The 144,179-nt window shown below is 45.1% G+C and overlaps 1 long non-coding RNA gene across 1 annotated transcript; it reads left to right on the top strand.

The window, feature by feature from the left end:
* The first annotated feature begins 49,691 nt into the window (after positions 1–49,691).
* On the top strand, positions 49,692–143,382 carry LOC311237698. The gene is made up of 5 exons (XR_014620302.1): positions 49,692–49,983; positions 89,433–89,525; positions 142,259–142,320; positions 142,718–142,800; positions 143,299–143,382. It is a non-coding gene; the product is annotated as an uncharacterized lncRNA (long non-coding RNA).
* Positions 143,383–144,179: the final 797 nt, after the last annotated feature.

The raw sequence follows: 144,179 nt of genomic DNA, 5'->3' as shown, positions 1-144,179 counted from the left end.
AAAGGTAAAATTAGTGAATTTTATGACATCTTCTCCAAAGAATGTCACTCATCTTTTTTGCCTTTGTTGAGGATCTGGGAGACAGACCTAACCATGAAATTTGAAGAAAATACTTGGCTAAATATTTGTGATAGAATACACTTTCCATTTACAAGTAACAAAATCAAAGAAGCTAATTTTAAATGTATCCATAAATTGTATTTAACTCCAATAAAAATGCATAAAATGTCTAGAGATAATTCAATAACCTGTCCTAGATGTAAAACTAACGAAGGAACATTTCTACACATGTTTTGGCACTGTGATAAACTAAAACGATTCTGGAATTGTATTCATTCATTTACAAAATCTGTATTAGAAACGGAATTTGACTTGTCTCCATGTGCCTATTTACTTAATGAATTACCAGAGATCCAGATGGATCCAAAAAAATATAGACTGCTGATTGTTATAACATACTTTGCCAAGAAATGTATTCTCCTGTTTTGGAAAAATGACTCTCAGATATCCCAGCTTCTTCCATTGGAGAGATTGACCTTGGAGGAGCGCGGCCGGGGGTGGATGTTCCGGGACCTTTGGTCTCCGCTGTTTTCTCGATTGAGCAGAGGGGCTGTTGATTGATACGGCCAGGCCCGGACTGGCCATCGGGAGCACCGGGAGTTTTCCCGGTGGCCTGGCCTGCACAGATAAATAAAAAAAAAAATAATAATAATAAAAAAAAATATTATAATTTTTTTATTTTTTTATAATTTTTTTTTTTTTGCCAGGCCATTGTTTCTAGTTGTGGCGGCGGGGCGGCGCGATAGTTAGATAACCTAGGTGGGTGGGGAACAACCAGGATTTCACTGTCTGCGACAGAGTTGGAGAACTATTGTAGTAGCTTCCTAGCTTAATCTATCTATTCTATTCTCTGCGTTGTGTTAAACCTTAAACTCTTGAAGCATACTATATTCTACAAATGCAGATAGACCAGGAAATGGTTTTCTGCTCGTTACCAACAGAGGACACGGCACGGCAGCTTGAAGAAAGCGAGGTCGGAGCAGTTTTGAAAAATCCGTTGATTTAATAAAAAGGATTTTCATTAAATTACAAATCAAATATTTGAAAGAATGGTGCAATGAATTCTACCGGAAGCAATCGCTATGCCGAAGGACAGTAGAATTCAGTCTAAACGTTCAATATCTAAAAAGCTTGTAGCTTATAAACAGCTGCTCGTTCTTCGTTCTTCAATGATGTTTTCAGGATGCCGTCTTCTGCTCGTGGTCTTCTTTGTCTGGTGGAGAAAGAGTGTGTATTCGCTGTTCTTTCCTGTCTTTCGTTCGTGGGGATTGTGTCAGTCTCTCTTCGTGGAGCTCGCCATATTCAAATCTAGGCTCCGCCCCTAATGTTACGACAAGCGGGCGTATCCAAAAAACTCTTACCGAGCTTTCTAATTGGAGAAACACTCGTTTCAGCTCTCAATAGGCTAATCCACTACAATGACGTCAGGACTGAATTTATTAGTGGGCGTTTTCCAGCAGTTTCAAGATACCCCTACTTGGGCACAAGAGGGGGCCGAAGAAATACCTCTTTGATCTTTACTCTATTCCTGCTGCCCTTTGTTTAAAAGGGATAGCAGGCACCACCTGGTGTGTTTATTTGTAGGCTCAATGTCTGGCGCCTTAAGGCCGTTTTGAGTATCCTGTATATTCAACCTGACAGACCAAATTGTCTCCTAGATGTTTGTTTGATCTTAAAACTGTAAAACCACACAGCTGCTGATTTTCTCAGGAGATAAAACAGCCACTGTCTTCTGGTTTAATTAGCGCCTGTTTATCTCATTCCCCCCCACGAGGAGATTGAGATAGCCAGCTGCATTCTCATTACAAAGTGAGAGGTGCATTTTCTAATCTTGTGTTGTGCCTTTGTGTTAAGGAGAGGGGGAAGAGGGAAGAAATAGTGGATGTAAATTACCTTTCCTTATTTCCGCCATTCTGTGATCCTTGGTTGTGCCGTACATTTTATACAGTTTGTTTGACAGAAAACTACCACAGTTTCCCCGGTTTGGGGATTAATGATCCCCAATATACTTGTTAGTATTTTCTCAATCAAACTGTTTACAATTACCTTAACCTTACTGTTTAGCCAAATCACCTAAGAACCAAATATTTCCAGAATCCTTCTAACTCATTTTTCATATTTGTTAGTATCAATTGCTTTCAACGCCCACATTAGCTCCCTCTTCCACTGACAGACTATGAATCCATTTATGTTTACACAGTTCTCTATTCACTCACACCGTTTAACAATTTCCACTCATTTGCAGGTTATACACAATGTATCAGTTATATCAATTTCACTTCAGTCTAGGTCCGTCCCTTTATACAAAAAGATGATCGTACCAATTACCAGGTTTAGACTATACTTATGTGTTTTTTTAACCAAACGTGTCTGTTTTGTGCAATCCACTCTGAAAGAAAAGACTTTACATTGCATTTACTTATCTAAACATTTCTAAAAAAGGAGAGAGCTCAGCTAATGAAAAATCAAAATCAAAAATTAATATATACACGCCCTCTCCAAGGCCTATCAGTTACACTATCCTTTCTTTCGCCTATGTATACCGTTGAGGCTTCTGTATGACTCGTTTTGGTCGAGTATCTCGTTCCGGGCTTGTGCTAAGCACTGGTTCCTCCGGTTCTTCTGGTACCTTCTCCAAATCCACAGAGGAGAAATTATTATGTTCCAATTCATAATCTTCTCCTCTGTCTGGTTCCTGTAAAAAACCTTCATCTTCTACTCGTGGCCAATCGTGGTCCCCTCGGTCTGGCTCGCCATAATCATTCGCATCTTCCCCATCGTTTGGGGTTAGCGCCACCCCAATTTCATCTTCCGCCACTTCCACTTCGCCTTCATGTAACGGTTGCGACGCCCCGGTTTTATCGTCAAGGTCTCGTGGTTCAGGTTCCCATTCTTGGTCCGTATCGATTGCTTTTACACAATGAGTAACGTGAAACCACATAGGCGATCCTTGAATTTGTAAAGCCCTCTCGGTGGCTCGAACGACTTTGTATGGCCCTTCTCGTCTCGCGCCAAACCACTTGCGTCTAAATACTTTAACATAAACGTAGTCGCCTGGTATGATTTGAGGTGTAGTCTACCTATTCACCTCCTCCCCGGTTTCATGCTCCTGTCTACTGGAGACATGATCCAGAATACTTTTGTGTATCTTTGACATGTATTTTACGTACTCACGCATGTCGTTGTCCAGGATGTCCAAACTCGGACCTTTGCCTGTCGCGCGCAAACCTGGTACTACCATGCAGCGACCTAACATCATTTAGTGCGGTGTCAGACGCAGTCCGCGAACCTCGCTTGACCGGCATGCCATCAGTGCTAGCGGGAGAGCGTTCAGCCAATTCAATCCTGTGTGTTGACAGATCTTTACCAGCTTGTTTTTTAGCGTCCCGTTCATGCGTTCCACCATCCCCTGGCTCTGCGGATGATAAACGGCCCCCAATCGCTGTTTTATGCCTAAATGTTGGAGTATTAAACGTACAGTTTTGTCGACAAACTCTTTTCCATTGTCCGACGAGATTCTGTCCATTAAACCAAAACGGGGAATTACCTCTTGGCATAAGAACTTAGCCACCGATGCTGCATCCTTGTGCCGGGTGGCGCACGCCTCCACCCACCTTGAAAAACGACAGACAACGACAAGAATATATCTCTTCTGATTAAGGGGCTTAATCATGTCAATGTAATCAATTACAAGGTCTCGCATTGGGCCATTGGGCGTGGGGATATGTCCTGGTGACACACTAATCCCCTTACGTATATTGTTTTTCAAACATATTACACATCTCTGTAACACATGATCAATTTGACTGTTCAAATCTGGCGCCCAAAAGCCATATTCTCTGATTTTTCTCCTTACCTCTCCTTTATGCGCATGGCAAAAGTCGTGAGCCGTGTGGATCAGCAGTCCGACCAGGCCAGCAGGAGCCACCACAAATCCACTGACGTCGCGCCACAAACCTGAATCATCCTGACAAGCTCCCCTGGTTATCCAGAGGTTCCGTTCTACCTGACTAGCCTCCTCCTGGAAAGTCAAAACATCTTTGTAGGTTATCTTGTCCTCTAACTCAACTCCGTGTGTGATAACCAACACCTTACCTGCTCTGTCGGCACCTGTCACTTCCTTGGCAGCTTCATCTGCTCTTTTGTTTCCTCTAGTTATTTTTGACTCGTCAGACTGGTGGGCAGCACACTTGATTATCGCAATCTGCTTTGGTTTCATAATTGCTTCTAACAACCGTTTAATCTGACTACAATGTTTTATGGCGCTTCCGTCAGCTTTCTTAAAACCTCGCCCTTTCCACACTGTGCCATGCAAGAATGCGGTACCGTGAGCATAGGCCGAATCGGTATGAATATTTACAATTCTGCCCTCTGCCATGTTACATGCTTCCGTCAGTGCGACCAACTCTGCTAATTGGGCCGAACAAGGTTGTGATAATGCTTCGGCTTTTTCCACCACAAACCCTTCGCCCTGTGACCTTACCACGGAGTAGCCTGTTTTTAGTCCCTCGCCAACACGATAGCAAGAGCCGTCAGTCCATAATTCCAGATCTGGACTGCTAAATGGAAACGCCTGCAAGTCTGCTCTGAGTTTAGAGTACCTCTCGACTTCGACTATACAGTCGTGGGGTTCTCCATCCTCAGGCGTAGGGATGTCAGCTGCCGGGTTCGTTATGGAACACCTGACCAGCGTCACGTCTTCCTGTTCCAAAAGTCTGTAGTAGTGTTTAATGCGAGGCATCGTTAGTGCATATTTACCGGACTCCAACAGACTCTTTCAGTCATGTCTCACCATGATATCCACTGGATATCCCATCATAATACTTGCGGCTTTTTCGTACATCGTATATACACTCCAGCCATTTCTCGGTAGCATGGAGCCATCCCCATCTCTACTTCCGAGTAGGCAATCGAGTAGTACGCCATCGGCTGCGGTCGCGCCCCCACCCCTGTGTTCTGGGCCAACACCGCGCACGCCTGCTTCTGATCTGGAGAAGAAGAGACGTAGAGTATGAATTTCTTGGTATAGTTAGGCAAAGCCAGGGCCGGCGCCTCTAACAGTCGGGACTTGATTGTTTCGAATGCCCGTGAGCCATCTTCGGTCCATACCACTTTACTGCTCAGTTTATCAACGCCCGTTTCTTTCATCATCTCTCTCAATGGTTTCACTATTTCCGTATAGTTCTCGACCCAGGGAGAGCTGTACCCCATTATACCCAGAAATCCCATTAGCTGTCGTACCGTCACAGGTTTGGGCGCCGTCTTTATGGCCACCAAATGTTCTTCTGAAATAGCCCGATGGCCCTGTGAAATTGTTTGTCCTAAATAGATCACTTTAGGTTTACAATATTGCAACTTTTTCAACGACACTTTATGGCCGTTCTCCGCCAACAGCTGCAACAGTTTCACGGAATCGCGATGACATGTTTCCTGATTGTCCGCGCACAGTATCAGATCATCCATGTACTGAATGACCCTAGAGGTCACGACTTTATCCAACCCCTCTAAATCCTCCCTTAGGATTTTGTTGAATATGTGTGGCGAATGCTTTAGTCCCTGCGGGATCCTAGTATACTCATAATATTCATCCTTATAAGTAAAACCAAAAAAATGCTGGCACTCCTCGCTCAAGGGCACACTAAAATATGCACTACACAAATCTATAACCGTAAAGTATTTAGCTTTCGACGGGATAAATGTCAATAGCACATGGGGGTCGGGGACATCTGATGGATAGTCAAGTAACACCTCGTTGATAGCTCTTAGATCATGCACCAGCCGGTAAGAGGTATCAGGCTTCTCCACGGGTAGCAACGGCGTGTTGCTCCGGGGATCAGTTGTTTTCCGTAGGACTCCTGCAGCTAAAAGTCCTTTAATTTGTGGCTCGATTCCAGCCACCGCTTTCTCCTTCAATGGATACTGGTTCTTCCAAGGCAGGGTGGCCCCAGGTCTAAGCTCCACCTTCACAGGTTGAGCGGACTTGATTAGTCCAATGTCAGTGCTGTTCTTTGCCCACAGCGTCTCAGGCACCGCCTCCATCATGTCCTCTTGGAGGCTTGATGCATTAGGATTAGGGAGTTCTCCCAGTGTCTCTTGGGATAATTGCACAGTTTGGGGACGACCCATCCCTGTGCCTTGAACCATGATCTTAATAAACCTTTTATCAGGGCTTATCCAGATCCGTTTGTTTTCTTTCATCTGTTCAAATTCTATCCCTTCAGCTTTTTTCATCATTTCGCCTATGTGCTGTTGATCACATGAGCTGATTACCTTCAAAGTCACATGGGGAACACTATCCATAATGCCGTGCTCTTTAAGCAGATAGTCGCTCCGTGCAATACGTAACGCTGCTCCCTGTGGCCCCAATATGATATTGGTAGCATTCAGCTGTACTTTGTCAGGTTGCACCCTCAGCCACTCCTTAGTCTGTGACGAGTCTGCATCTCTATGATACTGCAGAGTGCAATGATAGGGGGTCTTTGGATCCCTTGCTTCAGGCATATTGGCAGTGATACATTTCTCCCATTGTAAGGCGGGACCAAGCAGCTCTTGGTCCAGTCCCCCTAGACAATAGATCTCTGGTGGTTGACTGTCAATTCGTTGTACCATCTGATAGTACTGGTCTTCTCGTTCGGCTATCACGCAACCCTCCGCAGTACATTTAATGTCCATCCCCAGTAACCCCAGCCCATCTCGGCCAAGTAAGTTAATAGGTGTGCTTTCCGAGACCAGCACAGGGAGAGTCGCTTCCCTGCCTTGATATCTCAGAGTCACAGGTTCGGTAACAGCCGTCAGCTGGTTTACTCCCTCAAATCCAATTGTCCGTACGTATCGACCGGACATGGTTAGGTGCGTCGCGTCTTGGGGTTGTACTACCGTGTAGGCCGCACCGGTGTCTGCCATCATCTTGACAGATTTGTCATTCACTGTTACGCACACAATAGGCTCCTCCCTTAAAGACGACACTGACAGCTGACACCTCCCCATTGGACTCTCTGGGCCTCTTCATAGTGGTTCATCTGGCCCTCTTGCTGGATTTACCGGGCCATTGTTCTCATTCTGGTCTTGGACTCGGGGTTGGCCTTGGCCTTGCCAAGTTCTTCCCCGGTCTCCCCCTCTGGCTTGATAGTCCTGTCCACAGTCCTGTGCGAGATGACCAGTCTCCCCGCACGTCCAACACTCCATCTTCCGCACCGGGTATCCATTCGGATTCCGGCCTCTGCCGCCACCTCTTCCTCGTGGTTGCCACCCGATTGCTCCTCTTGACCTTTGTTGTTGTTCTGGCGCATGACCCCCTTGTGTTCCCACTTGAGCCCGTCTCTGTTCCTGTGGTTCCCCTTCATAGCCCGTCCCACCTCTTGGTTGTGGGGCCTGGACCAAGGCTTGAAGGTATTCCACTACCTTCACTGCATCGGTTGGCTGTTGATACATGATCTTACGTTGTTGATCCATATCCTTCTCCTTTGCCCTTTGCTCTTTTTTCCGATACAGTTCAACGTAATGGGCTACTTGATCAATATATAAGTTCACTGCCATACTTGACAATGACACCACCTTAGCCAATCTCTGTCTTACCTCTAGGGGGAGGCCGTCTTCAATCTTGGCTCTTAACGTGGCTTCATGCATAGGGTCAAGTCCTGCCTCCTGACCAGTTGTATTCTTCCACGCGGCGTAGGCTTGTCGTACGTACAGCCTGGGGTGAATTGTTGCCCCCAGAGTACCAATCTGAATTTGGTCTGCGTGCAGTCTCGTTGGATAGGCATCTCGTAGGGCCAGCCACATTACTCCCCTGTACGCTGTGAACAGGTCCGCATCATGCGCTCCAGTCCCCACATGGCCATGCAGGCGAGCCATCTCCAGTATCCTTTCCATGCCATCTTTTCCCATCATGTTTGTCAATATTTTCTTGACATCCCCCATTGCCATTTCTGTGCCGACCATCAACTCCTCCAGTTGGGCAATCCATGGGTTGGCCCCATTCTGGAGGGGCGGCAATTTCTCAGTCACCTGTGTCATGTCCGACGCCTTCAGGGGGTGATATTCCAGGTCCTGTCCTCTTATTATTATAGGAGCCATGCGGATAGGGGCTAGCTTGTTTTTCGTCTGTGATCTGGTCTGCCTTCTCTCCCTTACAGCATCTTGTACTTTCTGGAGGGCCTCTTTCTGCTCTCCATTTTGCTTTCCCTCAATGCCATCCCGCATCCTCATGATCTCCTGATATTCCTCTCCCCCATCCATGTTTGTAGGGTCGGAGCTCGTAATTCGCCCTGCTAGGACCGCGTGGTCCCTGTCCAAAGCCACGAGCGCCTGTTCTATCTCTGTCAGATCGTCTTTTATCCGTGTCATCTGCCCCCCAAGTGCAATGTCGATAGCCTCCGGCTTCTCACCTACTGCATCTATATCCGCCCACTGTGGTATCGTGAGACCAATCTCAAAACTGCCAGGGGCTACCCCCCTGCGGGACTGGGGTTGGGGGGAAGGGAGATCTCGGTAGTGGGGCACAGGAGCTGGGGGGCTTTGGAGGTACTCCGGCTGGCGGACAGACTCTCTCTGGTGGTCATACCCTCTCTGGTGGTCATAAACTCTCTGAGGATGGCCGTAGGTCTCCTTCATCCTTGCCCACTCTTTCTCTTTTAACATTGTCTCATAGCCTTCCTTTCCCTTTCTTTCAGCTGCTTGTATCACTCTAGCTCGCTCTGACGTCCCTTCCATCCCTTCCCTTGGTCGTGAGGTGGCCGCATACTCTCTGTCTGACCGAGTCTGGGCTGACCTGTCTGGTAGCCGTGAGGCGGCCCCATACTCTCTGTCTGACCAAGGCTGGGCTGACCTGTCTGGTTGCCTAGCTATCAGCTGAATGGATGTCTTTGCTTGTCCCTTCTCTTTGTTCCCCTGATCATCTGTCAACTCATAAGGGCTTGTCATCTCTAATACAGGTAGGATGGGGTATATTGTCCCCCCATTCCTACTGGCATATGGCGGGGGTGCTAAAGCTCCCTCAATTATTTCCTGTTGGGCAATAAGATAGGAGGCTGGGGTGGGTGAGGCTAACTGCACTGCACTTTGGGCGGTGACAGGTGTTGTGTCAGGGGCCAGGGGAGTTATGGTGACCTGGACTACCCCCTCTACTGGTTTGTCTGCATCATTGCCATTTGCAATGGCCTTCCCTTCACTATCTCTCCTCTCAGCTTCCCGTGCATAAGCTGCTATCATTGTTGTTTCTTGCAACCTTTTCTTTGCTCTTTTCTTGTTGCCCCCTTGATATTTGTATGTCCTAATTAGTGTTCGTATATCAGCTATTAACTCCAAATCAAAAGAACCCTCGACAGGCCAACGTTTCGCAAGCTCCCATCTTTTATTCCATCTTTTTGATACATAAATTGCTTTTTCCAAGTAATATTCGTTACCTTTTGTCGTGTCGTGTTCATTGGCAATAATCTGTACTGGACTCTCTTCCATCCACCCAATTACGGTCGGCTTATCTGCGTTGGTTGTGGCTTTCATTTTCTTATATGCGCTTTTTCGCCCCATTTTTCTAAAGTTTCTCTTGTCTTTTTTATCTTGTAACAATGGCAACAGGCAGAAAAGTAGCTTGTGTAATCCCTATCTAAGTGTAGGTGTCTATGCTTCTTGTGACTGACTCCTACTCGGACAGCCAATAGTGGCACTGTGGGCCCTTCCTATTCTCTTCTGTCCCTTGTTCAGTTGAAATTCCTATTCTTACCTGATTTGTGGTGTTCCGCGTGTCCAATCGAACTGCTGGAGATCAGAGCACACAATGACAACAGTTCTTGTTAATTTATCAACCGGACTTGTACTTTACTCTGTCTTTATAATCAAATTCCTGAGAGGTTCCTTTCATTCACTGTATGAGTATCTTTTTACTTTCCGCATACACTCTTAAACACGAGACATTTGTAATTGATACATGTGTGTGATACCGCCAGTTTCTACTCCCTGTTTTTCTTCTCGTTCGATCTCTGTCAACACACTGGGTTCCTATTTTTTGTCGAATTTCCGCTCTCCTTTACTTCCGCTTGATTCTGCTCCAATTCTGATACTCCTCGGAAAACAAAAACATCTTGATTAATATAGTTACATTCATTTTTTCACATTCTTTTTCATTATTCAGTACCACACCCCCCAGGGGACACCTGTCACCCAGACACGTGTCCCCCAGAGATAATCTAAAGAATGCCACGGACGCCGCGCCACGCACGCCGTGAGGTGTCAACCCTGTTTACTGAAGAGACCCTGACAGCCCCTCCACAGCGGTCTAAACCCACCTCACCACAGGTACAAAGCAGTCAGCATCCCGGCAACTTCTCCCGTCCTTCAGGCCAGTATCCCCAGAGTCCAGTGCCCTGCCGGACGGCCATGCATAGCCGACCAGACCCAACACCGAACCCCGGGTACACCGCCCCACATCATACAGTCAATCCAAACGCTCCTACTATGGGAAAAAAAAAACACAATTGCATACACAACCCTATCTCGCCAATGGCAACGCACGGTCGTCCAGGAACGTCCCCCGCCTCACACCCACACGCACGCCCCGGCCCTCCCACTCCCCAACCCTGAATGTCCACCACCCAGATCAGAGAATAGTTGCCAGCGCGGACGCCGGGCACCTCGGCTTTATTGGAACGCCCACACCTACCCTGCCACCCTCCGCGCCATCCCTTATCATCATCATCGCATACGCAGGTGCAACCAAGCGGTGTGGGTCCCCAGACGCAGAACCAACCGCGCCGAGAGTCCTGAACACGTACGTCACACACACCCTGATAACATTCACACAAACCACTATAACCGCAAACATCACCACAGCACACAGCAAATACTTAGCAATCGTCCATCCTATATAGCCCATCCAACTTTGACCCCAGCCCTCCCACGAGTCCTCCCGCGTGGGCTGCATCTCCCTAGTAATATTCTTCAAATGCTCTATAACTTCCTGTATGCCCCCTATGTCATTTTCTGGGATAAATGTGCAGCATTCCTGACCAATCAATGCACACGTGCCTCCTGAACTCGCCAACAGGAAGTCCAAACCTGTCCTTGACTGCAGCTCCATCAGTCTTAAGGACCGTAACTCTTGAGCCTCCAGGGTCAAACCTTTCGCGGTCGTAGCCGCCATATCTTCAAACACGCGAGCTAGATGGTCCAGTTCACCCATGTTTGCATACGTCCCCCACCAGGGAAACGCCACCCTGAAAAAGTGGTCCGCATCCCTCCTTCTCCTTGACCTGGGAATCGTCGGCAAAACATCTGACACTCTCATAGCCGGCACTAGATACCCCAACGCACACCTACCCCTCCACTTAATAGGTAACGCTGCGTACGCATACTCGCCACAAATCCAAAACGCCCCCCTAGGGGCTGGCGCCTCTGAATCCTTACCCCATACTCCACTCTCACCCAAGCAGCCGTCCAAATATCCCACGTCCCTACCACCGGACTTCCCCTCTACGCACATCTCAAACCCAGCCGCCCTAAACGCCACTGGAATGGGGCTATTGTCCTTTAGACCTCCAAAACCTATCGCCTTATTCGACCCCAACCCCCGGCCCAAATACCTCAACATCTTATCATGACCCACCCCGTCGCATAGGCCGGGGAGAAGCACGTCTCTCAACACATTGGCATGACACTTCGTTAAGGGGTGCGCAATCAAAGGAAGACCTGCGTCGGCCGCTAGCGGGGCCAAGCCACACACATAACAATCCGATTTATTAGCTGCCTTAGCTACCGTCCTTGCCATCCCCGAAAACAGATTCCCGCGATGGTCTGGCTGCGACCTCCTACCCACTATCACCACCTCTGGCTGTTCAGGTCGCAGATATGGATCATACATTATCGTACCGATCAACACACACAACCAAACCATCGCCACAGCACACCCCCGAAGCACCCGCCTACTACTGTCACTCAAACCAGGAACCATGTTGAATGTTCCGTCCTCCTCTTCTTCCCTCTGTCACCGGCGCGTATCCTAATATGTCCTGCAATCCCCACAAACAACAACACAACTTTATAACCACACATACCACAGTCCACTGACATGAAGACCCCAACCTAAACACAATACCAGGACAAGAAAAAAAAAAAAAAAAAAAATAAAAACGCAACAAAACCGCCAACCGGCCAAAAGAGGACCAGGCCAGAGGGAAAACATGTATCCCCATGCCGGTCTTCAGAAGGAAGAGGGGGGAGAGAGAGAAGGGCTCAGCGAGTGGGGCAAAGGATGGAGTGGGGGGGCAGAAGGGAAACGGGAGAGAGGGGGGAAAAAGGGAGAGAGAGAGAAAAACATGCAGAAAAGGAGGGGGGGGGGTCAAAGGGAAGGAGGGAGCAAGACAAGGAGGGGGATCGGGAGGAAAAAGGAGAGGGGGGAGAGGGAAGAGAAAGAGAGAAAGCGAAAAAGGGGGGGGGGGGGGGGGGCTGAAGGAAAACCAGGAGAGGGGGGGAAATGCAAGGGGAGGGAAATGGGGGAGACCAGAAAGGAAAGGCATAAAGGGGGAAAAAGGAAGAAGGAAAACCAGGAGAGGGGGGGAAACGCAAGGGGAGGGAAATGGGGGAGACCAGAAAGGAAAGGCATAAAGGGGGAAAAAGGGAGAAGGAAAACCAGGAGAGGGGGGGGAGGGGGGGCACGCAGTCCCGAACAGACCTGTTCCAAACACCATAAAACACATTACACAATACGCCATACTTTGCAACTGCCCAAACGCCTCCTATGGAGGAGGAGGGAGAGAGAGAGAGAGAAAAGAAAGAAAGTTAGAGAAGAGATAAAAAGAGAGAGGGGGAGAGAGAGAGAGAGAGGGGGCCAAAGAAAGAGGGGAAGAGAGAGAGAGAGAGAGAGAGAGAGAGGGAGGGAGGGAGAGAGAATGGTGAGAGAATGGTGTGAGAGAGAGAGAGGGGGAGAGAGGGGGAGAGAGAGAGAGAACGAGTGAGAAAGAGGGGGAGAGAGAGAGAGAGGCAGAGGGACATAGTGAAAGAGAGAGGGGGAGGGAGGGAGAGAGAGAGAGAGAGAGGGAGGGGAGAGAATGGTGAAAGAGGGGGAGAGAGAGAGAGGGAGAGAGAGAGAGAGAGAGAGAGGGGGGAGAGAGAGAGAGAGGGGAAGGAAGGAGTGCGGGGAGAGAGAGAGAGAGAGAGAGCGGGGAGAGAGAGAGAGAGAGAGAGAGAGAGAGAAAGAAAAAGAGTGAAAGAGGGGGAGAGAGAGAGAGAGGGGAGAGAGAGAGAGAGGGGAAGGAAGGAGTGCGGGGAGAGAGAGAGAGGGGGGGAGGGAGGGAGAGAGAGAGGGTGTGAGGGAGAGAGAGAAAAAGGGGGAGAGAGAGAGAGGGAGGGAGAGAGAATGGTGCTTGGTGTGTGAGAGAAAAAGAGTGAAAGAGGGGGAGAGAGAGAGAGAGAGAGAGGCAGAGGGAGAGAGAGGGGGAGGGAGGGAGAGATAGAGAGAGAGGGCGTAAGGGAGAGAGAGAAAGAGGGGGAGAGAGAGAGAGGGAGAGAGAGAGAGAGGGAGGGAGAGAAAGGGAGGGAGAGAGAATGGTGTGTGAGGGAGAGAGAGAAAGAGGGGGAGAGAGGGGGAGAGAGAGAGAGAGGGAGAGAGAGAGAGGGAGGGAGAGAGAATGGTGAGAGCTCAGTGTGTGAGGGAGAAAGAGAGAAAGAGAGAGAGGGAGAGAGAGAGAGAGGGAGGGACATTACGTACATCCAACCATACTACCACCACGCACAACCATACTGTTCAGGACGGGAGTCAAAATGCCTCTACCGCCCCCTAGCGTAGCACCTCACCACATCACACCGTAAACATAATACCCTCACAACGGTCACCTTCACTCCACTCAAAAACGGCCGCGTGTCCCAGGTTGACTCTGACGCCACCTAGTGCACTTTCAACCACATCACAATTACTTAAAACGGCCGCGTTGCCCAGGTTGACTCTGGCGCCACCTAGTGCACTTTCAACCACATCATAATTAATTTCAGTCCCTCACGCCTCACACACAATGCCCTTTCTCACAAGTGCGCATGCGCGCACTCTGATGCGGCCTACTCATTCACCATTCATCCTGCATACGTTCAAACCTTCAGCCAATACTTTGTAAACATTAGCTCATTCATCATAAATGACAATACAGTTATACTGCAATACCATCGCTTCCACAACATACAGTACTGAACACCCCATGCGAGCCACGACGAGCTATTTGTTTGTAGCATGTAGCTTTGAGCTATCTGTTTGTAGCATGTAGCTTTAGCTTAGCCGCGCGCCACGATACGCACAAGTCCTGACGAGAACGCGCTCTGTCCAGCACGAGCACCGACGAGCATGCACGCGCTGCATCTCCACTAACAGTTGGGTGGCGCAATGGACGTGGCGCTTGTACCAGATTCAATATTAAAAACCGTTCTCAGTCATATTTTAAGTGCCAATTTACAGATTTAATCCATACACATCACACAACGTACAACATAACCATAAATCCTTTCACTCATACCCAAACAAATGCCTAACCCTAGCTGCAATATCATTCACAACCAACTTATTCTAGACCCCGATGCCCGCGGCAGATCCCACATTCCGTCAACAACCACCGCGCGACTTCCTAAATGCAATATCAGGCATATTTACCCTCCGTACTATAGACAGTGTTTAAGTTTATTATATCGCTTTTTAATCGACTTCCCATTAAGTACTTATTTATTGTTACAGCGTAACGCAGTTAACTAACATGCCTGTTGTGCTCAAAGTCAAACAAGACCACCTGCTCGGCACGGCTCTAACATCGAACACGCACCTTCGTTTAATTCGGCCGGATGGTTCCCGCAGACACGTCCAGACTATCACGCGATCAGACAGTAAACCATCCTTATTGGGCCCTTCAAGCACGAACACGACCCCGCTTATATCAAAAACCACGTATTACTCCCGTAACTTCACACGCCATTTCCCCGATTCACGAAGGTTCCCACTCATCTTTACCACACCTGATTTGCATGTTCCCAATAGCAACAGAGCCCATTCTATACACAGCTCTCTTTCCATTCAGAACACTCAAATTATCATTCATTACCGCGCTCCTTTTCCCGAGAATACGTTTCTAGGGTTCTAGTATTACTCAGGAAGCGCCCCCTATCGCACGCCAAAGACCACCGTGGTTCCCTGGCCAGGAAAACCTGTAGTCAGTCGCCATACGACGCTTATAACCTGTCCCGTAACCAGATAGGCTGTGAATCTCAATATACAGACTTCATGCTTACATGAGGCTAATTCTTAGCAAACCCCCCCTTGGTTCGAATTGAACGCCCGTACACTTCATAGCCACACTCACCTGTGTTAGCTCCGGCTCCGCGAAGACGACTTGTTGTTGTTTGAGGTGAAGAAAGAGGAAAAAAAAATTCTCTTCTGTTCTCGTTCAAAACGGACGTTCTATTCAAGGGCCGCGACACCAATAAATGTAGTAGCTTCCTAGCTTAATCGATCTATTCTATTCTCTGCGTTGTGTTAAACCTTAAACTCTTGAAGCATACTATATTCTACAAATGCAGATAGACCAGGAAATGGTTTTCTGCTCGTTACCAACAGAGGACACGGCACGGCAGCTTGAAGAAAGCGAGGTCGGAGCAGTTTTGAAATAGAAATAGTGGATGTAAATTACCTTTCCTTATTTCCGCCATTCTGTGATCCTTGGTTGTGCCGTACATTTTATACAGTTTGTTTGACAGAAAACTACCACACTATCTGACTCTCTCCCTCGGATCACACACACACAATGGAGCCGTGCTGCCGCTTGTGATTGGTGGAGGCGGGACCAGGCGATACAACTGATTGACAGTGGAGGCGGCGAATGGAATGGCAGATGGCACTCTGCAGAATACTGTAACAGCCAGGCAGTGAGCCAGGTAGTTTTGTAATAATGAAAGGTCTGTTATTTAATGTTTGTGTAAGGGCTATTTTAACTGTTGATGGGTAGTGCATCAGTAAAGTGAATATGGTATTGTGCTCTTGCTCTGTTTGAATAGGTGGAGAGAGTGGTTAACTGTATTATAATAGTAAATAGACAAATATGTTGTGCTCTTGCTTTTTTTTTTTTGAAGGTGGAGAGAGTAGCATTGCTAGTGCCACAACAGTTTTATTTGAGGTTCATAACAGTACATTGTACTAAGCAATTGTTGGCTCATTAGTTTGTGATTCACATGCACTAAAATTCACCAGAATGCAGGAAATTAAGTCTTTGTAACAAAAAAATCCTGGTGGGGGACCCCCAGACCCCCCGCTTAAAAAGTGGCCTGACTGGGGCTATTTCGCGCTATATCTCCCGGTATGAATTATTTCCCCAGTCCGGCCCTGGATACGGCTAGTGGCGGTATGTGAATATATCCGCATGCTGTCGCTGGCCGTGTCGATTGGTGGTTTTGCTGTTTGGTTGTGGGAGGGGTGGGGGCCGGGGATCTTGGGATGTCTATCCCCGGTTGTGTATTTTTTGGAGGTGGGTTTCCCTAGTGGAAGAAGTTGTACAACAGACGCGTAAGAGGCCTGTCTGTTGTATAACAATGATGTTGTTGTTGTTGTTGTCATTGTTGTTATTATTTATTATTGTTTATTTAAAAATACGTATGAGAAAAAATGAACAGTGTAAACAATATCATTAACTCTGAATATAAAAATATGAGAAAAGCAAACAAGACGCGGTCTCGGACTGGTGGGGGCCCCTGATTCGAGGTCTTGGTGAGTCGGAGTGTTAAAGAGGCATGATGCTCTGGCTCGCTGGGGCGCCGGATTTGGGGTCCTCACAGGGTAGGGACCTTGGTTGTCGATACTGGAGATGACGGGTGCTCAAGTAATCTCGCCTTATGGTACATACATGTGGGTATATGCATGTATATATGTATATATATGTATGTGTGTATATATATGTATATATATATATATATATATATATATATATTCTTATTAATTTATATATTTAATTTATAAATGACTATTTTATTTTTCATTATTCTGATTCAACTGATGGTCTTGTCATTGTCGTTATTATTATTATTATTATTATTATTATTATTATTATTATTATTATTATTATTATTATTATTATTATTATTATTATTATTATTATTATTATTATTATTATTATTATTATTATTATTATTATTATTATTATTATTATTATTATTATTATTATTATTATTATTATTATTATTATTATTATTATTATTATTACTGTTATTGTCCTGTGATGTCTTGTTTATTAGTATTGTTATTGTATTGTATTGTCTTGTTTCATGTTGAAAAGGGAAAATAAAGAAAAACTGTGGAAAAAAAGAAAAAAAAAAAAAAAAAAAGAAGATGAACCCGCCTCCCAAGGAAACGCAGCCAGTACAGAAGAAAACAAAGTGTTAAGTGCCTGCACTGGGGCCGGAGACAACTGCGTGCTCGCCATAGTGCCTGTCAGAGTAAAGAAAGAAGAAGAAGAAAAGCAACAAAGCTGTGGAGGTTTATGCATTCATGGACCCAGGCAGCTCTGCAACGTTTTGTACAGAGACACTGGCAGAGCGATTAAACATTCAAGGCAGAAAGACGGAGCTAGTGCTAAGCACCATCAATGCAAAGAAGCGAGTGGAGAGTTACATCCTCACTGACTTGGAAGTTAGTGGGTTAGAGGAGAATAACTTCATTGAACTGTCCAAAGTGTTCACACAGAGGAACATCCCCATCTCTGTGAAGAACGTTCCACAACAAAAGGATGTTGACAAATGGCCGTACCTCAACGAAGTCAGGTTGCCACGCATCAACGCCGAAGTGGAGCTTCTCATCGGAACAAAAGAACACAAGCTGCTAGAGCCGTGGAAAGTGATCCACAGCCAAGCAAACAGACCATATGCGGTCAAGACTGCTCTTGGGTGGATTCTGAATGGTCCACTGGAAGAGCCAACGGACACTACAGCAAGTGATGGTGAACAATCAAGTGCTGCAGTGAACAGAATTGTTGTCAAGACTGAGGGTATAGAACGGCTTCTTCTCCAGCAATATAACCATGCCTTTCCCGAACGAAACTGTGATGACAAGTTAGAGATGTCACAAGAGGACCATCGTTTCATGGACTTTGTGTCAGGTTCTGCAAGTTTCAAGTTCAAGTTTCTTTATTAGTTGACATGCAAAAATACAGAATACCTTCACATGGAATGCTTTTTTCTGTTATGCTCCTATGAGGATTGTAGGATGCTTGGATCATACACATACAGCTCATTACAGTAATATTCCACAATTATTACATTTTAGATAGTAATAATGGTACAGAGCCTTGAGACATATGCATATTCACCACCGCAAACAGACTGGCAGCCATCATAGGCAGCGCCATGTACGGAAGGAGGGGGAAGTGGGTTGGGGTTGTTACAGGGCTAGATGAGACAGTCTTAGGCTCCCCCCCTCCAGCGCACGTACTAGTCGGCTGCCGTCACCATCGTGGGAGTGGCGCCGGGCGTACACGCGGGAGGGGGGATTTGGTAGGGATTGGGGGTGGGGGAAGCCGCTTGCCACTCTTATCTCCCAGAAGGCCTTCGACTCTAGCAGCTCATGGTTCGACCTTGGTCCAGGAATTTGTTTTGTCTGACTGACTGGCACATTTATCCCAGCCACGTCACTTTAAATTTGATTTGAATAGAGTGAAATATAACTCTATTGATTTGAGTGGAGTGAGTTTTAACAACTCCGTCCAAATGACTGAATGCATTATTAGTCCAAGTGTCCAAGTGTCTTAATCAGTTCATTTGGTATGTCCTGTGCGCGGTAAACAGATCCAAAATCTTCTTATTACAGTCCAAAAGCTTTGATAATCCAAAAATGACCACGTCTTCAAGTTGGTAGCCCGATTATGATGTCCCAATAGGCAGAGAGGGTTAGCCTTATTCTGCTTCTGGAAGAAAATATGCAATCCACTGATTAGATCCATTTAGAGTTGATTTGAGTATAGTCCGGCAACCGGCACGAAGCAGAGCATAGCAGCGCCGGGCTCCATGGAGCAGTAGAGGCGGCGGTAGGAACGGCCTTGAGGAGCCTGGGGAGAGGAGAGAAATGCGACTGTCTCTGGGAATGGCTGAGGATCCTATGTGGATGGGCATTACTACATACATCTTCCGCTGAAGAGAGCGAGTGTCCAAATGTCAAACAATCGAAGTGCTACTATGCAACGAGCACTAAACCTCAAGACCAAGCTGAAGAGGAATCCTGAGTTCCATGCCGAGTACACCAGCTTCATGTGTGACATGTTTAACGCAGGATATGCAGTGAAAGTACCAACAAGACTGTTAAGTCGTCAGGATGGGAAAGTATGGTACCTTCCCCATCACAGAGTCTTCCACCCGCAGAAGAAAAAGATCTGTGTGGTGTTTGACTGCGCCGCCAGCTACCAAGGAGTCTCATTGAACAGTGAGCTTCTACAAGGACCAGACCTAACGAACACCCTGGTCGGAGTGTTGACTCGCTTCAGACAGGAGCCGGTCGCCATGATGGCTGACATCGAAAAGATGTACTACCAAGTGCGCGTGCCTGATGAAGACACCGATCTCCTGCGCTTCCTGTGGTGGCCCGAGGGAGACATCACCCAGGACATCGCTGAGTACAAGATGGTTGTGCACCTCTTCGGTGCGACCTCCTCACCCAGCTGCGCCACATTTGCTCTACAGAGGACAGCACAAGAGAATAGGAGCAAGTCTCCACCTGAGGCTGTAGATACAGTTCTCAAGAACTTTTATGTAGACAAGTGTCTAAAGTCGGTCTCCAACTAAACTCAAGCAATCGCCCTACGAGCAGACCTCACTGCATTGTGCGCCGACGGAGGTTTTCGCCTGACCAAATGGACAAGTAACAGTCGCAGGCTGCTTGCGTCTGTCCCAGACAACGAAAGAGCAAACGAACTGAGAGACCTGGATCTGACCAACGATGCTCTCCCTGTGGAAAGGGTCTTAGGAGTGTTGTGGTGCATCGAGTCCGACTCATTCAAATTCAGGATCAATCTTAAAGACAGACCCGTCACAAGACGAGGAATCCTTTCAGTAACCAGTTCTATCTACAACCCACTGGGTTTCCTTGCCCCAGCAATCCTCCCTGCAAAGATGCTCATGCAGCAGCTAAAAAGCTTGCCCAAAAATAGACCACGTGGCTGCAAGAGCTTCACCAACTGTCAGAAGTGGGTGTGACCAGATGTGTAAGACCTGTTGCAGAAGCACAGCTTCATCACTTTTCTGACGCATCCGAAAATGGACACTGGACAGTCTCCTACCTCAGACTGACAAGCAGCAATGGACAGGTTCACTGCGCCTTCATGATGGGACGAGCCCGTGTTGCTCCAACAAAGCAAACTACTATTCCACGAATGGAATTGACAGCAGCGGTAGTGGCCATGAACACTGACAAGATGTTGAGACGAGAGCTCCAGATGGACCTTCGTGACTCGACATTCTGGACTGACAGCACAACCGTGTTGAGATATATAGAGAATGAAACACTGCGTTTCAAGACCTTCGTTGCCAACCGTGTCGCCACCATCAGAGATGCAACAAAGACGCACCAATGGAAGTATGTCAATACCTCAATCAACCCTTCCAACTGTGCTTCCAGGGGGCTTACACCTACCAAGTTCATGGAGAGCCCTAGCTGGTTTCATGGTCCAGCTTTCCTTCGAGAACCAGAGAGTCAATGGCCGGACAGACCTGCAGAGATGAAGGTCGAAGAGGACGACAGCGAGGTGAGACACGTACATCTTACACACGCAGTCGAAGACACAGATGCTGTGAACAAGCTGATCAACCACTATTCCAGCTGGTACAGATTGAAAAGAGCCGTCGCCTGGATTCTCCGACTGAAGGATATGCTGCTACAGTGCTGTAGGAAGAAGAAGACAGATCTACAAACAGATCCCGATGGTCAAACAAGAACTGACAACCAGAACGAAAGCAAGTCGACGCCAGACCTGGGCACCTTGACAGTTGAATGTCTAACGAGAGCTGAGATGGAGATCATCAGATTCAGTCAAACCCAGCAGTTTCCTGAAGAAGTACTCATGCTGGAGAAAGGAAGCAACGTGAAGAAGAGCAGTCATCTAACAAAGCTTGACCCAGTGATCCAGGATGGAGTTCTGAGGGTCGGAGGCCGTCTCTGCGCATCTGCTATGCCGGAGCATGTGAAGCACTGTGGAAGAAACTATATGCTCTCACGTTTGCATCAAAGGTATTGGATCCCCTCAGTGAACTCAATGGTGAGGAAGTTCTTGTCAAGATGTGTGGTCTGCAGAAAAGTCAAAGGCAAGACCCTCGGACAAAAGATGGCAAACTTGCCTCCAGACAGGATAGAACCTGACAAGCCCCCTTTCACTAACGTAGGGGTGGATTATTTTGGTCCGTTTGACTTGAAGCAGGGCCACAGCACTGTGAAGAGATATGGCGTCCTGTTTACCTGTCTCACTACGCGAGCAGTACACCTTGAAGTAGCGCACTCGCTTGACACTGACTTGTGTGTGAATGCAATCCGTCGTTTTCTGTGCAGGAGAGGACAAGTAGCAGTTATGCGCTCAGACAATGGAACCAATTTTGTAGCCGCTGAGCGTGAGCTGCGAGAGTCGATTCAGCAGTGGAATCAATCAAAGATTCAAGATGCACTGATGCACTGATGCACCTACCAAGTGTCATGGAGAGGGACTCTGTCGGCCACCCGCCCCCTGCGGACGGGTGTCCCCCAGGGCTCGGTCCTAGGACCCCTTCTCTTCTCCCTCTACACTAAATCACTGGGTAACATTATCACATCTCATGGCTTCTCATATTGTTATGCCGATGATACTCAACTCTTCCTCTCCTTCCCTCCCTCAGATATCCACGTCTCTGAGCGGATCTCGGCCTGTCTGTCCGACATCTCCGCCTGGATGACGACCAACCACCTCAAACTGAACCTAAGCAAAACAGAATTGCTCCACCTGCCGGCCAAATCCTCCCCCCTGACCGACCTCTCCATCACAGTCGATAATGCAGCTGTGACCGTGTCCCCGACCGCCAAGAACCTTGGTGTTGTCCTTGACGACCAGTTGAACTTCTCTGCTCACATCGCAGCGACAACCAGAACCTGCCGATTCCTCCTGAGCAACGTCAGAAGGATCCGCCCCTTCCTGACAAAAGAAGCCACCCAACTCCTCGTCCAATCAACAGTCATCTCCCGCCTCGACTACTGCAACGCACTGCTAGCTGGCCTCCCGGCCACTGCCACCAGGCCTCTTCAACTCATTCAGAACGCAGCGGCCCGCCTGATCTCAAACCTACCGAAGTCGGCCCATGTCACCCCACTTCTTAGGGACCTGCACTTGCTCCCCATTGCTGCACGTATCCGCTTCAAGGCCCTCGACCTAGCATACCGTGCGGCAAAGGGAACCGCTCCCGCCTACCTCCGGTCAATGGTCTCTAACTACACACCCTCAAGACCCCTACGCTCTGCATCTTCTGGCCGCCTTAGACCTACTCCTATCCAAGCTCCGGGAGGGTCATCAAAGAGAAGCCGCCTATTCTCAGTCCTTGCCCCACAATGGTGGAATGAACTACCCACCCCAGTTAGGACAGCCGAATCCCGTCCAATCTTTCGCCGTCGACTAAAGACGCACTTCTTCAACCATAATCTGAAATAAAATTAAAAAATTAAAAAATAAATTAAAAATTCTAACCCTAACTACTGTAACCTTACTGTCATGCACTTGTCCTAATAAACTAACCTACACTGTAACACGCAACACTTTGATGAATATTGTTACTCAGCTGATAGAGTTGTATCCTTCCTGATGACCTGTCGTACAGAACTTGTAAGTCGCTTTGGATAAAAGCGTCAGCTAAATGACTAAATGTAAATGATGCAAAGAGGAATCAAATGGGTTTTCAACCCACCTGCAGGCTCACATTTTGGAGGAGTCTGGGAGAGACAGATCCGATCTGTAAGGAAGGTAAGGAGATCTGTGCTGAAGGAACAAACAGTGAGTGATGAGTGTCTACACACATTGCTGTGTGAAGTGGAATACATACTAAATGACAGACCACTCACAACAACAACAGACGACCCTTCAGATCTCGAAGCATTGACCCCTAACCACTTACTACTGATGAAGAAACAGCCAGTCATGCCGCCTGGACTGTTCAGCAAGGAGGATTCATATGCACGCAGAAGATGGAAGCAGATACAATATCTCGCCGACTTATTCTGGAAGCGATGGGTGCGTGAGTTCCTTCCCCAGTTGCAAGAGCGTCAACGATGGACCCAGATCAAGAAGAATCTGTCAATTGGAGATGTCGTCATGATCTTGGATGAATCAGCGCCACGGAGCTCATGGTTGCTGGGAAGAGTTGCTCAGATCATTCCCGATGCAAATGGACTTGTGAGGCGTGTACTGGTCAAGACCAAGACAAACACCCTTGAAAGACCTGTCGACAAGCTGTGTCTCATCTATGAGAAGGACAGTTAAACAAAAGGACTTTGATCTACGTATCCTTTGTACGTTCATTACATTCGCGCTAGAATTTGCTTAGCATATAGGATAATGCTTTATGTTTGAAATTTACGTTGGCTCTAGTTTGTTTATTGAGTAATTGGCAGCCTGCTTGTCTTCCAATTAGAGGCCGGAAATGTAAGAGCCAAACCTTGAAAAGTCATATTTTGAATATATTTGTATTTTATATATTTAGTTATTGCATAGAAAACGAGCAGTAGTTTAATTTGTAATGCTGTGGTATGCTATAAGCCATATTTATAGTTTAGTTGTGAATTATTCTAAGAATTAACGTTACATGTACTTTAGATGTGTTACTGCGCATGTGTGAGAGTCTTTATATGCCGTGAACTTGTATTGCCTAGTTAGTAGTGAGACAGTGCCCATGCAGTTTGGAAGCACATAACTTTTTGACCGTAGTCCATGATCCTAGTTCGGTCTATATATCCTATGAAGAATGATGTTGTACTTTGTGCCTAAAGAAAGTAAAGAACCTTCAAAACGAATTCTGGAGTCTGTGAGTGTGTACATCATAATTGTGGATACAGATTTGTATTAGCCATTGGACACGAGTCTGAAACCTTTTTGCTGCCTGCACTGAAAATGAAATGGTAAACGAAAGTCTAAAGAAATCCTGCCATTACACCAGCGATTCTCATAGTTACATCAATATTGAGCTGTCAGAACCATTTCATGTTTGTAGGTTAAGTATCTATTAATGTTCGCTATATGGCCAATTGTCCTTGGAAGTCCTTGGAGAAATCTAGTCTTCTATGCATGACATCAACTATCTTCTTCAGCAAATCTTAGTTATAACAAGATTGTCTTCGCTAGGTTAGGCAACGTTGTGTTTAAAGTAGGAGTGTAACGATGCGACCTCACAACGATTAATTTCGATTACAATTATTCAGGCAACGATTCAATGCATCATGAAATCTCTTCATTTGACCACGATTCGATTCGATACATTTTAGATACATTTTCTATCAGTTAATTCCCCCAAAGAATTTTAATACACAAATGTGGCTGGGGGAACTGATTCACTCAGCATGAATGGACTATAGGTCAATAAAAAAACTTTTTTTTTATTACGATTATAATCGATTATAACATTTTCAAATCGATGCAGTTGAATAATCACATTAGAATCGATGCATTTCAATTCATCGATTCATCGTTACACCCCTAGTTTAAAGTATGTAGAATGTTTGCTATTTGGCCAAACGAGACGGCTGGTCTAAAGTAGGCAGAACACACATTAGAGGCAGAACACAGTCTCTGGAGGAAGAGAGAATCTAAACCAGGAGATTGTTTTACTTTATTTAAACTTACATTTTTATTAACATTTATTGACATACAACACTTAGACAATACTTACAATGACATCAATTCATGGTACTCCCCCCCCACAAGCCAAGCCCGCTACCTCCCATGTCACCAAGCACCCCACCCCACGCACAACGACCCCACAACATACAAGACCCCACTGGGCAAAGCTCAGCCGCTCTGACCCCCATAAGAGAAACCCCTCCCTCCCACGTCTATATTAAAGGCAGCCCAAGAGTGCTTCCGCATTGGCGTTTTGCGCTCTGATTGGCCGAGCGCGCGCATGCGCATGAGCCGCGACGCGCTCCTCTAGCCAGGAATCGAAACTCCATTTAAGCTCCAGAGAGCGAGGCTGAAAATCCACAGTTCTTGCCCCACTGATGGGAGCCGAATCCCGGATCCGAGTTTTCTGATGAATACCCCCAAAATATGGAGGTCCCGAACGCAATTCGGGTGCTCCCCACGGACGAGCGCTCATCCTCGGCATCGCCATCGGTCAACCGCCGCAGCCTGGGAGCACCGCACGCCCCAGCCCAGCCCCACCGTTCATTGTACCACCGGGTAAATCGCATTTTTTTTATTGGATTGTCATGACAAACCAATTCTCTAATCCAACATATATGTAAAGAAACAACATACTCCAGTTAACGGTATATTTTTTTAATGATTCGTTACGGCGTAATCAATACTTAATTGTGTTCAGGACCTCCATATTTTGGGGGTATTCATCAGAAAACTCGGATCCGGGATTCGGCTACCATCAGTGGAGCAAGAACTGCGGATTTTCAGCCTCGCTCTCTGGAGCTTAAACGGAGTTTCGATTCCTGGCTAGAGGAGCGCGTTGCGGCTCATGCGCATGCGCACGCTCGGCCAATCAGAGCGCAAAAACGCCAATGCGGAAGCACTCTTGGGCTGTCTTTAATATAGACGCCTCCCTCCCGCCCTCCTCCCCGAGAAACAGAACACCCCCATATCCTGGTCCACCATGCGCGGAGACGAGCACCTAGAGCCCGCCCGGCCTACGAGAACCCCAAGTCCAGGCCCGCAGAAGGCCAAAGCACCACACCTCAATGGCCCCCCTACCCCCCACGACCCCAAGCCCGGTGTCCCCCCGGCCCGGCAACCAGACCGTCCAGGCCCCGGCGGCCGAGGGCCCCAGGAAACCCCACCCCACCCATACCGATCCCACAACACGCAAGGCCCCCCTCTCCCGGTTCGAACCGCCGGAACGATGGCCCCTCCCCCCGACATTCCCCCCGCTGAACTCAGCCTGCCCACTTCTGTACCTCCCATGTCACCGATATCACTATATACATTATGCTAACATGACTTAAAAAATAAAACTGAAAACACAATAGATGTAAATAAAATAAGCTATATGGTTAGCACTTTTTGCCTCCGTTGGCGGGTTGGAAGGGAATCAGCTCTCCTATGGGAAAAAACCCCACTATATAAGTCCAACATTCATACTGTGGACGGCCTCAGAGCTCCCGGTCAATGTTCTGAATTTGTCTTTCTTATGCTCATGTTCATTTGTATTGTGTGTCACGTGTAATCCTATTGTAAAGGACCCAATTTAGTTTCCTAGATGTAATTTAAAAAGGGGACTTAAATTTACAATATGTAATTATCTACGACGTGTTTTTTTTACTTCCGTTGCGTTTTGGTTGTGGGGACTTTTACTTTGTAAAAATGCGGAAGCTTAGTACATACGCACTGTGCATCAAGATTAATATCCGGTATGACTCCCGGCTTTTGCCAGAAGGAGAATGTTGCGGCAAAGTATAAGGTGTGGTGTCGTGAAATAGTAGACAAAGTATATCTATAAAGACACTTCTGTTATTAATAGCAACCCCCGAAGAAGCAAAAAGGTGTGTTAATATGTTGTGAACCTTACCTAACGTCATTCCTATTTTCTAATTGTTGTTTGGCGCTGTGTTGAAGCTAATAGTTGTTAGCCTAGCTTAAAGCTTCTGGTAGCTAACGACGTTAGCTTAACGTGTATATAAGTGACGGAGAAAATGATCTAATCGCCCCTCCCTTTCTTCCTTTCTGTACCACAGTTATTACGGTGTCAATGATCATATGAAAGGAACTGAAATACATCAGTTTGAGAATCGTTGTCTTAATTCGAGGGACTGCTACACAGGGCTTGAGTGCTTCCTGCGCCTGAGCTAATTACACTGGCATAGTGAGTACTTTTTGCTTTGGAGAGAGCTTCCTTATAGTGGAGTATGTGGTTAAAGTACATTTCTTTATGGCCAGTAAGACCAGTCTTAGTATGGAGGCGCTCTAGGCGGCGGCCTTTGGCTTTGAGCAGCGTAGCTCAGGTGTAAACCAGGGTGCAGAGCGAGTGAAGGAGACAGTCTGTGTTTTAAATGGAGCAAAAGTGTCTATGGCTATGGAGTCCATTGTTGTACATTGTTTATATTGTCCATATGAACATTAAAATCCCCCAGCAGTAAAATGTTAGGAGACAATAAGTTTAGTGAAGTTAAAAAGGCAGAGAGTTCATCTATAAAATCTCTATTTGGCTTTGGTGGTCTGTAGACAGTCACTAGAATGGTAGGCGTTGGACCATGAATTTCAATAGCAATGCATTCAAATGACTTGTACACAGGAACTGTCAAATGATTGTAGATTATCGCGAGACCACCTCCTCGCTTATCGGAGGGGCGGGATTGACCGATGTAAACATACCCCCACGCGGAGTAGTATGTACTGGATAAAATGACCTGTGAGCTGTTTAATGCCCCTTGGACTGGGATGCAGCCCATCTGGTTTATAGAGGTCAAATCTGGTCCAAAAATAATCAAAATTGCTAATAAAACCATGTGCAGATGCAGTACAAACTGATTTGAGCCATTCATGGAGGCTAAAAAGACGACTAAAATGTTCAGGTCTTTTTGAGGAGCTGGGATGGGACCAGATTGATTGATTGATTGATTGAAAAGTTTATTAACAGATTGCAGAATGGGTACAGTACAGTACAGCTCGATACATACAATTGTTAAGAGGATGCAGACCTGAGAAAGACTTTCGTCTTGTTTCCATCAGGGTCCCCCATTTTCAATTCATCATATGACACACATGACATACAGATAGACAGTACTGCTACATCTATACATTTATGACATACCAGATTCTCAAATACAGTACTGTTTGTGATACTAAAAAAATCCAGAAGAAGAGTATATACATTTGACATAGAAACTGTGCATTGGGGGAGGTTGGGTAGGTGGGGTGGGGCTGTACATTGGAGGTGGGGGGGGGGGGGTTGGGTAGGGGGGGGACACACACTGTACATTGGAATACTGACATACATTTGACATGGAAACTGTACATTGGAGGAGGTTGGGTAGGTGGGGTGGGGCTGTACATTGGAATACTGACAAAGCCATGCTTGGTCTTTATTGTACAACTGGGTTAGGACATTTGTAGGGGCCAGTTTTGAATTGCAGTCTCCCGTAGGTGTTCTTTGAGAGTGTTTTTGAAGGTGGGTAGTGATTTACATTCCTTTACAGCTTTGGGTAGGGCGTTCCACATTGTTGTGGCATAATTGCGAAACGTGTTTAGTCCCTTGTTTGAGCCGAATCTGGGTTTTACATGATTTGTGGAGCTCCCTCTGGTGTTGTGATCGTGGTATTCACTGACCTTTGGGAAGTATTTTGACATGTACATGGGTACCTTGGTCGTGTAGTGTATCTTGTAGACCAGGCCCATTGCAAGTTGCTGTACTCTGTTGTCTACTCTAAGCCATCCTAGGTTGGCAAAGTGTGCAGGGGTGAGGTGGGTTCTAGGAGTCAGGTCAAGCAGTAGTCTGACTAGTTTGTTTTGAGATGTTTGTAATTTGGTTTTTAGTGCCTTTGAGGTGCTTTGGTACCATGAGGTGCAAGCATAGTCGTAGTACCCTTGAATGAGTGCTCCTGCCAGAGTCTTCAGGGTATTCTTGTTTACCAGGGAGGAGATCCGGTACAAGAATCGAGTTTGTTGATTGACTTTTTTTATTACATTGGATGCCATTTTGTCACAGGAAAGATTAGCCTCTAGGATGGAACCCAGGTAGGTAATTTCATCTTTCCTTGTGACAATATTGTCACCCACTGTAACTGAGAAGCCGTCTGTTTTGCTGAGTTTGTTATTTGAACCGAAGAGAATGGAGAATAGAATAGAACACACAGGTTCTACCCAGGCTCTGTATTGTCAACGCATGGGAATCCAGCTGGTCACGGAGATCAACAGATTGACCACGCATGACGTCATTGGTACCCACGTGGATAATCAGTGTGTGAGCTGAGGGATGGAGATCAATTAGTACTGGGATGTCCAAAGACAAACACTGACTTAATGTTTTCAAAGAACATTTAGTCAAATGTGTATTTGCAGGTTAGTGACTGTAGATGTGGGATTATTGGTCCTGCTTGTCGTCCCAGATAGATCGTCTTTTGCAGCATCTTGTCAAACTCTGCTGCCTCGATTCAGATTCTCCATCGCCATCCTGTGGTGAACAGAGGCAACAGCAGCTAAAGTACTGAAATATAAAGTACCTGCATATAATCCTTTTTACATACCTGTAGATACTATATCTGTATATATCCCTTACCTACTCTTATACCACTGCCTGGCCAGTATGATTTACTACCATAGTGTATTTATACCTGTATCACTGTACCTAATAATACTGTAAATGATTGATTAATTATTATTATTATTACTACGACTAATTTATATATTTTATATCCAGTTTAATCACTTGTACATTGTATATTACTATTGCACTTTACTGTTACATTTGTACTCTGGTAGATGCCAACTTCTTTCCTTGTACTTTCCTTGTGCTGTACGATCATAATACATTTTAATCGAATCTAAACAAATGTAAAAAAAAATTCAAACCTTTATTTATTCTCGAAAAGGACAATTGAGGGCACCCTGTTATTCACAAAATGGCTCATGTACAGTATCTCCATTACATAAAGGTGGAGATAGAAGTGACTTCAATAATTATCGACCAACTTCCAAACTATCCTGTCTAGCAAAAATCCTGGAATCATGAATAACCAACTCAAAGCATTTATCTCAAAACATTTATATGGTTTGTGTATTCATATAATCAATCTATTCTTTTTGGGTGGGGGCCATTTGTATTCCACACCTTTTAAAAAGCTCTGTCGATCATCGATGTATTAAAAAAAAAGAAAAAAAAAGATGACTAAATAAAAATGTTATCTATAGCATCTTTAACATTGTGACAAGTCTGATGAACCTCTACATCTCTCTTTGTGTGAATATATGGAAGCAAAGGAGTGACCGAAGTCTTTCTCTGGTCTGCATCCTATTGTACCCATTCTGCAATCTGTTAATAAAGTTTTCATTCATTCACTCTGTCAGTGAATCTTACCAACAGCTGCCTGGCCTCCCGGTCGCGTCTATTCTTTCCCCAATACATTTCCAGTTCCGCATTCGCCTTCTGCGATCTGATTGGCCACTGACTCTACGCCAAAACAGCGCGTTGCGCTAATAACGTATTGTTTTCATCTCTCTATATTAACGTGATTCCATCAACACAACATAAATGTTCAAAACACGACAAGACAGTTTGCATCACTCCCCACGGTTCTCGGCACTTATTCTACCAGTAGTGCGGTAGTTGTTGCCACGGTATTGGGTCTTTGGGTGAATACTTCATTGGCGGGGAAGAAGAACACTGATAGCGGTGTGTGGACCGTCCCGCGGCCCCAGGCCACCGCCCCGCGAGCCCCAGACCACCGTCCCGCGGCCCCAGGCCACCGCCCCGCGGCCCCAGACCACCGTCCCACGGCCCCAGACCACCGTCCCGCGGCTCCAGGCCACCGCCCCGCGGCCCCAGACCACCGTCCCACGGCCCCAGACCACCGTACTGTTTGTGATACTAAAAAAATCCAGAAGAAGAGTATATACATTTGACATAGAAACTGTGCATTGGGGGAGGTTGGGTAGGTGGGGTGGGGCTGTACATTGGAGGTGGGGGGGGGGGGTTGGGTAGGGGGGGGACACACACTGTACATTGGAATACTGACATACATTTGACATGGAAACTGTACATTGGAGGAGGTTGGGTAGGTGGGGTGGGGCTGTACATTGGAATACTGACAAAGCCATGCTTGGTCTTTATTGTACAACTGGGTTAGGACATTTGTAGGGGCCAGTTTTGAATTGCAGTCTCCCGTAGGTGTTCTTTGAGAGTGTTTTTGAAGGTGGGTAGTGATTTACATTCCTTTACAGCTTTGGGTAGGGCGTTCCACATTGTTGTGGCATAATTGCGAAACGTGTTTAGTCCCTTGTTTGAGCCGAATCTGGGTTTTACATGATTTGTGGAGCTCCCTCTGGTGTTGTGATCGTGGTATTCACTGACCTTTGGGAAGTATTTTGACATGTACATGGGTACCTTGGTCGTGTAGTGTATCTTGTAGACCAGGCCCATTGCAAGTTGCTGTACTCTGTTGTCTACTCTAAGCCATCCTAGGTTGGCAAAGTGTGCAGGGGTGAGGTGGGTTCTAGGAGTCAGGTCAAGCAGTAGTCTGACTAGTTTGTTTTGAGATGTTTGTAATTTGGTTTTTAGTGCCTTTGAGGTGCTTTGGTACCATGAGGTGCAAGCATAGTCGTAGTACCCTTGAATGAGTGCTCCTGCCAGAGTCTTCAGGGTATTCTTGTTTACCAGGGAGGAGATCCGGTACAAGAATCGAGTTCGTTGATTGACTTTTTTTATTACATTGGATGCCATTTTGTCACAGGAAAGATTAGCCTCTAGGATGGAACCCAGGTAGGTAATTTCATCTTTCCTTGTGACAATATTGTCACCCACTGTAACTGAGAAGCCGTCTGTTTTGCTGAGTTTGTTATTTGAACCGAAGAGAATGGAGAATAGAATAGAACACACAGGTTCTACCCAGGCTCTGTATTGTCAACGCATGGGAATCCAGCTGGTCACGGAGATCAACAGATTGACCACGCATGACGTCATTGGTACCCACGTGGATAATCAGTGTGTGAGCTGAGGGATGGAGATCAATTAGCCCCAGACCACCGTCCCACGGCCCCAGACCACCGTCCCGCGGCTCCAGGCCACCGCCCCGCGGCCCCAGACCACCACCCTGCGAGCCCCAGACCACCGTCCTGCGAGGCCCAGCAGGCCACCGCCCGCAAGCCCCAGACCACCGCCCCGCGAGCCCCAGACCACCGTCCCGCGGCCCCAGACCACCACTACCAACTTCCAAACTATCCTGTCTATCAAAAATCCTGGAATCATGAATAACCAACTCAAAGCATTTATCTCAAAACATTTATATGGTTTGTGTATTCATATAATCAATCTATTCTTTTTGGGTGGGGGCCATTTGTATTCCACACCTTTTAAAAAGCTCTGTTGATGTATTAAAAAAAAAGAAAAAAAAGATGACTAAATAAAAATGTTATCTATAGCATCTTTAACATTGTGACAAGTCTGATGAACCTCTACATCTCTCTTTGTGTGAATATATGGAAGCAAAGGAGTGACCGAAGTCTTTCTCTGGTCTGCATCCTATTGTACCCATTCTGCAATCTGTTAATAAAGTTTTCATTCATTCACTCTGTCAGTGAATCTTACCAACAGCTGCCTGGCCTCCCGATCGCGTCTATTCTTTCCCCAATACATTTCCAGTTCCGCATTCGCCTTCTGCGATCTGATTGGCCACTGACTCTACGCCAAAACAGCGCGTTGCGCTAATAACGTATTGTTTTCATCTCTCTATATTAACGTGATTCCATCAACACAACATAAATGTTCAAAACACGACAAGACAGTTTGCATCACTCCCCACGGTTCTCGGCACTTATTCTACCAGTAGTGCGGTAGTTGTTGCCACGGTATTGGGTCTTTGGGTGAATACTTCATTGGCGGGGAAGAAGAACACTGATAGCGGTGTGTGGACCGTCCCGCGGCCCCAGGCCACCGCCCCGCGAGCCCCAGACCACCGTCCCGCGGCCCCAGGCCACCGCCCCGCGGCCCCAGACCACCGTCCCACGGCCCCAGACCACCGTCCCGCGGCTCCAGGCCACCGCCCCGCGGCCCCAGACCACCGTCCCACGGCCCCAGACCACCGTACTGTTTGTGATACTAAAAAAATCCAGAAGAAGAGTATATACATTTGACATAGAAACTGTGCATTGGGGGAGGTTGGGTAGGTGGGGTGGGGCTGTACATTGGAGGTGGGGGGGGGGGGGTTGGGTAGGGGGGGGACACACACTGTACATTGGAATACTGACATACATTTGACATGGAAACTGTACATTGGAGGAGGTTGGGTAGGTGGGGTGGGGCTGTACATTGGAATACTGACAAAGCCATGCTTGGTCTTTATTGTACAACTGGGTTAGGACATTTGTAGGGGCCAGTTTTGAATTGCAGTCTCCCGTAGGTGTTCTTTGAGAGTGTTTTTGAAGGTGGGTAGTGATTTACATTCCTTTACAGCTTTGGGTAGGGCGTTCCACATTGTTGTGGCATAATTGCGAAACGTGTTTAGTCCCTTGTTTGAGCCGAATCTGGGTTTTACATGATTTGTGGAGCTCCCTCTGGTGTTGTGATCGTGGTATTCACTGACCTTTGGGAAGTATTTTGACATGTACATGGGTACCTTGGTCGTGTAGTGTATCTTGTAGACCAGGCCCATTGCAAGTTGCTGTACTCTGTTGTCTACTCTAAGCCATCCTAGGTTGGCAAAGTGTGCAGGGGTGAGGTGGGTTCTAGGAGTCAGGTCAAGCAGTAGTCTGACTAGTTTGTTTTGAGATGTTTGTAATTTGGTTTTTAGTGCCTTTGAGGTGCTTTGGTACCATGAGGTGCAAGCATAGTCGTAGTACCCTTGAATGAGTGCTCCTGCCAGAGTCTTCAGGGTATTCTTGTTTACCAGGGAGGAGATCCGGTACAAGAATCGAGTTCGTTGATTGACTTTTTTTATTACATTGGATGCCATTTTGTCACAGGAAAGATTAGCCTCTAGGATGGAACCCAGGTAGGTAATTTCATCTTTCCTTGTGACAATATTGTCACCCACTGTAACTGAGAAGCCGTCTGTTTTGCTGAGTTTGTTATTTGAACCGAAGAGAATGGAGAATAGAATAGAACACACAGGTTCTACCCAGGCTCTGTATTGTCAACGCATGGGAATCCAGCTGGTCACGGAGATCAACAGATTGACCACGCATGACGTCATTGGTACCCACGTGGATAATCAGTGTGTGAGCTGAGGGATGGAGATCAATTAGCCCCAGACCACCGTCCCACGGCCCCAGACCACCGTCCCGCGGCTCCAGGCCACCGCCCCGCGGCCCCAGACCACCACCCTGCGAGCCCCAGACCACCGTCCTGCGAGGCCCAGCAGGCCACCGCCCGCAAGCCCCAGACCACCGCCCCGCGAGCCCCAGACCACCGTCCCGCGGCCCCAGACCACCACTACCAACTTCCAAACTATCCTGTCTATCAAAAATCCTGGAATCATGAATAACCAACTCAAAGCATTTATCTCAAAACATTTATATGGTTTGTGTATTCATATAATCAATCTATTCTTTTTGGGTGGGGGCCATTTGTATTCCACACCTTTTAAAAAGCTCTGTTGATGTATTAAAAAAAAAGAAAAAAAAGATGACTAAATAAAAATGTTATCTATAGCATCTTTAACATTGTGACAAGTCTGATGAACCTCTACATCTCTCTTTGTGTGAATATATGGAAGCAAAGGAGTGACCGAAGTCTTTCTCTGGTCTGCATCCTATTGTACCCATTCTGCAATCTGTTAATAAAGTTTTCATTCATTCACTCTGTCAGTGAATCTTACCAACAGCTGCCTGGCCTCCCGATCGCGTCTATTCTTTCCCCAATACATTTCCAGTTCCGCATTCGCCTTCTGCGATCTGATTGGCCACTGACTCTACGCCAAAACAGCGCGTTGCGCTAATAACGTATTGTTTTCATCTCTCTATATTAACGTGATTCCATCAACACAACATAAATGTTCAAAACACGACAAGACAGTTTGCATCACTCCCCACGGTTCTCGGCACTTATTCTACCAGTAGTGCGGTAGTTGTTGCCACGGTATTGGGTCTTTGGGTGAATACTTCATTGGCGGGGAAGAAGAACACTGATAGCGGTGTGTGGACCGCCCCGCGAGCCCCAGACCACCGTCCCGCGGCCCCAGACCACCGTCCCGTGAGCCCCAGACCACCGCCCCGCGAGCCCCAGGCCACCGCCCCGCGAGCCCCAGGCCACCGCCCCGCGAGCCCCAGACCACCGCCCCGCGGCCCCAGACCACCATCCCGTGAGCCCCAGACCACCGTCCCGTGAGCCCCAGACCACCGCCCCGCGAGCCCCGGGCCACCGCCCCGCGAGCCCCAGACCACCATCCCGCGGCCCCAGGCCACCGCCCCGCGAGCCCCATACCACCATCCCGCGGCCCCAGGCCACCGCCCCGCGAGCCCCAGACCACTGTCCCGCGGCCCCAGGCCACCGCCCCGCGAGCCCCAGACCACCGTCCCGCGGCTCCAGGCCACCGCCCCGCGGCCCCAGACCACCGTCCCATGGCCCCAGACCACCGTCCCGCGGCCCCAGACCACCACCCTGCGAGCCCCAGACCACCGTCCTGCGAGGCCCAGCAGGCCACCGCCCGCGAGCCCCAGACCACCGCCCTGCGAGCCCCAGACCACCGTCCCGCGGCCCCAGACCACCACCCTGCGAGCCCCAGACCACCGTCCTGCGAGGCCCAGCAGGCCACCGCCCGCGAGCCCCAGACCACCGCCCCGCGAGCCTTGTTTCCTGTGCGCCTAAAATTCTACCTGGTCTCGTCCCGTGGGGCTCGCGGGGCGGTGGCCTGGGGCCGCAGGACGGTGGTCTGGGGCTTGTGGGACGGTCCACACACCGCTATCAGTGTTCTTCTTCCCCGCCAATGAAGTATTCACCCAAAGACCCAATACCGTGGCAACAACTACTGCACTACCGGTAGAATAGGTCTAGAATAGGTCTGGGGCTCGCGGGATGGTGGCCTGGGGCCGCGGGACGGTGGTCTGGGGCTCACGGGACGGTGGTCTGGGGCTCGCGGGGCGGTGGCCTGGGGCCGCGGGACGGTGGCCTGGGGCCGCGGGACGGTGGTCTGGGGATCGCGGGACGGTCCACACACCGCTATCAGTGTTCTTCTTTCCCGCCAATGAAGTATTCACCCAAAGACCCAATACCGTGGCAACAACTAGCGCACTACCAGTAGAATAAGTGCCGAGAACCGTGGGAAGTGATGCAAACTGTCTTGTCGTGTTTTGAACATTTATGTTGTGTTGATGGAATCACGTTAATATAGAGAGATGAAAACAATACGTTATTAGCGTAACGCTACGTTATTAGCGTAACGCGCTGTTTGGGTGTAGAGTCAGTGGCCAATCGGATCGCGGAAGGGGAACGTGGAACTGGAAATGTATTGGGGAAAGAATAGACGCCTCCCGGTCGCGTGTATGCTTTCCCCAACGCAGTTGTGTTTCCGCGTTCGGTTTCTGCGGCCTGATTGGCCACTGACGCTTCTCTCAACGCCCAATCGCATTACTCCTAACGCTCACTCCTAACTTTCAGAACTTCTCTCAGTTCCACAAGTCCATCACATCAGCCACCTACCTGCATCAATATACTACTAACTATCAACTAACTCGCTACCGCCATGCATCAATATACTAACTAACTAGCACATCAATGCACTAACTACTACCGCCGTGCATCGCTATACTGCTACCGCCGTGCATCAATATACTAACTATCACATCAATGCACTAACTACTACCGCCGTGCATCGCTATACTGCTACTGCCGTGCATCAATATACTAATGTAGTAAATTCCTACAGAATCCTACAATAATCTAAGGTTATTGTAGTACAGTACAATGAGATTGCTTATCTGGAAGGAGGAGAAAGGGATCATATTGATAGAATTGTTGGTCTCTTCATCTGACTTAAAGCAGATGGAAGAAATAAACGTGTAGCCAGACAAAACCATGAACTATAGTCCAATTCAACATTTATTTGATCAGAGCCAGAGGCCAAGGTGAATAAGAAGTTTGCCTTTTGCACACAAAAGATTATCAGAAAACATCAACATGGCTGCCTGTGTACAGAAATCACAAATAAGGTTTGCATTCTCAAACCCCAATATGTACAGAAACAGTCACTTGGTTAACATAATTTGAACATAGAGAACCTATTGTAAGCCCTTTTTGTATGTAAGTAAGCCTTGTTTCTTAAGCTAAGTTTACATTACATTCTAACCAAACAGGGTGTGTCCATTTCGGCTTACTTACATACAACAGCACAGCAGCAGTCTCTCGATGGTGGGGCGCGGGGAGCACGCAGATCGGGCTTCGGTGATCTGGGCTCCTGAACTACCAATATATTCGCTCTTATATACTATAATTTCTGGCCAATAATAGCACATTTGACTAATATGGTCCTCCAATCCGGGTGATGCTTCTGGAAGGGTGGTCCGCCCTTCGCCCTGGTTTCCTCTGGGGGGGGCTGGTTGCCCCCCCCTCCTTGATTCCCTGTGTGGGTCTTGTCCCACGGGTGGGGGCTGGTGTGATGTCATCTGGTGGGGTGGTGTGAATAGCCCCCTCCTTTGGGCCATATTACCATACAGTACTAACCAGAATTCTATAACAAGAGTGTAATCACCCTTCAAACCTTATTTCTAATATTATGGTTTACTCTTTTGATACTAAACAGTTGATTAATAGATAACTTTGTTTGTGTTTTAGTGTCCATGACTCATTTACATACAGTCAGTTTGAAAAGGTGTAGTGGGGGGTTGAGAATGGCTCTCCCCTGGCAGTTGAGCCTGATTTTGGTGTGGTATTTTGCTGAGTACAGCAGGGTTTTGCTAGTGGCCCCCGTAGGTGTGGTGGTAATCTGGTCACAGTAGGTGTGATCTTTGTCTGTTCAACTGTCTCTAGTCTCGTTCCTCATTTAGCCCTGCAGCCCATTCTGCTAAACAGTATACAAGGCATAATGTTATGGTTTCCTAATTATTCACACCTATTAATTATGAAATTCAACGTCAATACTACCACATTTCCCCACTTTGACGATTCTTATCGTCACATATGATATATTGACTTGATTTTCTATACATACTAACCATACATTTAAATAATTAATTTAATTTTTTCCAAAATTTAAATTCATTTCTTCAAATTTCTCCATTTTTTCTTTTTCCATTTTTCTTTGGTACATATCATCAATTAGCTTTCTTGTCTTCTTCTTTTCTTTCCCACATTTGCCCCTTGACTATGATTCCCTCCCGGGAGTCCTGGTGACACATTCATCCAGATCCCTATTTAACCTATTCTGCCTTAATAAAACAGTGTTTACCACTCTTTCATCAGGCCTTGTTCCTCTGGGCACTTTGAATATGCTAAAAACAATTAAAACAATTTAATCTAAACATTACACATTTAAAGTATAATCAATCACAATTTTTTAAAAACCCAATTTCCTTAAATTACAGTATCCGTTTACATGATCTGGGGGAGACAAGATCCATTAGTATCACAATATTTTCATTTTACATTCATTCTCTGTCTGCAAATTTTTCCTTAAGATAGTACAATCACATTTGCATAATCAATCAATTGCTTCCCACCTATCCTCCCCCCTTTTATGACACATATAATGGTCATAATCTTATCACCTCTTGTGTCCACAGCTCAGTTTGGCAGAGGAAAGCAGAATTTCAACGAAAATTTTCTTTCACCTATCCTCCTCACTCTGGCCATATCCTCACTATGTGAATGCATCTCTACCTGACCCTGCGTTGTGTAATTTATCCGCCCTTTGCTTGCGCGTCCTACCAAATCAATGTGCACAAGACAAAGCCCATCAGTACCTATTCAGTCTTGTCCCTGTCCCCCACAGTCCAATCACAACTCCATAACTCCCCAGAGAACCTTGTCCACACATTCTCAGCTCAGCCCTCAGACTGGCTCTGCCCCCCCAGGCCAGGTCACATATCCCAGGTCTAGTCATCTATTATCTCATGACAACCCGTCGTCAGACGACTCCTGTAGCGCGGAAGTTCCTCCAAACTACGTCTGTTCAGTTTTTACAACCTGGCCCCCCCCTTTATGGGGTCTGTATAGGCGGGGGTCTCCGTGTACAAGAATCCTCTCACCACAATCTGTAATTGACCACCATTGGACTGCAGAGTAACAGGGAAAAATGAAATCTTACGTTACCGCTCTAATGTAATGTATTCATGTCTCTCCCACCGTTGATCTGCCTTCCCCCTCCTTTACTGAGCTGTTGAAGAAACAAGCACAAAGCATCTCTCTTTACACAACATGTCAACATACTTAATAAGGGAAGCCATTAATTCCATATGCAAATCGTGGTGGCACTACTCATCTTTCATCGATCTGTTCCAATGCATCCCAGCCTTCAACAGTCCTCTCCCGCCAAATCATGAAAAACAGTTTGGGAAAAACAAAAACCAAACAATTAACCAAATATTTAAATATAACACATCCTCCGACCACATGTCTTGCAATTTCTACATAAGAAATTACCATTCATACCCAAAACAGTAAATCAATGAAATCAACACGCTCCAAACGTCACATCAAAAGTTATCAGAAAGAAAATAAAAACCATGTGTTCCAAAACTTTACATTCAACATCTCATCACCCAACCGATCTATTCACACATGTCAGTGACTTTGACACCTCTCAAGACAGCACAGTCACCCCCACCGGTACCATTCGAACACCTTTCAGTCCACACACTCAAAAATTAAAATAAACATATGTACTGAGTGACTACCCCTTCTAAAAGAAACAATACCAAATGAAAGCAATAAAACAAAATAAAATCACTTTAACTCTTAACTCTTATCGCTCTGCAAATGACTATGTGTCTCTAATTCTAACCTGTCTCCCTATGTGTCCCTCGCTCACATCACAGTTTCAATCACCCCCTGAAATTAACACATCCTGACACACACTCACACGCCACTCAATTTATTCACAGTTACACTTATCATTTGAACCTAAACAAATACTTTCAAACTCTCTCTTATACAACTCTTTAATCAACCACAGACCGACAAACAATGTTAGTTCTTCTGCTCTCAACTTTTCTGCTCTCAATTTTTCTGCTCTCAACCTCAGGCTACACTCATCTCCGGCTAATACAATCCACACCTAATTTCTACACTCCTACCTACTGCCAGAAAGAGTCTAGGAACTCTCCCTCAACGACAGAACCTCAAAGCATTCCTAGTACCTTGAGAGTCTACCGCTATTCCCCCTAACCAAAAAGCTAGCCCTCCAAAAGTCATAACCCCATTGAACGACTACCTCCCTGATTGTCTCACTCACTCACCCAGCTGTGTTCTGTATTAGCACGCTTCCTGTCACACCTTCCATGTCCCTTGTTGTAAAAAACAACTGTCAACTGTTATCTCACTTTCTGCAATCTTCACCTCTGACCTCTACTTCCCCTGCATCTCTCTGATTAGCTCCGCTCCGTCTTCCTGTTGTATAAAACAACAGCCATTGTAACAGCTGTACATCTCCCCCCTCGGGCCTTGAGACCTGTTACAAAAGGATTCCTACCCCCCTGGGCAATATAACCCTTCTCCACTTCTGTCCCTTTTGCTACTGGCACCTGGTGCAAGCTCCTCACACGCCCCTTGTCTATATGCAGGCCCCCTGGGGCTTTGTAGGCCCCTTCTTTCCCGTAATCAACAAAGGGTTAATCATTCCACACAAATCATCTATAATAATTTCAAATATTTGCAATTTCACCTAGTATTATCTCAACTACTGTAAACACAATCATATCATTAAAGTTACAGCACTCAAACAGGTCCCCCGCCACTAAGTTATCCTATTGTGACCCCCGGACTCGCAATCGATTCTTAATATAAACATCAGCTTATTTAAATCAATGGCCTCAAAGCTATAACAAGTATCAATATCTGACATTTTAACATCAATGCATTCTATACAAGTATCTTAATTCAAGCTACATAAAACACAATCATCATTATTCCAAGCTTACAATTGTACACGTTACACAAATTTAAAAAACTGGAAATACCCCATCAACTCTAATTATTATACATGTAAGCATGCTTCATTTCAACATAACATTATAGTGGTTAGTCATAAATGTGCACCAAGCCTCAATTGTTGTAAACAGGTTTAGGAATGTTCCTTTACTGTATCTTACTTTTGTATGTATTTAGCTGTACTATTTTTAATCAATCAACTACTCATCCCCCCTTGGATAAAAATATCAAACCAACCACTAACAATGCACACATCAGAAATCAAACATTATCATTATTTAAGTTCCATTCATGCCAAGTCTCATAACTGTAAACAGAATATTCTGGGAACGCCTAGCCCTGTATACAGGTGACATGTGAAAGAAATGTAGATGTATTAATCAAAATATGACGCAAGCGATATGCCTTCCCCCTTGGATAAGACTCCCCCTGTGTAACATATTTATTGCCCATTTATTACAAGTACAATGTGTGTCTGGTATATGAATCCCAGTGTAAGTTAAGGGCATGTATTTTCTAATCCTACTTTAACCTGTCTCATCACATGCTAACCCTACACAATTTGCAGTAATACCACCAAACCCACTCCCAGAACATTGTCTACAACCCACAGAATGCACAATGCACAATACACAAACACAACCACTTTACAAAATGCAGAATATTCACTAGAATGCTCAATATACAAACACAACCATTTTACAAAATGCAGAATATACCCTTACCCGTTTTTCCTGGCCCCTGAGCGAATTACCACGAATGCATTAGACCCAATCCACGTTGTACCGCGCATGCGCAGTAGCCCACGGTGCACACCGGACGATGTATTACGGCAAAGCACAATTAATATCATAACGCCTGTTTCACCCCAACACACTGCCACGACATCCACCGCGTTCTTTAACTCTTCCCAAACATCATTCTCAAAACTCGAAACGTAACATATGTCGCTCGCAAACTCCACAAAACAACGGCACGCAAGCTAACTAGCTTAGCCAGCCCCAGCGTGAGGTTCCATGCGTCCCCGGAAGCCCCAAGTTATGCCACGTTCGAGATCCGTACATTCATGCACTCCGCTCAGTACCAATCCAACCATAAACAATTCACACAAGCTTAAAATAACAAACTACTCCAAAAGAAAATAATTTCCAAAACATTCACCCTCCAACGCCGCACACACAATCCAACACGAATCATCTCTCCTACCCTTCTCTCCGCCTGGCTCCATAGTACCGTGAACGTTACACACCCCATTCAACACCATGACGTCATCAAGCAGCGACTTCTTAATATCACACACAAATTGTTACCGCATCAATAATAACCCTCAAAACGGCCACAATCTCTCCAACCTACGCCTCGATTCGCTTCCTACCTGCAATCGCCGCCACAGTGTTTAATCAATTCTCTCATAACGCCATCGTAACGTCCCCAGTTTCACCGCGGACTTTTCCACAGAGCTAAGCTAGCTAGCCCCAATCACCAATATGACTCGCCCCAGACCCATGTTCGTTGGTCATTAAAATATCATAACAATACAACAATAAGCTCCTACGTTTCCTCAAACATTCCTAACCAAACAATACAACAATAAGCTCCTACGTTTCCTCAAACATTCCTAACCATAGCCATAGTACCCACATCCAATCATTACTGAATGTTTTAAGCTTACCATAGCTTTGTAATCGAATTTCCACTAAGTACTTTATCAGTCATCTTAACCAAACGTTTTTTAAGTACTTATTCATTTTTACAGCGCACGCAATCAACTAACATGCCGGTTATGCTCAAGATCAAAAAGGGTCTCCGGACCCATTCGATATTATGCCTAAGGACGAACACATATCTTCATTTAATTCGGCCGACAGTTTCCCGCAGACACGTCCTGTCTATCACGCTCAGTCAGCAAACCCCCATTATTGAGCCTCTTGAGCACGCCGGCCCCGCTTATATTAATTATTACGTGAATAATCCTGTAACCGCACAAACCACGTTCCCCGATTACGCAGGTCCTATATCATCTTTACCACACCTGATTTGCATGTTCTAAATAGCAACAGAGCCCATCTTATACACGGCTCTCTCTCCCCCTTCAGAACAAGCAAATTCCCAATCATCCTAGCGCTCCTTTTCCCGAGAATACGTTTTAGGGAACTCGTATTGCTCAGGAAGCGCCTCCTGTCGCACGCCACCAGATTACCGAGCTTCCTGGCCAGAAAAACCTTTCACCTGTCGCCATACGACGCTTTGACCATTTCCCATAACCAGATAGTTTGTGCCCCCAATGTCTCTTCATAATACATGATGCCTTATCTTGGTGCAACCCCCCTCGTATAGTTCATAAAGCATATTCCATACGAGACTCAACCCCCGTGGCCCGCATAGGCCGGGAACGGCCTCTTGTGTCTGAACAAACACACAAACATAAAAAGCCCACGTTTGCATGTTCACTGCACAACAAGCGCGATCCCTATACCTCCGGACATCCTAACCTAAGTCACCGCTCCCCCATCCCTGTATGCAAAAGGCCATATTCACCGTGGGCCCCAACAAGTGGCGTACACAACCAGCCTTCATCCTGTCCCTCTGTCCTCCATTCCAGACCGCAAGCCCCTGTCTGCAACTTCAAACGCAGCAACCCCCAGCTCTTTTCCCTGCACGTCCCCAACACACAGCAAGGTCCAGAGACCTCACCGCACCTCTTCAGGGGGGGATACAACAGGGTGGGAAGAACGGCACCATTTCTGTAGTAAATTCCTACAGAATCCTACAATAATCTAAGGTTATTGTAGTACAGTACAATGAGATTGCTTATCTGGAAGGAGGAGAAAGGGATCATATTGATAGAATTGTTGGTCTCTTCATCTGACTTAAAGCAGATGGAAGAAATAAACGTGTAGCCAGACAAAACCATGAACTATAGTCCAATTCAACATTTATTTGATCAGAGCCAGAGGCCAAGGTGAATAAGAAGTTTGCCTTTTGCACACAAAAGAGTATCAGAAAACATCAACATGGCTGCCTGTGTACAGAAATCACAAATAAGGTTTGCATTCTCAAACCCCAATATGTACAGAAAAAGTCACTTGGTTAACATAATTTGAACATAGAGAACCTACTGTAAGCCCTTTTTGTATGTAAGTAAGCCTTGTTTCTTAAGCTAAGTTTACATTACATTCTAACCAAACAGGGTGTGTCCATTTCGGCTTACTTACATACAACAGCACAGCAGCAGTCTCTCGATGGTGGGGCGCGGGGAGCACGCAGATCGGGCTTCGGTGATCTGGGCTCCTGAACTACCAATATATTCGCTCTTATATACTATAATTTCTGGCCAATAATAGCACATTTTACTAATATGGTCCTCCAATCCGGGTGATGCTTCTGGAAGGGTGGTCCGCCCTTCGCCCTGGTTTCCTCTGGGGGGGGGGCTGGTTGTCCCCCCCTCCTTGATTCCCTGTGTGGGTCTTGTCCCCACGGGTGGGGGCTGGTGTGATGTCATCTGGTGGGGTGGTGTGATTAGCCCCCTCCTTTGGGCCATATTACCATACAGTACTAACCAGAATTCTATAACAAGAGTGTAATCACCCTTCAAACCTTATTTCTAATATTATGGTTTACTCTTTTGATACTAAACAGTTGATTAATAGATAACTTTGTTTGTGTTTTAGTGTCCATGACTCATTTACATACAGTCAGTTTGAAAAGGTGTAGTGGGGGGTTGAGAATGGCTCTCCCCTGGCAGTTGAGCCTGATTTTGGTGTGGTATTTTGCTGAGTACAGCAGGGTTTTGCTAGTGGCCCCCGTAGGTGTGGTGGTAATCTGGTCACAGTAGGTGTGATCTTTGTCTGTTCAACTGTCTCTAGTCTCGTTCCTCATTTAGCCCTGCAGCCCATTCTGCTAAACAGTATACAAGGCATAATGTTATGGTTTCCTAATTATTCACACCTATTAATTATGAAATTCAACGTCAATACTACCACACTAACTATTGATGTGATGTTGATTGATATGAATAGCTAGTTACGTTAATATAGAGAGATGAAAACAATACGTTATTTATATTGATGTCATGTCAATTAATATGAATAGCAAGTTACGTTAATACAGAAAGATGAAAACAATACGTTATTTATATTGATGTGATGTCGATTGATATGAATATCGCGTTACGTTAATACAGAGAGATGAAAACAATACGTTATTTATATTGATGTGATGTCGATTGATATGGTAGTAGTATAGCGATGCACGGCGGTAGTAGTTAGTGCATTGATGTGATAGTTAGTATATTGATGCACGCAGGGCCGCCTCAGGGGGTGTGCGAGCAGTGCGGTCGCACAGGGCCTCGCGGGAAGGGGGGCCTCGCACAAAAAAAGTAAAATAAAATAAAAATAAAATATTTTTTATTTATAATTTTTTTTATAATCTTTTTTAATTTATTTTTTAAATTTTTTTCTATGCCCCCCTTCCCGCAAGGCCCTTTTTCATCACAGACCTAAAATCTAGTTTTGCTTATATGCTTATATATTTCACATTAGACACGTTTGTAGAATGTGCCTGGCTCTGTGGCTCTGCAGCAGACATACTCACTATTGGAGCTCTGGGGCTCTGCAGCAGACATACTATTGGTTTCAACGAAGGGAGGGGTTACATCATGTGTACGCCGGCGTGCGTCAGCTGCGTTTGACTATTTCGCGCGTGCAGCTTTGGAGGTTATGCTTAGTTATGCCAGCCAAGACGATAAGGACATCATTCGGCAGATGGACTGAAGATGAAAGTTGTTGCATGTTAGACAGTTCAGTCAGGCTAGCCATGTCGGCTTAGCTAAAGGCAGGGACAGCTAGTTAGCTTTAGCTACGTTATAATATCGAGTGCTAACGTGTGGTTCAGTCGGGATAGCCATGATGATGTCGGCTAGTAGCTAGCTTAGCTAAAGGCTAACTAGCGTTAGCTAACCTAGAGAGAGCGCGTGCAGCATTGTTATGCCAAGATGAAGAGGACGGTCATTCGGCAGATGAACTTCGTCAACTCCACGCGGTTGTCTCCATCCTCTTGGACGTTTGGTGAGTTTTTAATGCACTCTATTCTATTCCCACCGTGGATATATCTCTCTCTCTCTCTCGGGAGCCAAACGGGCCGGCTAGCTGTTGTAGCTAATGTTATATTGAGCCAAAGCGGGCCGGCTAGCTAACGTAGCTAACGTTATATTGAGCCAAACGGGCCGGCTAGCTGTTGTAGTAGCTAACGGTGTGTGGCCTGGTGTCAGTACCTGGCTACTCTATTTGCAGTTAGCCTATTTAGCTGATGTCGGCCATTGGCTCCTTGCTACTTTGTTTTCTCTGGTATAGACCCTCTTCTCTTTGGATTTAAGTGTTGATCTTTGTCCTTTTGGATCTATGTATATTCATGTTGCCTTTGTGAAGTTATCTTTTCCTTCTGTTTTGTTCTTCTATTAAAAGTTGAATATCCTTTAGGGGCTCATCTTTGCTTATCTCTCTCATACATGCTCTCTCTCTAACACACACACAGACATGCTCTCTCTCTCTAACACACAAACACACATGCTCTCTCTCTCTCTTTCTAACACACACAGACATGCTCTATATCTCTCTCTAACACACAAAATGACATGCTCTCTCTCTATATATTTCTCTCTCTTTCTAACACACATATACATGCTCTCTCTCTAACACACACACACAAACAGACATGCTCTCTCTCTATCTCTCTCTTTCTAACACACACAGACATGCTCTATCTATATCTCTCTCTTCAATTCAAATGGGCTTTATTTCACATTCTTGTATTTCTCCCAGTAGGTATGGGAGTTTTGAGTTATTGTCGCTGTTTTCAAAGTCTCTTTGGGTGTTTGCAATTTGTGGGAAGTACTGTATGTCTTGGTATATTGGGCAGGTTGTTAAGAAGTGGAGCTCGGTTTCCACCTCATCTTGTGTGCAGTGGGTCTGTCTCCGCTTGGGAGCCAGGTCTGCCTATGGCGGCCTTTCTCGATGGCTAGGCTGTGCTCGCTGAGTCTGTACCTAGTCATTCTGCCACTGTGTACTCTCTGTTTAGGGCCAAATAGCATTTCAATTTGCTCTGGTTTTGGGTTGTTTCTTTCCAATGTGTCTCTCTCAATCTCTCTCTGGCCTTGCTCTGGTGGAGGGTCAGGGGCATTGCCGGGTCTGTGCAGCGATAACACTGTATATTGACTGTAGAACGGGAGCTCTCTCTCGCTCTCTCTCTTGCTATATGTTGACTGTATCATGCCCAGCCTCTGGCAGCGCTATTATTTAAGAATATGTTGACTGTATGAAAAAAATAAAAAATAAAAATAATTTTTTTTATATATATATATATATTTTTACCTTTTAGGGGGGGGGGGGGGGGGGGGGGGGGGGGCCTCGCGTTTAAATCTCGCACAGGGCCTCGCATTTCTCCCAGGCGGCCCTGGATGCACGCACGGCGGTAGCAGTATAGCGATGCACGGCGGTAGCAGTATAGCGATGCACGGCGGTAGTAGTTAGTGCATTGATGTGCTAGTTAGTTAGTATATTGATGCACGGCGGTAGCGAGTTAGTTGATAGTTAGTAGTATATTGATGCAGGTAGGTAGCTGATGTGATGGACTTGTGGAACTGAGAAAAGTTCTGAAAGTTAGGAGCGAGCGTTAGGAGTAAGGGCGTTGGGAGAAGTGTCAGTGGCCAATCAGGCCGCGGAAACCGAACGCGGAAACACAACTGCGTTGGGAAAAGCATACACGCCTCCCGGTCACATTGCTACACAACACAGAGGCTAAGATGTTACATAGGAGACATGAGAATGATAGACATGACGACATGTTTCAGTTTAGCTGGTCGTCCGTACTAATACACATTATTAGGGGGTGGGAAACTGATGGGTGGGGATCGGGCGTTGTGGACAGCGACTCCTACAGGTTGGTTGGTGCGCCTGCGCAGTAGAATCAGGAAGTGTCGGGGGCAGCGTGAGCCTCCCACGCGTTACTCCTCGCCACTGAGAGATCGAGCTGCGCAGGTGAAAAGATGCAACTGCTGTTACCTCAGGTACCAGAGGGGACTTGTATGACTTAGTCCACATTGCAGCTGGCTTGTGGGAGGCAAGAAACAGCGTTCGTGACAGGGGAGGGTTGAATTGGATGATACGAAATTGGGATGGGAGAAAATATAGAAAAAGGGAGAAAAAGTGAAAAAAAAAAGAAAAAAAAAGACATGACGATATGTATTAAGGGCGACACAACTCTTTGAGAGAGAGAAGATGGACTTGGAGGTTGGAAGATTTCCATTGCCTCTCTGTTTTGCGACATAGATGACGTAAATCAACCAAGTTGAGCAGTTTACGGCTTGAAGGGAGCGAGTGAGCGTCTCTACTTTCCGTAGCTCCATTTCTGCAGACGCTTCTCTGATTGGTTGAGCCCATTTCTGCAGACCCCTCTCTGATTGGCCGAGCGCGCGCATGCGCATGAGCCGCGACAAGCTCCTCTAGCCAGGAATCGAAACTCCGTTAAGCTCCAGAGAGAGAGGCTGAAAACCCACAGTTCTTGCCCGACTGATGGGAGCCAAATCCCAGATCCGAGTTTTCTGATGAATACCCCCAAAACATGGAGGTCGCGAACGCAATTTATACGCATGGAAGTATTGATTACGCCATAACGAATCATTAAAAAAATATACCGTTAACTGGAATATGTTGTGTGTGCCTTTACACATATGTTGGATTATGTAATTGGTTTGTCATTAAAAACCAATAATAATCGCTCGCATCGCCGGCTGACCAGAGCTCTCTCAGATTAAAAGTTTTAATTGCAGCCTGGAACATACATGTTTCGGAACCAATGTGTAACTAGACAGTTACAATATAACATTTATATTAATTAACCCAGTTAATGCCTTAAGAGAGAGTCTGGTGGTCAATGTCACTTCAGATTGCTACGGAAATGTTGTGTCTTACTAATAATAACTAATTCCTTGGTCAATAGAAGTCTCTGTGATACTTTCTGAATATGATTTGGGAACATCAAATGGGCAGGGTTATAATAGAAGAAAGACAGTGTAAACAATATAATTAACTCTGAATATAATAATGAGGAAAAAGAAACAGGATACACAACAAGGTGCATGAGATGAGGTTATATGTAGAACATGGTACAGTTACAGTAAGTGGGGAGTGCGTCATGGTACAGTTACAGTAAGTGGGGAGTGTAAACACTAAACAGTGATTCAAACCCCCTCAATGTACAGTTTCTGACAGCTGGGCTGTGTTGAACTTGTCACGTGAAATAACGTTATGTGAATAAACCGCAAAATAACATAGCGTTATGTTATATAACGTTACAATGTACAGTTTCTGACAGCTGGCTGTGTTGTGAAATGTGCATAACGTTATGAATAAACCGCGAAGTCACGCGAAATAACATTATACGCGAATCTGGTAGTACATTTCTTTTTATCTTCTTGATATGATAACATTACATCCGCCTTTTACTGCGTGACGAGCTAAACCAATCAGAGAGGGGCTTCGCTCAACCAATCAGAGAGGGGTCTGCAGAAATGGGCTCAACCAATCAGAGAGGGGTCTGCAGAAATGGAGCTACGGAAAGTAGAGACGCAGCGAGTGACGTCATCTAAGATGGCCGCGCGTCGGTGTTAAAACTAGCAGCTAACGTTGCTGCAGCCAGACTGTTTACATTGAGGAGCTTTTAACTCGCTTCTCTGCTACTAAACCCTGATCAAAGGACACGTTAAACACAACACGTGTGTGATCGGGTTAGGGTTAAGTGTGTTACTTTGTTGTGAGTCGGAGCAGAGACATCATCCATGTTGGAGACAATGAAACGAGTCTCTTGCTAACGTCTCTGTGGAGAACAGAACTGTACTGGAGCAAGACTTCACATCTGATCCAAACCTTCTTCTTGTGGAAACAGATCACACTGTAGACACCACAACATCTGACTGTAAGTACATTATGTTCACATTATTTTCCTCTTCTTGCTGCTTCCTGAACGGAACTGTTGGGCGACATGTAGGCTGTCAATAAAAAGACGAGGTGTAAACACTGTCACGCACATCGTATAATAATTCAGTTCCACGTCCAGAATATGATGCTTTTAAACCATCTATTCTTTCACTTAATGAAACACACGTACATACATAAACTAATACCCCTCCTAATGTGTTCCCTCCCCCTCATATATATTTACTGTTAGGATCTGTTTAATATACTGTATATTTGCATATCTTGTATGTCATAAATGTCATGATTAGATTATTATATCTGTATGTTGTGTATGTATATGTTATGATGAATTGAAAATGGGGGACCCTGATGGAAACAAGACTAAAGTCTTTCTCTGGTCTGCATCCCCTTAACAATTGTGTATTGAGCTGTACTCAGTACTCGACTTGTGAAAAAAACGGGGGGATGGTCAGGGCTGCAGATCTCATGACAAGTTTGGGGGCGACGCAGAGTAGGGGGGTCCGGGGGCACCGTCCCCCGGTAGAAAATGTTAATGATTTTAATTAAATACGCAAATTAAGCTTTTAGGAGTATTTTGAAACTAGAATTACAGAGCAGGAGTAGATACACTAGTCTTGATAGCACAAGACTAGTGATCTGCAGCCATGACTGAGCGCCCTCCAACCTAACAAGGCCACTGGCCATGACAACATCCCCTCCAAATTCCTCAGAGACTCAGCAGCCGCCATCACCCCAGTCATCACACACATAATTATAAACCTCTCCATAAAACAGGGCCACGTCCCCAAGGACTTCAAAATAGCGAGAGTGACCACTCTGCACAAAAAGGGCAGCAAATTAAACCCAGGGAACTACCGCTCTGTTTCTATCCTTACCTCCATCTCGAAAGTCATGGAAAAAATTGTCTACGAACAGGTCGAAAAGTACCTAGCGGAAAAAAATCTAATCTACGAATTCCAATCTGGCTTCAGAACATCCCACTCCACTGACACATGCCTTCTCTATTTGAACGACCACATCAAACAAGAGGTGGACGCGGGCAAATACTGCGGCATGGTCATGCTGGACCTACAAAAGGCCTTCGACACTGTCAATCACTCCATTCTGATTGACAAGCTAAAAGCTATTGGTTTTGATAGTTTATCAGTGAGCTGGATGCAATCCTACCTTGAGGGGAGAGAACAGATGGTGGAGGTAAACGGTACTCTACCCCCCCACCCCCCCTCACAGTGAGCTGTGGTGTTCCACAAGGAAGCATACTAGGACCGCTACTATTCCTAATTTATGCAAATTACATGTCGTCAGCTTGTGACTGCAACTTGTTCTTGTTCACGGACGACTCAGCCCTGCTGGTCTCTGACAAGAACAAGTTACAGGTTGAAAAAACCCTCAGCTCAGAACTCGGCAGAATCTGCACCTGGCTCGCTGATAACAAACTATCATTACACCTGGGTAAAACAGAGTCCATTCTCTTCGGATCAAATATCAAATTTTTAATAAAGAATATTAAAAAACTACAAGTCCCACATTGCACTCAAGTCAACGGTCCAATCACAGTAGAGTGACGTGACTGGTTTCATGAGAAAGAAAGCAAATGACCAATCGGAAGCTCTCATTTGGCTTGTTTACTTCCTGAAACGCCACCATTGCGATATGCGGGCAGTCTGCTCTAGTCTATATCGGACCTCCATGAGCTACCGTTACTGTTTAAACAATGACCCAGTCAACTATTCACTTTTAGTTTAATACATGACGAGGCATTGTCTAACGGTATCTAGCTGGCTAGCTACTGATAGCTGCTGATATCAACAAATGCTCCAGCAATAGTCGACTCGAGTGCATAATACCTCCATTCCCTCGTTAGCTAGCTTAGCTAGCTCACGTTAGATCTATCTGTCCCAGTAAACTAAATTGTCTTAACGTTACCTAGCGGGCTAGCAGTAGCTACAGATAGCTCCTGATATCAATGTCTTATAACATTGATTGAATGCGTATTCTAGCTGAGGGCATGTTGAATGTGATTTGACAAAAGAACCGTAACGTTATAAATAGGGTCCAGCTGCATCGCCGGAGAATCCTTGCATGCTGAATGTACTGTAGGGTCTAGCTGAATATAGGGTCTAGCTGCAGGGCCGGTGAATCCTTGCTGGAGCTGGAGGCTACTCAAGTATACACACAGACAGTGGAGCTGTTTGCAGATAGCAAGCATTTTGACTTATTGCGTGGTGGCGATGTCTCGCAGATAATACAACTACAAGTATGATTATATAATATATATTTTATTTAAAAATTTTTTTTATATAAAATATATATATATATTTTTTTTTAATCAAAAAAATTTTGGCAGGTAAGAAATATGCTTGGCGGGTAGACTCTTCCCATCTACCCGCCACTGGCCGGTGAGTCAAAAAGTTAATTTCGCTCCCTGATCTCAAATCATAGTTCTAAACACGAAGAAGCTTGACTGGGTCTCTGGTTTTCGCTCGTTGTCCCTGTGCATGGGAAGAACAAATTAATTAGTAATTCGAATAACAGTCAAGGAAACTCAATGATAATATTCAAAGTGTTTTTTTTTGTTTTTGTTTTAACAAACAGAGCCATATAGCTCTGATAGGCATACAGCCAATGTCCACTGGTTGTGAGACTCCATCGGGGTCGTCAGGACTTTCTGCGGTAAGTCGGTCGGGAGGTTTCAGCCATTCTTCCCTGCAGGTTTCCTTTACGCCGTCGTCTTTTGTAGTTTCTCCTTTTGGAAACTGGCATATCCAAAAGTGTTTGGCCATCACCGGCCCCGGTAACACCATGGGCTTCCATGGGCTTCACTTGATAAGCTTGTTTAGGCAGTTGCTCCTCCACCGGCTCATCATCTCCTCCAACACTCCCGTCCTCAGCAGGTCCTTGCAGAGCAGAGCCACGTCTCGGGAGATGCACCTCCATGCTGCCGTCCCTCTCCTCCTCAGGACGGTGCCGCCCGGTCAGCCCTCCTGAACTGGCTGCGACTGCTGCTGTCCTGCTTCTGAGAGCTCTCGTTTTAAACACTGGAGGTTCAGTAGTGGCCCTGTTGTGTGCATCTTCCTTATGTGCATCTTCCTCCTCCTCTGCCTCACTCTCTGAGGAGCTGCAGCCGCACACATCATCTGGTTTCCCAGTACATTCCTCATCTGTGGAGTCATCTGATTCCTCTCTCTCATCATCCTCCTCATCCTCGTCTTCATCAGGTGCACATGTAGCAGAGTCAATGGTTGGTTTAGCTGGTGCCGTTTCAGGTTCTTCCTGCATTTCCTCTGCAGCACTCTCCCCCACAGCTGCCACACTGTACCTCTCCCTCTCAGCGTCTGACACAGTGATTTCCTCTGTCACTGCTTCTTCCTCTCTGCCTTCGTCATCGGCGTCCTCCTCTTCATCACTGTCCTCTTCCTCACTGTCCTCCTCCTCATCATGTTGCCTTTGCAGTTTGTTTTCGTCTGCTGCGTCCTCCTCATCATTGACGCCGTCCTCTTCTTCCTCATCGACGCCGTCCTCCTCACCACCATCATCATCATCGTCTAGTTCATTCTGAGGAACTGTCTGAGGAACAATCCACTCCTTGGAGGGAACGTGAGGCGCGCCCGCTTTGTCGTCATCTTCTTCTTCATCATCATCATCATCGACGCCGTCCTCTTCTTCACCATTGTCATCTGGTTCATTCGGAGGAAGTCTCTGGGTAGGACCCATCAGGTCGCCCTCCACCATCCACTCCTTGGAGGGAACATGAGGCGCGCTCGCTTTGTCGTCCTCTTCTTCCTCATCATCGATGTCATCAATCAGGCCATGTTTCATCAACCACTCCCTGGAGGGAACATGAAAGGGAATTTAATCGTCATCCTCTTCCTCATTGCCCTCCTCTTGATCGCTGTCCTTTCCTCTGGACTCCGACCATGGCTTGCGAAGTTCAAGGGAGGGTTTATGTATTTTGTGCTCGCACACCTTGGAGCTGAAATCAACACAGTGATTAGTAAAAACATCAGCACCATTGTTGTGATATTCATTGGCCGGTTTGGCTGCTTGCTTGGCTTGTCTGTTTTCCAATGTTTCATATTTCAAATACATTTGTTGTTTCTCAAGCTCTTGTTTTTTCTTTAAATTGGCAAGGGCAGTTTCATATTCCAAATCTCTTTGTTGTTTCTCAAGCTCTTGCTTTTTATTTAAATTGGCAAGGCGTACCATTAAGCCTGCCTTTTCAGCTTTAGCCTTTCTAATCATAGAGGCTATTTTACTACCTCCATGACTGCTTGGCCTCATCTTGGCTTCAGACATGTTATTTATTCTTTTTATTTATCCTTATTGTAGTTTGAACGTTGCATTCACGTGGTGTGTGGCGTCAGAGCCTTCAAAAGTGGGTTTCCTTTTCTTTCTGCTTAGTATATTATGCAGTAACGTAATATAATACAATAAAAAGAAACTTCAATTTTTCACCGATGTAGGGCTATATGGAACTGGGAATTTTATTGCCACACATCCGCGATGTCCAAGCGAACAATTTCATTTCCATACGTCCAGACGGCATTAATTGCGATGGTTCAACGTAATACGGCATCCAATCCGTTCCATTTAATACGGCTTCCAGTCCGTTCCATAATCCACAATATCACAATTAATTAGTCTGACGTTAGGATCCTCCTCATGGCGTTCGCACGGAACCGCAACAATGTGACAATGTCCCGACTCACTTTCCCATTTGCAATTACAGCATAGCGTCCAAACAATTCCATCTTCACGGAAGGCGTTTACAGCTCTTCACGCTATCCATCTCAATTTCAGGTAATCCAATAACAGAGGTTTCAAATCTTCTTACCTCTTTCATTCGTGAGGAAAGTTGTCCTATACTTTACTTGCGTCCTTTTTTCGTGAGGAGTTTTCCAGCTTTGTACTCACTCAGCACACGTCCCTCTTCCATTAGGTAATTTTCTACTTTGTAGTGGCCGCTTGTCGCTCCCCAATGAATAGACAAGCGTCCACGATGCACCCGCATTTACTTATCCTTGTGAGGATTCTGTGAGGATTGGCTCGTTCCCCGCCACACGCTTCTTCAAGGTACTGTGTTGATTGGTGCATTCCCCGCCACACGCTTCAGGAGCGATTACCAATTCCATCACGCACCTGTCGTAGTTTGTGATTAGCGCTCCAGAGGCTTCATATACTCGGACCTTCTTTCAATCGTTGTCGGGTCGTTTTGATTACTACTGCTACTGCCTGTCCCCCCCCCCCCGTTGTTGTGCCTCGTCTACTTTCCCTCCAGGATATCTTTGGATCGCCGCTGGTGAATATCTTGATCATCCGTTTGGAGCTGCGCCTCGTTGCCCGCTTTATGCGTTTGCGCTTTGGTGAGTTTTGGAAACAAACCTTTTTGGATTATCTGTTTTTGTGTGTTTGGATAACACTGAAGAAATACCGTTTTTGTTTTGTACTGGACTCAGCTAAATTGTGTGTTTGGATAACACTGAAGAAGTACCGTTTTGTTTTGTACTGGACTCAGCTAAATTGTGTGTTTGGATAACACTGAAGAAGTACCATTTTGTTTTGTACTGGACTCAGCTAACTTGTGTGTAGTTTACACCGAAGATCAAGTCACTTGTATTTCATACTGGACTCAGCTAAGGGAGGACTGAACTGCACTGCCTCTGTGTACTGTTGGACTGTTGTTGATCTCTCTCTCTCTCTCCGTTTCCACTCCGAGTTGGATCTGGGAGTATCTGCAGAGCCGCAGCGGCGCCTACGCCGATTCCCCACCTCTAACACCGGGAGGATCTGCAGAGCCGCAGACAACTTGTTATTTGGCTCTTTTTGATTCTGTAATAAATACGCCCTAGTGTTTGGCTAACTCTGAACTACCTGTCTGTGCCGTGCTGTTGAGGTCGGTTTCAAACCCTAACATTACAACCCGACCCATGACGACCTCAGCCGACACAGACAGAGTCAGAACAGCGTTGGCGGTCCAGATTGAATCGACCATGATGACCTCAGCCGACACAGACAGGGTCAGGGCAGCGTTGGCGGTCCAGATCGAGTTGGTCAACGACCACACCCAACAGTTGGGTGCGGCTGCGGCTGCTTTACAGGACCTCCGGGCCGAGGTCCAGCTTATTCTGGATGCCCTTGACACTCTGGCCACCCAGCAGACTACCCAGGGGTATCAGCAGGCTGTTATTCTGCACCCGCTACAGGCTCTCAGTACAGCATTAAACACTCTGCTTTTAAACCCACCTGTCCCAGGAGTCTCAGCCAGATCACCACCCGCAGCCGCGGAAGACCTCGCACCTCGGGAGCCCCGTCTCTCCGAACCACGTCTGTTCGAGGGTAACTTCGAGGATTGTGCCACATTCATCATGCAGTGTGAGTTGGTTTTCCTTCATCAACCCAGCCGATTTTCGTCAGAGGGAGCCCGAGTAGCCTACATGACTAACCTGCTCACGGGCCGAGCAGCACAGTGGGTCACTGCTTCCTGGTCTATGAGGGCCGATTTTTGTTTCTCCTACCCAGACTTCGTGGCAGAGCTCCGAAGGGTTTTCCACCACCCAGCTCGTGGCCAGGACCCAGGAGCTCGGTTGGGCACCTTCCGGCAGGGCAGTGGCAGTGTCAGAGACTACGCGCTGGAGTTCAGACTGGCCGCAACGGAGAGCGGTTGGAACGATCAAGCGCTTCGTCTCACCTTCCTGAGGGGGCTCAACGACGCAGTAAGGGACCAGCTCGCGACCCAAGAGGAGCCCGATTCTCTCGAGCGCCTAATCAGCCTCGCTATCCGCATCGACGGACGCCTCCGGGAGAGAAGGCGTGAGCGAGCACGACTAGGACCCCCAGACGTTCCCCAGACCCCCCGTCCTCGTGACCGTTCTGCTGACCGTCCTGCCCCCTCTGTGACTGGTGGGTTTTTTCCCTCCCGAGCTGTGACCGAGGAGGAACCCATGCAGCTGGGACGCACCCGCCTTAGCCCGGCCGAACGGGAGTCCAGGCTCAGGTCCGGCCTTTGCCTCTACTGCGGCCGGGATGGACACTGTCCCCCTCTCCAGTGCCCCTGATCACCGGCTTCCTTCGGTCCCATCCGGGCAGGCCGGGGCCGAGTGGGTCGCCGGGTGGCTCCCGTGGAGGGGGGGGTACTGTGAGGATTCTGTGAGGATTGGCTCGTTCCCCGCCACACACTTCTTCAAGGTACTGTGTTGATTGGTGCATTCCCCGCCACACGCTTCAGGAGCGATTACCAATTCCATCAGGCACCTGTCGTAGTTTGTGATTAGCGCTCCAGAGGCTTCATATACTCGGACCTTCTTTCAATCGTTGTCGGGTCGTTTTGATTACTACTGCTACTGCCTGTTCCCCCCCCGTTGTTGTGCCTCGTCTACTTTCCCTCCAGGACATCTTTTGATCGCCGCTGGTGAATATCTTGATCATCCGTTTGGAGCTGCGCCTCGTTGCCCGCTTTACGCGTTTGCGCTTTGGTGAGTTTTGGAAACAAACCTTTTTGGATTATCTGTTTTTGTGTGTTTGGATAACACTGAAGAAGTACCGTTTGTTTTGTACTGGACTCAGCTAAATTCTGTGTTTGGATAACACTGAAGAAGTACCGTTTTGTTTTGTACTGGACTCAGCTAACTTGTGTGTAGTTTACACGGAAGATCAAGTCACTTGTATTTCATACTGGACTCCGCTAAGGGAGGACTGAACTGCACTGCCTCTGTGTACTGTTGGACTGTTGTTGATCTCTCTCTCTCTCTCCGTTTCCACTCCGAGTTGGATCTGGGAGTATCTGCAGAGCCGCAGCGGCGCCTACGCCGATTCCCCACCTCTAACACCGGGAGGATCTGCAGAGTCGCAGACAACTCTGCCGAAAGCATTCTCCTTTTTTGTTGATTCAGATTTGTTATTTGGCTCTTTTTGATTCTGTAATAAATACGCCCTAGTGTTTGGCTAACTCTGAACTACCTGTCTGTGCCGTGCTGTTGAGGTCGGTTTCAAACCCTAACAATCCTACTCAGTCCCAAAGTTGTGATGTTGAATGAATTGAATGTCCAAAGTTGCCGCCGGTTCGGTTTACAGGGTTTATTGTTGTCCAAAGGTAAATGATAGTGAATGAAGGGTTTAAACAGAACAGTTGTCAATTGCTCAGATCCAACAGTGAAACAGCAGTGAAACAGGTAGAAAATTGTATCCTAATACACAGGTGCACAAAGAATGCAGTGATCACCTTGGCTATTTATAGGAGTGGGCTGTAATGGGTGGTGAGCCCTCTAGTGTCCAAACATAAATAAGACAGTCTAAAACAGTGCCTAGTTCCAATATATAGATAATAATAATACTAAATAATAATAATAATAATAATAATAATCTATAACAAGAACACTCATTGGCCTTTACAATAGGAATACTTCTTGCGGTGTGCGCTCAGATGTTTTCGGAGATTGATTGATTGATTTTATTGATGGATTAAAAACACAAAACAAGGATCCAAAGGATAACATGAGAGAGTAAAACCCTTATTTCCGTCATGGTCCCAGGGCTGTTAGGCCACAACAATAACACAACAATATCACAAAACACATACATTTAAAACATTAGAAGACTAACCTATCGCTAAAATTGTATACCCCACAATAACTAAAAACTGATCGGAAACCCATTCAAACTATAGGGGGCTATTCCTCTATTCTGTCCATGACCCACTTCCTGACGCTTCTCTTGAAGCTGTGGAGGCTTGAGCTCTGCTTGATGGGGATAGGCAGCTTGTTCCAATCCTGGGCTCCAGAGAAAGTAAGGGAGCACTGGCCCAGTTTGGATCGGAAAGAAGCAGGCTTCAGGTTTGCTATGCTTGCTCTAGTGTGGTTGTGGGATTTGTTGACCGGGGTGAAGTAGTTCTAGAGATATAGGGCAGTCTATTTGCAGAGAGAGAACATAATAATATTAAGTAGAGTACTAGAGTCCGCTACCCGAGACACATTCTCCTTGATTTGTACCGCAATTTGAGACCCAAATTGGAGCGTGGAGCAAAACGCAGTGTTGGATGTCGTAATTTCCCCAACCCCCAACTACATACAATATCCATATATCAATAACAGGAGGCCAAGAGAGGATTTTACGCCAGGTTACCCAACATCATCGGAGCAATAGACTGTACCCATGTAGCTTTCAAAGCTCCATCAATAAACAAATCCATTCCGCATCACCTTCAAACTCCTGCTCCTCACCTACAAATCCCTCCATGCCCTCGCCCCCCGGTACCTGTCTGATCTCCTCCACCAGTACACTCCATCCCGGAACCTACGATCCTCTGATCTAGGTCTCCTCTCCATCCCTCGCACCAGGTTACGGACTTTTGGGGACAGAGCCTTCAGCGTGGCGTCCCCTACCCTCTGGAACTCTCTCCCCCCCGAAATCCGCAACGCCCCAACCCTGGACACCTTCAAATCCGCTCTAAAAACACACCTCTTCACCAAGGCTTTCCCCATCAGTTAGTTTTAGATTAAATTAGGTCCATTATCCCCTACTTTCCCTCATCCCCTCTTCCCCCTCCCCCCCTACTTTCCTTGCCCTATTTTTTGTCCTGATTGTAAAGCGACCTTGGGTTCTATGAAAGGCGCTATATAAATTTGATTTATTATTATTATTATTATTATTATTAATGTGAACGGGATTCCACTCTGTCAATGTACAGATAATCTGCGATGCGCATTTTGGCTGATAATGACGTTGCCGGTGGCTGGGAGGAACACGACTCATTCAGGCCTAATTGTATTTAATTCAATTGTAATGTTATTACTGGGGTATCTATAATTAAAACATCACTTTGTCTTAAATGCAGATCAGGGTTATCCACTGAAGCCATAATGACTCTGACCAAAACCACAGAGCGCACAATAGGCATTGTAGAGCGCAGTGCTTAATGTCAGATCAGCTTGTCATTTATTTCTGTCAATGTGCTGGTTCTGTAGCAGGACTGGGTCAGTCAACATCCTTGGCTCCCGGCACACCGAAGATAGTCTACACACTCCCTCCTCCTCAGCGGAGTTGTCTGTGAACTTGACAACTTCATTGGATTTATTTATTCTCAAAAAATATCTATAATCATACGATTAAATATTGTTTAAAATAAAACGCTAAATACTATTATTCTGTGTGTCATGTTTCCAAATAAGATTGTTCACAACGGGAAATGCTGTATACGTTGAATTAGTTGGTTAGACCTCGGTGATCAATCTCGCTCTCACTGAAGTTTCTCAGAGTTCGCTCGGGTTAGTCCATTATTTCACATCCCATGGGGGTGTTTCATTACCATATAGATAATCGTGCACGAGCATAGACGGTAAGAACAAATGGTATTTATCAACACGGAGTGTGCGTAGCAGGCCTGTACACTGCGATGATATGATCGCAAATTGCCCCCTAATTTGGTCCGTGCGAGTTTAAAATAATATCTGGGGGCAAGCTTGCGAGTGGTGATTTCAACCCTTCATTCGCATTTCACTCCTAAATTAATCCATACAAATTGTAGTAAAACATTAGCCTACAACCAGGGCTGTACAGTGCAATATAATGTTGCAGTTGTAATTTCATTAGACAGACCAGCGCGGACCTTTAATAACATGCAATTTAATTGACACGAGCAATGAGCTAACGGTAGCTTCTAACCAAGGTCTCCATTAGGATTATGCTAAGCTAACTAGCGATCTCTGCTAACCCTGGAAAACGGTCAAAGCGGACTCCACAAGACTAGTTCCATTCGTGGGGAAAGGGGGTGGGTTATATTGACAACGCTTGACAACAGAAGTCTAAACATAACTTCATATTTATTGGTTATTCGTTTCTGTATATCATTCAATTCCCATCTCCGTGTGTGTCTCCATCTCTTCCTGTTTACATTCGAGTGTGACGTCATCACCTACGGCAGCTTAGACGATCAAAACCCGAAGGGGGGCTCGCTCTCTCTCTCTCTCTCTCTCTCTCTCTCTCTCTCTCTCTCTCTCTCTCTCTCTCTCTCTCTCTCTCTCTCTCTCTCTTTCTCTCTCTCTCTTTCTCTCTCTCTCTCTCTCTCTCTACATTCAATGATTTAAAGTAGCCAAATGTTACACACAGTATAAATACTAACTGGATAGTTGATGATATAAACATTTAATTTCATTATCTGAAATATTCTAAAATCATTAAGTCTGTGTGATTATTATTTTCTCACAGTAGTGTGTGTATATATATATATGTGTGTGTGTGTGTGTGTGTGTATATATGTGTGTGTGTGTGTGTTTGGCTAAAGTGGATAGAAAACACAGTACTGTGTAAAAGGCACCCAAGAGTTTTTATATAAATTGTCTTAGATGTAAATAATTTTTTTTATTAGTGTGTCAGTAGACTACTCTTAGTACATTTTCATTAAATAATTTTTTAAAGCATCTTCATGGTTTAATAATGCAAACATATGTTGCAGGGACTTATTATAATCATCATATTGGCGTGACTGTATGCATCAAAGGGTTCAATCAAGCATTTTTAAGTGCTTTAGAGGAAATGTCAAAATATCGCGATATCATTTGGAGGCCATATCGCCCAGCCCTACTGTAATGGTAAAATAGTTATTTAAAAATGTGCCCCTAAAAAATATTCTTTGCCCCTAAATTTCTCATTTAGGGGCAAGTGTGCCCCTAGTGAAAAAGCTTAGCGTACAGCCCTGCGTAGGACCCGTGTACGCACGGTTGATAAATCCCCATTTTCTGTGCGTAGAGACATTCTAAATTCTGTGCTTAAGAACGAAAATAGAACACTTTCTAAGCATTGTTGATAAATGAGGGCCCAGGGCTGTACAACTTAATAACGTGATTGAATAAAATTAAATGGGATATCAACTTAATTAAATATAGAAAAAAATAATAATAATTTGAATTGGAATAGGACAGACAAACATATGCAATGGCGAAAGATAGTGAAAGGATGCAATGTGTCATGAAAATATAAATTAAGCAAGCTCTATACATTACGAAGTAAACTAAATACAATACGAAATGAACGGAATACTAATGGTGAAAAATACTGTTATGTGTCTATGCCTCATTTATTTCCCCCCTTCCTGATATCTGCCAACAGTGCTGTCAGGTGCAGACTGCTCCACGAGCCAACTGTGCTGGAGCATATCAGGAGCAAACTGCACACATTAGGGCGTGTCTGCACTAGTATCTCATCCATGCAATGTCCTTTGTGGATAGCTCGCAAAGACGGAGCAGATACCGCACGCTAAACTGATTTGATTTGATTTGATATTTTTTATTTTCGTGTCTTACATACAGATGTGGCTTACAAGATGGGCTTACAAGACACATAACAATAAGTATATAATAATATACTTTGCCAATTACTTAACAAATGACATATAGACCAAGATGGCCATAAGAAAATACAATAAAACGTAATATAACACAAGCTGTACTCAATGTAAATAAACAGAAAAACAAGATGAATTCAAATACAATTATATAGGATACAGTGTGTTTTGTCTCAGGTGCCATGCCTTCTCCAAAAATCCTGCAAAACCGAAGATGTCCTCCACAAAAAAACAACTTAACATACAACTCTCAGACTGCCAAAACAAATCTGGATTTACAATTTGAATTTTCTCAAATAAAGCCCTCCTCAAAGCGGTGTACAAAAGGGCAATAAAAAACAAAATGATATTCATCCTCCACCACTCCCAGATCACACAGAACACACAACCGCTCCTCCTCAGGTTTACCCTGGAATCTACCCACTTCCACAGCCAATGGCAGGGTGCCAGACCTCAACTGGGCACACAGAGACCTCCGTCTTCGCTTTAAGTTTAACATTACATAAGGTTCAGTAAAATACTCATTTTTAATTGCAACATATTTTCTAAGTTTAGGTTTTTTCCAAATCTCCACCTTCCACTTATCCTGATGGATTGTTGATCATTTTGTTTTAATTATGTGAACCTTACACTGCAGATTGTTCATAAAAATCATACTCAAGTTAGTAGAAGAAAAAATCATGGACATCTCTCTTGACCAGGGATGACCGTGTGCTCTGTCCCAATTAAAAATCTTTTTTGTCACCCTGCCATTTGGCAGCTGGACCAGGCGGTTCCATAACCTCACCATTTCACCTTTTTGCTTGACCAAGCAAGAGTCCCACCCCATGTCCCCTTCTATAGCCCCTTTTGGTGTGTATTTATGGACTCCTAAAAAGTATCTTATGGCCCGGTTCTGGATCGCATTACATTCAGGTGCATCATCAAAACCCTATACTCCAGCAGCATAAAATAAAACAGAACCCACCATTGAATCAAATAATTGTGTAAATGTTGAAAACCCAAGGTCAGTGCACACTTTCATTTTACTCAACACACCCCCTAGCGCCCTTCCTGCTGACTCAGACATTATTTTCCTTCCATCTATGAAGCTCATGTACTCATTAAAGGTGAAACCAAGATATTTATAAGAATGTGTGTAAATCAGGGGCGTTGGTCCAAATTGAAACTTACAGTATGGCTACTCTGCTGTTCATGTTTTTTCCTGAAGTGCATAATCTGTGTTTTTTCACTGTTAATCGCAAGTCTCCATTTCATGCACCAAGAACTCATAATATTCAACATGTTTTGTAAATTTGCTTCATTTTCTTCAAACAGCACAATATCATCAGCGTACAATAAAATACTTAGGATTATATTATCTATTGGAATACCAAGATTGGCTTGCTTGATTTCTTGCGCCAGGTCATTAACATAAAGGGCGAATAAAGTAGGAGAAAGCACATCTCCCTGTTTTACACCGAATGGGGTGGGGAACCAGCCGGTCCTAACATCATTCAGCTGCAGACAGGCAGATGGGGCCTTATACAGGCTTTTGATAGCCTTATAAAATAGACCATCAATACCAGAACAGATTAATTTATAGTCCAAAAGCTCTCTATTAATCCAGTCAAAGGCTTTTTTAAAGTCAACAAAACAAACAAATGTATTCGTACCCTCGTCCAATCTGGCTCTCACCACCGATGATAAAACAAAAACATGATCAATGCAAGCTCTCTTAGCCCTAAACCCATTCTGCTCATCCACCAACATTTCATTATATTCTAAGTATTTATTTAATCTATTATTAAGAACACTTGAGTATAATTTATAAACTGTACTGATCAAACTAATACCTCTGTAATTTAGTGGGACTCTAGGGTCAGCTTTTGCAGATTTGGGGATGGGCTTAATAATGGACTTGTTCCATATCGAGGGGATGGTGCCTGTGTTAAAACAAGTTTGATATAAACAGTGTAATACATTCAGCAGATAGGGAGTTTTAAGGACCTCGTTAGACAACTCCTCAATACCCATAGCTTTCTTCAGTTTCGCTCTGTCCACTACACTCTGTACCTCGTCTAACGTAATGTCACTATTTAATAATTCACAACCTGTAGGGCTATTGCTCATCCCAAGTTCGGCCTCACATTTTTACTTACCCGGTACATATTTCTGTCAGGAAACCATCATCAAATAAAGGGTGACTACTACAAGCATACAGGCTACTATAGTCGGTTTCCCACTTTTTCAGAATCTGCTCAGTTTCAAAACATGATTCACCGTTATCCAATACAATCTCCATTGGGACTGTCTGATTTTTTTTGGGGCCTAGTTTATTTATTTATTTCCAGAATTGCTGGGGATTACTGACCTGTAGTTGTTCTATATGGAGAGCTTGTCCTCTCTTGAAACGTCGTTTGAAAAATCTGAGTTTCTTATCAAATTTAGTTTGACAAGCTTTAAATTCATTCAGTAAGTCTCTTCTCACACTTTGTTCCTTGCATTTTAGAAAAGATTTTTCGGCTGCCCTTGAATTAAGCCATAGCCCATTTAATTCATTATTCCAATAAGGTTGTTTGGTCTTAAAATACTTTTTGGGCGAACCGCCTTTCTTTATAGCACAGTGTCGACCAATTTCTTTATGCAGAAAACTACATAAGTTATTGTAACAGAGATCAATATTTTCCTGGTTTTTCTGACCGTTATTCAAGAGCTCCATGACATCTAGTAGAGCCCCCCGGCAAATCTCAGAGGAAAGAAAATTAGCTGGCAGGTGTCTATTACATGGTTTGATTTGCTGCGGGGGTTCAACCGTGCTCTGGATATTAACTGAGTCACCGGCCCGAAAGTGTAGGCAAAGTACTGAATGGTCAGGTAATCTACTATGGATATCAATAAGATTTGCACCTTCAGAGCCAACAAGTTCAGATGGTGTATAAACACTAAATTCAATGCATGATTTCAAGTCAACGTGAGGAGTTACAATGTAGTCCACAACAGCTTTCCCCTTTATAGAAATAGAAGTGAAATTGTCTTTGTCAGAGTTTAATCTCCCATTTACTACACAGCATTTTGAGTCTTTTAAAAATTCAATGAAGGATTGTCCATGTTTATTTACAGTCAGATCTAAAGCGGATCTAGGCGGGATGTCATCTGCCTCCACATAATCTCTCAGATCTGCAATGCGACTATTTAAAACCACACAAATAAGTAGCATCTGCATTAACTGTATACAATAACGTCAGTCAAATTAATGGTTAAAGAAAAAGTCTGCATTACGTCCCCAATGTGAGGTTTCCGGTGACAGATAACAAGAAATGATAATCAGGGAGCGAAATTAACTTTTTGACTCACCGGCCAGTGGCGGGTAGATGGGAAGAGTCTACCCGCCAAGCATATTTCTTACCTGCCAATTTTTTTTTGATAAAAAAAATATATATATATTTTATATAAAATTTTTTTTTTAAATAAAATATATATTATATAATCATACTTGTAGTTGTATTATCTGCGAGACATCGCCACCACGCAATAAGTCAAAATGCTTGCTATCTGCAAACAGCTCCACTGTCTGTGTGTATACTTGAGTAGCCTCCAGCTCCAGCAAGGATTCTCCGGCCCTGCAGCTAGACCCTATATTCAGCTAGACCCTACATTCAGCATGCAAGGATTCTCCGGCGATGCAGCTGGACCCTATTTATAACATTACGGTTCATTTGTCAAATCACATTCAACATGCCCTCAGCTAGAATACGCATTCAATCAATGTTATAAGACATTGATATCAGGAGCTATCTGTAGCTACTGCTAGCCCGGTAGATAACGTTAAGACAATTTAGTTTACTGGGACAGATGGATCTAAGTGAGCTAGCTAAGCTAGCTAACGAGGGAACGGAGGTATTATGCACTCGAGTAGACTATTGCTGGAGCATTTGTTGATATCAGCAGCTATCAGTAGCTAGCCAGCTAGATACCGTTAGACAATGCCTCGTCATGTATTAAACTAAAAGTGAATAGTTGACTGGGTCATTGTTTAAACAGTAACGTTAGCTCATGGGGTCCGATATAGACTAGAGTAGGGCTGGGCGATATGGAAAAAAATCATATCGCGATAACGATATGATAATTTTATTTTATTTCTCGATATCGATAATTATCGAATTGTTATAAGTATAAAAAAAATTAAAAAAAAAAAAACATTTTTGTATGTTGTATGTTGTATGTATGTTTATTTTGCAGCAATTCTTTGTCATTGCCGCCATCTTTAGTGTTACATCCCCTCACACTCCAGTTCTCAGGCTGCAGCTGGTTTAAAAGCTAAAGTAAACCGGCTTCTCTGCTGGCTGTGGCTCCAGAGGAGTTGAACAGTTCTGGCTCTGCTAGTTTATTTTCGATCTTTTGGCGCTTTTTTGGTGGACAAACCACCGCACATGTGCACTGTGACTCGTGACTGGAGTCTAGTTCTGCTAGCACACATAGCCTACTGTGTACAGACGGTTTCAAAATGTATTTTAAATTAGAAAGCAAACAAAATAAATGGACAAGAGAAAAAGAAATCTGAATTTGGTCAGTATTGTCATTTGGACAAGCAAAGCCATTACTTTAAGTTGCAGGCAAGAAAGACAAGTCTGTCCACTGTCTCTGGTTTTAAAACTGCCCTGTTGCAGGTAAAAAATAAAAATAAAAAAAATAAAAATAAAAATAAAACGATTTTCCGATTTTTTTTTTATTTCGATATTCGATATCGATTATTAAAATATATCGCGATATTTATCGTTATCGTTATATCGCCCAGCCCTAGACTAGAGCAGACGGAAGTAAACAAGCCAAATGATAGCTTCCGATTGGTCATTTGCTTTTTTTTCTCATGAAACCAGTCACGTCACTCTACTGTGATTGGACCGTTGACTTGAGTGCGATGTGGGACTTGTAGTTTTTTAACGATCTCGCGGCGGAGAAAAAAAAGACGAGCGGCTATAATCTGTACTCGCACAAGAGTATCGTTATGAACTACACGTCTACACGCCACACGGCGGGCAGCCCTCTAAGTGTCATGCGCCAAAGGTAAAAACACACCGCCCCTGGCGGGCGGCGGGCTTTAGTTTCGGTCCCTGATGATAATGAAAGAATACTTTGTCTCCCGGTGTTCAAAACGTAGAGCGAGAATTCCATCGTAGGCTTTGTCCACAATAATAACTGAGAATGTATCAAAAATAGTGTTCTTTACACAAATACCAACGCCGCCAGAGGCTTTAACCGCTCTTCTGTGAGCAACCCGATTATAACCAAACCAGGTGAAGCCATTGAACTCAAGCAAGTCTGTGGAAAGATGAGTCTCATTCAAGGAAATAAAATCTGGTTTTAAGGAGTTTAGCAGTACAGTTCTAAGTTCACAGTTTGATGATGTCCATCCATTAACATTCCAGTGTACCAGTCGAAATTCTTTACTCGCAGATACCAGGGGCTGGGCTTGCCCTTCTCAAGTGTCCTCTTCAGGTGGGGACCGTTTCATTAGGCGTCCATTCCCCGTCAGAAAGTAATCCTTCCCCGTTGGGATTCCTTTAAGAAGCATTCTGAAGTTGAGGTCAACCAGACGTTCTGTGTGTGACTTCGCTGCAGACACGTAAACACGCTGGTACTTTTCATTTTCCTTAAGGTTGCGTTTCAAGCGAAGCACTGCTATCTTCTCACGTAGAGACCGCAGCTCCAATTTCACGAGCCCCGGTTTAGCTCCCCTGGCTCGGAGACGCTCCACTGCGACTACGTCAGGTACTGGTTCACATCCAAGGCCATCACGCAGCAGTGCCCCTATATTGGTTTTCAGGTCCTCGTTGCTCTCGTCACTCTCCTGGGGAAATCCAACAATTATCAAATGGACTGAGTTGCGGGGTTCTTTCCTTCACACTCCTCTTGATGTCGGTCATTCTCTGTACCATAACACCCACACTCTGGTCAACGTAGCCCGTCATATCCTTATTTGTGTCCTTAATCTTCTGCGTTATTTCCGCCGTTATTTTCGCCTCCAAAGACACACGCATTTCGTCAATCTTGCCATCTATGGACACACGTAGTGCGTAATTTCTTTTGTCAATCTTGCCATCTATTGACTTACGAAGTGCGTCAATTTGGTCTGTAATCTTGTTCTGCATCAGACACATTTTTTCATCCATGTTTGCACTGATGTTTGTTTCCATCTCTTCCAGTCTATTCATGCCAGCCGATATGTCTTCCTTCTCAGGATCCATCTCTTTCTTCTTAGGAGGCATCTGGATATAACTTTTTAAAGTATAGCTTAAAGATTTTTTTTTTTTTTAAGTATAACTTCAAAAGATTTTTTTAAAGTATAACCCAAACAAACGTAGAACCATCAAGCTTTTAAGAACCTAAGCTCAATTAAAGCGAATGAAACACAGTTTCTCAGACACCAAACAAATGGGGAAGTGTGCTTGCCGCTTGTGCAGTTAAGGATGCAATTAGCACCGCGCAAACCATTCTTTGTGGATGTTGAAATGGCAGTAATGCCATGTTCATTAATACAATTACATAAGGGATGGGAAGGGGGGGATGACCGTTTTAGAAGGGGGATGATATTGACTGTTTGTATTTCAGGGGGGATGCCATCCCCCTCAACTGGAGTACTGTACTGTATTGTACCTATTCTGCAATCTGTTAATTAATTCAATCAATCAATTGCGATCTTGCGCTCTTGCAATACTTGCGGTCAATAGAAAAGAATACGCTCCCTGAACTCACCCCCTCTCTCCTGAACTTACCCCCTCTCTCCTGAACTCACCCCCTCTCTCCTGAACTCACCCCCTCTCTCCTGAACTCACCCCCTCTCTCCTGAGCTCACCCCCTCTCTCCTGAACTCACCCCCTCTCTCCTGAACTCACCCCCTCTCTCCTGAGCTCACCCTCTCTCTCCTGAACTCACCCCCTCTCTCCTGAACTCACCCCCTCTCTCCTGAGCTCACCCCCTCTCTCCTGAGCTCACCCCCTCTCCTGAGCTCACCCCCTCTCTCCTGAGCTCACCCCCTCTCTCCTGAACTCACCCCCTCTCTCCTGAACTCACCCCCTCTCTCCTGAACTCATCCCCTCTCTCCTGAACTCACCCCCTCTCTCCTGAACTCACCCCCTCTCTCCTGAGCTCACCCCCTCTCTCCTGAACTCACCCCGATTATTATATTATTTATTTATTATTATTTATATTATACAGATTATTCAGGCAACGATCTGATGCACCATGAAATGTCATCAAATGTCTTCATCTGCAATCTGTTAATAAACTTTTCAATCAATGATCACGATTCGATACATTTTCTATCGGCTAATTCACCCAAAAATGTTGAATACACAAATGTGGCTGGGGGAACTGATTCACTCAGCATGAATGGACTATAGGTAAATAAAAAAAAATAAAAAAAATAAACATTAAAAAAAATATATATATATATTTCGATTATAATCGATTAACATATTAAAATCGATGCATCGATTCTAACACATTAGAATCGATGCATTTAGATTAATCGATGCATCATTACACCCCTAATAATAACATTATTTCTCTCTCTCTGTCTACACAGACACCGGTTATGAAGTGAAGCAAAGTACACTTAGATTACTACAAAGTGTCCAGAGAGATAGAAAGAGATGAAGAGGAGGAGGAGGTAACAGGAGCACAAGACAGGCAGGACTTACGACCTTTACCTACAGACTAGGCTCACAAGACTCCAGCTAGCAGCAGCTACTGGGTTAAAAAAGTTAGTTACAGACTGAGGCCCTTCCAGCACCAGTCTCTCAGTTAGTTACAGACTGAGGCCCCTCCAGCACCAGTCTCTCAGTTAGTTACAGACTGAGGCCCCTCCAGCACCAGTCTCTCAGTTAGTTACAGACTGAGGCCCCTCCAGCACCAGTCTCTCAGTTAGTTACATACTGAGGCCCCTCCAGCACCAGTCTCTCAGTTAGTTACAGACTGAGGCCCCTCCAGCACCAGTCTCTCAGTTAGTTATAGACTGAGGCCCCTCCAGCACCAGTATCTCAGTTAGTTACAGACTGAGGCCCCTCCAGCACCAGTCTCTCAGTTAGTTACAGACTGAGGCCCCTCCAGCACCAGTCTCTCAGTTAGTTACAGACTGAGGCCCCTCCAGCACCAGTCTCTCAGTTAGTTACAGACTGAGGCCCCTCCAGCACCAGTCTCTCAGTTACTTACAGACTGAGGCCCCTCCAGCACCAGTCTCTCAGTTAGTTGCTGTGCCTCAAGCAACAAGCCGCCACTATCAAGCCAAGCCAGCAACCATCAGAATCAGAAAGGTGTTTATTGTCAAGTAGTTTTCACATACAAGGAATTTGCTTTGGTCATTTTTGGTGCGACACTAACGGACAGACAATTACAGAGGGATAATAAAATAAAAAGGTGGAGTAAAATAAAATGAATTATGAACTAAGTTAAGATAGAAGCACAATATAATATAATTCTGAAATAAAAAAAAATGTAAACTTGCGGGGGGAGTAGAAGGGTTTACAATTCATGAAAAAAGTGTCCAGGGCCCTATTCCCCGTACCTGGTTCAACTAAGTCGATCAAGAGTCCCATTATCCAGATTCAATTAACCCGATGTTTGAAGCCGGGATTTTCCTGTTCCTCGAAGGTGGATTCAGTCTTGTTAACTCGAGCCAGACTTGAGACCCAGGATAAGTGCGCGCGGCCGCTTCAGTTGAAAAGCCAGCACGTATCGATAGCAGAAATCCTGATTTTCTAACGGCATTGATTGATTAATTGATTTAAAACTTTATTAACAGATTGCAGTACGGCTCAATAGCCTCGCCGACAAGTTAAATGCATAATCTATAGGCTACTTTTAAGTCCCTCATTACCCCAATCAATCAGATTATATTTCTTTAAACTTGCCTGCTGGCAGTAGGTTTATGGAATGTGTAACTGAGGGGTTACAAAACCCTGACTGTATTAAAGATTGTGATAGATTAAACCACTGCTAGTTATGTACTTTAATTACTGGCCAGACAGTACATCAAATATAGATGGTGAACACCCACAAGAACACGGCATTGACAAAGAAATAGTATTTGAGGGTATTTTATTATTATTATGCAACATTAGGTTACAGAATGAGAATTAAGGTTGCGCTTGTATGGCGAAGAATATGCGTAAAGTCAGTCAATAGCATGAGTCACTAAGAATAGCAGGAATCCTACGATGGGTCTAAGTTGACACCACCTGTCGTATAATAGCAACTATATAAGGCAACGCTGGTACCGCCTGGAGACAATGGGTTCCCTCCGGGGGTGTAAGGCCTGGAGGGTAGAGGAATGTTCGGATACTCAGTCTGATTCAATGAGGAATAAAGAGACTCCAGGTACAGGAGTCGGTCCTTGTAAATCCCTTGATCAGCAGCAAAGCAATAATTGTAATCCAAATGCTCGATAGCACTGATGACAGCTAGCCAGCCTCCGTCCACGAGGCCAGCCCGAGTTGTAATCCTCACAAGGTTGAATCCCAAACGATAGTGGAAATCAACGATGCTCTTCTCCGGGTAACACGTTCCAAATCAATATAATCCAACCAGTAATGGTTCTGCAATCGCCGACGCCGATTCTCCTGTGCACATGTCCAACGGACCTCCGACTAGGCCTCCTCGGATGTGGGCGACGTATTTAGGCCACACACCCTGGCTAAGTACACTAGCTAAAACACGACGAACCGCTGGGTAATGCTACACACGAACGAACTGTGGCCGCATGATATACAATAAATGAACGACTATTTACTTCACATTAGATTAGGTCGAACTCGACGTTACTACATTAAACTCTGACACTTTACTATTCTATTCGCACATGTTCTCAACGCACGAGTTGCTCACTTCACCACGATGAACTACGTTGGCTTGTTTAGATGGACAAGCAAGTGCTCGGGGTAAGATGGGGTAAGGTACTGAACTGAACTACTGCTGTGCGCAGCTTGCGCTGTATATATACTTAAGTGACTATCTAGTCCCAAACCGCAGTGTTTGTCTGGTATCAATACGCTGTCTCCGGGCATGTTCTGACATGCCTGGACTTGTCTTTGAACCTGGCATTGGGGGCCTGCGGGCTGGCGCCTAGGGGCGCTGTCCAATAAGGAGAGCGAATATTACTCTGGTTTGAACGCAGGTAAAGGGATATTCCGTGTATATATATAAATAATATACAAAGTATATCAAACAATAAAGGTAGATTCTCAGTTTAATCTGGCCCTTCACAACAGCCGCCTCCTAATTAGTCCGCACCTAATTAGTTAAGGGAGACAGATTAATAGTCCAGTCAACTGCTCAATGTCTGTTGTGGGGAGTAGGGCAATCTACAAAGTCAGTGGGTCATGATCGTCATCAGGGGAGTCAGGGAGCCTCAGCAACTCTATCAGCCTCGCCACGGGTCGGGTGTAGGTCCGCCCCTAGACAATAACTTCTGCCGCTCTGACCTTTCCGTCGGCACCAGTGATCACTTTGCTTATGCGGCCGGCCGGCCACATAGCTCGGGGTAGTGACTGGTCTATGATCATAACGACTGTGTCCACTTGTAAGTTGTCTCTGTCCTTTACCCATTTCTGACGGGTTTGGAGAGACGGTAGGTAGTGGAGGAGGAAACTGTTCCAAAACTTGTCAGCCAATATTTGACTGTACCTCCACATTCTTCGGCCGTTCGCTTCGTCAGGTCTGTACACCGTCTGTGGAAGCGCGGGGTCCAGCCGCCCCATCAAGAGAGTGTTGGGGGTGACTGGGTCGACATCTGCTACATCACTTGAGACGTACTCGAGGGCGTTGTGTTCGCCACTTGCGACAGTCTAGACGAGTCCGCTGGAAGCGACGTACTGCTTCTCTTCCGTTCAGTATCCAATAGCGACGTCGGATCTCAGCGAAGACTCTCTCTGCCCCAGCGTGGTGCACATCCTCGTCGTATTTCTTTATGATGAGCTCAGTGACCTTGTGTCGGCTGTTGAGGACTATAGGAAACTTGACGTTATCCGTTAAGTCCGGGGCCCGTCTCAGACGACCACCCACCCTGATGAGGCCATGGGTGTCGCGCTCAGGGGCCAAGTGGAGCAGTCTGCTGTCTGAAGGGATAGGCTTTGTTCCCTGCAGGCAGTCTAGCTCGTCGGGGAACGAGTCTCTTTGGGCTCGCTGTAGCAGAAGGAGTTCTGCCTCTGCGTAGTTCGATGCGTCAATGTCTGTAGTGGGGGGAACCTCAGGGTGGTGCCACAGGAATGTTTTTAGCTGCGCACTCTCAAAGGTGAGGCAGTCGTCTATGTTAGGGTCAGTGGGGACTGGGGTGTGCGTCAACCCACAGAACATAGATTTCTTGATATCTGCCTCCTCTTGACTAGCCTCCCGTGGGGTGGGGGTAGGCCACTCCTCCGGGAGCTTGAGGAACTCGGGACCGTCACTATAGATATTGGGACGTGTGAGGTCATCTAGGGACATCCCCCGTGTGATGACATCGGCTGGGTTCTGTTTCGTGTCCACGTACCTCCAGCACGCTGATCCTACCAGGTCTTGAATCTCTGTGATTCTGACTCCCACGAAGACCTTGTATCTACAAGAATCGGACTGGATCCATGTGAGTACGGTCATGGAGTCTGACCACAAGATTGTTCTTTGCACCGGGATGGTGAGTTCACGTTGGATTAACGTGGCGAGTTGCGCGCCTACCAGAGCTGCGCAGAGCTCTAGACGCGGGACCAATTGTTGCTTGCGGGGGGCTATCCTTGAGCGAGCCAGGATGAAGGCTGTGTGTATTTCTCCTCCCTCCTCTCGGGCCCGCAAGTAGGCCACCGAACCGTAGGCCACTTCCGAGGCGTCACTGAAGACGTGCAGGTCCATCTGGCACGTCTCCAGCCGCACTGTGGGTGGGAAGTAGCTCCGGCGTATGTTCACATTTTGGAGCGAGCTGAGTTCTCTCTCCCACTCTCTCCAGGTGGAAGCTAGGTGGTCGGGTATGGGGTCGTCCCAGCCCTGTTCCTTGTCCCACAGCTCTCGTACAATCATTTTCGCCCGAGTGGTGTAAGGTGGGATACACCCCAGCGGGTCGTATTGACTTGCGAGTGTTCTGTATACGCTCCGTCTGGTGGTCGGTAGAGGGGTCGACCTTCCCTGCTCCGGGATCAGGGGTGTGTATTTGTAATGGAGCGAGTCTGTTTTGAATCGCCAGACTAGGCCCAATGTCATTTCCTGTGCTTCACCTGGGGTGGTCGCCATCCAGGTCTCGCTGCTTGCTGCCTTTGTCTCTGGGGAGAGGCTGCGAAGTACTTGAGGGTCACTGCTGGCCCACTGCCGGAGATCAAAGCCGCCTTTGATCAGTGAGGCGCGGAGTTTGAGCAGGAGGGCTTCGGCTTCTTCTGGCGTCGAGACGCTTTGCAGACAGTTGTCCGTGTAGAAACTCCTCTCTACACTTTGTCTGACCTCCTCGTCAGCTTCAGGGTCTTCTGTCACATGTTTTTGCAGTGCGAACGTAGCACAGCATGGGCTGCATGTGGTGCCGAAGGGGAGGACCTCCCATTGGTAGATGGATGGTTGCTCATCGTTGATCCTCTCTCTCCATAGGAACCGCAGCAGGGGCTTGTCCTCCTCCACTAGTCGCACCTGCAGGAACATCCCTTTGATGTCGCCGCTGATGGCCACCTTGTCTTGGCGGAAACGTAGTAGTACGCCGAGGAGAGAGGGGCCGAGTGTCGGGCCGGGCAAGAGTTCTTTATTCAGATTCTGTAGTCCGATCTGGTAGCTGCAGTTGAATACAATGCGATCCTTGCCGTTGTGGTGGACCTTGTGGTGGGGCACGTACCAGGATTCAGTCGTCTGGTCGGCCTCTTGAATGTCAATTTTCTTTATGTGTCCCGCTGTGATCAGCTTGTCAATCTCAGCGCGGTACACAGTGGCTTGAGTGGAGTCTTTGGCTAGACGCCGCTCGGTGTTCAGTAGATATCGCTCTGTCGCTTCTTTTGAGGCGTGGAGGGTGGGCATACCCTCTCGCCTCAAGAGTGGAGTTGCGTATCTCATCACTCCGTTGACCTCGACTCTCTTTGTCTTCTGCTCGAGGAGGGCTATGGCATAAGTGTCTTCCTTTGAGCGAACGAGTTTCTTTTCATTCTTAAAGGGCATCGCGTCTAATGTCCATAGCCTCTCGACGTGCTGCAAGAGGGTGGTGTCTTCTTCGTTTATCCTCGTGTAGAGGCAGCGAGTGGCTGTCGGTCGGTTGGAAGACCCGGAGAGGGGGCCTTGTAGTGTCCAACCCAGGCGGGTCTCGACCGCTGCTGGACAGCCTCTGGGCCCGATGTGGACCCGGTCCGTTGGGACGATGAGGTGTGCATGGTCGGATCCTATGAGCAGGGTCGGGGTGGCGTCGTCGATGAGCAATATAGGTAGTTGACGTAGGTGCACGTATTTCTCCATCAGCTTTGGGATGGGGTAGGTGTACTGTGACAGGCCTATGTCGTGGCTGGTGAAGGCGTTAGTGATGCTATACTGCTTCTCGGGCTGCCCCTACCGCTGCTATCGTGAAGGAGACATTTTCACCCTTTATGGTCTTCAGGTCTCTTCTAATGGTACGGATTGTCATTGTTTCTTCGCTCCCCCGCAGACCCAGCCGGGCTGCGGCGGATGCGAGGGAGAGTCTTTTCTGACCCATCGTCTAGGACGGCGTAAGTGTCCATGACCTTGTCCTCGTAGCTTAAGAGCACTCGGACCACCTTCAAGAGCACTCGGGAGCTCCCGCTCTTCGCAGGGTCTATGTACATGACGTTCACTCTCAAGCTGCTTGGGGGTACGGGTTTCTTCTTGTTGCTGTCGTGTAGGACCTCCAAGTGGGCGCCGTCGCACTTGCTGCATCTTTTCTTTAGGCAGCACTCAGCTGCCATATGGCTGCGCGCGCAGCGGAAGCAGCAGCGGTTGGCTTTGATCCACTGACTCACCTCGTCAGCTGTCAGCTTCTTGAAGGTGTCACATTGAGACAGCCAATGTTCATTTTCACAGTACTGGCATACAATCTTCCACTTCCCCTTGGTCTGGGGGGTGCTGTGGTTCTTGTGCTGCGGCACTGACTCGGCCTGGTGCATAACTGTCACTGACCGGCAATTATCGTTGGACCTCCGAGGTCCATCTCTTGGGCTAGAGCCACTCCACACGAATGTGTCCAGTCGTAGGCTGCTAACTTCCCTTGCGAGGAAAGCAGCCAGGTCTAGGAGGGATGGCTCTGGGCCGTTGGGGTCACGGTGGTCTCTCTGCCGCCGAAAACGCTCTTGGTGGGCTGGAGGGAGCTTCTCCAGTATCCGCTCCACATTAGAATTTGCATACAGTTCATATCTCCCCTTCTCCTTTTGGGACCCCAGCATCCCCACGAGGGATTGTACCTTGATAGAGAGGTCATCCAGTGCTCTATTGTCTTTGGCTGGGGGGAGGCGGTCGATATCCCGTATTTCTTGGATCACGTAATCCCATATGCGTCCATAGCGCTGGTCGAGGGCCACCAGAGCCGCGGAGTATGGGGTGCTTGAGTTGGAATATGCCAGCGCTATATTATGCGCTCTGGGCACCTTGAGATGCTTGAGGAGGATGGCATATTTGTACGACTCGTCGTGGACATCGGACATCATAGTCTCCAAACACATGCGTAATTCCGTGTACTGTGCTCTGTCCTCGCGCGTAAAGTCTGGGAACGTCGGTGTACCAAGGTAAGATGCCATGGATGGCTGGTACATTGGTGAGCGTAGGGGAAGAGGCCTCCTTGGCGAGTCTCCCCGTACGTGTGGTCGTGGGTTAGTACTTGGTGGGTACCAGAGGCCGGGTCCCCAGCTGTTCCTCGGTGCTGACTGTACGTCAAACTCACCCGTGAGTTGGGTCAGGGGTTTGTAGTGCAGTGACTCGGGGCTGAAGTCGGGGCTGTACTGGGCCTCCTGGTCCAAAGTATGTTCGTGCTGGTGGGCTTGATATTCCTCTTCCTCTTCTAGGTCCTGGAGTCTTCTAGTTAGTCTCTCGGCGACGTAGGCCGGTTCTTCCCGTTGGCTGGGTCTCGTATGGACCGGTCGGGGAGGGGGCTCGGAGACGTAGACAGGTTCCTCCTGTTGGCCGGGTCCCGGGTAGCTTTGTCGGGTAGGGGAAGGTGCCCTAGACCCTTGTCGTGATGATCTCCGGGAGCTCCGTACGGAGAGAGGGGGTGTCGCCCTGGCGATCAATTGCTCTATCATCTGCGCCTGCAGCCAGTCGCGCTCTGCTTCGCGCTGTGCATTGGCGGCGTCGCGCTGTGCATTGGCGCGGTCTCGTTCGATGTTCTCTTCCGTCTGAAGGCGCCTTTCCTCCAGTCTGATGCGGTCGTCCTCACTCCTTTGTTGCGCCTGGAGGCGCTCTCGTTCAGTTGCAGAGTGTTCGCGCTCACTAAGGGCTTGCGCTTGGAGTTGCGCGTGAAGGCGCTCTCGTTCCGCTGCAGAGTGTTCGCGCTCGCTTAATTGTTGCGCCTGGAGGCGCTCTCGTTGTTCGCGCTCGCTCATTTGTTGAGCCTGGAGGCGCCACTCCACACGAATGTGTCCAGTCGTAGGCTGCTAACTTCCCTTGCGAGGAAAGCAGCCAGGTCTAGGAGGGATGGCTCTGGGCCGTTGGGGTCACGGTGGTCTCTCTGCCGCCGAAAACGCTCTTGGTGGGCTGGAGGGAGCTTCTCCAGTATCCGCTCCACATTAGAATTTGCATACAGTTCATATCTCCCCTTCTCCTTTTGGGACCCCAGCATCCCCACGAGGGATTGTACCTTGATAGAGAGGTCATCCAGTGCTCTATTGTCTTTGGCTGGGGGGAGGCGGTCGATATCCCGTATTTCTTGGATCACGTAATCCCATATGCGTCCATAGTGCTGGTCGAGGGCCACCAGAGCCGCGGAGTATGGGGTGCTTGAGTTGGAATATGCCAGCGCTATATTATGCGCTCTGGGCACCTTGAGATGCTTGAGGAGGATGGCATATTTGTACGACTCGTCGTGGACATCGGACATCATAGTCTCCAAACACATGCGTAATTCCGTGTACTGTGCTCTGTCCTCGCGCGTAAAGTCTGGGAACGTCGGTGTACCAAGGTAAGATGCCATGGATGGCTGGTACATTGGTGAGCGTAGGGGAAGAGGCCTCCTTGGCGAGTCTCCCCGTACGTGTGGTCGTGGGTTAGTACTTGGTGGGTACCAGAGGCCGGGTCCCCAGCTGTTCCTCGGTGCTGACTGTACGTCAAACTCACCCGTGAGTTGGGTCGGGGGTTTGTAGTGCAGTGACTCGGGGCTGAAGTCGGGGCTGTACTGGGCCTCCTGGTCCAAAGTATGTTCGTGCTGGTGGGCTTGATATTCCTCTTCCTCTTCTAGGTCCTGGAGTCTTCTAGTTAGTCTCTCGGCGACGTAGGCCGGTTCTTCCCGTTGGCTGGGTCTCGTATGGACCGGTCGGGGAGGGGGCTCGGAGACGTAGACAGGTTCCTCCTGTTGGCCGGGTCCCGGGTAGCTTTGTCGGGTAGGGGAAGGTGCCCTAGACCCTTGTCGTGATGATCTCCGGGAGCTCCGTGCGGAGAGAGGGGGTGTCGCCCTGGCGATCAATTGCTCTATCATCTGCGCCTGCAGCCAGTCGCGCTCTGCTTCGCGCTGTGCATTGGCGGCGTCGCGCTGTGCATTGGCGCGGTCTCGTTCGATGTTCTCTTCCGTCTGAAGGCGCCTTTCCTCCAGTCTGATGCGGTCGTCCTCACTCCTTTGTTGCGCCTGGAGGCGCTCTCGTTCAGTTGCAGAGTGTTCGCGCTCACTAAGGGCTTGCGCTTGGAGTTGCGCGTGAAGGCGATCTCGTTCCGCTGCAGAGTGTTCGCGCTCGCTTAATTGTTGCGCCTGGAGGCGCTCTCGTTGTTCGCGCTCGCTCATTTGTTGAGCCTGGAGGCGCTCTCGTTCCACGGCAGAGTGTTCGCGCTCACTTAATTGTTGCGCCCGGAGGTGCTCTCGTTCCGCGGCAGAGTGTTCGCGCTCACTAAGGGCTTGCGCTTGGAGTTGCGCGTGGAGGCGCTCTCTTTCCGTGGCAGAGTGTTCGCGCTCACTAAGCGTCTTTGCTTGAAGCCGGTCGCGCTCACCCTGGAGTCGGTCTCTTTCGGTTGAGACTGTCAGCGTGGCGATCAAGGCTTGCGCCAGTCTCTGGTCCGCCTCGCTGGGGGTGACACTGACGGAGGTGATCGGGTGCTGACAGGGCTTGTTGGAGATCTGTTCTCCTGGCGCGCTCCGAGGTCTATCTCCTGGGCGCGGTACTCTTCTCTTGGTTGTGTGTCGGATTCTATCCCTGGAGCGCTTTCTTTATCCTAGAGCGCTCCGGGGTCTATCCCGGTGACGCTGTCTGGAGGTATAGTCACGTCATGTCCCACTTGGTCCACCCCGTGAGCTAAGTCAGTTTCGTTTGAACCCACTGGGGTCTCTACTGGCAGGGTCGCCAAGTCGATAGGATTGGACATGCTTAAACTATCCGATTTATCCGTATTTAACGTCTGTTTAGATAAGCTAGGGGGTAGAACGAAAGCGAAGTCCTCCAGATATGGAGGTAGCTGACGTTTGCGCTGTGGGCGTTCTAGCTTAGGGGAGCCGCTTGGAGAGTGTTCACCGCTGGCCATGTCAATATTACTGATACCCTCTGTTACGACCCCTGTGAGTCTAAGGGTAAAGGGCTGTAACATAACAGTTGGTTGACAGAAAAGATGGACCAGGTTTGTAAACAACAATGATATTTATTGAATAGAGGCAAAGGAAGCACATGTAGCTCAGGGGTGAGCCCAGGCCAAAACAACAAACAAACACCACTATACTCCAAATAAACACAATCTAATCTATGGTAAAAGAGATTACATTACCTAAACTACTCTTACCTAACCAAAACAGGAGAAAACAATGTCCAAAGGAAATGGCAGCTCACCCCATCTGTGCTTCCTGAGAAAGACACATTAATTATACAGAAACAAAAGCAGAATATATACAAAAACAAACTATGGCTAACAATGCTCTCTCTGTGGCCACACACACACAAGGAAATTACTACTAAGCACCAAAGGCAATAAACGAAATGCAATACTGTCAAAGTTTACAGGTTTACCAAAAACACAACATGCCTAGCCTCATGCCAGAGAGAGAGAGAGACTGAAGTGAGAAGCCATGTTTTAACAGGTGTGGGGTGATCCATGATTGGGTGGTGTGGATTGAGTGTTGGAGTCTGAAGCCATCCACCAATCGGTGCTGTATTGCAATAATGGAAGAATTGACCAATGGTGAAGGGAACAATGGCTGGAGGGAGGAAACAAACAAAATGGAGAACACACACACATGGAGACACACACTGGGGAATATATACATTGGGATGTAACACCCCCATACATAAGACAAAAAACATGTCTGACACTTAACACCAACTAAACATGTTTTTTTTTTAACAACGAGATAACATCTGAGATAACATGCACTCCAAAACAAAGAGCCATGAAAAAACTAGCAGCAACATAAAACGAGTCCACAGCAACATAGACCGAGTAGACAGCAAAAATAGATCAAGTCGACAGCAATATACAGTAGAACGAGTCGACAGCAACAGACAACGAGTCGACAGCAACAGAGATTTCAACTACGAGACAGAGCATCTGCCAACACATTATCAGACCCCTTCTTATGCTTTATGCTGAGGTTATAATTTTGCACTATGAGCGGCCAACGCATGAGGCGCTGATTGTGGTTGTACATCCGCGACAGAAAAACCAATGGGTTGTGGTCGGTGTATACTACCACTGGTAATACGCTCGAACCGACATACACCTCAAAATGTTGCAACGCATACAACATAGCCAAAGTCTCCTTTTCAATAGTGGAATAGTTTAGTTGATGTTTGTTAAATTTCCGGTAGAAATAACAAACCGGGTGACTGACACCATCATGATCTTCCTGTAATAACACCCCTCCAGCTCCCACCCCGCTGGCATCCACCTCCAGCTGGAACGGCAGGGAGAAATCTGGAGCAGAGAGAACAGGGGAACTGCATAAGAGAGCTTTAACACTATCAAATGCATTTTGACAACCAGCTGTCCAAACGAATGGTTTGGACGGGCTACACAGGCTAGTGAGAGAAGTGACGACAGAAGAAAAGTTCCGGCAAAAACCACGGTAATACCCAGCCATCCCAAGGAATCTACGCAATTCCCGCCTAGTAGTAGGCACTGGAAAAGTTGTGATTGCAGATATTTTTTCATCCACCGGACGCACTCGGCCTTGTCCTACCTGCTTACCAAGATAGGTAACCGTAGCCTTGCCGAACTCACACTTGGCAAGGTTAAGGGTCAGGGAGGCTCCAGCTAAGCGGTCAAAGACAGTTTGCAAGGTTGTCATGTGGTCACGCCAGTTGGTCGAATAGACAACCAGGTCATCGAGATAGGCATTACAATTTGGAACACCAGCCAGGACTAGGGTCACCAGTCGCTGGAAAGTGGCCGGGGCATTACGCATTCCAAAAGGCATTACAGTATATTGCAAAAAATCGTCAGGAGTAACAAACGCCGAGATTTCCGAGGCACGGGGGGTCAAAGGGACCTGCCAGTAACCCTTTAACAAATCTAGTTTGCTAACATAGGTGGCAGATCCAAGGTTGTCAATACAATCTTCCATGCGGGGCAGTGGGAAGGAATCAGGCACGGTGACAGCATTTACCTTTCGGAAATCAGTACAAAATCTAGGAGTTCCATCCGATTTGGGAGCTAACAAACAAGGTGAACTCCAGGGACTGCAACTTGGCTTGGCTAAACCATGTTTTAACAAATAGTCAACCTCCTGTTGCATCATGGTCCTCTTGGTGATGTTAACACGGTATGCATGTTGCTTGATAGGCACAGCATTGTTAACTTTAATATCATGGGCCAATACAGAAGTACAGGAGGGAACATCACCAAACAGAGCCATGTAGGCCTGAATCAAATTTGTGATGTCCTCTCGCTGCTCCTCAGGTAAGTGTGCTAAGTGAGTGGGCAGGTTCAATAACATCTCAGTGTTGGACAATCTAGCACCCTGATGGGCTGCATTGCGCAACTCCAAGCCATCTACATCCTCACCACTAACGTCAGGAGAGTCCGGAACTATTGGAGTTGAGGCAACAGCAGAGACGGCCAGTCCGGCTGTCTGGTCTGAGGTCTTCACCTGCACACTATCTCTGGAAAAATATGGTTTAAGCATATTGATGTGGCAAACACGAGAGTGACGTTTACGATCAGGGGTGCGAACCACATAGTCTGTATCACTTATCTTCTTGTCTATTGCATACGGTCCGGAAAAACGAGCGGAAAGAGCAGAACCAAGGATAGGTAACAGGACTAGAACCTTATCACCTGGCTGGAAAGATCGAGAAACAGCTTTCTCGTCATAGCGCCGTTTCATAGTTCTCTGGGAAGAAGAGAGCGCTTCTTTTGCGAGAGAGCACGCCTGATGCAGTCGCTCTCGAAACTGGCTAACAAAATCTAGAACATTAGTGGGTGTGCTGGCACCCTTTGACATGAACCGTTCTTTAAGAACTTTCAGAGGCCCTCTAACAGTGTGCCCAAAAACGAGCTCAGCAGGACTGAAACCAAGAGACTCCTGTATGGTCTCTCGCGCAGCAAATAGAACAAGGGGGACACCCTCATCCCAATCTTTCTCTGTGTCTAAGCAATATTTACGCAGCATGGACTTTAAGGTCTGATGCCAACGTTCTAGAGCCCCCTGAGTTTCAGGGTGGTAGGCACTGGACACTATATGTCGGATACCCAGGGACTGTAACACTTGCTCAAATAACCTAGACAGGAAGTTGGTGCCTTGGTCCGTTTGTACTACCTTAGGCAGTCCAAACGTGGAGAAGAACTTCGTCAAAGCCTTAATTATTACAGGCGCTGTAATTCTGCGAAGAGGGATAGCCTCAGGGAAACGGGTGGCGGTACACATTATTGTCAACAAAAACTGATTGCCGGCTTTGGTCCTTGGCAACGGACCAACACAGTCAACTATGACATGTTCAAATGGTTCACCGACCGCTGGTATAGGACAGAGGGGAGCAGGTGGAATTACCTGGTTTGGCTTTCCGGTGATCTGACAAGTACTACAGGTACGACAGTACTGTGCTACATCGGACTTCAAACCGGGCCAAAAGAAATGTTGAAGTATTCTGTTGTATGTTTTAGTGACTCCCAAGTGTCCAGACCAAGGGTGGTCATGGGCCAAGAACAGTACATGCTGACGATAAACTGCAGGGACAACAATCTGATAAACAGTGCTCCAGTCTGGTACCTGATCTGGTAGCCCTATCTCCGATTGTGCATGCTCTGCCAGTCTAGTACCATGGGACCTCCATGTACGCATCAAAACTCCTTCATCCACAAAATAAGAATGCAACTCTCTCCTCTGTTCTGTTTCAAGAGAAGAGAAACATTTTGTAAGAGAAGGGTCAGCCTTCTGGGCAGTAATTAGCATTTCACGAGTAACGGGTAACTTCAAAGCGTCGGAACTAGTTACAGTTGTCTGTGGGGGTACCTTACTATGAGTCAGTGGTTTGTCAGCGGTATCAGAAGTTGGAGCCAGCAACTCCTCCCTGACAAAGGCTGAAGCAAAAACAGAGTCAGACAAATTAATTTCATCACCTCTCTTTTTCAATTGAGCCCGAGTGACAACACTTGCAGAAAAAACTTCAGGGAAGTTCTGTGACAAGTCATCAGGCAGAGAATCTGTGTCTGGGTGATCCAACACTTCCAGCACAGCGTTCACCTGTCCTCCAGCTAAATCATTTCCCATGATAAAGGAAATGCCTTTAACTGGCAAGGAGGGTCTCACCCCTATTTTAAAGAAACCAGTGACCAAATCAGATTGTACATGAATACAGTGTAACGGGGCTGGCACGAAACCCATCTCAATACCTTGAACCAGGACACTAGAACCACAGGAAGATTTCTCAGACAGAGGTAGTACATCAGAGAGGATAAAGGATTGTGAGGCTCCAGTATCTCGTAAGATCTGAACTGTACACTGATCTTTTGGATCCCCTGTCAAGGAAACTAAACCCTTGGAAGTAAATGGCCTGAAACAAGGATCGAGAACATCCTGATCATTGTGCATCTGTTGATCGGAATCAGGTGCCATTTTAATCAGACCAACCCCTTTGGGTTGTCTAAAGTTCTGAGAGGACGGTTGCTGCTTACGTTTCAATGTTAAACAGTCAGAAATAACATGACCAGATTTATGACAGTAGTAACATGTCCGCTCATCTTTTGAGCGTGGAGGTGACATTTTTGGTCGGGGGTGTGTGAATTCTGAATGGTTGGGGACAGAAGGTCTCTGAGAGAAATCATGGGGGGGAAACGAGTCACGCCTATCTACAAACACAGTTTTATGGGTTAGCGCAAACTCATCAGCTAATACAGCAGCTTGCTGCAGAGTGGACACTTTCTGCTCACTCAGGTAAATTACAATACGCTCTGGCAAACTATTCTTAAACTCTTCTAATAGAATGAGTTCTCTGAGAGAGTTAAGATCTGAGGCCTTGCTTGCTGCACACCATTTATCAAAGAGAGTTCCCTTCTCTCTAGCAAACTCTACAAAGGTCTGGTTGACAGCTCTCTTGTGACTGCGAAACCTCTGCCTATAAGCTTCGGGCACAAGCTCATATGCACGAAGGATGGCAGCCTTCACAGTATCATACAATAGACTATCTTCTAGGGAAAGTGTTGAACAAACCTCTTGGGCTTTACCAGTCAATTTGCATTGAAGCAACAAAGGCCAGACCTCTCTTGGCCAGCGCAATGAAGCAGCAATACGCTCAAACACATTAAAATAAGTATCAACTTCGGTCTCTCGGAACGGAGGCACCAAAGCAATGTGTTTACTTATATCAAAAGTGTGTGATGAATAAGCTGTGGAGGAGGACATACCCGGGCCTTGTGGAGGAGTCGGTGTAGCAGAGTTGGATCCACTCCTTTGGTCTCCCAGCTCCAACTCCCGCAGTCTGAGCTCTTTTTCCACCTCAAGCTCCAACCTACGGATGTTAATAGCCCTTTCATTTTCCGCCTCAAGCTCCATTTTACGAAGCCGATACTCCGCCTCACGTGCTTGTGCCTTCTCCTGAGCCTCCATCTGGAGACGGGCTATTCTAACCTTCACCTGGGCCCCTTCTCGAGACCCAGTTGACACAGGAGAGGTCAAGTGAAAATGTGGCAATGTGACGTTCACACCTGCCTTTTCAGCACCATGGGCTTGCTCCTCAGAAGGCGGTGCTTCTGTAAGTTCACCAGGAGGACTTGCATGTTCATCAGAGACCGCAGGTAAAACAAGCGTCCCCTGCTCCAACAGCTTATCTACCACAAGACACCTGATATCCTGCTTAAGATGCTTTTGTTGAACCGAGAGTTGAAAATGTGTGGCAATCTCCACTAAGTCTGCCTTGCGGCAGCTATCTAGCGCTTCCCAAGTAGGATTGCTCAAGAATTTCCCCAGATCAAAAGTACTAACTGCCATTTTTTTTTCTTACACAAATGCCATTTTTACACAAAGTAATTAATAACTATACAAGTGTAAACAAACACAGTTCACCAAATCCATCAACCAACAATTGAACACGGGTTACAAGATCCCGGACGAGCCCCCATTTATGTTACGACCCCTGTGAGTCTAAGGGTAAAGGGCTGTAACATAACAGTTGGTTGACAGAAAAGATGGACCAGGTTTGTAAACAACAATGATATTTATTGAATAGAGGCAAAGGAAGCACATGTAGCTCAGGGGTGAGCCCAGGCCAAAACAACAAACAAACACCACTATACTCCAAATAAACACAATCTAATCTATGGTAAAAGAGATTACATTACCTAAACTACTCTTACCTAACCAAAACAGGAGAAAACAATGTCCAAAGGAAATGGCAGCTCACCCCATCTGTGCTTCCTGAGAAAGAGAGAAAAACACATTAATTATACAGAAACAAAAGCAGAATATATACAAAAACAAACTATGGCTAACAATGCTCTCTCTGTGGCCACACACACACAAGGAAATTACTACTAAGCACCAAAGGCAATAAACGAAATGCAATACTGTCAAAGTTTACAGGTTTACCAAAAACACAACATGCCTAGCCTCATGCCAGAGAGAGAGAGAGACTGAAGTGAGAAGCCATGTTTTAACAGGTGTGGGGTGATCCATGATTGGGTGGTGTGGATTGAGTGTTGGAGTCTGAAGCCATCCACCAATCGGTGCTGTATTGCTATAATGGAAGAATTGACCAATGGTGAAGGGAACAATGGCTGGAGGGAGGAAACAAACAAAATGGAGAACACACACACATGGAGACACACACTGGGGAATATATACATTGGGATGTAACACCCTCCGGCTCGAAGGACCAATTGTAACTGAGGGGTTACAAAACCCTGACTGTATTAAAGATTGTGATAGATTAAACCACTGCTAGTTATGTACTTTAATTACTGGCCAGACAGTACATCAAATATAGATGGTGAACACCCACAAGAACACGGCATTGACAAAGAAATAGTATTTGAGGGTATTTTATTATTATTATGCAACATTAGGTTACAGAATGAGAATTAAGGTCACGCTTGTATGGCGAAGAATATGCGTAAAGTCAGTCAATAGCATGAGTCACTAAGAATAGCAGGAATCCTACGATGGGTCTAAGTTGACACCACCTGTCGTATAATAGCAACTATATAAGGCAATGCTGGTACCGCCTGGAGACAATGGGTTCCCTCCGGGGGTGTAAGGCCTGGAGGGTAGAGGAATGTTCGGATACTCAGTCTGATTCAATGAGGAATAAAGAGACTCCAGGTACAGGAGGCGGTCCTTGTAAATCCCTTGATCAGCAGCAAAGCAATAATTGTAATCCAAATGCTCGATAGCACTGATGACAGCTAGCCAGCCTCCGTCCACGAGGCCAGCCCGAGTTGTAATCCTCACGAGGTTGAATCCCAAACGATAGTGGAAATCAACGATGCTCTTCTCCGGGTAACACGTTCCAAATCAATATAATCCAACCAGTAATGGTTCTGCAATCGCCGACGCCGATTCTCCTGTGCACATGTCCAACGGTTCTCCGACTAGGCCTCCTCGGATGTGGGCGACGTATTTAGGCCACACACCCTGGCTAAGTACACTAGCTAAAACACGACGAACCGCTGGGTAATGCTACACACGAACGAACTGTGGCCGCACGATATACAATAAATGAACGACTATTTACTTCACATTAGATTAGGTCGAACTTGACGTTACTACATTAAACTCTGACACTTTACTATTCTATTCGCACATGTTCTCAACGCACAAGTTGCTCACTTCACCACGATGAACTACGTTGGCTTGTTTAGATGGACAAGCAAGTGCTCGGGGTAAGGTGGGGTAAGGTACTGAACTGAACTACTGCTGTGCGCAGCTTGCGCTGTATATATACTTAAGTGACTATCTAGTCCCAAACCGCAGTGTTTGTCTGGTATCAATACGCTGTCTCCGGGCATGTTCTGACATGCCTGGACTTGTCTTTGAACCTGGCATTGGGGGCCTGCGGGCTGCACGTTGAGAGCTATATAAAGAATGACATCCTCAATGCATGTAGATTTATAATATTTTAACTTAAAACTAGGCTACTTTTGCGTATAATCATTAATATTATATTCCAAAAAAATTATATTGGAAACGCGGGGTTTCGAACTCGGGCCGTCGGGTTGACAGGTTTGAGCACTAGCCGTTGGACCACTGTGCTAGACGGGATATATCCATTGTGTATCCATCAATGGACAAAGACCCGTGTTTCGAATATTTTTCTTTTGAATGAAGTTTTATCTCTTTATTCTCAAATGCATTAATTTGACGTCAACGGCTCATTCAATTTCTCAAATCTGTCAAACAGCGCATCTCATCAGACATTTTAATCCCAGTTACAATATCACAATAACGTGTGAGTGATGATACAATTCAACAATCCTCAGAGTCCTCGTAATTCATAATCCACAAAAACCACAATCCACGCATAGACACTTCAATTTTATGCTTGAATGAAACACAATCCGGGCGCTCCGTTAAGCAAATCTACAGCGGAGAATATATGAAACTAATTAAAAATATCCCCGCGGGATTCACATTTGCAATGCGCCTGCAGCGTGTATCGCACTCCGAGCGCCGTATATGACGTGCATTATTTTATTTAGGACAAAGTAAATCTATAGGCTGAATATGATTTATTATCAGCATTTAGTTCTATTATTATACATTTCAAAAGCCCCCTCTAGGAAAACGAAGCACAGAAACATAATTCAGAATGGTATAAATGGGATCTCTAGACTGTGAGAATCATTTCAGGAAGCGAGCTGTCATTTATTTGCGGGGGCGTGGCCATGGTTCATCCGGCTAACTGAAGTTAACCCTGCTCTCGACCAGGCTCAAACTTTTTGATCTGTTGTCATGGTGATTTAGACAATCGAGCGTCGGGGAACAGAAAGGTCCGGCTTAAGTCAGGCTATACTGGAAATTATCCGGCTAACTCAGTTAGCCAGGTACGGGGAACGGGGCCCAGGTCAGGAGAACAGTGTTGTAGGATCACTGTCACATCATTACACCAGCCACGGTTAAAAACAGGACCCCGGCCTGATTCGGACTATATCCTGCACCTACACTCCTTTACCATCACTTATTTTTTTATGAAACTGGATAGTTCCTGGTAGGCTATGTTTTAAAATGTCTTACACCTTTTACAAGCGATGGTATAAAAAGCTGAAAAGATGCATATGTTGCAGCTTTTATTTTGAAAGATTCTGATAGAAAGTCATATTGTTGTCGCTAGCTTGACACAGGTCTTTGTTACGAAGCTTGCGTTACAATCTCTTGGAAGATTCAAGCACTTTGACAAAAATAAGTTTGGCACATGTAGGCTATTGTCGGTACATTATGAACTATGACATGAAGGTATCTTTTTCTCTTAACCTGCTGTAATTTAGCCTTTGGTTTTTTGGCAAATAATCCACTCTGTCCACCATGATGAATTTGTTTTGTGCATCTTTGTGTCGACGTCTAGAGAAAACCCTAATGGATTGTCCAGACGTCCACACGCTTCCCATCACCCGTGGCAACAAGGATGGTCTGCTGGACATAGACGAGCTTGCCAGAGGTGATCATTTTACCACTTCATTTACATTCTTTAAAGTAATTTTGTTCTTAATTTCTATCATTCCTAAACACCTCATGGATGTCAATCAATCTACATTTTATTACGGACTCAGGGTCCATATAAAATACAATACATAGAATAAATTACACATAAAAACATAGTTTAAACGATAAGAAAAGAAAATACTGATTAATGTCTTACATAAAGACGACTGTCTCAGGGCTAGATCCACAAAGAATGGATTGCACGGTGCTAGTTGCACCCTTACTTACAATTAATTATGAATTGAAAATGGGGGACCCTGATGTAAACAAGACGAAAGTCTTTCTCTGGTCTGCATCCCCTTAACAATTGTGTGTATTGAGCCGTACTGTACTGTATTGGACACATTCTGCAATCTGTTAATAACATTTTCTATCAATCAATCTGCGCGGTGATATATAATATTCTCTGAACAATACATCTTCACTACATCTGTACACATAGTAAACTAACTGAGATAACAGAGACATCTTCACTACATCTGTACACATAGTAAACTAACTGAGAGAACAGAGATATCTTCACTACATCTGTACACATAGTACTCACAACCAGTCACAAACTATTAGCCAATCCTACACTGAGTCTGCACTTGTCTGGTGAACCCATACAACAGGTTGATATGGTTAAATTACTGGGAGTCATAATAGATAGTCGACTGACATGGGTAGAGCACATTGACACAGTGGCTAAGAAAATGGGTAATGGCATTTATATGGCAAGAAAATGCCATCCTTATGTTCCAGCACATATTCTAGGACAGGTCGTTAAGTCATTAGTTTTAAGCCACCTGGACTACTGCTCACCTGTTTGGGCCTCTGCATCTGACAGTGCACAGAGGAAACGTAAGGTTATGTATATAACCAAGTTATATGAATTATGGTGACGCTCAGCGTCAGTCTGCACGCACTTCACTTCGTGCACGAGCACTGAATAAAAAATTCCACAATGTACCTTTACATCCCAACATTCGTCTGGCCACACCCCTATTCGCTTACCTTCATAAGCAGGTGTGTGGTCACCTACTCGCCTCCTTCCCAAACTTTCACCACAAGGCGAGATCAAGGATCGCAGTGGCGTCCTGACGCTGAGCGTCACCATAATTCATAGAACTTGGTTATATACATAACCTTACGTTCTATTTCATTATGGCTCCGCTCAGCGTCAGTCTGCACAAGAGGAGCTGAGCGGGAGCCAGAAGCTCGACAAATGTACTCCGTTGAGGCCCCCCACAACCATCAGACCGGGGAGGACAGAGCCCCCTGACCCTCCCTAATGGAGGGATACCCTCCCTATTGGAGGACGGGAGGGAGACGGATCCAACCGTGCGAAGAGGAACTCAAGCAACTCAACGCACAGGGTGAGCAGACTGTGGCTTGACCCCACGACTACGCACACGCACAACCCGCATGCCACCAGGGAACGAACGGAAGGAACAACCCTCGTTACTGCCCCCAAAATCACGGGGTCAAGAGCAAACCCAACCCTGTGGCAAGGCCGTAGCAGCGGAGCGCGAAGGAAGACCCAGACCCACTGAAGGGACTGGACCCACTGGAAAAAGTGGGCCCAGAGAGGTCAATGACGCCAGGCATCAAGACCCCACCAGGCGGTCACTTAGTGACACCGCCCCCCACATCGCCAGCGTATTCGGACAGGGCCCCTCCAAGAGCGGGCCCTTTCCCCCCATTAGTACACCGCCTGGCACACTGACCCTGCAACACAGGCAGTCAGCATGGCCGTAAAGCATTCAAAAGGTTAACCAACGGAAGCAGGCAGCGCACCGGGGAAACCAGGCAGCAGGCTGTAGACCCGAGCCTGGAGCACTGCGGACGAGACAGGCGCCAAAGGGGTCAACTGAAAACAGCCCCCCCGGCGGAAGGGGCGTATGCTGGCATTGTTGCGCACCATGACAAAGCCTCCATCAAAAAAAACCCACCCAGAGGGGTCGAGGCAGAGAGGGCTGACACGATTGGCAGACGTCATGAACGTGCAGGGGCACACTCAACCGGGTAACCCGGGAGGTGACTCTGCTCCAACACACCAGGGAATCAACCACCCTCTCGGTACACAGACGGTGGCTGTTCCTATAACCCCTCAAGAAAAAGGGTTATCCCAGGCCTACGGTTTCAACGAAACATTACTTCGGACCGGGCCCGGCGGCCTGGAAGCACACAGGGTTACCAGAGGAGGTCCAGAAGACCACCCCAACAGCCCCCTCTTCGCCATGCGTGAGAGAGGAGCGAAAGAAAGGAGAATCAGCCCCTTATGATAGTGCCAGGTACAACGTGTACCCAACAAAGGGTCTCCATAACGCCTAACCCTGTGACACCCGGGCCGACCCGGCATTTTCCCCCCCGAAAAAAGCAAAAGTCCCTCAGGGTACCAGAACAGCAGATCTGCGTCCCCGGCGGACAACGGGTTAACTGATCTGGACCAGCGCGACCAGAACCAGTCCCGTGCCCTAACCATGCCGACATGCCCACTCCAGAAGAGGGGGTAGGTATGCGTGTCGATCCAAAACATGAAAAGAGGGCGCCACCCAGACGGTCCCATTTGTACCGCGCTCAGTGGCCCACCCCAAGGGCGTGAGACCCCTCTACCTATGTTCTGATCTATTCCGTTAACATCCCCCAGATATGAACGAGAATTCATCGAGACAACCTAGTAAACTGGCGCTCGGAAGAGACAAAACTCCATCCCAGTTGCTTTATAAAAACGCTGTTTTAATAACGAGCAACCAAGGCGTACTTAGCCCCCTGCGTGATTCTTAACAGAAACACCCCGAGCCAGCACTATGTACGCGTCGAGATCCAAACACATCAATGGATAGTCTAGCAAGACACCAGACATTGTTCCTCCAAGTCACCTGGGAGAACGACACGGAGCTGTCGTGCTTCATGTCCTTTCCTCTTTTTATTTAAAAAAGAAAGAAAAACAGACTGACACAGCTGAGGGTAATTTTTTTTTACATTTTTACATCCCGCCACCCTCGCCACAGGGAGGAGACGGAAATCCCCAGAGAGACTTCCCATGCGAGCTGTATAGATTGAAAAGAATATATTGCAACATTGAGCTATGTAACACTTGGGTTAGAGCTCTCCGAGGAGGAGGCACTGAACCAATACACACTCAATAATTGAATTGAATCGAATACACACACAATAGAGCAGAACTCCTTTTTTGAAGTTCTACTCACCTTGACAATCTGAGGAGGAGGCTCTGAACTCTGAGGAGGCTCCCTCACTGGGAAGGAGAGTCTGAACTCACAGAAGGCACTTCTCTCTGAGGAGGATCTTCGTGAGGAGGAGCTCTGACAACTCCCTGAAACAGATCCATAACATGGACCTGAACAACCCACGGAAGTCTTACCACTAGAGACGCGCTCAGTGACGTACTCTATGCCGGGGGAATTTCCGCGGTGCACACACCCAATCTTCCAGGGCGTGGGACCAGGAAACTCCCTCCCCCCTCTTACCCTGTAACGTGCCGAACAGCAACGTGACAGGAACCTTGAAGGACAGGAGGTTTTAACCCCTGACCAATCAGAAAAGGGGAGGAAAGGATTACCAGTTCACCCCTTTACGACCCCTCACCCATGATACGATGTAATGACAAGTAGAGCATGACACAGTCATAGCCAGCTACATGAAGCATCGGACAGCCTCACATAGCTCATGTGATAACCTGCTACCTGAGTTTTACTAAGGAAAACACAGAACAGAGAGGGCCCCTTTAAGAGCCCCTGTCCAGACTTACACATGTGCTTCTGTGGGCCAAACCTAACCCAGTTGTAGATCACAAAGACACACACAACCCTTCATCACAACAAAAAATGGCACAGTACACTCTACAGAGGAACACCGTTTTTCATAACGAGAGAAGACAGAAGTCCTCGATTGTGTAAAGGCCACAGACCTTGCTAAGCACACAAGTGACCAAACAACCTTTTCTTTAGGAAAAAATTGTTTCTCAAGCGGAAAGCACAACCCCAGCAATTAAGCTGAGGGTTACATCGTATCCCCACAAACACAGTGACACAATATATTGTAACCAAACATGTCTGAGAGGAGGGGGGGAAGCCCCAGGGAAACCGGGGGGTCACCCCTCCTATCTTACCCTTGATACGACCAAGGCGAACAGGCACCTCTGTTAATGTGTGAACATGCTGTTCATTGTCATCACAGGCTGAGAAAAAGATTCATTCCTCAATCACATGTCACTAAGCATAGCTTTACAGGTTAATTAACCCTCTTAGTTGTGAGTTCACCCACGGTACAACGTTACATGAACACACATGTTCTCATCACAACCAAACCAGTTCATTTTTACACAAGTAAAAAACAACGTCGATTTACTACAGAGAGAAAAGCTATACCAGTGACAAGACAATTCACACAACACGCGTCGTATCCTCAATGTATTGCAGCAACACATGTTTTGGAAACATCGTTATTACAAAACATTTAGAAGGGAAGAAAAGAAGAAGTGTTTAAAGTCCGGAGGACTCCTACCTTCACCCTGAACGCAGGCCGAGAGAACAGCAACACTGGTTAACGGGACACCGAGTTGAACCCAGCATCTCCTGCGCCGGTGACGAGGGTATGTCCGCAACGCCACCCAGCCGCCGTTCTCCATGTTGACGAAGTCCTCGCTGGCACTGGCACCCGGGTGTAGGGTCGACTAACATCCTCTGTCAAAGATGACGTCGTAGTCAGAGTGTTTAAGGCATGTTAAAGTCACAGTAACGTTTCAACAGTGTAGCATTAAGCTAACGTTCACTAGCCTGGTGAACACAATGAGCTAGCGCCGCAGCTAACAGCTGACTGGCTAACACAGTAGGCCACAAACTAGCACGCCAGCTAAGCAGCTATCACCTGAACTGTACACAACGACATAACAAGCCACACTTCAGACAGGCCGCTGTCCAAGTCCCTCCCCATCCTAAGAGGGAAGAGAAAAAGAAATGTCAAACACAGTTTTCAACTGTGATTTACCAGACATACAGCGGAGCCAGCACAATTCCCATCCGGGCTGCAGCCGACTTTGAGCATGGAACTCCCGATAAAGAAGATCCTATGCCCACATTTCCTCGTTAGGGTGTACTTCCACATTTATGTGAAAGATGGGGCCTGCACGGGACAGAGAAGCATCCGCTTGTCCAGAGAATCCTGGGTTCACCAGGTCCCAGTCGCGGCCCACTAGGTTGACCATCATGGGCGTCAGACCAAGATCCTCCGTCCGCCGCTTAAGAAGCCGAGCAGAGGACCCCAGTCCGGAGTCGGCGTTCGTAAAATTGTCAGCTAACCCCCATAGCATAAACAGACAACCAGTGCTTGCAAGCAAAACAGTACTTACCCCACCCTGGAAGCAACCGCTTTCTTGCAACAGCCGGTGCTTCCCACAGTCCAGCTGTATGACCGGAGGGCCAAACCCATCCAGCCGCAGCAAGGAGGACTGCAGTTGGGGAGCATGTCAGCGGCGCGAGCCCCTAATACGAAAAAGCTGGTGGAGGTCAGAATGATCATCATCTTCCAGACACTCCAGTGACGAAGACAATATCGCCGTATTTTCTCGAAAATAGTGAGAGAGAAAATAAAGATATGATGTCAACGTATCTCCCGTTCCAACTTTCTTCAGCTAACAACCTTGTCAAGTGTGGGATCTACCGAAGGCACTTCCTTGTGGTGAAAGTGAAGAAGGAGGCGAGTAGGTGACCACACACCTGCTTATGAAGGTAAGCGGATAGATTCAAGATTCAAGATTCAAGATTCAAGAGTTTTAATTGTCACGGCATACAGGTATACAATGAAATGCGGCTGGTCTTGCCCGCGACGATGTGCAATACAGTGGTACAACATATAATAGAGTCCAATAAAAATACAGTGGTACAACATATTAATAGAATCCAATAAAACAGTGCAATAAACAGGTACATGGTGTGCCATCTCGGTATCTGTACATTAGTATTTACAGAGCATATAGGACATGCTAGTTAGCTTTAGTAGTGCAATACACTGTTCCTGATGTTATACTACTTTAAGTGGCCTTTCCTCTGGCCATAAGTGTGCGTGTGTGCGGCATGAGTGTTAAAGTGGCTGCTAGTGTGTGAGCGTGCTCAGCGTGCGTGTCGTGTATGTACTTGTGTGTGGATAGTTCAGTTTCTGTGTCTCTCAATGTTCATTGTTCAAGGCTCTGATGGCCTGGGGGAAGAAGCTTAGCCTAAGCCTCTCCGTCTTAGTCTCTAGAATTCGCAGGCGTCTGCCTGACCTCAGCAGCTGGAACAGGCTGTTATTGGGGTGGTGGGGGTCTTTCATTATCCTGCAGGCTCTGGATTTGCACCTCTTGTTGTATAGAGCCTGCAGGGGAGGTAGCGCAATACCCGTGGTACGCTCGGCTGAGCGCACCACACTCTGTAGGGCCTTCTTGTCCTGTGCCGTGCTGTTCCCATACCAGGCAGTGATGTTTCCGGTCAAGATGCTCTCTACAGCTCCTGAGTAGAAGGACTGGAGTATCTTCCCCGATACTCTGAACTTCCTTAACTGTCTCAGGTGGTAGAGGCGCTGCTTCGCTTTCTTTACTACTGTGCCTATGTGTGTTGACCATGTCAGGTCCTCTGAGATGTGGACCCCCAGGTACTTGAAGCTGCTCACCCTGTCCACGGTAGCCCCGTTAATCCTCAGTGGTGTGTGTGTCTCCCGCTGTCCTCTCCTATAATCCACGATCAGCTCCTTGGTTTTACCAATGTTCAGGAGCAGGCTGTTGTCCTGGCACCAACGTTCCAGTACCTCAACCTCCTCCCGGTAGGCCTTCTCGTCGTTGTCCGAGATCAGCCCCACCACCACCGTGTCGTCGGCGAACTTCACAATGGAGTTGGAGCTGAACTTGGCCACACAGTCGTGTGTGTAGAGTGAGTACAGCAGGGGGCTTAGAACACAGCCCTGGGGGGACCCGATGCTCAGGGTGATGGTGTTGGAGGTCTGACCCCCCACCCTGACCGCCTGGGGTCTTTCACTCAGAAAGTCCAGTACCCAGGCGCTCAGGGCGGAGCTCAGGCCTAGCTCGATCAGCTTGTCCACCAGTCTGGTGGGGACTATGGTGTTGAACGCTGAGCTGTAGTCAATGAACAACAGTCTCACATAGCCCCCCTTCTGACGGTCAAGGTGGGAGAGAGTGCTGTGCAGTACCTGGGAGACCGCGTCATCAGTGGACCTGTTTGTCCTGTATGCAAATTGCATAGGGTCCATATCACTGGGGAGAGAGGCACAAATGTGGTCCTTGACCAGCCTCTCGAAACATTTCATGACCACAGAGGTGAGTGCCACCGGTCTGTAATCATTTGGACATGTTGGGGAGGGTTTCTTCGGTACAGGGATGATGGTAGACATCTTGAAGCAGGCAGGGACTACTGACTCCGCCAGGGATTGATTAAATATGGCGTTGAACACCGGGGCAAGCTGGGGTGTGGCCAGACGAATGTTGGGATGTAAAGGTACATTGTGGAATTTTTTATTCAGTGCTCGTGCACGAAGTGAAGTGCGTGCAGACTGATGCTGAGCGGAGCCATAATGAAATAGAACTACAAATTACCCAGAACAGAGCTGCTAGTCCTACATGGCCCCATAACAACAAACATATGCATAGGGAACTCTTATGGTTATTGGTAGATAAAAGGCTTGTCTTAAATATAGAGATGTTCCGATACCATTTTTTCCTTCCCGATCCGATTCCGATACCTAAGCTTTGGGTATCGGCCGATACCGATACTGATCCGATACCATACACTAAAGAAAATTTAAAAAATTCATATTATATCAATTATAAAACTTTTTTTTTCTTTTTTTTACAGCTACAGATACTGTTTTATATATACTGTTTTTTTAAGTAATAACTAGAAAGTAATGGTATTTAATCTAATTTAAATTAAACAGGCGATTGTATAGATTAGTATTATTATCATTAATTGACAACTATGCTCAATGAGGTTGAGGTTGTTGGGACATTGGTTCCGCATGGACGCTATACGTTGTTGCACTTGCTATCCACAGTATCCAGTCTGCTCCGGTTCAGTTAGCTAGTAGCAGAGGCTCTGACTAGTAGTAACGTCTATGTTGTGATTTTTAATGCACAATAAATATTCAACATTCTCTTTTGAGACTCCGCCTCAGACTCTTATCCTTAGGCACTAAAAGCTAAACATTGTCACCGGTATGGCTGTCCGCAACATGTCAGTAATTGCGTGCATGTGTGGGAGAGGTCGATCAGTGATGACACTTAGGTTAGCCAGTTAGCATGAGCTAGATGGAAAGACAATGTAACGTTACTGGTGAAAAAGTGATTTACCTTGGAATACTCCTTTGCCAACTTGCTGTACTTTGCTTGCAGGTCTGCAGCCATTATTGCTGGATTATGAATAGCTCCAACTTTAGCCAAGGTAACGTTAAGCTAAAACTAGCTTTTCAGATAGCTCTTCAGCTAATGCTAATAACACCAGCAAGCGAACACATCAGAGCTCCCGTCACACCGCTCTGTCGGGATGATGGCATTTAAGAAAGTATCTGCTGTTAAAATGACAAACAGCATTGACACTTTAATTCACGTCGATTAAAAACACGTTTGTTTTATAATGCTCACTCTCAGCAGGAGTATACCGCGTGTTGTTGATAAATTACGTCATATGGGATCGGAGCATAGATTTTACGTGTACTCGCCGATACCAGCATTTTAGGCTGTATCGGAGGCATTTCTGATACTGGTATCGGTATCGGAACAACTCAAATGTTCAATGCATCATAACATATATGACATACATGACATACAGATAGACAGTACTGCTACATCTTGTTTAAGAAGCACAGTGAAGTTACCGGTTGTTATTTGATTGATTGATTGAACATTGTATTAACAGATTGCAGAATGGGTACAATACAGTACAGCTCAATACACACAATTGTTAAGGGGATGCAGACCAGAGAAAGACTTTCGTCTTGTTTACATCATCAGGGTCCCCCATTTTCAATGCATCATAACATACATGACATACAAATAGACAGTACTGCTACATCTATACATTTATGACATACCAGATTTACAAATACAGTACTGTTTGTGATACAAGAAGAGTCTAAAAAAGCGAGTATATACATTCGACGAAGAAACTGTACATTGGAGGATGTTGGTAGGTAGGAGATTGGTAGGTGGGGTGGAGGGGGGGTATTTCGTATAACACAGTCCACGTGACCCCAGAACCTCAATGTAAATAAACCATAATCACCCTACAAAAACAGTACTGTATTTGTAAATCTGGTATGTCATAAATGTATAGATGTAGCAGTACTGTCTATCTGTATGTCATGTACTGTATGTCTGTAAACTTGTGCATAACGGAGTGTGGCTCTATAGCAGAGTCATTTTATAGGAAGTTTGTAGTTAGATGGCATGCTTTGTAGCAACCTCCCTCTGCAAAAGGACACTGTCGCACGAAGCGATTTCATTGGATGTCCCGGACACAATGGAAGTATGGATATATTCGTAACGAATAATAAAAAAAAAGATACAGTTAACTGGAATATGTTAGTTGTTTACACAATGTTGGATTATGTAATTGGTTTGTCATAGGGCTGTCGCGGTAATCGCATCACCGCAATCCCGCGGTGTGTCAAGGCACCCGCGGATGCAGAACAGACAACCGCGACAACCGTGGGGGAAAAAAAGGGGCGTGATCATTTTTAACTCGGTTAATTTAATGACGAGACGTCCGTTTTCCAGTAGCATGAGCTAACTTCACGTTTCCATACAGTTTACAACTCACAGATGAAATCAGGATTTATTTTCATATCCTGGACTCGAGCCCCCAATGTATACCTTTCCCTGTATTAATCTGAACCGTAGTGGAGTAGGCTATAGGGGAGCGTTCTCCTAACTCCCCGGCCGAAGTGGCGGTTATGTAACTTGCTCAATGTTATTGCTAACATTACACGCAAATGACGTGCTGCCTCTCTTTACTGACCCCGCTACACTCTGACTAACCCCTACGCTCACTTCGTTAACGTTATCATAGCTATATTATGATCTGTAATGTCAACTGGATAACGTTAGCTTTGTTTGCAAACGTTAGCGTTCGCTATCTATAACACTAGCTATTAGGCTAGCTATCTATAACATTAGCTATTAGGCTAGCTATCTATAATGTTAGCTATTGGCTAGTTTCCCCCAATGATTGATGACACAAGTTGTGATATTTAACTAGCTATGATGTGCATTAAAATTTAAAATTTTAACGTTAAATTTTAACGTTAAAATGGTGTTATAATAACATTAAATGTTCGCTCAAATAACATTCGTTTTAAGTTGGAGAAGGGATGTGTGACTGCTTGCTGCTTGCATAGACCTACAGTATATATCCCACAACGCATCACTCTTAACAGCTTGAGTGCCAGCAGGGGGCGCAGGATTTAGCGCTTGAGTGCCAGGACTGCCAGCACTCTATTCAATGAGAGGGCGAGCACATTTGCGAACGCATAAACTATATCTTAAATTATGGCTATGTGTCTAATACGCCTGTCGCTTATCAATGACTTGCTTGCAGTCAACATTGTCGAAACGGATTGAAAAACGCTCGTTTTTCGAAATTTCCAGAAAAGAAAAGTGATTGTGCAGGAATCGCCCTTTACTGGAATACACAAAAAACGTTGTAATTTTTCGGCCTATTTATGAATCGTTTTCAAATAAACGCTAGATTATCGATAGTATATGTGCTAGAGAAGCGCGCTGAAAAATGTATTATCTTATTTCCTGACAACAAGGGAAAGACCATGTGACGGCTTGGAAAGACAGCTGACAGGAAGGAAAGACCCCAACGGGGCTGTCATGGACTAGCTATCCATGATGGCAGGCTCCGTCGCTTAATTAAGTGCACAAAAGCCACCCCTCATTGCTACGAAAAGTCTAAAGAGAAAAACACCCCTAGAGTCTGCGAGAGCGGGGGCGGAAGATGACTCATCGGCTGACCACCCGGTAACTGACCCTGGAACGACGACGAACCAGATAATCGGCACATCAACTGAAGGACAGGAGCACAGAGTATGTAGCTGTGGCTGGTCCAAGGTAACATCCATCAGAGGCCTACGAATACATCAAGGCCGGATGAAGTGCTTGAAGAAAGTGAGGCCGGGATCTCGCATTGACCATTATCTTCTGAGAGAAAGGTCAAGTCAGGCGAGTGAAGCTCAGCGGCAGGATTTAACCCACAGTCCACCGAGCATCAGTACCCCGGCTGAAAGTAATCCAAGCACATCAGTCACTTGCAACCTTCTTTGGAGCTGAAAGAAGAGCATCGAGGGGTAAAAGCAGAGGGGGGCACACCTGGGACGCCAGGTGTTGCCGTTGAGCCCTTCGGAGGTGTCGTGGGCCTGTCAACGAAACACCAATGAAGGAGGGTGCCCACCTGAAGACCCCAGTGAAGCTTTTACCTCTACCCCATTCAAAAAAAGTGCTGATTATCTAAGGGATTGTAATATCTAGTCCTATAAGCTCAACTGATAAACTGGAGAAATCCAGTGACTACTGTGAAAGTGCAGCTGACAACAAGGGAAAGACCATGTGACGGCTTGGAAAGACAGCTGACAGGAAGGAAAGATCCCAACGGGGCTGTCATGGACTAGCTATCCATGATGGCAGGCTCCGTCGCTTAATTAAGTGCACAAAAGCCACCCCTCATTGCTACGAAAAGTCTAAAGAGAAAAACACCCCTAGAGTCTGCGAGAGCGGGGGCGGAAGATGACTCATCGGCTGACCACCCGGTAACTGACCCTGGAACGACGACGAACCAGATAATCGGCACATCAACTGAAGGACAGGAGCACAGAGTATGTAGCTGTGGCTGGTCCAAGGTAACATCCATCAGAGGCCTACGAATACATCAAGGCCGGATGAAGTGCTTGAAGAAAGTGAGGCCGGGATCTCGCATTGACCATTATCTTCTGAGAGAAAGGTCAAGTCAGGCGAGTGAAGCTCAGCGGCAGGATTTAACCCACAGTCCACCGAGCATCAGTACCCCGGCTGAAAGTAATTCAAGCACATCAGTCACTTGCAACCTTCTTTGGAGCTGAAAGAAGAGCATCGAGGGGTAAAAGCAGAGGGGGGCACACCTGGGACGCCAGGTGTTGCCGTTGAGCCCTTCGGAGGTGTCGTGGGCCTGTCAACGAAACACCAATGAAGGAGGGTGCCCACCTGAAGACCCCAGTGAAGCTTTTACCTCTACCCCATTCAAAAAAAGTGCTGATTATCTAAGGGATTGTAATATCTAGTCCTATAAGCTCAACATTCCTGATCAGCGCTAACATACACGCACACACACACACACACACACAGACACATTGATATATCTGTGAAAAAAGCTCTGATTATCAGATTAAAATAGATTCCTTACCTCAGATCAGATGTTCTCCAAAAAGATTATTCCAATTTCTGATCGCCATTCCAAATATCGATCACGTTTATTGATCCAACGCTGGGTGCTTGAAACACATATTCCACACTCTTATGAGGGACCACAAAGACTGCAATCGGCTCGGATTACATGCCTGACAAGTAAAATGTGGATTCCGGATTTTCTTTTCCCCATGCGTTTTCATTCAGTCCGATCCAAAGGGTGCATTACCATCCGGGAGACGATAGCGGGCGGTATTTTCCCTGTTCGAGCTCAGAGTGAGTCCCAGTGGTAACGTGAGGCTAGATTGATGAAAAATGAATGGAAATCGCTAATAAAATAAATAACGATTCAAAAACGAGATTTCTCGTGGCTGGCACTCAAAGTGTTAAAGGAGCAGGCAACACCCTACTACTTTTATCACATTTCAGAACGTTGAGGGACAAATGGATAGATTATCAAACATGTTTAAAATTGTTTCGGGACTCCTACGACCTTATAATTTGTCTAATCACGATCGTGGGTGAACTCACATGTCTTAATAATAAAATATATATATACAGGTATATAAAAAAAATTAAATGAAAATTAAATATATATTTTTTTTTATAGAAGTGCGGTACCACCGCATACCGCGGTGTGCGGTACCACCGCATACCGCGGTGTGCGGTACCACCGCATACCGCAGTGATTAGCCACACACACAACCGCGCTGAGAAAATGTCATACCGTGACGGCCCTAGTTTGTCATGACCCATTGTAAAAACAATAATACATCGCAGGATTTATATGAAGTTTGTTAGATGGCATGCTTTGAAGCACCGCACCTCCCTCTGCTTCTAGACACGGAGGCAACCTTTTTATTTTAATTTTTTTTCTACTTTTTCTGCGGATGGTTTTGTGAATAAATCTCCATTATGCTTCAATTACTGTGTTTATTCTATAGCAATAAAAGGTTGGTTGAATTCGGCCATTGTATAAAATACATTACATCACTTGAAGTTGTGTGTTATAGGAATTAGATCACGCCTATGGGGGTCTAACGACCCTCAGGCCTAACAATCAGTGTTCAGTGTTTCCCCTGAAAAATAATTCAACAGCGGTGCTGTGCTGCGCGCACTCTGCCGGAATCCATATTTGTGCGTGCGCACGTGCCGCCGGAATCCATATTAGCGCACGCTGCTGGAGAAATAACTTAAAACTACCTTAGAATTGTTCAAGATAGGTTATTCATGTTCATGTTCATGGAGTCATGTGCGTGTGAATTTGCTAGGATGTTTTTGGTGTGTCCGCTGACTCTAGAAGTGCTCTGGAGGCCCAGCTAGCTGCATATTTGTACACTGCAAAAAAATGTATCTTATCAAGTGAAAATATCTTGTATTTGGTACAATAAGTCCAATATTGAGTAGAATTATCTTGAATTATCTTATTCCACAGATAATTTTGCTTATTTCTTTCTTGATTTTGGTCAATTGAATCTTGTTTTAAGAAAATGTGAATCTTGTTTTCTTAAAACAAGATTAAATTGACTAAAATCAGAAAAAAGCTAAATTATCTGCCAGTGGGATAAGATCATTCAAGATAATTCTACTCAATATAGACTTATTGTACCAAATACAAGATGTGTTTTTGCAGTGTATTTGTAATCAAAGTAAATGTCAAGATTAATGACATGCCTCAACACTTATACACTATTTGTATTGAAGATGATTTAATAGATAATATAAATACTAACATACTAACTGTCTAACATACACAAATCATAACAGTACATTGATTTTGGGGGTTATGAAGAATCTAGTCAAGTTTTTCCAGCAGAACTCTCCATGTTTTTGAATTAGTCGAGCTACATTGAGTTCTGAATGTTCTCCCATTCGTCTTCAGTTATTTCAATGTTTGATTCATTTTCCCAATTTCTTTTAATGTAACTTGTGGAGTCAGTTCTGGCCTGAACAAAGCTATTATATAATTTAGACACAGTTTAGACACTCATCTTGTTTTTGTATGCCTGAATGAATATCTGAATAACACCGTCTATTGGGGTATTGACCTCAGACACCTTTACCTCTTTTAGAAAGTACTGGCATAGTTGTAGGTATCTGAAGAAGTCGGGTTTATCCAAACCGTATGTATCTTTCAAGGTTTGAAAGCTCACAAGTTCTCCATTCTCTACCGTTGTGCTGAATGAGGTAATACCTCGGAGAGCCCATTCCTTAAATGTTTGATCATACATTCTTGGTTTAAATCTTAAGTTGAAGGCAAACCACCTCAGGATCCTAATCCTTTTTTCTAACTTGAATTGTTTCACAATTTTGAACCATGCCCGTAGGGTGTGTACAATAAATGGGTTTAAGTTTCTATATAGGGTCTTGGCCTGCTGTCTATCAACCATTACTGTCTGGAGTGGTATATCAATTGATTTCACTTCAATGTCCTTCCACTTCGCTTTGTTTGCCCTTTCACACCAACAGACCAAAGGTCTTATTTGCGCTGCATAATAATACTCCTTCAGATTTGGGAGGGACATGCCTCTCAACATGTCCGGAACCTAATTCTTGTTTTTTTCCCCGCTCCAGAAATCATCCTGTCCCACTCGTTAAACTGTTTAGCAGGGATTTCCACCGGCAAGGACTGGAAAAGATATAGTAGTCTAGGGACTACGTTCATTTTCACTGAGTCTATTCTAGAGGTGAAATCCAGGGGGGCTAATGACCATCTTTCTATATCTTTTTTTAATTTGTGTGTTTAGGGGCTGGTAATTTGCTTCATATACTTTTGTTAAGTCCTTAGTCAGCCATACTACCAGATATTTTATGGACTTCATGTTCCAATTTAAATTGTAATTTTCTTTTATTTCTCTTGGAGGGGGGGGGGTATAGTTATATGTAAGTATCTGTGTTTTTCCTATATTTAGTTTGTATCCCGAATGTTGACCATAGGTTTCAATAAGGTCCATTAGTCTAGGGAGGCTCAGACTAGGGTTTTTTAAGTAAATTAAGACATCATCTACGTATAATGCTATCTTATGCTCTGTTTCTTTTATTTTTAATACCTGTTATATCGGGGTCTTCCCTAATTGCTTGGGCTAGCGGTTCAATGAAAATCGCGAACAGGGCGGGGCTACATGAACAACCTTGGCGTGTACCGCGTTCTAGGGCGATTGGATTTGTTAATCGACCGTTTACTTTTATTCTCGCTGTGGGTCTTGTATAATTATAGTGTTTTAAAACACCTAATTGAATCTTCCTTGAATCCTAACCTTTCTAGTACCAAGAATAAATAGTCCCAGCTCACACAATCAAACGCTTTTTCGGCGTCCAGAATTAATAAGGCTGAATAAATTTTGGTTTGTTTTATCTGATTCATAATATGTAGTGTTCGTCTTAACACTTTAGTTGCCAAAGGACGAGTTTAGGCGTCCTTCCCCGCCATGCTCAAGTTGCCGAAGACGCCGTAACTCGTCTTTGATATCAATATTTCAAAAATCTGTGATCGGAATCATATTTCCTTTCCAGGGCCCTGAGACACAAGTGTGATCTCCTCTCAATCCTCTAGCGGTTCAAGACCGCCATCTGGTGGCCGATCGGCAGATCGAAAAAACGGATGTTACCTTTAACCCGGCAGGACTCACTCCATATGTGGTCCGGGCACTCGCTAATGTTAGAGAGACTCAGTCTTCACACAGTGAACATCGATCGCTGCAAATAACTCGAAAAAACAACATGATTTGGACGTATATATTATTATACAACCTGGAAATGGACCGGGTATTTCAACATCCCATAATGGAAAACTGTCTACCCCACGCTGATCGCCCAACGGCCCGCGGAGACTGGGGTGAGTTTTAGCGTGTAATATTACCGTGTTCGACACTAACTGCTATGATGAACATTTGACCCACATTAGATGAATGGTAAAACGTTGCCCACGGAATTATAAACGATCCCCCGCCCATCCGGTCAATATCAGATGATACGTAGAAACTTCTAGAAGTACGTCCAATTGAAATTTTTGATCTCGCACAGATTCCTACCAAACTATATTTCATCATCAATATAATGTATTTGGGGCTATAAATCACGTTCTGGAGAAAGCTGCAGAAAGAGATGAAAACATACTTATACTTTAGATCATATTTTAGTATGAATATGTGAATGAAAAAGTTTAACGTTGCTACACCATGAACAATACATATAGGACCTTGAATGGGCCCTAATAATGGCAATCTAGCAATAGAATTTAAAAAGTTATAGCCCTGCAAAGAAGGGGAACTTCTCCATGTTAAATAGAGCTGGCAACGGATGGTATATCATGAATTTAACCTTAGGCAATCAAAGTGTTAAGTTATCCTGGGTTTGGCGACCAGATATAAATCCAGTTTGGTCCGTGTTTATTAGGCCTGGCAAAAACTGTTCTAATCTTTTCGTGATAATGGAGGCGTACAGCTTATAATCCAAATTAAGGATCGATATTGGTCTAAACAAGCTACATAATCTTTACCCTCCTTGGGAAGTACTAGGGATGCCCCGATCACGTTTTTTGCCACCGATCACCGATCGTCTTGAGCCATATCGGCCGATACCGATCCGATATCGATCGTTTTTGGTATAAAAAAAATATATATATATATATATATATATATATATATATATATTATTTTTTATTTTTTATTTTTATAAAAAATATGCTAAAAAAAATTGATCGGGACATCCCTAATATGGGGATAGGCTCCACTCAAGTGCAGGCCCCCGTGAAAAAAAGGAGCTATAAAATAAAAGAGAAAGTGTCTAGTCTACCTACAGCGTGCCTGAGTGACTCTCGTCTGTCTTTCAATAATCAAGTGGCGTTTGTTAAACTATAAAAAGAGAGACTAAGTCATCCAGTCATTTGAGTCAAGGGGCTATTCAGCGTTCACCTGAATAGCTTACAGCTAGTCCTAATTAGATCCAACAAAAACTCGGAACGTCTAACGTTAATTTTAAGCGAGTCAAAACAACACAATACAGCCCATAGTCCTTAGACATATTCGGGCAGGCTACTCACGTTAAATTAACTCACCAGTCTTATTAGGCTATGTATTTCTCACCCTGAGATTTATTTGCTGGTGGTACATTGAAAGTCCTGCAGTCTGTTCTTTGCTCGTTGGGCTGTTCCTCTCTCCCTCTCGCTCGCGTCTCCCGGGTGTCTCTCCTTCCTTCCAGCGCGCTGCCACGGTTGTCCTCGCTGTAGTCGCTCGTCCTGTTCCGTTCTAGCAGCACGGTGGGCCGGTTCCTCCACAGCGACTCCTCTCTTCTTCAGATCCTGTGCGGCTTCCTCAGCGCTGTCATATGTGCGTGTGCCGGAGTCCCAGTGGATTCGGATCTTAGCGAGGGGTGTCTGGAACCGAATCCCTTTTCCTTTCAGTGCCCTTTTGATGCCGCTGTATTCCCTTCTCTTCTGCATCACCGCCGTCGCGTAGTCATGGTAACAACAAGCGTTTGCCCTCGATCTCGATCTTCTTCTGCCAGGCTTTACTGATGACCATCTCTTTGGTAGTGAATTGGAGGAAGGTTACTATAATCGACCTAGGTGGTGCATCGGGTCCTGGCTTTTGATCTAATGCTGGATCTGCAGGTCGGTATCTGTCGGTAGTGAGAGCTCAGCTCTTAGCAGTTTATCAATAAACTCCGGGAGAGGGCAGTCTTTCTCCGTTCCCTCCGGTACGTTATAGATGCGCATATTTGTTCTTCTGGACCTCCCTTCCATGTCCGTTAGCGCTTCTTGCATGGCTCTCTGCTGTTCCAAAGACTTGAGGAGTATTTCCTTGACTGTCATATGTTTCTGTTTCTCCGATGCGTGCCTCCGCCTTGTGTATTCTGGTGCTTTGTGATTGGGCTTGTAGTGCGTTAGCTCTCAGTTCTTGATTAATTTCCTTTTTAAAATCTTTGAGTTCTGTCATCAGTTCTGTCTTTAATTCTTCTTGTGTCGTTTTCAAATCGTTCTTCAGTTCTGTCTTAAGGTTGCATATCTCTCTGCTAATGTTGGCTAGTCCCTCTTGAATTGTTTCACTCGTATTTTCACCGTCGCCATCTTCATCCATGTTAGCTAGTCTTACTTCGTCCATCTCACCGTTTTCGTCGTCGTTCTCCTGTTTTTTACGATTCCTTTGACTCTTTCGACTCATTGTTTATGTCCTCTCACTCATTTCCGAGTATTTCATTATTGTTTTAGCTTTTCTTCTGAATTTGGAGAGGTTATTTTAATTGACCGTCGGGAGCTATAACTTCAAGCAGCCATCTCGTTTGCCTCTCCCTACGGAAGCCGAGGGAGTCTTTTTCATGTTATCTTTTCCCATGACTTCATTAAAGGTTCTTCATAACCTTTTGCTGTCACCCTTAATTTCTTCAAACTTGAATAGGTAGTGTAACTGAGGGGTACAATTCCCTGACTGTATTACTAGATATGATACTTACTACCACTACCTTTGTACTTAATATTCGGCCACCCAGTACACGGCATAAATATATTATGATGAACACTGTCACGTAGATGAAACGGATCCAACACAAATGTACGAATTAGAAATAGGTCTTTATTTCTACACAGCGATGGTGTGTAGAGCAAGCACTTAATCAAATCAATCACATTTATGAATGGAATTAGTATGCACTTTTATGGCAAGAGTATTCGTCGGTATATCAATAGAGAATGTCCAATCTCTGAAGGCGCAGGTGGTACATATACGACCTGGAATAGTTTAAGGAATAACAGCAATGATACTTTAATGATTATATACTGGATACACTAGAGGGGGTTAATCCGGTCGCTTGTAAGCCGACAGGAGTAGGAAGGGGGGGGGGTAGAATCCGGCTGCCTCATCCGGCCAAGGGTATCCCAGGTGAACCCACTGTAGTGCCGTTCAATGCGCCGGCGATCCTTGGACCACAGATGAAAGCAGGTGGACTCTTTGTGGGCCGGCGTCATCCGGTCCACGGAGGAGAGACGTGAAGCGACCTCGTCTTGCAGAGCGTCTCCTCACCTTGCGTCCTCTCCAGGGGGGGGGGTTCCAACACACGGCAGTGTCGGGGGTCTTTATCCATGGAATAATCAATGTATACAAAGCATAATCCGTGCCTGGGAAGGCGGGCTGTCGTCGGTAGAATAATCCGGTATACAGGTCCACTCGCTCGTCGGCTCTGGGGCTCCTCGGGTGCAGCTTCACGTGGGGTCAACCACCCTGGGTAAGCAGCCAGTTCTCTGCCCGAAACGATGGGGTACTGACTACGGTAGTATTCTCACCGCACGAAGCACTATATATTAACAGACTATTATTAGCTTAATAGACTACGTCCAACTCGACGATATAGTGCCAAATATGACTATTCAAATATTAATATACACGATGTCTCAATACCGATGGTAGGCGAACTTGGCCTTACTCCCACACGTGGCGTCGCGGGGAGGCTTTACGTCTGTGACTCTATTGGAGGGTAAGAAACTGGACTGAAAAGGAAGTCCTACTTTAGTAGCGCAGTATATATACGCACTATGAACAAATAGTCCCATTAGTGGTGCGGTAGTCAGATTCCTACGCGGAACTAGGACTTGTTCGTACATGTGGAGCGGTACGTTTGAACTGGGTCTGAGGGGTATGGCAGCCTGGCACCAAGGTCTCGACCAATAGTAGAATGGAGACTATTATGGGATGTTCAGTAGGCTAGAATGGATATTCAATGCATATTGTACAAGGAATATACAAGGGATATCAGGGAATATTAGAGAATATACAAATACAATTAAATATATATATATAAATAAATATATATATTCGGTTTAATCTGGCCCTTCACAACAGCCACCCCCTGATTGGTCCCAGACCTAATCAGTTAAACAGAGACAGATTAATCGCGTTGTCTATTTACACATAAGGGTTTGCTGTAGGGGTCAGTCAACTTCACAAAGTCATAGGGTTGTAGGGTCATGGTCATCATCGATTGTGTCTGGGAGTCGAGGCAGTTCTATGAGCCTCGCCACGGGACGGGTGTAAGTGCGACCCTGGACGAGCACTTCAGCTGCTCGGACCTTGCCGTCGGCACCGGTGATCACTTTGCTTACGCGGCCGGCCGGCCACATAGCTCTGGGCAGTGATTGATCAATAATCATGACGACTGTTCCTTCTGTCAAATTGTCTCTCTCCTTTACCCACTTCTGGCGGGTCTGTAGAGACGGTAGGTAGTGCAGTAGGAAACTGTTCCAAAACTTGTCGGCTAATACTTGGCTGTACCTCCACATTCGTCGGCCGTTCGCTTCTTCAGGCCGGTACATTGTCTGGGGTAATGCAGGATCTAGCCGCCCCATCAGGAGTGTGTTGGGGGTAACTGGGTCGATATCCGCCACATCACTGGAGACATATCCGAGGGGCTTCGAGTTAAGTACTCCCTCAATCTCCGTGAGGACTGTCATTAGGACTTCTTCCGCCACAGTCTGGGCCCCAAGTACTGCGTACAGGGCTGTCTTTATGGAGCGCACTTCTCGTTCCCAAGTGCCACCGAAGTGGGGTGCGTTTGGGGGGTTGAATTGGAAATCAACCTGTGCTGGAGCGAGGTGGGTCTTAAGTTCTGGGCCCATAGCTTGGAAGCTCTCTCTCAGCTCTCTTTCGCCGCCTTTGAAGTTTGTCCCATGATCGGACAATAGGGTAGACGGTCTTCCTTTCCGTGATGTGAATCTACGGAAGGCCATAAGGAATGAGTCTGTGCTCATGGTCGGGAGAAGCTCGATGTGTATCGCTCTGGTGGTCATGCATTTGAATACAATACCCCACCGCTTCTCGGTTCCTCTTCCTTTCTTTATGTGCAGCGGGCCAAAGCAGTCCATACCCGTTGAGCGGAATGGCTTGTCACCGATTCGGAGGCGACATGGAGGAAGGTCAGCCATCCTTGGTATGCTGGGCTGCGCGCGCCACTTGCGGCAGTCTAGATATGTTCGCTGGAAGCGTCGTACCGCCTCTCTTCCTTGTAGGATCCAGTAACGACGTCTGATTTCCGCGAAGACTCTTTCTGCTCCTGCGTGATGTACATCCTCATCGTATTTCTTTATAATCAGCTCTGTGACCTTGTGTCGGCTGTTCAATACGATCGGGTATTTAATGTCATCCGGTAGATTGGGGGCTCTGCGTAGGCGACCACCCACTCTGATGAGGGTATGAGCGTCGCTCTCGGGGGCCAGATGAATTAATCTGCTGTCGGATGGGACGGGCTTTCCTCCCTGTAGACAGGCCAATTCATCGGGGAACGAGTCTCTCTGGGCTCGCTGCAGTAGAAGCAATTCTGCTTCCTCGTAGTTAGCTGCTGACATATCAGCGGGGGACTTGCACTCCGGGTGGTACCGCAGGAATGTTCTTTGTTGTGCACTCTCTATGGACGTGCAATCGTCTATGTTAGGGTCGGTGGAGGCTACGGTGCTCAATCCACAGAACACAGACTTCTTATTTTCCACCTCCTCTGGACTTGCTTCCCTCGGGATAGGCATGGGCCACTGTCCTTCCGGGAGTCTTAGGAATGCGGGGCCGTCACTGTAGACATTGCGATGGGTGAGGTCATCCAGGGGGATCCCCCGGGTGATGACGTCAGCTGGGTTCTGTTTTGTATCAACGTAGCGCCACTCTGTTTCTCCGGTTAACTCTTCGGTTAAGTCTTGAATCTCGGTGACTCTGACTCCCACGAAGACTTTGTACTTGCATGAGTCCGATTTGATCCAGGCGAGTACCGTCGTGGAATCTGACCACAGGATTGTTCTAGACACCGGTATGGTGAGCTCACGTTGGATGAGCGTGGCTAGGTGCGCTCCGGCTAGGGCTGCGCAGAGCTCTAGACGTGGGATAGATTGTTGCTTGCGTGGGGCTATTCTCGAGCGGGCGAGGACAAATGCTGTGTAGATCTCTCCCCCCTGGTCTTGGGCCCGCAAGTAGGCTACTGATCCGTATGCGACCTCTGAGGCGTCACTGAAGACGTGTAAGTCCATTTTACATGTCTCTGGCCTCACCGTGGGTGGGAAGTAGCTTCGGCGCATATTAACGCCTGGGAGTGAGTGGAGCTCCATCTCCCACTCTCTCCAGGTGGATGCAAGGTGTGCGGGAATGGGGTCGTCCCAGCCCTGGTCCTTGTCCCACAATGCTCGTACAATCATTTTTGCCCTGGTGGTGTACGGTAGAATACATCCTAGCGGGTCATATTGTCGGGCGAGTGTTGTGTACACACTCCGTCTGGTGGTCGGCGCCGCCGCCGGCCTTCCCTGCTCCGTAGTCAGGGGCTTGTGTCTGTAGTGAAGCGAATCTGTTTTGAATCGCCACACCAATCCCAGGGTCATCTCCTGGGCTTCTCCCGGGATTGTAGCCATCCAGGTCTCGCTGCTGGCTGCCTTGTCCTCGGAGGAGAGGCTGCGCAGTACTTGCGGATCGCTGCTGGCCCACTGCCTGAGATCAAAGCCGCCTTTGATCAATGAGGCGCGGAGTTTAATCAGGAGAGCCTCGGCTTCTTCTTGGGTTGAAAGGCTTTGTAGACAGTTGTCTACGTAGAAGCTGTTCTTTACGCTGTGTCGGACCTCTTCGTCCGCTGCTGGGTCCTCTGCTACATGTTTCTGTAGTGCAAATGTAGCACAGCAGGGGCTGCACGTCGTTCCGAAGGGGAGGACTTCCCATTGGTAGATGGCTGGGTGCTCATCTCCTGGCTTCTCTCTCCATAGGAACCGTAACAGGGGCTTGTCCGCCTCTACTAATCTCACCTGCAGGAACATTCCTTTAATGTCCCCGCTGATGGCCACCTTTTCCTGGCGGAAGCGGAGTAGAACGCCGAGTAGGGAGGGGCCGAGTGTGGGACCGGGCAGTAACTCTTTATTCAGATTTTGGGATCCGATCTGGTAGCTGCAGTTAAATACTATGCGGTCTTTACCGTTGTGATGGACCTTGTGGTGGGGCACGTACCACGATTCAGTGGTCTGGTCAGCCTCTTTAATGTCCATCTTTGTGACGTGTCCCGCTGTGATGAGCTTCTCAATCTCAGCGCGGTATACACTCTCTTGGGCGGGGTTCTTGGCTAAGCGCCGCTCCGTGTTCAGCAGGTACCGTTCTGTGGCGTCTGTCTTGGCGTGGAAAGTAGGCATTCCTTCTCGCCGCAGGAGTGGCGTGGCGTATCTCAACACGCCGTTGACCGGGACTCTCTTGGTCCCTGTCTCGAGGAGGTGAATGGCGTAAATGTCATCTTTAGAGCGAATGTCTTTCTTTCCGTTCTTAAAGGGCATTTGTTCCAAGGTCCATAGCCGCTCTACGTGTTGCAGGAGTGCGGTTTCTCCCTCTGTGACTCGGGAGTGGAGACATCTAGTGGCTGTACTTCGGTTGAGAGATTTGGCGAGCGGGCCTTGGAGAGTCCATCCCAAACGGGTCTCGACTGCTGCAGGACAGCCTCGGGGTCCGGTATGAACCCGGTCTATCGGGACAATGAGGTCTGCATGGTCGGAGCCTATCAACAGGGTCGGCATAGCATTGTCTATGAGCGGGATCGGTAACTTGCGCAGATGTGCATATTTCTCCATCAGCTTGGCGACGGGGTATGTGTACCGCGACAGTCCTATTTCTTGGCTGGTGAAAGCGTCTGCAATCTGGTACCGTCGCTCAGGCTGGCCGCTTGCTGCGATAGAGAATGAGACATTCTCGCCCTTTATCGTCTTCAAATCTCGTCTTATTGTCCGAATTGTCATTTGGGTTTCGCTTCCCCGCAGCCCTAGCTGGGCCGCAGCGGAGGCGAGCAGCAGGGTCTTCTCTGACCCGTCATCGAGGACGGCGTAAGTGTCCAGGACTTTATTCTGGTAGCTTAGTGTCACACGCACTACTTTTAGGAGTACTCGGGCTCCACTGCTGCTGGCGGGATCGATGTACATGACGCTCGCTTTGCGGCTGGATGGTGCGGGTGAAGGGCGCCGTCTGTTACTGTCGTGAAGTATGTCCAGATGGGCTCCATCGCACTTGGTGCACCTTTTCTTTAAGCGGCATTCGGCTGCCATGTGTGAGCGCGCACAGCGAAAGCAGCGCTTGTTGGACTTTATCCATTGACTGGCTTCCTCCGCGTTCAGCTTGGGGAAGGAGTCACATTGCGCTAGCCAGTGTTCTTTCTCACAGTAGGGGCACACTATCTTCCACTTCTCCGTTCTGGAGGGGGTACTGTGGCTCCTGCTGCTCGGTACTGACTCCGATTGGTGCATCACGGTCACCGATCTTCTTCCATCATTTAGTCGTCTGGTTCCTTCTCTGGAGCCAGGGGTGCTCCGTCCGAATGTATCTAGCCGTAGGCTGCTGACTTCTCTCGCCAGGAAGTCTGCTAGATCGAGGAGGTTCGGTTCGGGGCCATTCGGGTCTCTGTGGTCCCTCTGCCGCCTAAAGCGCTCCTGACGAGCGGGCGGCAGCTTCTCCAGAATCCTTTCCACATTTGAGTTGGCGTAAAGTTCATGCCTCCCCTTCTCTCTTTGCGCTCCCAACATCCCTACCAGGGACTGCACTCTGATGGACAGGTCATCCAGTGCTCGATTGTCTATTGCTGGGGGTAAGCGGTCGATGTGTCGGATCTCCTGGATCACGTAATCCCATATGCGCCCATACCTCTGGTCCAATGCTACCAGCGCTGCTGTGTATGGGGTGGTGGAAGTCGCGTAGGCGAGCGCTATATTATGTGCGCGGGGCACCTTTAAGTGCTTCAGTAGGATGGCGTATTTGTGGCGTTCATCCAATACATCCACCAACATGGTCTCCAGACACATGCGGAGTTCTGTATACTGGGCCCGGTTCTCTTGGGTGAAGTCGGGTACCATAGGCGTGCCAATGTATGACGCTGACTGTGGATACATCGGCGAGCGTTGGGGGAGAGGCCTCCTAGGCGAGTCTCCTCCCGCTCCTTGGTATGGGCTGGTACCGGCAGTGTACCATGGCCCGCTTGTCCAGGTGCTGTTCCTCGGTGCGGGTCGTGCGTCGTGCTCACCCGTGTATAGAGTCGGGGGTCTGTAGCGCAGCTCCGCGGGAGTATAGCCTGGGCTGTACCGGACCTCCTGGTCCGGTAGAGTACTGTGCTGTCTTCGGGCGTGGTTCTCCTCCTCTTCCTCTTCGTCTTCAGTTAGGTCATCCAGTGCTTGTAGTCTCTGGTTTAGCCTCTCCACAGGATATGCTGCTCCTTCCCGGTTGCTAGGTCTCGCTTGGACCGGTGGGGGGAGGTGGTCTGTGGGGGGTATAGACCTCGTCTGTTGGTCAAGTTCAGGGTTGTTTACTCGGCTAGGGGATGCCGCCCTGGAGGTGTGTCTAGACGAGTTCCTGGAGCCTCTGGCGGAGGGAGAGGGTGTTGTCCGTCTGATCAGCTGTTCTATTAGTTGCGACTGCTGTCTGTCGCGCGCTGCGTCCCGTTGAGCACCGGCTCGTTCTCGGGCCACATTCTCTTCCATCTGAATGCGTCTTATTTCTAGACGTATCTGCTCGTGTTCGCTTCGCTGCTGGATCTGCAGTCGGTCGCGTTCAGCAGCGGCGTTCAGGCTGATGAGGAAGGCCTGCTGTGGGGTCCTCTCTGCCTCGCTGGGAGAAGGCGGTTGTATAGGGGAGCCTTCCCTCGGGGTACTCCTTGCGGAGCCTTGGAGCTCTATCTCCACGGTGCTCTCCCCGTCTTCTTCCGTGCCAAGTTCTCTCTCGGTAGCGTTGTATTCCTCCCGGGACTCATCGGGGACTACTTCTTCAGTACTGGCGGGGTGTGAAGTCATGTCTGGTTCCCACTGGTCCCCACCGTGAACTTGGTCAGTTACATTAGAGCCCGTAGGGGCCTCTATGGTCGGGGTAGTCTGGGCGTTGGGGTTAGACATACTTTTACTTTCTAGTTTTACCGCGTTTACTGTTAGTAGAAGACTAGGTTGTTGACTGACAGCGTAGGCCTCTAAGTACTGAGGGAGCCGTCGTTCGCGCTGCGGGCGTTGGTTAGGAGGATCGTTTCGTGGAGTGTTCATCATAGGCCATTTCAATATTAACACTATATTAATATTACACTAATTACCATCCGGCTCGAAGGACCAATTTTAACTGAGGGGTACAATTCCCTGACTGTATTACTAGATATGATACTTACTACCACTACCTTTGTACTTAATATTCGGCCACCCAGTACACGGCATAAATATATTATGATGAACACTGTCACGTAGATGAAACGGATCCAACACAAATGTACGAATTAGAAATAGGTCTTTATTTCTACACAGCGATGGTGTGTAGAGCAAGCACTTAATCAAATCAATCACATTTATGAATGGAATTAGTATGCACTTTTATGGCAAGAGTATTCGTCGGTATATCAATAGAGAATGTCCAATCTCTGAAGGCGCAGGTGGTACATATACGACCTGGAATAGTTTAAGGAATAACAGCAATGATACTTTAATGATTATATACTGGATACACTAGAGGGGGTTAATCCGGTCGCTTGTAAGCCGACAGGAGTAGGAAGGGGGGGGGGGGTAGAATCCGGCTGCCTCATCCGGCCAAGGGTATCCCAGGTGAACCCACTGTAGTGCCGTTCAATGCGCCGGCGATCCTTGGACCACAGATGAAAGCAGGTGGACTCTTTGTGGGCCGGCGTCATCCGGTCCACGGAGGAGAGACGTGAAGCGACCTCGTCTTGCAGAGCGTCTCCTCACCTTGCGTCCTCTCCAGGGGGGGGGGTTCCAACACACGGCAGTGTCGGGGGTCTTTATCCATGGAATAATCAATGTATACAAAGCATAATCCGTGCCTGGGAAGGCGGGCTGTCGTCGGTAGAATAATCCGGTATACAGGTCCACTCGCTCGTCGGCTCTGGGGCTCCTCGGGTGCAGCTTCACGTGGGGTCAACCACCCTGGGTAAGCAGCCAGTTCTCTGCCCGAAACGATGGGGTACTGACTACGGTAGTATTCTCACCGCACGAAGCACTATATATTAACAGACTATTATTAGCTTAATAGACTACGTCCAACTCGACGATATAGTGCCAAATATGACTATTCAAATATTAATATACACGATGTCTCAATACCGATGGTAGGCGAACTTGGCCTTACTCCCACACGTGGCGTCGCGGGGAGGCTTTACGTCTGTGACTCTATTGGAGGGTAAGAAACTGGACTGAAAAGGAAGTCCTACTTTAGTAGCGCAGTATATATACGCACTATGAACAAATAGTCCCATTAGTGGTGCGGTAGTCAGATTCCTACGCGGAACTAGGACTTGTTCGTACATGTGGAGCGGTACGTTTGAACTGGGTCTGAGGGGTATGGCAGCCTGGCACCAAGGTCTCGACCAATAGTAGAATGGAGACTATTATGGGATGTTCAGTAGGCTAGAATGGATATTCAATGCATATTGTACAAGGAATATACAAGGGATATCAGGGAATATTAGAGAATATACAAATACAATTAAATATATATATATAAATAAATATATATATTCGGTTTAATCTGGCCCTTCACAACAGGTAGTATTGTTTTTTCTTTTGAGTTTCATTTTTGTGACTTTGTTCCTCATTGAACGGTAAGCCTGCCAATCATCTGAGCTGCCAGATGTAATAGCAGTTTTTTTCAGTGGTTCCCTCTCCGTCATACTACACCTTCTTAACTCCAAATCAAGCCAGGGGGCTTTTGCTGCTCTGATGGTTAATTTCCTCACAGGTGCATGTTTGTCACAGATGGTTAAAAACTATTTCATAAATAATTGTAAGGCCTTCTGAGTTAATTTAACCACACTATCCCACTCTATCTTGTTCGGATCTTCAACAAATGCATTTTCACAAAAATGTTTTTACATTATTTTGTAAATTACCGTAGGCCCAGCTTTTGCCACCTTAGTTTTCCTTGCCATTGCAATGATATTATGATCACTAAAGCCTATTGGTACCGATACAACCTTTGAACACATATCAATAGAGTTAGTAAAACATGATCTATACAAGTAGAGGAGGATCTTCCCATGCCCCTGCTATTAACTCTTGTGGGTAAATGCACAATCTGTGACAGATTACAGACACTGGCTGCATCCTTTAACTTCTTTTTCAGTGTACTTGTTTTAGAGAACCAGTCTATGTTCAGGTCGACAGGTGCCCAACAAAATATATTTCACTGTTGATGTCAGTAACTGTCTGCAAATGTGTGCATATATCCTCCAGGTACTGAGTATTTGAGCCCGGTGGTCTATAGCAGCATCCTACTAGAATGGGTTTAAGATGAGGTAGATGGATCTAGAATGGGTTTAAGATGAGGTAGATGGATCTAGAATGGGTTTGAGATGAGGTAGATGCATCTAGAATGGGTTTAAGATGAGGTAGATGGATCTAGAATGGGTTTAAGATAAGGTAGATGGATCTAGAATGGGTTTAAGATGAGGTAGATGCATCTAGAATGGGTTTAAGATGAGGTAGATGGATCTAGAATGGGTTTGAGATGAGGTAGATGCATCTAGAATGGGTTTAGGATGAGGTAGATGCATCTAGAATGGGTTTGAGATGAGGTAGATGCATCTAGAATGGGTTTAAGATGAGGTAGATTAATCTAGAATGGGTTTGAGATGAGGTAGATGGATCTAGAATGGGTTTAAGATGAGGTAGATGGATCTAGAATGGGTTTGAGATGAGGTAGATGCATCTAGAATGGGTTTAAGATGAGGTAGATGGATCTAGAATGGGTTTAAGGTGAGGTAGATGGATCTAGAATGGGTTTAAGATGAGGTAGATGGATCTAGAATGGGTTTAAGATGAGGTAGATGGATCTAGAATGGGTTTAAGATGAGGTAGATGGGTCTAGAATGGGTTTGAGATGAGGTAGATGCATCTAGAATGTGTTTAGGATGAGGTAGATGCATCTAGAATGGGTTTGAGATGAGGTAGATGCATCTAGAATGGGTTTAAGATGAGGTAGATTCATCTAGAATGGGTTTGAGATGAGGTAGATGGATCTAGAATAGGTTTGAGATGAGGTAGATGCATCTAGAATGGGTTTAAGATGAGGTAGATGGATCTATAATGGGTTTGAGATGAGGTAGATGGATCTAGAATGGGTTTGAGAGGTAGATGGATCTAGAATGGGTTTGAGATGAGGTAGATGCATCTAGAATGGGTTTGATATGAGGTAGATGCATCTAGAATGGGTTTAAGATGAGGTAGATGCATCTAGAATGGGTTTAAGATGAGGTAGATGGATCTAGATGAGGTAGATGGATCTAGAATGGGTTTAAGATGAGGTAGATGGATCTAGAATGGGTTTAAGATGAGGTAGATGGATCTAGAATGGGTTTGAGATGAGGTAGATGCATCTAGAATGGGTTTAGGATGAGGTAGATGCATCTAGAATGGGTTTGAGATGAGGTAGATGCATCTAGAATGGGTTTAAGATGAGGTAGATTAATCTAGAATGGGTTTGAGATGAGGTAGATGGATCTAGATTGGATTTGAGATGAGGTAGATGCATCTAGAATGGGTTTAAGATGAGGTAGATGGATCTAGAATGGGTTTAAGGTGAGGTAGATGGATCTAGAATGGGTTTAAGATGAGGTAGATGGATCTAGAATGGGTTTAAGATGAGGTAGATGGATCTAGAATGGGTTTAAGATGAGGTAGATGGATCTAGAATGGGTTTAAGATGAGGTAGATGGATCTAGAATGGGTTTAAGATGAGGTAGATGGATCTATAATGGGTTTGAGATGAGGTAGATGCATCTAGAATGGGTTTAGGATGAGGTAGATGCACCTAGAATGGGTTTGAGATGAGGTAGATGCATCTAGAATGGGTTTAAGATGAGGTAGATTCATCTAGAATGGGTTTGAGATGAGGTAGATGGATCTAGAATAGGTTTGAGATGAGATAGATGCATCTAGAATGGGTTTAAGATGAGGTAGATGGATCTATAATGGGTTTGAGATGAGGTAGATGGATCTAGAATGGGTTTGAGAGGTAGATGGATCTAGAATGGGTTTGAGATGAGGTAGATGCATCTAGAATGGGTTTGATATGAGGTAGATGCATCTAGAATGGGTTTAAGATGAGGTAGATGAATCTAGAATGGGTTTAAGATGAGGTAGATGGATCTAGATGAGGTAGATGGATCTAGAATGGGTTTAAGATTAGGTAGATGGATCTAGAATGGGTTTAAGATGAGGTAGATGCATCTAGAATGGGTTTGAGATGAGGTAGATGCATCTAGAATGGGTTTAGGATGAGGTAGATGCATCTAGAATGGGTTTGAGATGAGGTAGATGCATCTAGAATGGGTTTAAGATGAGGTAGATTAATCTAGAATGGGTTTGAGATGAGGTAGATGGATCTAGAATGGGTTTAAGATGAGGTAGATGGATCTAGAATGGGTTTAAGATGAGGTAGATGGATCTAGAATGGGTTTGAGATGAGGTAGATGGATCTAGAATGGGTTTGAGAGGTAGATGGATCTAGAATGGGTTTGAGATGAGGTAGATGCATCTAGAATGGGTTTGATATGAGGTAGATGCATCTAGAATGGGTTTAAGATGACGTAGATGCATCTAGAATGGGTTTAAGATGAGGTAGATGGATCTAGATGAGGTAGATGGATCTAGAATGGGTTTAAGATTAGGTAGATGGATCTAGAATGGGTTTAAGATGAGGTAGATGCATCTAGAATGGGTTTGAGATGAGGTAGATGCATCTAGAATGGGTTTAGGATGAGGTAGATGCATCTAGAATGGGTTTGAGATGAGGTAGATGCATCTAGAATGGGTTTAAGATGATGTAGATTAATCTAGAATGGGTTTGAGATGAGGTAGATGGATCTAGAATGGGTTTAAGATAGGGCTGGGCGATATGGCCTAAATATGGTATCACGATATTTTCTGACCTTTCGGCGATACACGATACACATCACGATGTTTTTCTTTTTTACCCCAAACAATTCATTATGAGGCTTACCAAGACAGTATTTGAGTTTGCAAGCTAACATTAAAGACAAAATAAAATACCCATGCATTTAGCATTTTTATATTAGATTTAGATTATTAGATTATATATTGCATATGAGATATTATATGATTTAGATATGAAATATGATGAATTGAAAATGGGGGACCCTGATGTAAACAAGACTAAAGTCTTTCTCTGGTCTGCATCCCCTTAACAATTGTATGTATTGAGCTGTACTGTACCCATTCTGCAATATGTTAAAGTTTTAAATCAATCAATCAATAAATAGCATTTTAGCATTTTTATGAAACTACTGTATATATGTATGTCTCTAAATGTTTTGATGAATTGAAAATGGAGGACCCTTATGTAAAAAAGCCGAAAGTCTTTTTCTGGTCTTCATCCTCCTGTACTGTATTGTACCCATTCTGCAACCTTTTAATACAGTTTTCATTCATTCATTCTGACGGAAACATAATCATTTTGATTGACAGTCGAGTCTGCCAATGACGTCACACCGCTTGCACCCGCCCTGCTGTTCTTAGCACCAATCGGCAAGCGTTTAGTTTTTGACTTCCTGAATGTCCCGTGTGCTGAACATCAACAAAGCTACTAACGTTAGCTCCCCGCGGCCGTCGAGTAGGAGACCAGTGCTTCACAGGATGACTAAATGAGGCATAATGATTTTACTACAACGAATGTTATAATAAAAGCCTTTCCATACATCTGTCTGATTGAAAACTTTATTAACAGACCGCGGAATGGGCATATCTCAGCACAGGCTGAGATATGAACGAGTAACGTGTGGACAGATTGACGCGACACAATCCTCTTGGGCAAAACATCACGATATCCACGATACGTTGAAAAAGTGTATCGTTAATGAACTGTACCCGATATTTATATAATATCGTCATATCGCCCAGCCCTAGTTTAAGATAAGGTAGATGGATCTAGAATGGGTTTGAGATGAGGTAGATGCATCTAGAATGGGTTTAAGATGAGGTAGATGGATCTAGAATGGGTTTAAGGTGAGGTAGATGGATCTAGAATGGGTTTAAGATGAGGTAGATGGATCTAGAATGGGTTTAAGATGAGGTAGATGGATCTAGAATGGGTTTAAGATGAGGTAGATGGATCTAGAATGGGTTTAAGATGAGGTAGATGGATCTAGAATGGGTTTAAGATGAGGTAGATGGATCTAGAATGGGTTTGAGATGAGGTAGATGCATCTAGAATGGGTTTAGGATGAGGTAGATGCACCTAGAATGGGTTTGAGATGAGGTAGATGCATCTAGAATGGGTTTAAGATGAGGTAGATTCATCTAGAATGGGTTTGAGATGAGGTAGATGGATCTAGAATGGGTTTGAGATGAGGTAGATGCATCTAGAATGGGTTTAAGATGAGGTAGATGGATCTATAATGTGTTTGAGATTAGGTAGATGGATCTAGAATGGGTTTGAGAGGTAGATGGATCTAGAATGGGTTTGAGATGAGGTAGATGCATCTAGAATGGGTTTGATATGAGGTAGATGCATCTAGAATGAGTTTAATATGAGGTAGATGTATCTAGAATGGGTTTAAGATGAGGTAGATGGATCTAGATGAGGTAGAAGGATCTAGAATGGGTTTAAGATGAGGTAGATTCATCTAGAATGGGTTTGAGATGAGGTGGATGGATCTAGAATGGGTTTAAGATGAGGTAGATGGATCTAGAATGGATTTGAGATGAGGTAGATGCATCTAGAATGGGTTTAAGATGAGGTAGATGGATCTAGAATGGGTTTAAGGTGAGGTAGATGGATCTAGAATGGGTTTAAGATGAGGTAGATGGATCTAGAATGGGTTTAAGATGAGGTAGATTGATCTAGAATGGGTTTAAGATGAGGTAGATGGATCTAGAATGGGTTTAAGATGAGGTAGATGGATCTAGAATGGGTTTAAGATGAGGTAGATGGATCTATAATGGGTTTGAGATGAGGTAGATGCATCTAGAATGGGTTTAGGATGAGGTAGATGCACCTAGAATGGGTTTGAGATGAGGTAGATGCATCTAGAATGGGTTTAAGATGAGGTAGATTCATCTAGAATGGGTTTTAGATGAGGTAGATGGATCTAGAATAGGTTTGAGATGAGATAGATGCATCTAGAATGGGTTTAAGATGAGGTAGATGGATCTATAATGGGTTTGAGATGAGGTAGATGGATCTAGAATGGGTTTGAGAGGTAGATGGATCTAGAATGGGTTTGAGATGAGGTAGATGCATCTAGAATGGGTTTGATATGAGGTAGATGCATCTAGAATGGGTTTAAGATGACGTAGATGCATCTAGAATGGGTTTAAGATGAGGTAGATGGATCTAGATGAGGTAGATGGATCTAGAATGGGTTTAAGATGAGGTAGATGGATCTAGAATGGGTTTGAGATGAGGTAGATGCATCTAGAATGGGTTTAAGATGAGGTAGATGGATCTAGAATGGGTTTAAGATAAGGTAGATGGATCTAGAATGGGTTTAAGATGAGGTAGATGCATCTAGAATGGGTTTAAGATGAGGTAGATGGATCTAGAATGGGTTTGAGATGAGGTAGATGCATCTAGAATGGGTTTAGGATGAGGTAGATGCATCTAGAATGGGTTTGAGATGCGGTAGATGCATCTAGAATGGGTTTAAGATGAGGTAGATTAATCTAGAATGGGTTTGAGATGAGGTAGATGGATCTAGAATGGGTTTAAGATGAGGTAGATGGATCTAGAATGGGTTTGAGATGAGGTAGATGCATCTAGAATGGGTTTAAGATGAGGTAGATGGATCTAGAATGGGTTTAAGGTGAGGTAGATGGATCTAGAATGGGTTTAAGATGAGGTAGATGGATCTAGAATGGGTTTAAGATGAGGTAGATGGATCTAGAATGGGTTTAAGATGAGGTAGATGGGTCTAGAATGGGTTTGAGATGAGGTAGATGCATCTAGAATGTGTTTAGGATGAGGTAGATGCATCTAGAATGGGTTTGAGATGAGGTAGATGCATCTAGAATGGGTTTAAGATGAGGTAGATTCATCTAGAATGGGTTTGAGATGAGGTAGATGGATCTAGAATAGGTTTGAGATGAGGTAGATGCATCTAGAATGGGTTTAATATGAGGTAGATGGATCTATAATGGGTTTGAGATGAGGTAGATGGATCTAGAATGGGTTTGAGAGGTAGATGGATCTAGAATGGGTTTGAGATGAGGTAGATGCATCTAGAATGGGTTTGATATGAGGTAGATGCATCTAGAATGGGTTTAAGATGAGGTAGATGCATCTAGAATGGGTTTAAGATGAGGTAGATGGATCTAGATGAGGTAGATGGATCTAGAATGGGTTTAAGATGAGGTAGATGGATCTAGAATGGGTTTAAGATGAGGTAGATGGATCTAGAATGGGTTTGAGATGAGGTAGATGCATCTAGAATGGGTTTAGGATGAGGTAGATGCATCTAGAATGGGTTTGAGATGAGGTAGATGCATCTAGAATGGGTTTAAGATGAGGTAGATTAATCTAGAATGGGTTTGAGATGAGGTAGATGGATCTAGAATGGATTTGAGATGAGGTAGATGCATCTAGAATGGGTTTAAGATGAGGTAGATGGATCTAGAATGGGTTTAAGGTGAGGTAGATGGATCTAGAATGGGTTTAAGATGAGGTAGATGGATCTAGAATGGGTTTAAGATGAGGTAGATGGATCTAGAATGGGTTTAAGATGAGGCAGATGGATCTAGAATGGGTTTAAGATGAGGTAGATGGATCTAGAATGGGTTTAAGATGAGGTAGATGGATCTATAATGGGTTTGAGATGAGGTAGATGCATCTAGAATGGGTTTAGGATGAGGTAGATGCACCTAGAATGGGTTTGAGATGAGGTAGATGCATCTAGAATGGGTTTAAGATGAGGTAGATTCATCTAGAATGGGTTTGAGATGAGGTAGATGGATCTAGAATAGGTTTGAGATGAGATAGATGCATCTAGAATGGGTTTAAGATGAGGTAGATGGATCTATAATGGGTTTGAGATGAGGTAGATGGATCTAGAATGGGTTTGAGAGGTAGATGGATCTAGAATGGGTTTGAGATGAGGTAGATGCATCTAGAATGGGTTTGATATGAGGTAGATGCATCTAGAATGGGTTTAAGATGAGGTAGATGAATCTAGAATGGGTTTAAGATGAGGTAGATGGATCTAGATGAGGTAGATGGATCTAGAATGGGTTTAAGATTAGGTAGATGGATCTAGAATGGGTTTAAGATGAGGTAGATGCATCTAGAATGGGTTTGAGATGAGGTAGATGCATCTAGAATGGGTTTAGGATGAGGTAGATGCATCTAGAATGGGTTTGAGATGAGGTAGATGCATCTAGAATGGGTTTAAGATGAGGTAGATTAATCTAGAATGGGTTTGAGATGAGGTAGATGGATCTAGAATGGGTTTAAGATGAGGTAGATGGATCTAGAATGGGTTTAAGATGAGGTAGATGGATCTAGAATGGGTTTGAGATGAGGTAGATGGATCTAGAATGGGTTTGAGAGGTAGATGGATCTAGAATGGGTTTGAGATGAGGTAGATGCATCTAGAATGGGTTTGATATGAGGTAGATGCATCTAGAATGGGTTTAAGATGACGTAGATGCATCTAGAATGGGTTTAAGATGAGGTAGATGGATCTAGATGAGGTAGATGGATCTAGAATGGGTTTAAGATTAGGTAGATGGATCTAGAATGGGTTTAAGATGAGGTAGATGCATCTAGAATGGGTTTGAGATGAGGTAGATGCATCTAGAATGGGTTTAGGATGAGGTAGATGCATCTAGAATGGGTTTGAGATGAGGTAGATGCATCTAGAATGGGTTTAAGATGATGTAGATTAATCTAGAATGGGTTTGAGATGAGGTAGATGGATCTAGAATGGGTTTAAGATAGGGCTGGGCGATATGGCCTAAATATGGTATCACGATATTTTCTGACCTTTCGGCGATACACGATACACATCACGATGTTTTTCTTTTTTACCCCAAACAATTCATTATGAGGCTTACCAAGACAGTATTTGAGTTTGCAAGCTAACATTAAAGACAAAATAAAATACCCATGCATTTAGCATTTTTATATTAGATTTAGATTATTAGATTATATATTGCATATGAGATATTATATGATTTAGATATGAAATATGATGAATTGAAAATGGGGGACCCTGATGTAAACAAGACTAAAGTCTTTCTCTGGTCTGCATCCCCTTAACAATTGTATGTATTGAGCTGTACTGTACCCATTCTGCAATATGTTAAAGTTTTAAATCAATCAATCAATAAATAGCATTTTAGCATTTTTATGAAACTACTGTATATATGTATGTCTCTAAATGTTTTGATGAATTGAAAATGGAGGACCCTTATGTAAAAAAGCCGAAAGTCTTTTTCTGGTCTTCATCCTCCTGTACTGTATTGTACCCATTCTGCAACCTTTTAATACAGTTTTCATTCATTCATTCTGACGGAAACATAATCATTTTGATTGACAGTCGAGTCTGCCAATGACGTCACACCGCTTGCACCCGCCCTGCTGTTCTTAGCACCAATCGGCAAGCGTTTAGTTTTTGACTTCCTGAATGTCCCGTGTGCTGAACATCAACAAAGCTACTAACGTTAGCTCCCCGCGGCCGTCGAGTAGGAGACCAGTGCTTCACAGGATGACTAAATGAGGCATAATGATTTTACTACAACGAATGTTATAATAAAAGCCTTTCCATACATCTGTCTGATTGAAAACTTTATTAACAGACCGCGGAATGGGCATATCTCAGCACAGGCTGAGATATGAACGAGTAACGTGTGGACAGATTGACACGACACAATCCTCTTGGGCAAAACATCACGATATCCACGATACGTTGAAAAAGTGTATCGTTAATGAACTGTACCCGATATTTATATAATATCGTCATATCGCCCAGCCCTAGTTTAAGATAAGGTAGATGGATCTAGAATGGGTTTGAGATGAGGTAGATGCATCTAGAATGGGTTTAAGATGAGGTAGATGGATCTAGAATGGGTTTAAGGTGAGGTAGATGGATCTAGAATGGGTTTAAGATGAGGTAGATGGATCTAGAATGGGTTTAAGATGAGGTAGATGGATCTAGAATGGGTTTAAGATGAGGTAGATGGATCTAGAATGGGTTTAAGATGAGGTAGATGGATCTAGAATGGGTTTAAGATGAGGTAGATGGATCTAGAATGGGTTTGAGATGAGGTAGATGCATCTAGAATGGGTTTAGGATGAGGTAGATGCACCTAGAATGGGTTTGAGATGAGGTAGATGCATCTAGAATGGGTTTAAGATGAGGTAGATTCATCTAGAATGGGTTTGAGATGAGGTAGATGGATCTAGAATGGGTTTGAGATGAGGTAGATGCATCTAGAATGGGTTTAAGATGAGGTAGATGGATCTATAATGTGTTTGAGATTAGGTAGATGGATCTAGAATGGGTTTGAGAGGTAGATGGATCTAGAATGGGTTTGAGATGAGGTAGATGCATCTAGAATGGGTTTGATATGAGGTAGATGCATCTAGAATGAGTTTAATATGAGGTAGATGTATCTAGAATGGGTTTAAGATGAGGTAGATGGATCTAGATGAGGTAGAAGGATCTAGAATGGGTTTAAGATGAGGTAGATTAATCTAGAATGGGTTTGAGATGAGGTGGATGGATCTAGAATGGGTTTAAGATGAGGTAGATGGATCTAGAATGGATTTGAGATGAGGTAGATGCATCTAGAATGGGTTTAAGATGAGGTAGATGGATCTAGAATGGGTTTAAGGTGAGGTAGATGGATCTAGAATGGGTTTAAGATGAGGTAGATGGATCTAGAATGGGTTTAAGATGAGGTAGATGGATCTAGAATGGGTTTAAGATGAGGTAGATGGATCTAGAATGGGTTTAAGATGAGGTAGATGGATCTATAATGGGTTTGAGATGAGGTAGATGCATCTAGAATGGGTTTAGGATGAGGTAGATGCACCTAGAATGGGTTTGAGATGAGGTAGATGCATCTAGAATGGGTTTAAGATGAGGTAGATTCATCTAGAATGGGTTTTAGATGAGGTAGATGGATCTAGAATAGGTTTGAGATGAGATAGATGCATCTAGAATGGGTTTAAGATGAGGTAGATGGATCTATAATGGGTTTGAGATGAGGTAGATGGATCTAGAATGGGTTTGAGAGGTAGATGGATCTAGAATGGGTTTGAGATGAGGTAGATGCATCTAGAATGGGTTTGATATGAGGTAGATGCATCTAGAATGGGTTTAAGATGACGTAGATGCATCTAGAATGGGTTTAAGATGAGGTAGATGGATCTAGATGAGGTAGATGGATCTAGAATGGGTTTAAGATTAGGTAGATGGATCTAGAATGGGTTTAAGATGAGGTAGATGCATCTAGAATGGGTTTGAGATGAGGTAGATGCATCTAGAATGGGTTTAGGATGAGGTAGATGCATCTAGAATGGGTTTGAGATGAGGTAGATGCATCTAGAATGGGTTTAAGATGAGGTAGATTAATCTAGAATGGGTTTGAGATGAGGTAGATGGATCTAGAATGGGTTTAAGATGAGGTAGATGGATCTATAATGGGTTTGAGATGAGGTAGATGGATCTAGAATGGGTTTGAGAGGTAGATGGATCTAGAATGGGTTTGAGATGAGGTAGATGCATCTAGAATGGGTTTGAGAGGTAGATGGATCTAGAATGGGTTTGATATGAGGTAGATGCATCTAGAATGGGTTTAAGATGACGTAGATGCATCTAGAATGGGTTTAAGATGAGGTAGATGGATCTAGATGAGGTAGATGGATCTAGAATGGGTTTAAGATTAGGTAGATGGATCTAGAATGGGTTTAAGATGAGGTAGATGCATCTAGAATGGGTTTGAGATGAGGTAGATGCTTCTAGAATGGGTTCAGGATGAGGTAGATGCATCTAGAATGGGTTTGAGATGAGGTAGATGCATCTAGAATGGGTTTAAGATGAGGTAGATTAATCTAGAATGGGTTTGAGATGAGGTAGATGGATCTAGAATGGGTTTAAGATAGGGCTGGGCGATATGGCCTAAATATGGTATCACGATATTTTCTGACCTTTCGGCGATACACGATACACATCACGATGTTTTTCTTTTTTACCCCAAACAATTCATTATGAGGCTTACCAAGACAGTATTTGAGTTTGCAAGCTAACATTAAAGACAAAATAAAATACCCATGCATTTAGCATTTTTATATTAGATTTAGATTATTAGATTATATATTGCATATGAGATATTATATGATTTAGATATGAAATATGATGAATTGAAAATGGGGGACCCTGATGTAAACAAGACTAAAGTCTTTCTCTGGTCTGCATCCCCTTAACAATTGTATGTATTGAGCTGTACTGTACCCATTCTGCAATATGTTAAAGTTTTAAATCAATCAATCAATAAATAGCATTTTAGCATTTTTATGAAACTACTGTATATATGTATGTCTCTAAATGTTTTGATGAATTGAAAATGGAGGACCCTTATGTAAAAAAGCCGAAAGTCTTTTTCTGGTCTTCATCCTCCTGTACTGTATTGTACCCATTCTGCAACCTTTTAATACAGTTTTCATTCATTCATTCTGACGGAAACATAATCATTTTGATTGACAGTCGAGTCTGCCAATGACGTCACACCGCTTGCACCCGCCCTGCTGTTCTTAGCACCAATCGGCAAGCGTTTAGTTTTTGACTTCCTGAATGTCCCGTGTGCTGAACATCAACAAAGCTACTAACGTTAGCTCCCCGCGGCCGTCGAGTAGGAGACCAGTGCTTCACAGGATGACTAAATGAGGCATAATGATTTTACTACAACGAATGTTATAATAAAAGCCTTTCCATACATCTGTCTGATTGAAAACTTTATTAACAGACCGCGGAATGGGCATATCTCAGCACAGGCTGAGATATGAACGAGTAACGTGTGGACAGATTGACGCGACACAATCCTCTTGAGCAAAACATCACGATATCCACGATACGTTGAAAAAGTGTATCGTTAATGAACTGTACCCGATATTTATATAATATCGTCATATCGCCCAGCCCTAGTTTAAGATAAGGTAGATGGATCTAGAATGGGTTTGAGATGAGGTAGATGCATCTAGAATGGGTTTAAGATGAGGTAGATGGATCTAGAATGGGTTTAAGGTGAGGTAGATGGATCTAGAATGGGTTTAAGATGAGGTAGATGGATGTAGAATGGGTTTAAGATGAGGTAGATGGATCTAGAATGGGTTTAAGATGAGGTAGATGGATCTAGAATGGGTTTAAGATGAGGTAGATGGATCTAGAATGGGTTTAAGATGAGGTAGATGGATCTAGAATGGGTTTGAGATGAGGTAGATGCATCTAGAATGGGTTTAGGATGAGGTAGATGCACCTAGAATGGGTTTGAGATGAGGTAGATGCATCTAGAATGGGTTTAAGATGAGGTAGATTCATCTAGAATGGGTTTGAGATGAGGTAGATGGATCTAGAATGGGTTTGAGATGAGGTAGATGCATCTAGAATGGGTTTAAGATGAGGTAGATGGATCTATAATGTGTTTGAGATTAGGTAGATGGATCTAGAATGGGTTTGAGAGGTAGATGGATCTAGAATGGGTTTGAGATGAGGTAGATGCATCTAGAATGGGTTTGATATGAGGTAGATGCATCTAGAATGAGTTTAATATGAGGTAGATGTATCTAGAATGGGTTTAAGATGAGGTAGATGGATCTAGATGAGGTAGAAGGATCTAGAATGGGTTTAAGATGAGGTAGATTAATCTAGAATGGGTTTGAGATGAGGTGGATGGATCTAGAATGGGTGTAAGATGAGGTAGATGGATCTAGAATGGATTTGAGATGAGGTAGATGCATCTAGAATGGGTTTAAGATGAGGTAGATGGATCTAGAATGGGTTTAAGGTGAGGTAGATGGATCTAGAATGGGTTTAAGATGAGGTAGATGGATCTAGAATGGGTTTAAGATGAGGTAGATGGATCTAGAATGGGTTTAAGATGAGGTAGATGGATCTAGAATGGGTTTAAGATGAGGTAGATGGATCTAGAATGGGTTTAAGATGAGGTAGATGGATCTATAATGGGTTTGAGATGAGGTAGATGCATCTAGAATGGGTTTAGGATGAGGTAGATGCACCTAGAATGGGTTTGAGATGAGGTAGATGCATCTAGAATGGGTTTAAGATGAGGTAGATTCATCTAGAATGGGTTTTAGATGAGGTAGATGGATCTAGAATAGGTTTGAGATGAGATAGATGCATCTAGAATGGGTTTAAGATGAGGTAGATGGATCTATAATGGGTTTGAGATGAGGTAGATGGATCTAGAATGGGTTTGAGAGGTAGATGGATCTAGAATGGGTTTGAGATGAGGTAGATGCATCTAGAATGGGTTTGATATGAGGTAGATGCATCTAGAATGGGTTTAAGATGACGTAGATGCATCTAGAATGGGTTTAAGATGAGGTAGATGGATCTAGATGAGGTAGATGGATCTAGAATGGGTTTAAGATTAGGTAGATGGATCTAGAATGGGTTTAAGATGAGGTAGATGCATCTAGAATGGGTTTGAGATGAGGTAGATGCATCTAGAATGGGTTTAGGATGAGGTAGATGCATCTAGAATGGGTTTGAGATGAGGTAGATGCATCTAGAATGGGTTTAAGATGAGGTAGATTAATCTAGAATGGGTTTGAGATGAGGTAGATGGATCTAGAATGGGTTTAAGATGAGGTAGATGGATCTAGAATGGGTTTAAGATGAGGTAGATGGATCTATAATGGGTTTGAGATGAGGTAGATGGATCTAGAATGGGTTTGAGAGGTAGATGGATCTAGAATGGGTTTGAGATGAGGTAGATGCATCTAGAATGGGTTTGAGAGGTAGATGGATCTAGAATGGGTTTGATATGAGGTAGATGCATCTAGAATGGGTTTAAGATGACGTAGATGCATCTAGAATGGGTTTAAGATGAGGTAGATGGATCTAGATGAGGTAGATGGATCTAGAATGGGTTTAAGATTAGGTAGATGGATCTAGAATGGGTTTAAGATGAGGTAGATGCATCTAGAATGGGTTTGAGATGAGGTAGATGCTTCTAGAATGGGTTCAGGATGAGGTAGATGCATCTAGAATGGGTTTGAGATGAGGTAGATGCATCTAGAATGGGTTTAAGATGAGGTAGATTAATCTAGAATGGGTTTGAGATGAGGTAGATGGATCTAGAATGGGTTTAAGATAGGGCTGGGCGATATGGCCTAAATATGGTATCACGATATTTTCTGACCTTTCGGCGATACACGATACACATCACGATGTTTTTCTTTTTTACCCCAAACAATTCATTATGAGGCTTACCAAGACAGTATTTGAGTTTGCAAGCTAACATTAAAGACAAAATAAAATACCCATGCATTTAGCATTTTTATATTAGATTTAGATTATTAGATTATATATTGCATATGAGATATTATATGATTTAGATATGAAATATGATGAATTGAAAATGGGGGACCCTGATGTAAACAAGACTAAAGTCTTTCTCTGGTCTGCATCCCCTTAACAATTGTATGTATTGAGCTGTACTGTACCCATTCTGCAATATGTTAAAGTTTTAAATCAATCAATCAATAAATAGCATTTTAGCATTTTTATGAAACTACTGTATATATGTATGTCTCTAAATGTTTTGATGAATTGAAAATGGAGGACCCTTATGTAAAAAAGCCGAAAGTCTTTTTCTGGTCTTCATCCTCCTGTACTGTATTGTACCCATTCTGCAACCTTTTAATACAGTTTTCATTCATTCATTCTGACGGAAACATAATCATTTTGATTGACAGTCGAGTCTGCCAATGACGTCACACCGCTTGCACCCGCCCTGCTGTTCTTAGCACCAATCGGCAAGCGTTTAGTTTTTGACTTCCTGAATGTCCCGTGTGCTGAACATCAACAAAGCTACTAACGTTAGCTCCCCGCGGCCGTCGAGTAGGAGACCAGTGCTTCACAGGATGACTAAATGAGGCATAATGATTTTACTACAACGAATGTTATAATAAAAGCCTTTCCATACATCTGTCTGATTGAAAACTTTATTAACAGACCGCGGAATGGGCATATCTCAGCACAGGCTGAGATATGAACGAGTAACGTGTGGACAGATTGACGCGACACAATCCTCTTGGGCAAAACATCACGATATCCACGATACGTTGAAAAAGTGTATCGTTAATGAACTGTACCCGATATTTATATAATATCGTCATATCGCCCAGCCCTAGTTTAAGATAAGGTAGATGGATCTAGAATGGGTTTGAGATGAGGTAGATGCATCTAGAATGGGTTTAAGATGAGGTAGATGGATCTAGAATGGGTTTAAGGTGAGGTAGATGGATCTAGAATGGGTTTAAGATGAGGTAGATGGATCTAGAATGGGTTTAAGATGAGGTAGATGGATCTAGAATGGGTTTAAGATGAGGTAGATGGATCTAGAATGGGTTTAAGATGAGGTAGATGGATCTAGAATGGGTTTAAGATGAGGTAGATGGATCTAGAATGGGTTTGAGATGAGGTAGATGCATCTAGAATGGGTTTAGGATGAGGTAGATGCACCTAGAATGGGTTTGAGATGAGGTAGATGCATCTAGAATGGGTTTAAGATGAGGTAGATTCATCTAGAATGGGTTTGAGATGAGGTATGTGGATCTAGAATGGGTTTGAGATGAGGTAGATGCATCTAGAATGGGTTTAAGATGAGGTAGATGGATCTATAATGTGTTTGAGATTAGGTAGATGGATCTAGAATGGGTTTGAGAGGTAGATGGATCTAGAATGGGTTTGAGATGAGGTAGATGCATCTAGAATGGGTTTGATATGAGGTAGATGCATCTAGAATGAGTTTAATATGAGGTAGATGTATCTAGAATGGGTTTAAGATGAGGTAGATGGATCTAGATGAGGTAGAAGGATCTAGAATGGGTTTAAGATGAGGTAGATTAATCTAGAATGGGTTTGAGATGAGGTGGATGGATCTAGAATGGGTTTAAGATGAGGTAGATGGATCTAGAATGGATTTGAGATGAGGTAGATGCATCTAGAATGGGTTTAAGATGACGTAGATGCATCTAGAATGGGTTTAAGATGAGGTAGATGGATCTAGATGAGGTAGATGGATCTAGAATGGGTTTAAGATGAGGTAGATGCATCTAGAATGGGTTTGAGATGAGGTAGATGCATCTAGAATGGGTTTAGGATGAGGTAGATGCATCTAGAATGGGTTTGAGATGAGGTAGATGCATCTAGAATGGGTTTAAGATGAGGTAGATTAATCTAGAATGGGTTTGAGATGAGGTAGATGGATCTAGAATGGGTTTAAGATGAGGTAGATGGATCTAGAATGGGTTTAAGATGAGGTAGATGGATCTATAATGGGTTTGAGATGAGGTAGATGGATCTAGAATGGGTTTGAGAGGTAGATGGATCTAGAATGGGTTTGAGATGAGGTAGATGCATCTAGAATGGGTTTGAGAGGTAGATGGATCTAGAATGGGTTTGATATGAGGTAGATGCATCTAGAATGGGTTTAAGATGACGTAGATGCATCTAGAATGGGTTTAAGATGAGGTAGATGGATCTAGATGAGGTAGATGGATCTAGAATGGGTTTAAGATTAGGTAGATGGATCTAGAATGGGTTTAAGATGAGGTAGATGCATCTAGAATGGGTTTGAGATGAGGTAGATGCATCTAGAATGGGTTCAGGATGAGGTAGATGCATCTAGACTGGGTTTGAGATGAGGTAGATGCATCTAGAATGGGTTTAAGATGAGGTAGATTAATCTAGAATGGGTTTGAGATGAGGTAGATGGATCTAGAATGGGTTTAAGATAGGGCTGGGCGATATGGCCTAAATATGGTATCACGATATTTTCTGACCTTTCGGCGATACACGATACACATCACGATGTTTTTCTTTTTTACCCCAAACAATTCATTATGAGGCTTACCAAGACAGTATTTGAGTTTGCAAGCTAACATTAAAGACAAAATAAAATACCCATGCATTTAGCATTTTTATATTAGATTTAGATTATTAGATTATATATTGCATATGAGATATTATATGATTTAGATATGAAATATGATGAATTGAAAATGGGGGACCCTGATGTAAACAAGACTAAAGTCTTTCTCTGGTCTGCATCCCCTTAACAATTGTATGTATTGAGCTGTACTGTACCCATTCTGCAATATGTTAAAGTTTTAAATCAATCAATCAATAAATAGCATTTTAGCATTTTTATGAAACTACTGTATATATGTATGTCTCTAAATGTTTTGATGAATTGAAAATGGAGGACCCTTATGTAAAAAAGCCGAAAGTCTTTTTCTGGTCTTCATCCTCCTGTACTGTATTGTACCCATTCTGCAACCTTTTAATACAGTTTTCATTCATTCATTCTGACGGAAACATAATCATTTTGATTGACAGTCGAGTCTGCCAATGACGTCACACCGCTTGCACCCGCCCTGCTGTTCTTAGCACCAATCGGCAAGCGTTTAGTTTTTGACTTCCTGAATGTCCCGTGTGCTGAACATCAACAAAGCTACTAACGTTAGCTCCCCGCGGCCGTCGAGTAGGAGACCAGTGCTTCACAGGATGACTAAATGAGGCATAATGATTTTACTACAACGAATGTTATAATAAAAGCCTTTCCATACATCTGTCTGATTGAAAACTTTATTAACAGACCGCGGAATGGGCATATCTCAGCACAGGCTGAGATATGAACGAGTAACGTGTGGACAGATTGACGCGACACAATCCTCTTGGGCAAAACATCACGATATCCATGATACGTTGAAAAAGTGTATCGTTAATGAACTGTACCCGATATTTATATAATATCGTCATATCGCCCAGCCCTAGTTTAAGATAAGGTAGATGGATCTAGAATGGGTTTGAGATGAGGTAGATGCATCTAGAATGGGTTTAAGATGAGGTAGATGGATCTAGAATGGGTTTAAGGTGAGGTAGATGGATCTAGAATGGGTTTAAGATGAGGTAGATGGATCTAGAATGGGTTTAAGATGAGGTAGATGGATCTAGAATGGGTTTAAGATGAGGTAGATGGATCTAGAATGGGTTTAAGATGAGGTAGATGGATCTAGAATGGGTTTGAGATGAGGTAGATGCATCTAGAATGGGTTTAGGATGAGGTAGATGCACCTAGAATGGGTTTGAGATGAGGTAGATGCATCTAGAATGGGTTTAAGATGAGGTAGATTCATCTAGAATGGGTTTGAGATGAGGTAGGTGGATCTAGAATGGGTTTGAGATGAGGTAGATGCATCTAGAATGGGTTTAAGATGAGGTAGATGGATCTATAATGTGTTTGAGATTAGGTAGATGGATCTAGAATGGGTTTGAGAGGTAGATGGATCTAGAATGGGTTTGAGATGAGGTAGATGCATCTAGAATGGGTTTGATATGAGGTAGATGCATCTAGAATGAGTTTAATATGAGGTAGATGTATCTAGAATGGGTTTAAGATGAGGTAGATGGATCTAGATGAGGTAGAAGGATCTAGAATGGGTTTAAGATGAGGTAGATTAATCTAGAATGGGTTTGAGATGAGGTGGATGGATCTAGAATGGGTTTAAGATGAGGTAGATGGATCTAGAATGGATTTGAGATGAGGTAGATGCATCTAGAATGGGTTTAAGATGAGGTAGATGGATCTAGAATGGGTTTAAGGTGAGGTAGATGGATCTAGAATGGGTTTAAGATGAGGTAGATGGATCTAGAATGGGTTTAAGATGAGGTAGATGGATCTAGAATGGGTTTAAGATGAGGTAGATGGATCTAGAATGGGTTTAAGATGAGGTAGATGGATCTATAATGGGTTTGAGATGAGGTAGATGCATCTAGAATGGGTTTAGGATGAGGTAGATGCACCTAGAATGGGTTTGAGATGAGGTAGATGCATCTAGAATGGGTTTAAGATGAGGTAGATTCATCTAGAATGGGTTTGAGATGAGGTAGATGGATCTAGAATAGGTTTGAGATGAGATAGATGCATCTAGAATGGGTTTAAGATGAGGTAGATGGATCTATAATGGGTTTGAGATGAGGTAGATGGATCTAGAATGGGTTTGAGAGGTAGATGGATCTAGAATGGGTTTGAGATGAGGTAGATGCATCTAGAATGGGTTTGATATGAGGTAGATGCATCTAGAATGGGTTTAAGATGACGTAGATGCATCTAGAATGGGTTTAAGATGAGGTAGATGGATCTAGATGAGGTAGATGGATCTAGAATGGGTTTAAGATTAGGTAGATGTATCTAGAATGGGTTTAAGATGAGGTAGATGCATCTAGAATGGGTTTGAGATGAGGTAGATGCATCTAGAATGGGTTTAGGATGAGGTAGATGCATCTAGAATGGGTTTGAGATGAGGTAGATGCATCTAGAATGGGTTTAAGATGAGGTAGATTAATCTAGAATGGGTTTGAGATGAGGTAGATGGATCTAGAATGGGTTTAAGATGAGGTAGATGGATCTAGAATGGGTTTAAGATGAGGTAGATGGATCTATAATGGGTTTGAGATGAGGTAGATGGATCTAGAATGGGTTTGAGAGGTAGATGGATCTAGAATGGGTTTGAGATGAGGTAGATGCATCTAGAATGGGTTTGAGAGGTAGATGGATCTAGAATGGGTTTGATATGAGGTAGATGCATCTAGAATGGGTTTAAGATGACGTAGATGCATCTAGAATGGGTTTAAGCTGAGGTAGATGGATCTAGATGAGGTAGATGGATCTAGAATGGGTTTAAGATTAGGTAGATGGATCTAGAATGGGTTTAAGATGAGGTAGATGCATCTAGAATGGGTTTGAGATGAGGTAGATGCATCTAGAATGGGTTCAGGATGAGGTAGATGCATCTAGAATGGGTTTGAGATGAGGTAGATGCATCTAGAATGGGTTTAAGATGAGGTAGATTAATCTAGAATGGGTTTGAGATGAGGTAGATGGATCTAGAATGGGTTTAAGATAGGGCTGGGCGATATGGCCTAAATATGGTATCACGATATTTTCTGACCTTTCGGCGATACACGATACACATCACGATGTTTTTCTTTTTTACCCCAAACAATTCATTATGAGGCTTACCAAGACAGTATTTGAGTTTGCAAGCTAACATTAAAGACAAAATAAAATACCCATGCATTTAGCATTTTTATATTAGATTTAGATTATTAGATTATATATTGCATATGAGATATTATATGATTTAGATATGAAATATGATGAATTGAAAATGGGGGACCCTGATGTAAACAAGACTAAAGTCTTTCTCTGGTCTGCATCCCCTTAACAATTGTATGTATTGAGCTGTACTGTACCCATTCTGCAATATGTTAAAGTTTTAAATCAATCAATCAATAAATAGCATTTTAGCATTTTTATGAAACTACTGTATATATGTATGTCTCTAAATGTTTTGATGAATTGAAAATGGAGGACCCTTATGTAAAAAAGCCGAAAGTCTTTTTCTGGTCTTCATCCTCCTGTACTGTATTGTACCCATTCTGCAACCTTTTAATACAGTTTTCATTCATTCATTCTGACGGAAACATAATCATTTTGATTGACAGTCGAGTCTGCGTCACACCGCTTGCACCCGCCCTGCTGTTCTTAGCACCAATCGGCAAGCGTTTAGTTTTTGACTTCCTGAATGTCCCGTGTGCTGAACATCAACAAAGCTACTAACGTTAGCTCCCCGCGGCCGTCGAGTAGGAGACCAGTGCTTCACAGGATGACTAAATGAGGCATAATGATTTTACTACAACGAATGTTATAATAAAAGCCTTTCCATACATCTGTCTGATTGAAAACTTTATTAACAGACCGCGGAATGGGCATATCTCAGCACAGGCTGAGATATGAACGAGTAACGTGTGGACAGATTGACAATCCTCTTGGGCAAAACATCACGATATCCACGATACGTTGAAAAAGTGTATCGTTAATGAACTGTACCCGATATTTATATAATATCGTCATATCGCCCAGCCCTAGTTTAAGATAAGGTAGATGGATCTAGAATGGGTTTGAGATGAGGTAGATGCATCTAGAATGGGTTTAAGATGAGGTAGATGGATCTAGAATGGGTTTAAGGTGAGGTAGATGGATCTAGAATGGGTTTAAGATGAGGTAGATGGATCTAGAATGGGTTTAAGATGAGGTAGATGGATCTAGAATGGGTTTAAGATGAGGTAGATGGATCTAGAATGGGTTTAAGATGAGGTAGATGGATCTAGAATGGGTTTAAGATGAGGTAGATGGATCTAGAATGAGTTTGAGATGAGGTAGATGCATCTAGAATGGGTTTAGGATGAGGTAGATGCACCTAGAATGGGTTTGAGATGAGGTAGATGCATCTAGAATGGGTTTAAGATGAGGTAGATTCATCTAGAATGGGTTTGAGATGAGGTAGATGGATCTATAATGGGTTTGAGATGAGGTAGATGCATCTAGAATGGGTTTAAGATGAGGTAGATGGATCTATAATGTGTTTGAGATGAGGTAGATGGATCTAGAATGGGTTTGAGAGGTAGATGGATCTAGAATGGGTTTGAGATTAGGTAGATGCATCTAGAATGGGTTTGATATGAGGTAGATGCATCAAGAATGGGTTTAATATGAGGTAGATGCATCTAGAATGGGTTTAAGATGCGGTAGATGGATCTAGATGAGGTAGAAGGATCTAGAATGGGTTTAAGATGAGGTAGATGGATTTAGAATGGGTTTAAGATGAGGTAGATGGATCTAGAATGGGTTTAAGATGAGGTAGATGGATCTGTCACCATAGTATTTCCACAACTGATGCACTTAGAACAGCTCTCACTTTGACTGGTTTATGTTCTTAAAAAGCTACACCTCCTCCATGCTTATTTCTATCATATCTGTAAAAGTTATTCCCCTGTATTGCTACCTGGAAAAAATAGTCTATGAACAGGTCGAAAAGTACCTAGAAGGAAAAAATCTCATCTACGAATTCCGATCTGGCTTCAGAACATCCCACTCCATTGACACATGCCTTCTTTATTTGAACGACCACATCAAACGAGAGGTGGACGTGGGCAAATACTGCGGCATGGTCATGCTGGACCTACAAAAGGCTTTCGACACTGTCAATCATTCCATTCTGATTGACAAGCTAAAAGCAATTGGTTTTGATAGTTTATCAGTGAGCTGGATGCAATCCTACCTTGAGGGGAGATAACAGATGGTAGAGGTAAACGGTACCCTACCCCCCCCCCCCTCCCAGTGAGCTGTGGTGTTCCACAAGGAAGCATACTAGGACCGTTACTGTTCCTAATTTATGCAAATGACATGTCATCAGCTTGTGACTGCAACGTGTTCCTGTTCGCGGACGACTCAGCCCTGCTGGTCTCTGACAAGAACAAGTTATAGGTTGAAAAAACCCTCAGCTCTGAACTAGGCAGAATCTGCACCTGGCTCGCTGATAACAAACTATCATTACACCTGGGTAAAACAGAGTCCATTCTCTTCGGATAAAATAACAAACTCAGCAAGACCGACGGCTTCTCAGTCACAGTGGGTGACAATATTGTCACACGGAAAGATGAAATTACATACCTGGGTTCCATCCTAGAGGCAGATCTTTCCTGTGACAAGATGGCATCCAATGTAATCAAAAAAGTCAACCATCGAACAAGATTATTGTACCGGATCTCCTCTCTGGTAAACAAAAATACCCTGAAGACTAACCGGAGCACTCATTCAAAGGTACTACGACTATTAGGGCTGTCCCAAATACTTCGGCGAAGAATATATAAAAAAAAAAAGTCATCTATATATATTTCTTTTGGTGCAAAATCAACTCTGCCTCTCTGTTAACTACAACAAGCAGAAGAAAGACAAAGGCAAAAAAAAGCTTACAACTGAGAAGTTGAACACTAGCAGAGAAGCTAACGATAGCAGCAGCAGCCTGTCGGATTCGGATGAAGACCAAGCTGAAACTACAGCGCCGAACGAGCACCACCGCCGACCACAACATTCGGATCATACAGATGAAGCTTTTCGTTTTCATGGGAGCTTTGCCGCGACGCGCGCACAGTGATATCACGTCGTTGAAATTAATTAGGAACCCAGGCTGCTGTTCTATTTTATGCCGCCAGGAGGCGCAAAGTCATTAGACGGACGCTACAACGTCCTACACAGTATATACTGTATAACGATCTGTATATGTTTTGTTGTCTAGAATAAATACCATACCATATGTCTACAGGTGTATATGTGAATAGGCGTTCTAAACCTTTAAATTACAATGACGGCGAATTGCTTAGGAATGCTGAACAATGATCCGCGTTTATGCAGTCAAAGCGGTAATATAATGGATCTATTTTGTCTGGTACCGTGGTTTAGCGGTTTATGGGCATACCTCTCAAGCTGACGACCGGGGTTTGAATCCCACCCATTCTGATATATATATTTTTTTGTATTATTTATAAAATGAAATTGCCTGCAACGATGTGCATAATACAATAGTAATAATATATAATAAGAATCCAACCAATCCATCCAAAAATCGAATACAATAAACAGTGTAAAGCAAATAATTTATCATATCAATTATCATTTATCAATTTTAGGTTGTATCAAACCAGACGGCTGTGATCGCAACCACTGTCAAGAGTTCAGTTTTATGTTATTATCTACATAATATCTGATGGTGAAACGCTGTGCGTGGGGTACCTGTAATTCGGACACCAGGTACCCCGAAAGACTGGATGGAGGAGTATATTTTTGTACCTTTTCCGAAGCCCAAAAGAAAACTCGAGAAATGCAAGCGGTGGATTGTGTTGTTGTAAACAGCTGAACGTGAAGACCATTACCAAGGACACTTATGTTTGCTCAAAGGTAAGGTCAATTCATAAAGACATAATATTTGACGGCATGTAATATAAACGTAGACCAAACTATTAATTTGCTAACGTTTGACTTTAACTGCGAACTAGCTATTGTGTATCCAGCCCAGTTAGCCAACGTTAGCAGCTAGCTAACGTTAGCTGCCAACATAAATATATCTACTCGTCCTCGCTAGTTAGCTGGTGTTTTTACTGTAGCTAACTTTGGCTTCTCTCTTTTCACCCCAAAGCACTTCAGAGATGGGAAGCCATCTCCCATCCGGGCTCTCGTGTCTGCTCTCACCCAAAAAAGGTAACAATATCGCACATATTTCTGCATCATAACGTTAAGTTCTAGCTCTGTTATCAATACATCCAACTGTGTTATCAGTATGTTCTAACTGTGTATTAGCAGAATACTAATAACAGAATACTACTACATGCACTAAGAATGCTCGATGCACTTCAGATGGCATAGTGCCACTTGAAACCAGTAACAACAGGGACAATGATGTAAACAGTAAATAAGTCCTGGACTTTTCGTTTTATCCCTGACAAGGCAAACACAAATGTTGATCTGTCAAAGTTATGTTTGTTGTCAATAAAATCCACTTTGAGCTGCATTTTATGTATGAAAGATGCTCCATAAATGAACTATTATTATTATCTGTCTATGCTTAGCTAATACTCAGCTTTGTGTTTTTTCACAGAATGAGGTGTGCTGGAGATGTTACTGCCCTCACAGAGACGACACAGGTCAATCCAACACAGGACATGAGTGACAATGAAAGAGGTATGATTTATGTTTTTGGACTAAAGTGAGCATCATGGAATGTGTGCAACTTTACAATCATGTCATTGATGAACTGAATATCTCTGTGAACTCTCTCAATATATATATCTCTTCTTGTAAAAAGTACAAAGTCACAGTAGCAGTGAAGGGCTTGGGGTAATATGTGGACTGTATGAAGGCATCTGAAATTTTCTTTCTCTTTAGTATCTGGCCAAATTCTGATGCAGTCAGCCTGCCCTCTCGCTCCTTGTGCCGCAGTGGACATGCAGCCTGTCCCGTCGTTTGCAGTTGCTGTACAAACCACAGCTAACTTCAGTCCCATTGACATATAGCAGAACTGATTGGCAAATTAACACAATGCCCCTGCGTGTGCAGCTCTTGCTTGTTCTTATGAAACTGAGACAAAATCATGATTTAAAAGATTTGGCATTTAGATTTATGATTGATGAACGTAGTGTTGGTACTTTGTTCAACGCATGGGTCATCTTTCTTGTACAGGTGACACGGACCCCAAAATTGTCAACAAGAACGGAGAATGGATCTGACTGGAACGCTAGCTGGATTATACATTGCAACATGACAGTAAATACTATTGTAATAAAACGTTCAAAACTATGTTCAATTTGTGTATTGTTTTGTTACTATAAGATCGCACTGTACCGACGTCACAGATGAGCTCTATAAAAAAAAAGATTGAATTGCTCAGAATTTAAAATTGTGTCCCCAATAGGACATAATAATATTAATATTATTCCCCAGTATGACACAATAAACACAGAATGAATGCTACCAAAGAGAATGCTATATGCAATTTGCTCATATACATAACATAGCCCACAGGAAGGCAAAGTTGACAAACACAAAAGGTTTGTACCAAAATGCAATTTATTTTAAACATAATGATACATGATTAATGTATTTTTTTACTGGACTGGCCCTGTAATTTGCCCTTCAGGTGAAAACTAGCAATATGGGTGTAAGAAAATGTGTATTAATCCTGTAACATGAGTCAAGGTCAGATCTAGCCTGGAATAGAGAACAGAATGTTGATTTTTTGATGTTCAAGTTTCTTTATTAGTTGTCATACAGAAGTACAGAATACTTTTATATAAAATGCTTCTTTCTGTTTTGCTCCAGAGATTGTGCTAGATAAAAATAGATAAGTATAAAATAGTCAAGTACGTAGACAAGTGTTCAATATATACATACAATGCAGAGTAGAAAAGTAACTGAGTTACAATACAATATACTATACAGTACAATGCAGAAATGGGATGAGGTACAATTTAGGTACAATTTACAGTAAGGTGTAATGAGGTATGGGTTGTAGTGCAAATTCTTTGCCAATAAATATAAAGTCTGTTTAGGTGTTCTAAAGT

The sequence above is a fragment of the Notolepis coatsorum genome, assembly GCF_963971535.1.
Source record: "Notolepis coatsorum genome assembly, chromosome: 12".
Classification (NCBI taxonomy): Eukaryota; Metazoa; Chordata; class Actinopteri; order Aulopiformes; family Paralepididae; genus Notolepis; species Notolepis coatsorum.
Note: the sequence above shows the minus strand (reverse complement) of the source record. Positions and strands in the feature narration are given on the sequence as shown.